This window comes from Oncorhynchus clarkii, chromosome 12 (assembly GCF_045791955.1).
Source record: "Oncorhynchus clarkii lewisi isolate Uvic-CL-2024 chromosome 12, UVic_Ocla_1.0, whole genome shotgun sequence".
NCBI lineage: Eukaryota > Metazoa > Chordata > Actinopteri > Salmoniformes > Salmonidae > Oncorhynchus > Oncorhynchus clarkii.
The window spans coordinates 72525144-72669322 of record NC_092158.1 but is presented as its reverse complement, the minus strand read 5'-3'; the positions used below and the strand labels follow the sequence as shown (position 1 = coordinate 72669322).

General features: G+C 41.5%; 1 protein-coding gene across 1 annotated transcript; it reads left to right on the top strand.

Moving 5' to 3' along the window:
- The first annotated feature begins 42502 nt into the window (after positions 1-42502).
- Positions 42503-125829, top strand: LOC139422211 (protein ELFN1-like). The gene is made up of 3 exons (XM_071173378.1): positions 42503-42569; positions 89601-89696; positions 122870-125829. The coding sequence occupies exon 3, from the start codon at positions 123253-123255 to the stop codon at positions 125659-125661; it is 2409 nt and encodes an 802-aa protein (XP_071029479.1). The 5' UTR covers positions 42503-42569; positions 89601-89696; positions 122870-123252; the 3' UTR covers positions 125662-125829.
- Positions 125830-144179: the final 18350 nt, after the last annotated feature.

Sequence of the window (144179 nt, the reverse complement as noted above, 5' to 3'; positions counted from 1 at the left end):
CTTGTGACTAACTGTGCTGATGACAACAATTTAATTCAGTTTTTTTTGCAGACGTTTACTGACACTTGTCATATTCAACAGGTGATGCTCGTTAGTAAATTAATCAGTTATTCTGCGCATTGGCACAATCAGACGAGAGTGCTCTGAAATCGGAGTAGATAGCCTGACTGAATTTACGAACACACCCTTAAACGATTTCTCCGCAGAAGCGACAGTTACAGGGATGGTTCAAAACTGCTTGATTGCCATAGCAACATCAGGGAAACTGGGTAGAAGGAAGTGGTGCTCCAAATACTAATTCTCCTTAATTGCTGGCCTCAACACTTTACGGAAGGAGATTAACTGTATAGGAAGCTATGGGACAGACCGTCTGGATACTGAACAGTCAATAAATTAGCAGATGCAAACAGATTATCATCTTTAGCCGACAACAGCTCTTGAGGGCTCAAACAAAAAAAGCGGTTTGAGGTTTTGTTCATAATGGTGAATCTGCATTTGAGTTGTGTGATTGCAATATCAACAGTGCCCTTTCTCTGGTAAATCTTGGCATACATCATTCAAGATTAAGTTCAAATGATGTGCAGCGCAATGAACATACAGTGCACAATGTCTCAGGAAAGACTGTCTGGGTTGTCAATACTCAGTATAGAAAACAGTCGGGCCTGCAACCTGGACCTACAGGCCGCGGTGGAAACATTTGCACACTAAAATGCAAGGCAACGCAGTCAAATAATGTAGCTACTACAGGCCCCTACATAGAATAAAGAGAGATTGAAATTAATAGACTGGTTTTACACACAACAACTTTCTATTTGAGCTGGGAGAGAGTGCGAGGACTGCTCATGTCATGCAGGTTCAGGTAGGCTAAACAGGACAGTGTGTGTGTGTGTGTGTGTGTGTGTGTGTGTGTGTGTGTGTGTGTGTGTGTGTGTGTGTGTGTGTGTGTGTGTGTGTGTGTGTGTGTGTGTGTGTGTGTATTTACAGTGCATTCGGAAAGTATTCAGACCCATTCCCTTTTTCCACATTTTGTCACGTTACAGCCTTATTCTATAATTCATAAAATCGTTTTTTCATGTTTTTTTCCTCACAATACCCCAAAATGATAAAGCAAAAACAGATTTCTGGAAATATATTTGATTTAAATCCCTGAAATTTCACATTTACATAACTATTCATACCCTTTACTCAGTACCGTGTTGAAGTACCTTGGGCAGCGATTACACACCTGTAGTTAGGGAGTTTCTCCCATTCTTCTCTGCAGATCCTCTCAAGCTCTGTCAGGTTGGATGGGGAGCGTGGCAGAACAGCTATTTTCAGGTCTCTCCAGACATGTTTGATCGGGTTCGAATCCGGGCTCTGAGGTCCTGAGCACTCTAGAGAAGGTTTTCATCAAGGATCGCGCTATACTCTGGTCTGATGAAAAAAAAGCCTGAATGCCAAGAGTCACGTCTGGAGGAAATCTGGCACCATCCCTACAGTGAAGCATGGTGGTGGCAGCATCATACTGTGGGGATGTTTTCTATGGCAGGGACTGGGAGACTAGTCAGGATCGAGGGAAAGATGAATGGAGCAAATTATAGAGCGATCCTTGATGAAAACCTTCTCTAGAGTGCTCAGAACCTCAGACTGGGGCGAAGGTTCCCCTTCCAACAGGACAACAAACCTAAGCACACAGCCAAGACAATGCTGGAGTGACTTCGGGACAAGTCTCTGAATGTCCTTGAGTGGCCCAGCCAGAGCCTGGATTTGAACCTGATTGAACATCTCTGGAGAGACCTTAAAATAGCTGTGCAGCAACGCTCCCCATCCAACCTGACAGAGCTTTTACAATCTGCAATACTTGAATTTACAACTTTAATTTCTGAACAAGTAATTACTGCGACACCATATATAGCTTTGTGAAACGTTAGGCTTAACATGAGAAAATTGTGACCAAACTGGCCTACCATTAAACATTTATCCATTAGCTAAAGCGAAGCTACAGGCTGCATGCCACATGCCCTGGCACCACAGAAAGCCTTTCATCGATTCAATACGCAGCTGCATAGACATGGACATTTCAGCACCATGGACAGCGATCGGTAGTCTATATTTTGGGAGTGGCTGGCAGATGTATTAGATTTTATTGTGGGGGTCCAGAGAAACTGCGTTATGCCAGTGTGTGTGTGTGTGTGTGTGTGTGTGTGTGTGTGTGTGTGTGTGTGTGTGTGTGTGTGTGTGTGTGTGTGTGTGTGTGTGTGTGTGTGTGTGTGTGTGTGTGTGTATAAGATAAGTGCAATGGAGTTGCCAATATTTTGTAAATACTGTACCATATGGCAACTCTATGTACGAGTCACAGTACAGCGGGTGCGTTTGTTTCTCTGGAACAAGAGGGTACTTGAATGAAGCATATTGAGGGTTTTCATGGCACCCTGTTGTATACGAGTAAGTAATACATGACAATTGAGCGGCTATTGACAATTACAGTGTAGCTTGTGGTTTTAAGATCCCAGCTCTTCAAGGAAATAGACACATCATATTAGATTACATGCTGTGTTTTGGCCTTTGAGCATGGTCTCTTGTGTTATTTTAAGAATATAGAGGCTTCCTATACAAACTCCCCGGCACTCAGAATGATTAGCTATTGCATAACCTGTAGTCATGCCAAAGGGTTAAAGCCCAGTTTTAATCTAGTTCATGCATTAATGGGTTTCAGTAGATTTCTTGGGCTGCAATCCAGGAGGACAATTTAAGAGAATTATTGGAGGCGTGTTGACTTGTCAACGTAACCATTCCTTCCCCTGAAAGCCTGAAGTAACATGTTATTAAGAGGAGAGGTGTACCAGAGCCTCCACTGACAGCGGAGATAGTTGGATGTCTGGAATAAATAGGATAGAATGTGGATTATGCATTTGTTTACTGTTTTTTCTGCCACACTTTTTTCTTTCTTGTTTTGAAGATATTTTGGTCCTTTTTTATCTCACTGTCTTTGTCAACATTTTTTTTATTTATTGCGCTTTCATTAAGGCTCTGGCTGTGTGTGTGGGTTTCCGCACAGTGTCAGTTTGTGTTAATGATAGAGACAACATGCTCTACAGAGTAATCAATGATGCATCCTCCAAACCTAGGAGGATTCAGATCATTCCCCAGTTGTCTCCGTTGTTTATTGATCAGTCTCAAATTGCGGCTCAGCTTGACATCCATTACAGTTAATTAGTGATCACAAAGTGTTGTGCTATGACATTGGCATGTTATGATGATGTCATGAAGTCTAAAAATGGCAAGGGGTTCTAAATAGTCTTGTATTCAAACTTTTTGCACATTGAGCAGTCTGTACTTTGTAACTAAACAGCTAGTGATGGGACATACTTTCTACGCGAGATGTTTATGGAGACGAGCAACGCTGCAGCAACCTCATTGGGACATGATGATTCACTGCCCGTTATCATGTCAGGGTTCCTCTGTTCATCTTCATGATTTGAATACCATGTATTTTACATGTGCATGATAGGCTTTTATGGAACATCATATTTCTCTTTATTAACCAAATCACACTTCCTTAAACCATATGTGAATGCTAAAACGATTTCGGCTCACACCGTTCAGTACAGCTCTCAAAAGACAGTATGTTTTATTGTCTGGATGTCTGTGTTGTGGACCAAAGTATGACGCCTTAAACGGGGAATTATAATGTAGATAATAGAGGCTATAGTGGGAGTTGCCCATAATAGATGTTTCCAGATGATCGTTATCTCCCACGCACTGCAGTGTTTGCTTACAGTATGCTTTTAAACGTACACTGGAACACATCTCGGGTGTCTTTAAACATTGAAGCCTTTGAAGTCACTGTGGAGGAGTTTGATGACTTAGTTCCCCTCGCAATGCACTTTCATGGAGACTGCAGTAAACTGTCATTGCAGGGCAAAATGATCCAAACTGAAAGTGTCACAAAGTGCAGCTCGTGAGTTCAGTTAGGAAATGGATGCCATGAACTTCTCCTAAATAAGGGGGCTGTTTAGCAGAAGGGCTACTTTAAAAAACATGAGTCTTCCTTTTGGGGAACTGGACAAAGTCTGGTAGAGTCTTCCGTAATGTAACTTGCAATCTTTTAGTCAGCCTCCCACCCCCATCCCACCAACCTCTCCGTCCTCTTTGATACAGTGTCCCTAGATGGATGAGGGCTGTGGAGGAAGTCAGACCAAGTGAGGGATTTGACATAGAACCCAGATTCCATCTCTCAGGAGAAGTTATATTGGCAGGCCCACACCACCCACAGCATCCATGTTAACTTGAAGCTATACAGTATTATGATTGGATAGGGACTGATACCATAAAATAACATGTGTCCATGTAATTATTAAGCCATGAGGGATCATGGAAATATTTAAATGATTCTGATCATTCTGTAATACTGTTGTTAGTCTCCCTGCATTTTTATGTTCTTTTTTTCATGCTATGATGTCTAAGAAGTAAATGACTGATATGTGGAAATTGTTTTAACAGCATGATGAAATTTACAGCTTGTGAGTTACACTAATTTATATACACTGTATCAGGTTTCAGGTAAGACCCAGATGCAGACAGTGTTGAAGTAACAAGAGTTTATTACTAGAACAGGGGGAAGGCAAAACGACAGGGCAGGCAGAGGTCAGTAATCCAGATAGAGTACAAAAGGTCCAGAATGGCAGGCAGTCTCAGGGTCAGAGCAGGCAGGGGTCAATAATCCAGTGTGGTATGGTACAGAATGGCAGGCAGGCTCAGGGTCAGGGCAGGGAGAATGGTCAATACCAGGAAAAACTAGAAAACAGGAACTAGAACAGACAGGTGCAAGGGGAAAAACGCTGGTAGGTTTCCCGAAACAAAACGTATCGGCAACAGACAAACAGAGAACACAGGTATAAATACACTGGGGAGGGGTGGGGGGTGGAGATAAGCACAAAGATAGGGGAAACTATTATTATCCGTCCTAAGAAAACACATTATAACGTCAAACAAACATTGAATTCATTATCAAGTTATGAATATTACAAGGACGATGCTCCAAATCCATTACGGACCACTTTAGTGTGGGCTAAGAGGCAAGCTAATTAATAAATTAATGAAACATTCAAAGTTTCTCACTATTAATGTAAAGGCTAATGTGTTTGTGTTAAGGGCTTGCTGTTCTGTCCAAGCTTTTTAGTAAAATAGCGGTGGGTATTGCAATTCAAACAATCCTGTGTAGCTGTGGTTCACTTTAATTGGGATTGATGCAATGCCAAACCAAGGGGGACATTACAGATACACTAGTAAACCAGATATGACAAGATTTACTGAGGGGCAGTCTTGCATTTCCTCAAAATATTCCTTTGTCCACAGATGATCAGTCAATGGGTATTTGACACAAACAGAAAGCATTTTGAGAAAATATGACATTAGTCATGTTGTTAGCGTTCCCATTGACATTGGCTGAAGGTTTTTGTATGTTCACATTCTGTATCATAGTTTTCATTGTTATGGAGAGTTTTTTTAAGTACACTATATGCTTCCATATATTTTAGTAGTACACCAAATTTCATATACATTTTATTCAGGATTTTTTTTCCCAGGGACCTGAGCATTCATCAGATTCATCATGATGTAGTAGCCTGAACTCCCGACATTTGTTACCAAATCAAATGTTAAGGTCCATAACAGTAGTCAGTAAACCAGCTTAACTCTTCTCTTGACTGCTGTTTAACATAATCATCAGTGGCGAAAGTACATAGTATATTTTCATAATAGTCTCTTGCTTGAGAAATACCCGAGGCACCCTCTAATCTCCAAGCAGCACGTGGTTCAAAGTAGGGATTTAATGCTTACAGGTCGAAATTAAACGAACTCTGCCAAGGGTTCCAACCAGGAATCAAAGACCCACAAAATACTGTATGTGTCCCCTTGTATGTTTTCAGTTTCCATTCTGTTTCATATCAAGTCGTCTGATGTGTTGTCCATCCCAGCAACAGTCAGGGGAAGAATTGGGAGGTCGGAGTTCTTCCCCTCTGTGGCAAGGCCAATCGGTATCTCCTCTGTTCATACCTGTTATATTCTGATAGGAATTAAATATCTCTGAACGTTTATCAGTCAACTTCAAACACACCATCTGTTCTTAGTTTTAGAAATTGGCTATTTATTTGGTAAGGGACTCCTACTAGCGTACTTGACTGATTCAGTGCACACTTATAAGGTTTGTTGTGTAACCCCTGTTGCTATGGTTGCTCCTGTGTAAAGCCTCTGGTACCATGTGTGTTTATGTTCTGATTTGCTCCCTGGTCACATCCGGTAAGGTTTCATGTTAGTGGCCACGGTGTGTGGAGGCACTTGAACATATCTGAATCCGACCAAGATTTTATTCAGCATGACCATAGCCAGAAGTTGATGAGCAACCACAGGTCCATATTCAATCCATTTTACTTGCAGCAGCTATGACTCACATTGGCAATAAAGTACATTGCCGTGGTTCTGAGTGAAGGCCTTGTCGGGAAATAGAGGAGCTGTCAAAAAAGCACTGTGTTCTTATTTATTTTTGTGTGTGTTTTCAGGCACCCAGCTGCGTTACCTAGGAGATGAAAAGGGGTGAAAGTAGGCAAAAGACATTAGAAACCGGAATAACGAAGTGAATGTTTGCAAAGGCAAACAAATAAAGAACACTCGCACTTGACTTTTCTTACTAGCACTGACTTGGCTGATAGCTACCTATTGAGGGACAATGTGCTTACTATGACTGTGATTTGCGGTTGTCTCTTATCTTCCTGAGATTAATGAATGAAGAGCATCTGCTAAATGACCTAAATGTAAATGTAAAATGTACTCTTTCTGAGTTAAATGGTCTGTATGCATATCAGATCATAAAACATACACTGCACAGAGATGCTTGTTGTCTTGTAAGTCAGTGAAACAGAGCCTTGAATATATGCTTCTCATTCTGTAACCCGAGGTAAATGTTAATCAGACAAAGCTCATCATGGTCATACATTAAAATGAAATGACAAAATGTGTTTTTCCGCATAAAATTATCATTCTTAATATCTTCATATTCACAGACCCACTCACCCTGCTGACCCTCAGAAAAGAGTAGGAATGCCCTCTGAATTTTAAAGCACCAATAGTAAGATCTTGGTCAAAAGGCTTCTATTTTCATTTACCAGTGGAGTGAGTCCGTAACTGATGCATACTGGCCAGCAAGTCATGATTGACAAACTAACTTGAAAATAGTTGGTTCTAAATCACTAGTGCTATCAAATGTATTTGATGTCATTCATGGACCAAAACTAACTTTGGCTTGTTTTGCCAACCTATTAAGTATTTATCAAGTTCTATTATTCATTTTGAATTGAATGTGTCATCTGTGTGATAAAACTTGCATGACGTATTTATTGATTCAACAGTATACAGAAAACAACCTTTGAAGTAAATAAGCCATTTTTAATGCACATACGTTTTTAGGATGCATGTCATTTTGAGTGGGCTGCATTGATATGCCATCTTCTTTGTGTAACTATCTCAATATTTTCAGCTGGACTGCTCCAGGAGCTGTGGTTAAGTTGTTTCTATAGAGAAATCCTATGTTGAGCTGCGGTGATGACAACTTTTTTTTGCAAAAGTGACCTCGAAGAAAATGTATGGTGATGAGGAAAGGGATAGAAACTGGGTTTTTAAGAGCTATTCTCTTGCTGAACGGCAAATAAAAGATGCCCAACAAAAATTCTGTGCAGGAGCCAGCAGCAAATTTCAATTACTAATAATGTAAATTCACTGCCTAATTGGCAGCACACCATCTGTTTCTAAGAAAATAATGAGTTTGATTTTTTGCCATTCAGAGAAAAATATTATCTACTTATTTTTGACAGTGCAAGCTCATTTTTCATTTGCTAGCTTTTAAGATCTGTCTTAAGCACTCTCTAAGGGATCCCTATACAGAGGATCCAGAGTTTCCAGCTTTGAGAGTTTTCAAAAGAGTGGGAAAAAGTTTAAATAGGAAAAAAAACAGACAAGACTCTCCAAACCGGTGACAGACTGATTCATTTCCCATCTGGTCATTCGGATCGCATACTCTTCATTGGGGTTCTGTTATGTCCTCATCCACTTCTTAATGGCTGGCTGCACAGTTTGATTGTATGCAGATGAGGGGACCTGATGAAGATATTACGTGTGCACAGTCATAGCTGCAGGGTTTCAGCTCTGCCACTTGAGTCCCACTTATTAATGATCTGTGGGAGATTAATACTTACCTATCTATGCACTGAGCAATACTGCTTAATAGACTGCCTTTCTTTCGGAGGTAAAGTAATCGATGCAGGGAAGGAACGCAGGAACTGGTGGTTAGACTCAAATCTATGTTGAGTGTCAGGGATGTTATCAGCGTTTTTTAAACGTTTTGAGTTTTTGGATAACCATTAGCAATGTAATTTGTTTTTGTTCGTTATTGAGGTTACATCTGTAGATATGTAGCTTCTAATTAGGTTCCTTTTTTTGCACCTAATTACCAGACTTTACACAATGTCAAGGAAGGCACTTGAACAATGCCTACTAGGTACTCTCCGGGGCTAAATAAAAATATGAATACCTCAAGTAACCCACTGAGCAAAACAATAAGTAAGAGATACCAAGTACACAGCCTGCTCATTGCACTACTGATTTGATTGAAAAAGTGCAGTTGAAATTTAGGCTGACTTTAAAAAAAAATACATGCCAAAACGTACTAAGACCTACAGTTTTGTTTTTAACTTACATGGTAACTCTAAATATTAATGTGTACATTATGAAGAGTTTCTAAAATAAATGTTTTAAAGTGTTACCAAAAGTGAAAGACCGACATTACAGGGATGATCGAAAGAAGTACATGATGTCACTTAAATGGAAACTTCAAAATGTTCTACTTCATAGTCATCATCCCCCCCCCCCCACCCCCAACATCAACATATGTGGAAATGGTTCGTTTCTATGTTTTGTAGTCAAAAAAATAGAGGGAGATAAGGGTTTCCAATGACATCATCGGTGTGCATCGTGAGATTTTGACCAATTGTGAGTAGGCATTAACTACTAATTGGTTGATGATGTCATTGGAAACACTCATCTTTCTCTATCTTTTGTACTACAAAACATAGAAACACACAATTTTTCACATATGGTGATGTTGGGGTGGTGCTGGAGATGATGAATATGAAGTAGAACATCTTTGTGATGTCAACAGTAAGACTAGAGACAAACAACCACTGGCAACAAACGGACTACTGTGGTTCCTACAGAGAACTTCTTAATTTGCATATTAATGAATGCTTATGTTTTATTGTGTGGTAACTCTATTTGAACTGTCTTTGAAATCGATAGTTCCGGTGCTTTGTACCTCTGCCATTTGGCTGTTAATCATAGAGAATGACTTTGCGGTGACCAGAGTGACAGAAAAATAATGAAAAACACTCTCTCTCCAATGCAGAACTTCCCATTAATTCATTTGAACATGTCTCTCCCTCTGCTCCTTTGGAGTGTCACAGCTGATGGCAGCTGTGGAACAGTACGTGGGTGCAACGCTCGTTAACTGGGAGGAATAAAATCCATTCACAGTTGAAAATATCCAATACAATTTACACAGAAGTAAAACTAGGACAGGCATATATTCTCCCTCTGCGCTTCTATTGTCAAAGGAACCATTGTAACAATATTAGAGTGTTGAATCAGACAAAATGTATTTAAGTGTGTGAGAACTGAGTTTCAGATTTATCACTGCTAAAATAAATCCCAGATTGTGAAGTCTCACATTTAGATAACTTTAGATTTCAATTTTAAATTGTGCATTTAGATTTCTAGTCACACAACAAAGCTGATCAACTGTCCAGTCTGCAGCCTCAATGCCTTCTCCTGTTGCTCAATGTATTCAGGAATGACTGCGGTTTGCCATTGACCTCAATGAAATATTCAATGAAATGCCACACACATTCAGCCATCCCTCTTTATTGAGAAGTACAGACACGTCTGGCCCTACTTTTGGACGGTAACCATCGAACACGTTCATCTCCCGCTGACAGTGCTAAAGTCACAGGGTCACCGTTGTCCGACTCTGAACTCTTCCAAGCTGCACACAGACAGACCTGAATCACATGAATGGTCTCATTCACACATTCTGTCTCAGAAACATTAGAGAAAGGACTGAGATTTGCTCTGTCCCTGGACAGTGATATGTGTCTGGCTAGTGAGGTCATATTGCAGTGGTGTGTCTGCTGTCCAGGATCCAGTATCCAAGCTTGTGCCACTATGAGCAAAGCATCTGTAACCTACACTTAATGCCTTTCCATTATGAAAGAACACAAACACTGCAGTGTGTGTGGTCTTACAGTTCATTTAGATGCTAAAGCCCTCTGTTATGCAGCTTTCTCAAAGTACATATACTAGCCGTTGATATGTAACAATTGTACTAATGCACTTACCAATTACAGTAGCAGCCCTGAAGAAAACACAGCCAACGTGTTATGTTATAGGAGCAGTATCACAGGTATACAAAGATCAATACATACTTTGCATATGTCTCGTTTCAACCTGATTCAGTCTGCAGAACTCACAGCACTGCTTGTGTACTTGGAGATGTGATCTGAAAATGAAACCCTTGAGTCTGCAGAATAATGATGTACTGCACTGGCTCGATACAATTCAATTAAATGCATAACAACAAACGCAAGTATTTTTTGTTTATATTTCTTACAATTAAGTTTGATCTGATGTCAAAACAATGAAGAATCCCTGTAAGTAGCCTAGTTCAGTTCCCTATGTCTGGGACGGAAACAGAGATCTGTGTCATCTTTGCTCAAGCACCTGGTAGGCTTTTCAGTCGACTGCCTCCATACGCTGTATTTTTCACACATGAGAGCCGCGGGCCTGAGACAGGACAGGAGCTGCTCTCAGCGGGATTGGCTCCATGCTGCCTCCTCTGTCTCTGGGGCTCCACCATGCACATATGTGAGGGCTAATCCATTCAGAGCACTGGAAACTTCTGCCTCACATACTGTACCACACACAGCCAAGAAGCATGTGTTTTCAAATCATCATACAACTGTCAGTAAAAGGCAAAGAATAGGTTGTTGTGTGTGTGAAATAATGCCTGTGTGTAGCTGGTGTAGAGGAGTCAGGCGCAGGACAGCAGATATGAGTAATAAACGTATTTACTCAAGTAGTCACAAAATACAACACAATAAATTAGAGCCCACAATAATGAACCGTATTACAAAACAAACAATCCCTCACAAACAAACATGGGGTAACAGAGGGTTAAATAATGAACAAGTAATTGGGGGATTGAAACCAGGTGTGTAAGACAAAGACAAAACAAAATGGGAAAATGAAAGTGGATCGGCGATGGCTAGAAGGTCGGTGACATCGACCGCCGAATGCCACCAGAACAAGGAGAGGGACCGACTTCGGCAGAAATCGTGACAGTACCCTAGTGGAGCGGTGGCCTCCCTAATCAGCCCTGACCCTAATGGTCGACTATCTAGGGCATGCACAGGGAAGGGCAGATCCACAGGCACAAGGGGGATCCCTAAACTATGGGCAAATGAATGGTCAATAAAATTCCCAGCTGCGCCTGAATCTACAAGCGCCTTATGCTGGGAATGCGGGGAAAACCTGATGGGTAAGGTGTTCCGCTAGCGGAACCCCACGACAACATTCCGCTGAAAAGGCAGCGTGCGAAATTCAATTTTTGGGGGGGAAATATGTAACTTTCACACATTAACAAGTCCAATACAGCAAATGAAACATCTTGTTAATCTACTAATGGTGTCCGATTTCAAAAATGATTTACAGCGAAAGCACAACATATGATTATGTTAGCTCATAGCCAAGTCAAAAAAGCACACAGCCAAAGATAGCAGTCACAAAAAGCAGAAATATAGATAAAATTAATCACGAACCTTTGATGATCTTCATCAGATGACACTCATAGGACATCATGTTACACAATACATGTATGTTTTGTTCGATAATGTGCATATTATATCCATAAATCTCAGTTTACATTGGCGAGTTACGTGCAGTAATGTTTTGATTCCAAAACATCCAACGATTTTCCCAGAAATACTCATAATAAACATTGATAAAAGATGCTAGTGTTATTCACAGAATTAAAGATAGACTTATCCTCTATGTTACTGCTGTGTCAGATTTTTTAAAAACTTTACGGAAAAAGCATAATCTGAGAACAGAGCTCAGTGCCCAATTCAGCCAAAGAAATAGCCGCCATTTTAGCGTCAACATTAGTTAGAAAAAACACTATAAATATTCACTTACCTTTGATGATCTTCATCAGAAGGCACTCCCAGGAATCCCAGTCCGACAATAAATGACTGATTTGTTCCATAAAGTTCTATAAAGCCCATCATTTAGCCACTTGTTGTTAGCGTGTTCAGCCCAGTAATCCATCTTCATGAAAAGCGAGCACTTCCTCCAGACAAAAACTCAAAAAGTTCTGTTACAGGTCGTAGAAACAAGTCAAATGATGGATGGAAGCAATCTTTAGGATGTTTTTAACATTAATCATCAATAAGGTTCCAACCGGAGAATTTCATTGTCTGAAGAAAAGCATTGGAATGAGAGAGTATGCTCTCGTGACCGCGCGTCATGAGACCGAGGCTCTCTGCCAGACCACTCACTAAAAGATGTCTCATGAGCCCCTCCTTTATAGTGTAATCCTAAAACTAGGATCTAAAGATGGTGACATCTAGTGGAAGCCCTAGGAAGTGCAAGCACATCCATAACTATCAGGAATTTGAATAGGCACTGTTTTGAAAATCAATTTCTCACTTCCTGTTTGGTTTTCTTCTCAGGTTTTTGTCTGCCATATGAGTTCTGTTATACTCACAGACATCATTCAAACAGTTTTAGAAACTTCAGAGTGTTTTCTATCCAATACTAATAATAATATGCATATATTAGTATCTGGGACAGAGTAGGAGGCAGTTTACTCTGGGCACATTTTTATCCAATATACTCAAAACTGCACCCCAGTCCCAAATAAGTTTTAATAAACACATACAGTGAGGGAAAAAAGCATTTGATCCCCTGCTGATTTTGTATGATTGCCCACTGACAAAGAAATTATCAGTCTATAATTTTAATGGTAGGTTTATTTGAACAGTGAGAGACAGAATAACAACAAAAAATCCAGAAAAACGCATGTCAAAAATGTTATAAATTGATTTGCATTTTAATGAGGGAAATAAGTATTTGACCTCCTCTTTGTGTTAGGTTGGTCAGGGCGTGAGTTGGGGTGGGTAGTCTATGTTCTTTTTTCTATGTTGTTATATTTCTATGTGTTTGGCCTAGTATGGTTCTCAATCAGAGGCAGGTGTCGTTCGTTTTCTCTGATTGAGAATCATACTTAGGTAGCCTGTTTTCCCCATTTTGGTTGTGGGTGTTTAATTTCTGTTTAGTGTCTGTTCACCTGGCAGAACTGTTTTGTTTTCTCTTCGTTATTATTTTGTGTAGTGTTCAGTTTTTCAATTAAAATATGACAAACACTTACCACGCTGCATATTGGTCCGATCCTTCTTACTCTTCCTCAGACTGGCGGCCAGGGTCCAGAAGTCCAAAGCGAAATCCTGAGCGCTCCTTGTCCCCTGCCTCAGGCGGAACAGACTTTCACCCGCTGCTCAACCCTCAGGCGGGTGAACTCTGCTTAATGGTCCTACGCTGCGTCTCCTTCACTCCATACTACGTTGGCTCACTCCAGGGCTTTGCCTGAGAGGCAGGAGACGAGGGCGGACACGCTCTCACGCCCCGAAGGAGCCGGGTGGACGGTCACCAGGTAGAGTTCCAGCTGGAGTAGGAACCCTTGGCATCCGTCAGCCGTCCCATCATACTCCCTCTGGTGCACGAGCCGAATCCCGAAGGGATCGGGTGAAGGAGGGGTGGATAGTGGGGCCTGTAGTGGGGCTGGTGGACGCGCTGGAAGACCTCCTCCTTTCTCCCAACGATCCATCGTCTGTAGCACGTGATCCATGGCAGTGCCCAGATGTTGCAATATGGTCGCGTGCTGCTGGACGCGCTCTTCTACCGCCACAGGGAGGGTGTCTGCTCCTGCTGACTCCATTCGGTGGTGAGTGATTCTGTAATAATGTCTGTGTGTAGCTGTTGTAGAGGAGTTAGGCGCAGGACAGCAGATATGAGTAATAAATGTATTTTACTCAAGTAGTCACAAAATACAACACAATAAATTAGAAAAGTGGATCGGCGATGGCTAGAAGGCCGGTGACGTCGACCTCCGAACGCCGCCTGAACAAGGAGAGGGACCAACTTCGGCGGAAGTCGTGACAGTGTGTGCGTGTGTGTGTGCATGCACATTGTGTGTGCGTGTGTGTACTGGACAGGGGCCAAGCTCTCTCTATGTTTCTCTTTCTAAACTCAGCAAAAAAAGAAACGTCCCTTTTTCTGGACCCTGTCTTTCAAAGATATTTTGTAAAAATCCAAGCAACTTCACAGATCTTCATTGTAAAGGGTTTTAACACTGTTTCCCATGCTTGTTCTATGAACCATAAACAATTAATGAACATGCACCTGTGGAACGGTCGCTAAGACACAGCTTACAGACGGTAGGCAATTAAGGTCACAGTTATGAAAACTTAGGACACTAAAGAGGCCTTTCTATTGACTCTGAAAAACACCAAAAGAAAGATGCCCAGGGTCCCTGCTCATCTGCATGAACTTGTCTTAGGCATACTGCAAGGACGCATGAGGACTGCAGATGTGGCCAGGGCAATAAATTGCAATGTCCATACTGTGAGACGCCTAAGACATCGCTACAGGGAGACAGGATGGACAGCTGATCGTCCTCACAGTGGCAGACCACATGTAACAACACCTGCACAGGATCGGTACATCCGAACATCACACCTGTGACATAGGTACAGGATGGCAACAACAACTGCCCAAGTTACACCAGGAACGCACGATCACTCCATCAGTGCTCAGACTGTCCGCAATTGGCTGAGAGAGGCTAGACTGAGGGCTTGTAGGTCTGTTGTATGGCAGATCCTTACCAGACATCACCGGCAACAACGTTGCCTATGGGCACAAACCCACCGTCGCTGGACCAGACAGGACTGGCAAAAAGTGCTCTTCACTGACGAGTCGCAGTTTTGTCTCACCAGGGGTTATGGTCGGATTCACATTTATCGTTGAAGGAATGAGCGTTACACCGAGGCCTGTACTCTAGAGCGGGATCGATTTGGAGGTGGAGGGTCCGTCATATTCTGGGGCGGTGTGTCACAACATTATCGGACTGAGCTTGTTGTCAATGCAGGCAATCTCAACGCTGTCCGTTACAGGGAAGACATCCTCCTCCCTCATGTGGTACCCTTCCTGCAGGCTCATCCTGACATGACCCTCCAGCATGACAATGCCACCAGCCATACTGCTCGTTCTGTGCGTGATTTCCTTCAAGGCAGGAATGTCAGTGTTCTGCCATGGTCAGCGAAGAGCCCGGATCTCAATCCCATTGAACACGTCTGAGATCTGTTGGACCCCCCCAGAAATGTCCGGGAACTTGCAGGTCTTGCTGGAAGAATGCGGTAACATCTCACAGCAAGAACTGGCAGATCTGGTGCAGTCCATGAGGAGGAGATGCACTGCAGTACTTAATGCAGCTGGTGGCCACACCAGATACTGACTGTTACTTTTGATTTTGACCCCCCTTTGTTCAGGTACACATTATTCAATTTCTGGTAATCACATGTCTGTGGAACTTGTTCAGTTAATGTCTCAGTTGTTGAATCTTGTTATGTTCATACAAATATATACACATGTTAAGTTTGCTGAAAATTAACACAGTTGACAGTGAGAGGACGTTTCTTTTTTTGCTTATTTTATAGCGGAGCACCCTATTGTAAAGCAGTCAGGAAAAGACTCTCTTAAAGGTGCAGACCCTATATACTGTTGCCTTGTAAGCAGCTTTGTGCTTTTACTTCAGTATTCAAGTATTCATCATTCAGAATGGTAGATTTAGTCTCTCAGGAAAATTGGCATTTGCCACAGGCCATGAAATGCACAAAGCCAGCTGTGGAGAATGAGAGAGAGACTGCAACAAAGAGTGAGAGGGTATTTGAAAGACACATTAAAGTGGCGTTTCACAATAGCTGCAGACAATGACTTACAAGGAGCAGGCAAGAAATGGTAAGGATTATCATCGATGGGAGATGCGTTGTGTCAGCTGTTTGGACTCCTGATCCCCCAATCCAACCTCCTTACTAGAACGTGGGCTGGGTTGTAACATGGCAGCTGTGGATGTGTTAAAATATAGGCTAATCTAACTATGTTGACTTGTTGTGTTGTGTTCTAAGTCTCCATGTTGAATACCCATCATCATCACCCATCCTCCTCAACATCATCATGAATACAATGCATTACGATGTTAATTTAGCTGTCATTTTTATAATGTGAGATTATTGAAAATTGTTAAGTATTCACAACATTTCCAAATGTCTTAACCTTTTGGGCTAAATCAGGGCCACACAGGGTGTTTTTTGGTAGTCTTAAACAACTCTACTTTGAAACAAAAGTACCCACCTCACACATATGGTTATGGATTTAAAAAAAGAAGACACCTGTACCATGTCAGATAAAGAGTTAAAATGTATTACATTTTGAGATTGCATCCCAATATTACACTTTATATACATCCCAAAAGACTGAAATGTAACAAAACCTTTTGACATAGAAACACCGGCTTTTCGGCTGCTTTAAAAAAATAATATTTATTAATTATGAAATGATATATTTTTTAAATTTGTATTTCACTCATGAGGCCACAAAGTTATTTGACTGCAGGAAAAGGCTACATATCATTTATATGAAGGTTATGAATGTCTTCTATGAGACCCTAATTCTCCAATTAAATCACTCTCTGATAATTTGCATAAGAACCAAAGGCATAGGATCGTTTTAAAATGCAAATGACTAGACATAGATATGTCCCCAAATTTCATTTCAATAATCTAAACTGCTTTAAAATATATAGTATCGTGCTCTTTTAGCCTTCACTTGCTTGCTAATGCTAATCAGTGCCATTGTCTCTTAATGCAAATGTTTGTAGGAGGCCAGAGTGCAATTCATCCCTTAGATACCACACAAAGCCGATTTGTGTCAAACCACCGGGGCGCATTACTTTGCAAATGAAATGCAGGGAAAGCACAGATTATAATCCAGTTACCAGGAGAGAGAGGAACTACATAATAATAACACAGCAGACACATACAACTGCACTAGTTCTCTCTAGCATTGAATGTTCTCGGGCATTGAATAGTTATCTAGCATTGAATGTTCTCGGGCATTGAATAGTTATCTAGCAATGAATGTTCTCTAGCATTTAATGTTCTAGCATTGAATAGTTCTCTACCATTGAATAGTTCTCTAGCATTGAATAGTTCTTATGAAAAGAGTGGATTTCAATATGTTTCCTCAAGGCTAGTTAACAAGTTCAGCTGAGCCCACAGATATATGCATGTAATTAGTACAAATCTCTTCAGTGTCATTAATCTATTGCCTGCCTGCCTGCCTGCCTGCCTGCCTGCCTGCCTGCCTGCCTGCCTGCCTGCCTGCCTGCCTGCCTGCCTGCCTGCCCATGGGCGCTCATACTAGTGGAGCTGGTAGATTGCTAGAAGCCAATCAATGGCTATATTTGGACATGTTCAAAAGCATGACCTTTTTAGAAACAAGGTAAAAAGTTTACAGTTAAGCAAGGATGTGGAATGTGAAGGAACACACTGTGCATGTCCTCGAAGTCATATTCCATTTTTTGAGTTTGTGGAGAATGCTCGAGTGAGATATTTCAAGATAAGGTTGTTATTTGTTGCAGATGTTGGGTACATCTTGGACCTTATGTTATTGTGAATTTAGGGCAATTGTTTCCCAACTCAGCAATATATGAAATGCGATATAATATTTACATTTAGCAGATGCACTTATCCAGAGTGACTTACATTTATGCTTGATCCAAAAATGTGGTTGGAGGCTCCATATGGAGCCTTTTCTAAATGTAGAGGCCAAATCGAGCTCCATACCACTTCACCGTGCGCCTCCCAAATTCTTTAACAATACTGAGGGCTCCGAATAGCTTCGCATTGACATGCTTGGTTGATGGTAGATGGGGGCGGGAGGTCCTGTAGAAACACAAACTTGCTTCCTTGACAACTTCTTTCACAACAGCTCTGTACTTCAGCAGAGGCCATAAGTGCTGCACGCCCAATGCAGACGTTGGATTGACCATGCAGTGCCCTTTACAGTAATGGGTGCATATGTCACGTGTCTTTTACAGTAATGGGTGAATATGTCACAGGTTTTTTACAGGTTTTTTACAGTAATGGGTGCATATGTCACGTGTTTTTTACAGTAATGGTTGCATATGTCATGTGTCTTTTATAGTAATGGGTGCATATGTCATGCGTCTTTTACAGTAATGAGTGCATATGGCAGTGTCTTTTACAATAATGGTGCATATGTCACATGTTTTTTACAGTAATGAGTGCATATGGCAGTGTCTTTTACAGCAATGGGTGCAATTGGCACGTGTCTTTTACAGCAATGGGTGCACATGTCAGTGTCTTTTACAGTAATGGGTGCATATGGCACGTGCATTTTACCGTAATGTGTGCATATGTCACATGTGCCTGCGGCTCTATTTAGTCATTTTTATTTATAATGTGCTTTATTTTGAATATATTAACCTTGAAGTGCTTTAAATATTTATCCTATCATGTGCTGCGTTTTGGTTTATTTTGTATTTACTAATTAAGTCACTTCCTTTACTTTGAATTGGTTAACCTCCTTGAGTGTTTGTCTCCTTGTGCGAATTTGTGTCTTAATTAATAAGGGACCTGAGCCACACCCCCCACACCTGAGGAGCTTTGGGGCTAATGAGCTGTCTCTGCACAAAGGTCGCTCTCAGACATTGCTCAGCAGAGTCAAGCCAGCAGCGGGAGAAGTCAGGTGCCACAGGCTGTATACAGTGGCGGTGACGTCTGGGGAGAGGGGACTGGATGAGTGTGACCCTGCTCAGGATGAAGAGTGGAACGACGTGTGAGTGTGTACCAGTGGTTCCCAGTATGTTGACGGTACTGATGAAGCTTTCTCAACTCTCTTCAGATGTAGCCTGCTAGACTACCGCATCAGAACCCCATGATGCCAACTACGATGCGACAAACCACCATGCTAAACAACAATGGACTAGTGTGTACGCCCTTCTTTCACCACTATATAAGCCCTGTTATGAAAATGTAACTTCTGGTTCCAAGGACGTGAGGACTTGCGGTCCCCACGTTGAAAGGACAAAGACCGAACTAAGCCAACCTCAGCAAGACCCTAACAAAATTAGCATCGAATTTCAACGTGAAGGTGACAACCTACACGCCGGAAGCATGAATTTCGACAATACCAGCCAGAATATAGCATGAGCATATAGCATGAGCATATAGCATGGCGACTTGGTATGAACTTTGAACCCTTATTCACTAAAGAAGTGATACCCCCTAGCCGTTGCATTAGCGCAGCAACTGTAGACGTGGGCTAGGAGAGGACGGACAGAGTTTCTGTCCTACCAAACGACTACAGTACTACCAAGTATCCAGTTTACCACCAGAGACATTCTTCAAAGGACAAGAGATCCCTGCTGGGCAACCTGGCCTACTATCTACGACCAATCTACCGAAGCGCAGCTCAGTGTAAATATTTATTGCATTTTCCTTTTTCAAATGGGCGGTATTTAGAATGCATAAGATACTGTATTAACGATAGCATAGCTTCTCCCTTTGTTACTCAGTCTTCCCGCTCTTTCATTCAAAACCCAACCCTCTTTCTTTGTGTAACCAGCCGTCATATCTGTTCCGTCCGCTAGGGACGTTTTCCTTTATGACATAATTTGTAATCAATGTATGATCCATTCTGTGTAGATGTAATTTTGTGTGATTATTTAGGTATTTAGTAAATAAATAATTAAACCACATTTTGTATTGCTGATTCAACTTGTTAGCCAGGGTTCGTGAAGATAACCAAGAATTTACAACTTTCAGATGATACTAAATAAGGTGACGATTAAATATTGACTGCTACTGATGTAAAAGACTACTAGGTCTTTAAGAGTTTATTCGGAAGATAACAGCTCTATAAACATTCTTTCATGGTGCCCAGACTTTCTAGTTAATGACATTTACCTGATTAGCTTAATCAGGTAATACTAATTACAGAGAAAGGATTTTATAGAATAGCATATCACTTAATCCGGCATAGCCAAAGACAAGACACCCATTTTTTTTATACTAAGGATAGAAAGATATTAAAGAACTGTAGACACTGACTGTGTTGAAATAACTTACTGGTCCCCCGTGGGATTTGTACCCACAACCCTGGGTTTGCAAGCACCATGCTCTACCAACTGAGCCACACGGGCTAGATATGAGGCAACTTATTGGAAGCTTTAGGCAAAAGAACTCCATGAGGAAGTCATTTTAGGACACATTAGCTTCACTATTGCAGGGAGCTGAAAGTGAAAAGAGATCTCCTGGAGCCTATTAACAGTCACTGGGAGTTCAGCCATCGTTGAATTTAGAACAGCATAGATTCAATCTTTTGGGGAATATAAATTGACAAATTTCCCTTAAGCGATAAAAGATAGCTGTCAAAACATGGCAGCAACATTTTGAATGAAAAGTCTGAGTCTTCGTATTGAGGGGAACCCAGCGTGTACAGTTTATATTGACTGAAGTAGGAATGTGCAGGGAACTCGACCACACATATGTAAAGAAACGTATCTAGTTCTAAAACAAAGATGAACCCATTAGTTGACAGATTAAAAGTAATGGTAGTCTTAGGAAATAATGGACATGGTGAATTAAATTGTCATTCTCTTCTAGGGATGGGAATGATTTCTCCTAAACAGGAGATCATGAAAAGCAGACTGTATATAAAGGCAGGCAGTGATGCAGGCTTTAGTGAGGAAATGATGGACCAAGCCTTAAACTTAACTGGAGTGCACCATCAGCAGAACCCCTGGAAGCGGTTTCCCAGCCTACTTTGAAATGGATGAGGCTTGATACCGCTACCTTGAAATGGATGAGGCTTGATACCGCCACAAACTGCAGGAGTGACGGTTGGATTTTTAATCATTCTTAATGTAATAAAAATACTGAAACTATGAATATAAATTGACTGTCAACGTCGATATTCTGGACTCTTTCACTCCGTTTTGTGCACTGTATATGGTAAAGTGCACAGTATTAAGTAAATCTTAAGCATGAAACTCTTTACGTAATTGAGAATGTAAACGTTTTACTAACATGCTATTTTAACCCCTGCCCATTTATTTTTGGATACTACATATTTATCAATTTTTTTTTTTGTGTGGCTGTGACTCAGAATGGTATACTATGAATATATACGGTTATGCCATGACATATTCACTACAGTCCAGTCACTCTGCCCTTTGAAAGCTTTGTTGTAAATATTGCATTTAACTGGGTAATATTTTAAGTATGGTTCAGCACACTCAGTATTTCTGGGTCATACCTTACTAAAATGTTTGGTTTGGTAAAAAAAAAAAAGGCCTTGTCTTAATGTCAATCTTAAATCTGCTCGCCAAATGAATATTTTTGCATCGACCTTCAAAATGTTTTTATGTCGCATAATATCCATTGCTAACATTTTATCCCTGTTTAACGTATACCAAATTAATTTCTAACATACTCTAGCGCAGATGGTGTGAAGAAACACTGAGGTCTCAGAAGTATTGTAAAGAAAAGAGAAAACAGTAAGTCTCAGAAGTATTGTAAAGAAAAGAGAAAACAGTAAGTCTCAGAAGTATTGTAAAGAAAAGAGAAAACAGTAAGTCTCAGAAGTATTGTAAAGAAAAGAGAAAACAGTAAGTCTCAGAAGTATTGTAAAGAAAAGAGAAAACAGTAAGTCTCAGAAGTATTGTAAAGAAAAGAGAAAACAGTAAGTCTCAGAAGTATTGTAAAGAAAAGAGAAAACAGTAAGTCTCAGAAGTATTGTAAAAAAAAGAGAAAACAGTAAGTCTCAGAAGTATTGTAAAGAAAAGAGAAAACAGTAAGTCTCAGAAGTATTGTAAAGAAAAGAGAAAACAGTAAGTTGTAGGAAGAAAAGTTGATTACGGAGGGGCGGAGCTAGCATGTTGGAGTGAACGGCTGTGCGTGAGAGGCTCCTGTAACTTTTTTGCGAAATAATCTAATTTAACCTACTTTATGGCACTTTTTACAACAAACGTTTCTTTCTAATACAAGATTGTAACTTTTTATATGAAAATGCCGAGTAATAAGCGACCAAAGGACAATAAATCCACAGCGTAGGCCTACTCCCCACTAAACAACGAGACAGACATGGCGGGAGGCACATGCAACAACGTCACGTTGAACTTACCCGGGCTTTGGGGGAGCTACGTGTTGCTATAGCTGAGGATCTTAAGGCCACTATTGCTGAACTGGACACCAAAATCAAGAGCATCATTCGAACGGTCGCTTCGCATGGCCAGAGTATTGTGGACCTTGAGAAAGCTTCTGAATTCAACGCTGGTAGGATCGCCGAGTTAAAGAAGCTATGCACGTCATTGCAGGATACTGTGCAGAGGCTTTCTGTGAAAGTGGTGGACCTGGAGGGCCGATCCAGACGTAATAACCTTCGCGTTGTTGGTCTGGCAGAAGGGGTAGAAGCGGCTCTCGCCCCACCGACTTCTTCGCCAAGCTATTGAAGGATGCAATGGGATCGGATGTTTTGGATTCGGATCCCCAGCTGGACCGCGCACATCGCTCCCTTGTCCCAGTGCCTGGACCGGGCAAACGTCCTCGCCCAGTAATCATCTGTTGTCACAGTTTCAAGACCAAGGATCTTATCCTGCGTGAAGCTCGAATGAGGGGCAACCTGTCACATAAAGGGCATCCATTCCGTGTCTATGAGGATTATGCGCCCGATGTGGCAAAGCATCGCGCCGACTACAGAGATGTCATGACCAAACTCTACAAACTCCATCTTCGCCCAGCCTTACTCTTCCCTGCAAGACTAAGAATTACCCCGCCTTCCGGTGAGAAGATTTGGCTCTCCTCGGTTTTGGACGCAGAGAAGTTTATCCGGGGATATACACCAATCCCCCGTACAGGTTAGAGTGCCTTGTTATTGCGTGTTAGGGTCTGCTCATGGACTCGAATCCATACTATACCATATTGGGTGAAAACGTATTAAACGGGCTCAACAAGGGCTACCGAACATGTAAGACGCTGAGCAGACCAATGGATGGCGGTCAGAGCTCTCAATTAACGTTACATTCACTTTCATTCCGGCTGTGCTCAGCGATGCATATTTTTTACTTCCAGGTTTGATCACTGACACCTTCGGACGGATATACTTATATTCCCCCACTTTTGTTTTGTTTCGTTATTTATTTTACAATCCTTACATTATTCTTACTACCATACCATTTATTTATTGCTTGCAGGGGACTGGGGGTGATGGTTGGGAGGGGGCAGACACCTGGTTAGCAAGTTGATGTTTTGTGCCGTTCTGCCTTTGTCTGGCCGTGGGCCTCTCTCCCGACTAGAGTCCCACCACCCTCTGTAGTGCTTACGTCTGTGTAGGTGTGCGTACATATAATTACTATTTGTACTTTGTTACTATTTTCTCTTAGCATTTTAGTATTATGTATGTGTATATTTTAAATCAGTGTAGATTGTTATTCTGGGGTATGAATGTTTGTATGTGTATATGTGCATATGGATGTATTCTTTAAATATATATTTTTATATATGATTTTTTTGTGTGGGTATGTATACATACATGTATATGTATGTATATGTGTGTGTGTGTGTGTGTGTATGTTTGTATGTATATATATGTATATATAAGTATGTGTATGTATATGTGTGTATGTATGTGTGTGTATGTATGTGTGTGTGTATATGTGTGTATGTATATGTGTATTTCTGTATGTATGTATGTATGTGTGTATGTATGTATGTATGTATGTATGTGTGTGTATGTATATATATATATATATATATATATATAATGTATATATTTTTATTTATTTTTTATTAAACATATTTTGTTTATGGGGGGAACGTTTAATTGAACAAATCCTTGTTCCGATCTCCTGACCCACAGTATGTAAAGTTACGGCTGACTATGTCGGTTGCGGATGGTTTATTTTTTGACCGGCAGTGCTTAGCAATATAATCTTGAGGCTATATCTTGCTTATCTCTGGGATTGACCCAGGATGACGCTTAAATGCACAATATGTTTAAGTTGCAACTTATTCGGTTTAGGTTTATTAGAAGCTAACTGAACACTTAACTCGCAGGAGCCTCCTCAGTTCATATGTTAGTAGAAGTTCTAGGATAGTGAGAGGTGAACGTATAGTTGGGATTTTATTTTTGTTTTACCTCTTGTTCGAGGTCGCGCCGTGCTTTTTTGGCATCGGCCAGATAATGTGTTTATTATTTTTATTTTTCCTTTTTTTTCTCTCCTGTTTGTACATGCCTGTTAAATGTGGGTTGATGGGGGGGGTAAGTGTTGGGGAAATTAGGGGAACAGGGTAGGAAGTAAAGGTGCTTGCAGGGGGGGAGGGGTGGGTTGGATACTGCTCGGGTGTAGGTGCTACATATGCTGATCGTGATGGTTTGGTGCGCTTTCTTACCTTTTTATCAAGTTACATGGTATGCAGGCCACCATAGGAACTACAAACGAGAGGAGGGCGGGGCTTACATTCACTTCCTGGAATGTCAAGGGTTTAAACGAACCAATTAAGAGGGGCAAGGTCCTAGCCCACTTGAAAGCACTCTCGTCTGATATTATATATTTGCAAGAAACCCATCTGAAGAATAACTCTCATAGCAGACTTAAGTGTAGGTGGGTGGGGCAAGTGTATCACTCTAACTTCTCTGCCAAAATGAGAGGCACAGCGATTCTGGTACGGAAAGGAATTCCCTTTCTACATAAAACCACTATTGCGGCTAAAGAGGGTCGGTATGTGATCGCAATAGGAGAAATCCACTCTACCTCAGTAACTCTACTAAATATCTATGGGCCAAACATTGACAACCCCTCTTTTTTCAAAAGAGTCCTTGCCCTGATTCCAGATATCTCCCATACTAACCTGGTCATTGGAGGGGACCTTAACTGTGTGCTAGACCAATATTTGGATAGATCCTCTACCCGGCGAACCCCTACCTCCTATTCAAGCGAATTCTTGAATACCTACATAAAAAATGCAAACTTATTTGATATATGGAGGATCGCTAACCCTACGGGTAGGGAATACTCCTTTTACTCTCATGTTCACAAGGTTTACACTCGAATTGACTACTATTTGTTGGATGCTAGACTACTCCCCTATACCTGTAATGTGAGGTATCATGATATTATAATCTCGGACCACAGTCCACTCACCTTCTCCCTGAGATTGGGTGACATTGTACCAAACGAGAGGGTCTGGAGGTTGAATCCTCAGCTCCTCACAGAACCAACATTCTGTGAATATCTTAAAGACCAAATTACATTTTTCTTTGATACCAACGACAACACAGAGACCCTCCAGCATTATTGTGGGAAACACTGAAGGTTTATCTGAGAGGCTGTATCATCTCCTTTCAGGCTGCCAGGAGTAGGCAAAACAGAGGAAAACTGGAAGAACTGGAGGGACAAAATCACTTACTGGATAGGGAGAATGCTAGCCACCCATCTATGGAGAAACATAAAAAAATTACCTCTTTAAAATTTGAATATAGTCCTATTCGCTCAGCTAAAATTGCAAAATCTTTTCTCTATGCCAAGCAAAAATATATTGAGTTTGGTGACAAACCACACAAATTACTCGCCAGACAACTTCGAAAAAATGTGAGTGACCGAATGATTCACAGGGTTAAATCTGTATCTGGGGAATTACTCTCTTCCCCCAAAGACATCAATGACAGATCCCGGCAGTTTTATGAGACTCTATATACATCTAAAGCGGATCCTAACCCCTTAATTATGCAAACATTTTTGAAGGACTGTAATCTTCCTGCCCTGAACCAGTAAGATTCTAACTTCCTGAATAAGGAAATATCTCTTGATGAAATTCGAGAAACACATAAATCTCTAAAGAGTGGCAAGACCCCGGGCCCAGATGGATACAATGGTGAATTCTATAAAACATTCAGCAACATGCTCTCTCCCTATCTGCACAAAATGTTGGTTCAGGCCAATGAGGATGGAGCTCTCCCTTCTACTTTGGACGAAGCGTTCATTACAGTTATACATAAGAAGGGTAAAGATCCAGAAGAGGTAGGGTCATACAGACCAATATCTCTCCTTAATACAGACCAAAAGATTTTAGCAAAAACTCTGGCTAACAGGCTTAGCACTTTAATTGGCAAATTGGTTCCATTCGGATCAGACCGGCTTTATCCCTAACAGAAACTCATTCTTCAATCTCAGGCGCCTCTTCAATATTATGTATTCTCAGAGGTTACCCAACGTGGACCTTGCCGTCATATCTCTTGACGCCGAAAAGGCCTTTGACCAAGTTGAGTGGCCCTATCTATTCAAGGTCCTACAGAAATGTAATATTGGAGATAGGTTCATAAATTGGATCCAGCTTTTATATAGGAACACCTGTGCCAGAATACTCACTAACCAATCATTGTCGCCCCGATTTAACCTCAACAGGGGGACAAGGCAGGGTTGTGCGCTGTCGCCTATGCTCTTCGCCCTAATTATCGAACCGCTCGCTCAGACGATTAGATCTCATGCAGCAATACACGGCTATAATACTAAAGATACTCTAAATAAGATCTCCCTATACGCAGATGACATCCTCCTCTATGTAACAAAACCCCAGGCTAGTATCCCAGCTATTCTTGATGTGATCAATTTGTTTGGTACCTTCTCTGGATACAGAATAAATTGGAACAAGAGTGAATTAATGCCCATACGGTCGCAAAACACCTCCTGGCTAGAACATCTCCCATTTAAGTTATCTTCAGAAAAATGTACCTACCTAGGAATTGTAGTTACCAAACAATACTCCTTACTATTTAAAGATAATTTCCCCTCTCTGATACAAAAACTCAAAGCAAACATACTATTTTGGAGAACTCTCCCAATTTCTCTGCTCTGAAGAATTAATGCCATTAAAATGGTCTTCCTCCCACAACTGCTCTACCTATATCAGAACATCCCAGTATTCATACCTAAATCCTTTCATAAACAACTGGACTCAATTATCAATCCTTTCATCTGGGATTCATCTGGGTAAAAAAACACCTCTGTAAATCCAAGATGGAAGGAGGATTGTCTCTCCCAAATTTTATATTTTATAACTGGGCCGCTAACCTCCGCATTGTTACGTTTCTGCTGGATGACGTACTTCCGGCATCCAGCTGGCTTAGTATGGAGCGTGAGGAGTGTCACCCCTTCTCTATTGGCGCTGTGATTTTGTCGCCTGTCAATCTGGAGATGTCACTTTATTGTAACAATCCTATTATACATAGCACAGTCCGAATCTGGAAGCAAATTAAAGTCCACTTTGAGCTTAGACCAATGTCATTCATGCTCCCTGTCGCCAGGAATCCCTCTTTTGCCCCTTCTAACCTTGATAACACCTTTGAGCGATGGGGAGAGTTGGGGATAAGTACCATAGGGGATTTATACATAGAAGGGACCTTTGCTTCCTTTGAGTTGCTGAGGGAAACTTATAATCTTCCCAGAAGTATTTTTTTCAGATACCTACAAATTAGAGACTACGTTAGAAAACACCTCCCAACATTTGGGAATGCTAAACCTTCCATGTTTGACGGATGCATAAAAATATGCCCCACCTCCGATAAACTGATATCGCGTCTGCTTTTCAATCTGTTAGCACACCTTCTACTGATGCCATCAAGGCAAAATGGGAGGAAGAACTAGGGACTGACATCTCGGTGGCAGACTGGGAAGAGAGCTTGGAGTATATCCACACATGCTCCATTAATTCCAGACATCGTCTCATACAATTCAAGGTATTACACAGATTACACTATTCCAAAACTAAACTGCATAGGATATTTCCTGACACATCCCCTGACATGTGATAAATGTCAGGCTACGCAGGGTACACTACTCCACTGCTTTGCCCTATGCTCTAGCTTGCATGGTTATTGGTGTGGAGTTTTTGGGATCCTCTCTGAAGTTTTGGAGACTTCAATAGATCCAGACCCGCTTCTGATAATCCTGGGAGTATCTGAGTCCCTAAACGGATTAACCAACCCCCAAAAACAACTAATCTCGTACGATCTCATCTCGGCAAAAAAACTAATCTTGTTGTTTTGGAAGAGGAGGGAAGCGCCCTCTACCAAATTATGGCTCAGTGAATTGGCAAACACTGTACACTTAGAAATAATTAGATATATTCTGAACAATAAATTATCAACATTTGATCAAATCTGGCAGCCTTTCCTCTCCTACTTGGACGAGTCGGTGATGTGAATTTGTACTTATTAACGCACTCTCAATTGTAATATTTTAATCTACCTTTGGGCAGCATGTGCTGGCCCTGCCACCCGAGCAGTTGGGAGGGGGGGGGGGGGGGGGGGGGGGGGTTGGGGGAATAAGGGGGGGATAGGGGGACATCTTCCCTCTTTCTTTCTACGTGTCCTTGTTTTGTATGTCGTGTTTTGTATTATTTGTTCTGCACCCAGAACTCTGGGTCTTGTTGTTCCTGTATGCTCTTTTATGTTTAGATAAGAATTGTATACCTGTCTTGTATACCTATACACCATTCTTGTGTGTGTTTAATAAAAAATATTTGAAACGGAGAAAAGTTGATTACAACTGTAGACACATGACCTAATGTTGTCTGCAACATTCTACACTGACACATAGCTCCCTCAGGCTTGAGCAGCTGTGAAGCTATTAATATCATATGATTTCACAGTAGGTAGCTTAAAAACATTGTTTCTATGTCAAATCATCAGTGAGTTTCCTTATCCATCAGGAACATCATCACTAGCCTTTAAAATAGAGCTGTTGCACAACCGTTTTACTCTGATACAACGCAAATGACCCTTGAAAGCACATAAACAGACTGCAGAAGATGGGATCAATGCAATTTAGATATTTAATATCAGGCTTCATGTTGACATGGCACATGAATACAAAGCGCCAGGAGGAGCCCAGGAATTTTTACCTGCATAAAGCATCACCTATTATTAAAGCTGTGTATACGGGAACACAGCGGTTTGAAGATGTGTTAAGTTGTGAAGGACTGAGGTGGGAAATAGCTCATGCATCCTTGAGAGACCTCTGCTGAGAATGCGAAAAGGAAGCATTCATGTCACTTCACATCTCTCTTAGATATCAAGCCTCAGACAGAATCTCATTGATACAACTCCGGAATTTCAATTTCAGATGGGAATGGAAGTGTGTGTGGTGTTTTTGAGTTGGAGTGTTAGTCTGCATGGCTCTGGATGAAATGTAAGGAGACTCTCTCTGGCGGTGAAGGAGGGAGATGATGAGGGTTCAGTTCAGGAGATGAGAGGCCATTGTACTGACTGCTGTCTGTCCTGAGGACCATGTACCAGGACAGATTTTGTGAATTGGAGGTAGCATATTGTTAGCAGCGGAAATTCTGGAATTCTCTAGGAACTACTAGCCAGCTAATCTCAAAAGCAGGGAAATATATATTCTAACTACAACAAAGCTGGGTGGTTGGTCATTTATAATCTTACAAAGTTATACATAGTAATCAATATTTAATATATGTGTTAATCTTACTAATAATCGTAAGAAACAAGATTCTATCCACATATTTGGTCAAGTTGTTGCATAAACATAGAGAGAGATAAGATATTATTATGAGCCGTCCTCGCCTCCACAGGTCTCTATACATATTTATGCGACAACGGGACAGAATATGAATATAAATATAAATAATATAAATAAGTAACACATTTATGAAATATCAATTACTAGGTATAGCTTTGTAAGACTATAAATTAACAACCACCCAGCTTTGGAGTAGGTACAAGGTCTATTTCCTTGCTTTTGAGAGGAGCTGGCTTGTAGTTCCTGGAGAGTTCCAGCAATTGGGCTAAGCTAATGATATGCTACCTTCAACTTCCTTAAAACTGCCCTCAGAGACATATAACTGGTATCCATGAGTTTGTCTGACTCTGGGTAAGTAGGAAAAATAATTCCTCAAATCCCAAAGTATCCTTTTAAGGCACCTTCATAACCTCTATGTGCTAACGGTCAAGTGCAGACATTTCCCTTCAATTTTCTACGGATCTAAATGGCTCAAGGTTATTTTTGTCTTGATTTAAAGGAAAGTGTTAAATTAGAGAGCCATCTTCTTCGAGTGTGTCAGTCTACCCTCGAGCATCTGTTACATAGAAGAAACCAGACATAAATTGAAACTCAATTTCAAATCCAATGGTAAGGCTTGTCAATTACAAGGAATTATAGAAAATTAAACCAACAGTTTATAAATGGGTATATTAAATATAACAATTGTGTTTTAGTACCCTCATTATGTAACAGAAAGCACAGTCCATTAATTTTAATACACTTTAGTCATGTGTTTTGCTCCCAACAACTCAACCGCGCAGCAAATTGTGACAAAAAGTAATTATTACAGCTTAGACTGAACAGCTTTGAAATATTAACATTTCAAACTGCAATTTTTAAATGAAGAAAGAATGTATTTATTCTGAAAAGTTACAGCCCAACAGGACTTCATAAATGAATTCATGTCTTAATGAACAGTGATTATCAAGGCAAGCTAATGCTCATGCGGAATTTAGAGATTGTGGTTAATGGACACATCAAATCCTGATTAAACTTTTAGCACAGTTGGATCACCTTCAGAGGATTACCAAACCACAACAAGAAGTGTTTGTGTGTGAGTGTGTGTGTGACTGTGTGTGTGCATGTGTGTGTGTGTAACCTGTGCATTAATCCACTTTGAACCTGTCTTAGCTGCTGAGAAGTAAGTGCTCCCAGGGCACAGGGTCAGAGACCTTTTTCTCCACAGGCAAGAAAGGCCTTTCAACTAAGTTGATTGAGAATCTTCTTTTACCAACAACGTGTAGGCATTTACTAGAAAACAGCATATCACTTTTGTAGACCTAAAGTCGTGGGAGTATATGAGTAACAATTGGATATTCAACAACATTGCTTCCAACTTCCCGAGAGACATTGTGCAAAAACATAAAAAAAGTTGTCGAGAAAATTAGTCAGGTATTTTTCAAAATCACCGCCCCCTCCCTATTATCATGCGGCACTCAATCTATTTGATTTTTTTCTCTCCACTGCTTCGTGAGCTGGGAATCACTTGGCCAACAAAGCGTAGGCGGATGTCCCTTTTGTTTGTGCGCTGAGCGTCTGCGTGGGAGGCCTGCTGGGCTGGGCTCTCTCATGGAAGGGCCACAGAGAACCACACAATCCCAGGCTGCTGCTTCTGCTGCTTCTCACAGACAGATGCATACTGGTGGGCGCCCCGAAGGGAACTAACCGCCTGCAGTCAGAGACAGACAGAACCACAGTCCATGCCAATGTAGAGTGATGTCAAGAAGCTCTGGAAATGGATATAAATATGCATGTGGATCTTTCTAACTCAAATCTTGCTTGCCTTTTGTCCCCTGACCCCTAGTAGTAGCTAACAGTATACGCTTTAGGTCTGGTATTTGTCTACCACGTCTGTGGGAGTAGAAGAATTACATGAGATGAGAGAGAGTGCACATTAATGTTTCATCTTAAAAAAACCTTTGAATGAGTAGCCTGCACTGTGTCGCTAGATAGATTCCTTAGCAGTGGGTGTTCGCAATGCACGATGAGTCTAACAGAACTTGGACAAGACTTTATTGAAGAGAACATCAATTTGGACCGTGATTTATGGTAAGTAAAATCACAATATCATAACCAGGTGCGTCATGGCGATGTAAGAGAACATGTTTGGAGATCTTTGGTAAGTGTTCACAGTATCACAGTTGAAGCATTCACTATACTGGATATCAACAATGACATTTCCTAGGCCTGAATAATTAATCCAGTTTCTTTAACTCTCTTGGGCATGAATGATGTGCCAGTCAGTATGTGTGCAGACAGGTGAGAGGATTGTGGACTGCATAAACGACTGCACTGGCAGGGAGTCAGAAGGTCCCATGGTTTCACAGGCATCAGCCAAGCTAGCTAATTAATGACTTGCTTCCTTCTAGGCGTATACCGCGTTTAATTGCTGCCTGCTGCTTTCAGATTTCTATGATCTAAACCCCCAACATGTGAAGGCTCCATCTTCCTTCTCGTCTCTTGATCAGTGTATACAACATCATTATCCCTGCAAAGACATAGTCAAGGGAATGATCTGAAACACCTTCTCATACACTGCCTCAACTTTCTTGGGTACTGTATTTCACACTTGTCTTTGGAGATTTTTACACCTTTACAAGGGTGTCAGTTAATGTAAAGGAACCTGCACTAGCAAGCATTTCCCCCCTCAATTGTTACTGTTCACAAAACCCTCCTGCTAGCTATACATTCAGTTTAACCCCTTCCTGCCAGAGACTCAAGTGTCTCTGTCAAATACAGTACATCTCAAGCCTGGACAAGTCAAATATAGACCCTGTAAATCTCTGAACCATGCATGACAGGAAATTCTCCGCTGAGTTATCAGGGGATGCGTGATATTTAGCCGTAGCATACGCCATATTTCCCCCCTTTGCTCCACGGCTAATGGAGAGAGGGAGCAACTGGAAGGTAAAAATGACCAAGGCAGTGCGCCCAGGCACTTAGCCAATTTTAATTATGCATGGTCTGCATCCGCTGTCAAAATAACCATTCTGCTTGTTCCTTATAAGTGTATCAATCTGAGGCTGGCACTATTTCCAGACATGGAGTACTTCCCCCACCGGGAGCCTAGCCCCAGCTTCTGCTCCAAGCTGCAGCCCAGAGGAGCTTCAGACCCAGAGAACTGAAAGCACAGACGTCAGGCCGTTTCTGACTGTTTTCCCCTCTCCATTTAAGCCACAAATAACCCTTGTTCATTCCAGAGTCATGGGGGTAGAGGCAGCATGTCACAGCTGTTTGAAAAGCCATGTGTCTTTTGCAAGGCTTCTAGTGTAGGTGGTGTGTTTATCCCAACGGCCAGGCCGAGGGAGCCACCATAGGGCCCCACTGTTCCTTACTGAGTGAAGTCTGACTGAGTTAGCCCACGCTCAGCTCTCCACTCCTCTCCTCTGAGCCGTCTACTCATGCTGTGCTGAAGCCTTCAAAAGCCTGTACTGTAAATTTACAGGGGGAAAAAATATTTGCACTAAATAATAGAGTGAGTTTGACCCCTGCTGATTCACTCAGGGTTGATGAATGATGATGAAAAAAACGGACACCTCCACTGTTTGATGCTTAGCATAGACATAAGCCATTTAAATAAATGTAAAGTATAATCCAGGAAGCTGTTAAGGACAATGCACTGTAGAAGGCAAGTCTCTAGAACGCTTTTGACTCTGCTGTATCTTCTATATCAATGATTGATTCTATTGGCTGCATGTTAAACAGTAGGGATAAACCCATTGTGTGATTGTATCTGATTTTGTGTTGTCTTCTTGGGTTTGCATTTTGCATGACAGATTTCCCTTGAAACAGAACCATGTAGCATCTCTTGTGTTTTAGCAGGTGAATGGATGCTGGATATTCTCCTCGGTGAAAAAATTCCTTGACTAATTTCATTTATAAACTTTTATAAACTTATAGAGTGAAATGTGAGGTTGAATCTGAACAGAGACACTGTTGTTCATAGAGTCTATCACTTCAGACAGCATATTTAAATGAATTTAAATGGAACTCCCACGAAATAAACTGCTTTGGCTTTGTGTCTGAACCCAGCCCCACTCATTGTAATACCTACCGTTTATGTAAATCATTCCTAGCACCTCATCTAACTACCCCAGAGTTAGTTTCAATTTCTCATTTCAATTCTTTGGTCGGCATGGTAAAGGTTCCATTAGTTGCTGCATAAATCTTTTAGTCAGAGATTCCTACGTCTGTGTTTCTCGTTACTGTTTCATTGTGCACTTTATAGACTACTTTGTAGTCTAGAACGTTCAATGAAGACACTTGAAATAACTCTGGTTGTCTCACTTTTTACTTGTAGCTTTTAGAGTAGCTATGTTAGCCTGTCTGTGTCTCACACATCTATGTTTCTCGTTAATAATTCTTTAGAGGCCTCCCAAGTGGTGCAGCGGTCTAAGGCACTGCATCATAGTGCTAGATGCATCACTTCAGACCCAGGTTTGATCCCGGGCTGTTTCACAACCGGCCCTCATTGGCAGTCCCATAGGGTGGCGCATAATTGGCCCAGCGTCATCCAGGTTAGGGGAGGGTTTGGCTGGGGGGAGCTTTACTTAGCACATTGCACTCTAACGACTCCTTGTCCTCCCGCAGCAACTGGCCCAAGCCCCCCCTGCTTCTCCTTCACCAAAATTCAGACAGCTGAAATTCTGATAGAGCTGGAAAATCTGGATCCCTACAAATCAGCTGGGCTAGACAATCTGGACCCTCTCCAACTGCTTTTAAATGCTAGTAAAACTAAATGCATGCTCTTCAACTGATCGCTGCCCGCACCCTCCCGCCCGACTAGCATCACTACTCTGGACGGTTCTGACCTAGAATATGTTGACAACTACAAATACCCCCGTGTCTGGTTAGACTGTAAACTCTCCTTCCAGACTCATATTAAGCATCTCCAATCCAATATTCAATCTAGAATCGGCATCTTATTTCGCAACAAAGCCTCCTTCACTCATGCTGCCAAACATACCCTCGTAAAACTGACTATCCTACTGATCCTTGACTTCAATGTCATTTACAAAATAGCCCCCAACACTCTACTCAGCAAATTGGATGCAGTCTATCACAGCGCCATCCGTTTTGTCACCAAAACCCCATATACTACCCACCACTGCAACCTGTATGCTCTCGTTGGCTGGTCCTCGCTACATATTCATCACCAAACCCACTGGCTCCAGGTCATCTATAAGTATTTGCTAGGTAAAGCCCCGCCTTATCTCAGTTCACTGGTCACCATAGCAACACCCACCTGTAGTCCTCGCTCCAGCAGGTGTATTTCACTGGTCATCCCCAAAGCCAACAATTCCTTTGGCCGCCTTTCCTTCCAGTTCTCTGCTGCCAATGACTGGAACGAATTGCAAAAATCACTGAAGTTGGAGACTTATATCTCCCTCACTAACTTTAAGCATCAGCTGTCAGAGCAGCTTACCGATCGCTGCAGCTGTACACAGCCCATCTGTAAATAGCCCATCCAACCAACTACCTACCTCATCACATATTTGTTTTTGCTCTTTTGCACACCAGTATTTCTACTTGCACATCCTCATCTGTACATCTATCACTCCAGTGTTCTTATTGGTGTTCTTTAGTAGTGGTTTCTTTGCAGCAATTCGACCATGAAGGCCTGATTCACGCAGTCTCCTCTGAACAGTCGATGTTAAGATGTGTCTGTTACTTGGACTCTGTGACACATTCATTTGGGCTGCAATTTCTGAGGCTGGTAACTCTGATGAACTTATCCTCTGCAGCAGAGGTAACTCTGGATCTTCCGTCCTCATGAGAGCCAGTTTCATCATAGCGCTTGATGGTTTTTGCAACTGCACTTGAAGAAACTTTCAAAGTTCTTGAAATTTTCCGTATTGACTGACCTTCATTTTTATTATTATTATTATTATTATTATTTAACCTTTTATTTAAACAGGTAGGCCAGTTGAGAACAAGTTCTCATTTACAACTGTGACCTGGCCAAGATAAAGCAAAGCAGTGCGACAAAAACAGCAGCACAGAGTTACACATCAATAAACGTACAGTCAATAACACAAAATAAAAAAAAAATTGAAAAATCTATGTACAGTGTGTGCAAATGTAGAAGAGTAGTGAGGTAGTCAGTAAATAGGCATGAGAGGCAAAAATAATTAAAATGTAGCATTAATACTGGAGTGATAGATGTGCAAGTAGAGATACTGGGGTGCAAAAGAGCAACAGGATAAGTAATAATATGGGGATGAGGTAGTCAGGTGTGCTATTTACAGATTGGCTATGTAAAGGTACAGTGATCGGTAAGATGCTAAGACAGCTGATGCTTAAAATTAGAGAGGGCGATATAAGACTCTAGCTTCAGAGATTTTTGCATATTCATTCCAGTCATTGGCAGCAGAGAACTAGAAGGAAAAGCAGCCAAAGGAAGTGTTGGCTTTGGGGACGGCCAGTGCAATATACCTGCTGGAGTGCGTGCTGCGGGTGGGTGTTGCTATGGTGACCAGTGAGCTGAGATAAGGTGGGGCTTTACCTAGCAAATACTTATAGATGGTTTGGAGCCAATGGGTTTGGCGACGGATATGTAGTGAGGGCCAGCCAATGAGAGCATACAGGTCGCAGTGGTGGGTAGTATATGGGGCTTTGGTGATAAAACGGATGGCGCTGTGGTAGACTACATCCAGTTTGCTGAGTAGAGTGTTGGGGGCTATTTTGTAAATGACATCACCGAAGTCAAGGATCGGTAGGATAGTCAGTTTTCCGAGGGTATGTTTGGCAGCATGAGTGAAGGTGGCTTTGTTGTGAAATAGGGAGCTGATTCTAGATTTAATTTTGGATTGGAGAGTCTGGAAGGAGAGTCTGGAAGGAGAGGTTACAGTCTAACCAGATACCTAGGTATTTGTAGTTGTCCACATATTCTAGGTCAGAACCGTCCAGAGTAATGATGCTAGTCAGGCGGGAGGGTGCGGGCAGCAATCGGTTGAAGAGCATGCACTTAGTTTTAGTAGCATTTAAAAGCAGTTGGAGGCCACTGAAGGACTGTTGTATGGCATTGAAGCTCGTTTGGAGGTTACTTAACACAGTGTCCAAAGAAGGGCCAGATGTATACAGAATGGTGTCGTCTGCGTAGAGGTGGATCAGAGAATCACCAGCAACAAGAGTGACATCATTGATATATACAGAGAAAAGAGTCAGCCAGAGAATTGAACCCTGTGGCACCCCCATAGAGACTGCCAGATGTCCAGACAACAGGCCCTCAAATTTGACACACTGAACTCTGTCTGAGAAGTAGTTGGTGAACCAGGTGAGGCAGTCATTTGAGAAGCCAAGGCTATTGAGTCTGCCGATAAGAATGTGATTGACAGAGTCGAAAGCCTTGGCCAGGTCGATGAAGACTGCTGCACAGTACTGTCTTTTATCGATGGCGGTTATGATATAATTTAGGACCTTAAGCGTGGCTGAGGTGCACCCATTACCAGCTCGAAAACCAGATTGCTGTAACGCCCTGACCTTAGAGAGACGTTTTATTTCTCTATTTGGTTAGGTCAGGGTGTGATGTGGGGTGGGCATTCTATGTTTTGTTTTCTATGTTTCTTTGTTTCTATGTTCTGGCCGGGTATGGTTCTCAATCAGGGACAGCTGTCTATCGTTGTCTCTGATTGGGAATCATACTTAAGTAGCCCTTTTTCCCTCCTTTGATTGTGAGTAGTTTACTTTTGTTAGTGGCACTATAGCCCTGTAAGATTCACGGTTGTGTCTTCGTTTGTTGTTTTGTTGGCGACATTTTAAATAAAAGGAAAATGTACGCTAACCATGCTGCACTTTGGTCTACTTCTTTTGACGGCCGTAACAGAACTACCCACCACCAAAGGACCAAGCAGCCTGGCCAGGAGGAGCAGGGATCCTGGGCCCGGGAGAAGAGAGAATGAAGGACATCTTGGACATGGGAGGAGGTTATGGCAGGGGACAAGACCCTGCCATGGAAACAGGCTGAAGTAGCGAGGGAGGAACCACTTCGCTACCAGGAGTCACGGCAACGGAGCAGGCACGAGAGGCAGCCCCAAAAAATGTTTGGGAGGGGGCAGACGAGGAGATTAGCTGAGTCAGGTTGGAGACTTGAGCCAACTCCTCGTGCTTACCGTGGGGAGAAGCGTGGTACTGGTCAGGCACTGTGTTATGCGGTGGAGCGCACGGGGACTCCAGTGCGCGTTCACAGGACAGTGCGCTACATCCCAGCTCCCCGCATCTGCCGGGCTAGGGTGAGCATCCAGCCAGGGCTGATGGTGCCGGCTCAGCGCGCCTGGTCTCCAGTGTGTCTCTTCGGCCCAGGATATCCTGCGCCGGCTCTGCGCACTGTGTCTCCGGAGCGTCTGCACAGCCCAGTGCGTCCTGAGCCAGCACCCTGCATTTGCAGGGCAAAGATAACCACCCAGCAAGGACGGGTTGTGCAGGCTCTATGCTCGAGACCGCCAGTGCGCCTCCACGGCCCAGTGTATCCGGTGCCTCCGCCAAGAACTAAGCCTCCAGTATGTCTCCCCAGCCTGGTGAGTCCTGTGCCTGCTCCCAGAACCAGGCCTCCTGGAGTGAGGAGACGTATGGGCAGCCTGGTGCGTGGAGCTGCCACAGGGCTCACCAGGCTGCCCATACGTCTCCTCACTCCAGTGATGATCCATGGCAAGAAGCCTCCAGTGATGATCCATGGCACGAAGCCTCCAGTGATGATCCATGGCACGAAGCCTCCAGTGATGATCCATGGCACAAAGCCTCCAGTGATGATCCATGGCACGAAGCCTCCAGTGAGGAGTCATGGCACAAAGCCTCCAATGACGGCCTCCAGTCCGGGGCCTCCGAGAGACGGTCTCCAGTCCGGAGCCTCCAGTGACGGCCTCCAGTCCGGGGCCCACAACGAGTGTGCCCAGTCCGGGGCCCACAATGAGGGTGCCCAGTCCGGGGCCCGCAGCGAGGATCCCCAGTCCGGGGCCCGCAACAAGGGTCCCCAGTCCGGGGCCCGAAGAGAGGGTCCCCAGTTCGGGGTCGGCGGCGAGGGTCCCCACACCAGAGGCGCCACCAAAGCGGGGTGAGCCAGAGGCTCCCCTATAGGTTCAGGTTTTGCGGCCAGAGTCCGCACCTTTGGGGGGAAGGGGTACTGTCACGCCCTGACCTTAGAGAGACATTTTATGTACACTCACCACGCTGCACTTTGGTCCACTTCTTTCGACGGCCGTGACAATTGCATAGTGGAGAAGGTACGGTGGGATTCAAAATGGTCGGTGATCTGTTTATTAACTTGGCTTTCGAAGATTTTAGAAAGGCAGGGCAGGATGGATATAGGTCTATAGCAGTTTTGGTCAAGAGTGTATCCCCCTTTGAAGAGGGGGATGATTGAGGCAGCTTTACAATCTTTGGGGATCTCAAACGATATGAAAGAGAGGTTGAATAGGCTAGTAATAGGGCTTGCAACAATTTTGGCTGATAATTTTAGAAAGAGAGGGTCCAGATTGTCTAGCCTAGCTGATTTGTAGGGATCCAGATTTTGCAGTTCTTTCAGAACATCAGCTCTCTGGTTTTGGGTGAAGGAGAAGCGCAAGGGGGAGCAAGTTGCTGCAGGGGGAGCTGAGATGTTGGCCAGGGTAGGGGTAGCCAGGTGGAAAGCATGGCCAGCCGTGGAAAACTGCTTATTGAAATGATCGATTATCGTAGATTTAGCAGTGTTTCCTATCCTCACTGCAGTGCGCAGCTGGGAGGAGGTGCTCTTATTCTCCATGGACTTTACAATGTTCCAAAACTTTTTGGAGTTAGTGCTACAGAAAGCAATTTTCTGTTTGAAAAAGCTAGCCTCAGCTTTCCTAACTAACTGAGTATATTGGTTCCTGACTTCCCTGAAAAGTTGCATATCCCGGATGTTTTTGTGCTGGTCAAGGGCAGTCAAGTCTGGGGTGAACCAAGGGCTATCTATATCTGTTGTTAGTTCTCTATTTTTTGAAAGGGGCATGCTTATTTAAGATGGAGAGGAAAGCACTTTTGAAGAGCAACCAGGCAACCTCTACTGACAGGATGAGGTCAATATCCTTCTAGGATACCCGGGCCAGGTTGATTAGAAAGGCCTGCCCGCTTAAGTGTTTTAGGGAGTGTTTGACAGTGATGAGGGGTGGTCATTTGACCACGGATCCAGTACGCACACAGGCAATGAGGCAGTGATTGCTGAGATCCTGGTTGAAGACAGCAGTGGTGTATTTAGAGGGCAGGTTGGTCAGGATGATAACGGCCGGGGTGTTAAGCATGTCCCAGTTTAGGTTACCTAACAGTACGAATTCTGAAGATAGATGGGGGGCGATCAATTCACATATGGGGCCGAGGGGGGTCTATAACAAGCAGCAACGGTGAGAGACTTGTTTCTGGGAAGGTGGATTTTTACAAGTAGAAGCTCGAATTGTTTGGGCACAGACCTGGATACTATGACAGAACTTTGGTAGTTATATCTTGTCGGAAAATGTTATAGTTAGGGATGAACATTTCAGGACTTTTGGTGGCCTTCTTAAGCCAGCATTCAGACACGGCTAGAACATCCGGGTTGGCACAGTGTGCTAAAGCAGTGAATAAAACAAACTTAGGGAGGAGGCTTCTAATGTTAACATGCATGAAACCAATGCATTTACAGTTATATAAGTCAACAAATGAGAGCGCCTGGGGAATGGCATATTAAGGCATATTGAGCAGGGCTGGAGGCTCTACAGTGAAACAAAGGGTCCTGGCCAATTGGCAGAAGAGGTATTGAAGCCCAGGAATTATCTGATGGATACCAACTGCAACTCACCATGTCCTGGACTGAATTATAACTAGCCCTGTCGTCTCTTCTCCTCAGCCCCAAACAGGCTTTGCCAGTAAATGGAGGATTTGAATAAATAACACCCGACATTTCGACCTATTGGCCTGCTTAGCCTTCTTTCCCCAAAACTCCATTTACTGACATTAAAATATTATCTTTTGCATTGAAAGCTACTTAAGTTAGTTAATGTTGGCTTTACATGCTTAATAAGCAGTTATTCCTAGAACCTGTACACTATTCCCCAATGCACATTGGTGTCAATGTCCTGAACTGTAGGTTCTGATGGACTGTGCAGAGATAACAAACAGAATTGGGTATGTGGTTTGTGTATTAATTTTCTATTGGGGGGCAGAGGTCATCCCAGGTTCAACCTAGGCAGGTTACAACCTAAATTAATTAGTTCTGCCTGCTGAAACAGAATAAATAGTTTTTACTGGAAGCCAAGGGAGGATAGAGGAATAACCCATATGTCTCAGAGAGAGAGAGCTGTAGCCCCTGATGCCTGACTGAGGAGTGGGGCGTGTGCAGCTGCTGCCCCAGGCCCAAAGACATCCAGGCAGCTAGGCAGCACTGCAACAGCCAGGGCCAGGGAAACCCAGCCCAGCCCAGCAGCAGGCTTCCCCCAGTATCATAAAGATATTAGTGAGAGTGACACAGTGCTCCTGCCAACCCCAGTGCTGCAGAAGCAGAACCATGCTGCCCGGCCGTCCGCCTGCCTATGTCCAGAGCCTGAGTGCTGCAATGAGACAAGGGCAATGCAGCCTCCTGCGCCAGCTCCTCACAAGCCCACTCCCTCACTCTGACAGACAAGCATCTGCCACCTGGCCAGCCGGCCGCACTGGTCATCCCCCATCCAGCCTACGTCACCATAGAGGACATCAGGCTGCACTCTCTATAAATCAAATGTAAGAGCTCTCATGGGAATCAACGGCTAACAATATCCAGGTTGTTATGGCATGGCCCAAGTAGTACTGGATGGTCTTAATGTACAGTTAATTTCAACGTCTTTATATCAATTTCAATAAATGTGTGTTTATATTTTGGAAAGCTATACCAACTTATCTTTCTGACAAGTTGACAAACACAACATTATGGGAAAATATGATGTAATTGATTTACAAAAAATATATACTTATTACAAAACAGTGTCCCTTTAAGAATTGAGTAAAATAATATACCTCAGTGGGAATAAGCTCCATGTTTGCATACAAATGAACCATGCCTATCAACATTCAAGATGCCTCAAGTGCCAACATTCAAGTGCCTATCAACACATCTTGAAGTCCCACCAAAGAACAAATAGGGTGATAACATTTTACTACATGAACATGTTGTGAGGCCAGTTTAAGTATGTAGGCCCTATAATATATATAGCTGATCTATACTATATTTTGAGGTGCAATAGCACACTTCAACAAAAGGATTTACAATTACCCTCCAGACTGTGTTGAACTCCACCATTTATAGCCTTGCGGTGACAAACAATCTTATTATGAGATTTATCTTCACCCCAACTGGGCTTGAGGATCAACATGCTTCTTCTCCTTCTCCTGCGCTTCCCAACTGAAATAATAACCCGTCGATTATGGTTAAAACGTGGTGTCAGTCCCGATATGATTGAAAAAAGAGCCCTGTCGCGGCATAATGGAAACTCCCGACTCCGGTTCGGGAATACATAAAGGCAAGGAGTGAAAGAGATTTCGATCAGGGCTCTCTGGCTTGAATTAATCACTCACTGTTTAATGGATCTTTGAGGCTTGTGCTTGACGCAGTGAGGAGCTGCATTTCTTGTATTCCGAGACCAACAGAACCCTGGATTTTTCATCAGAAACCTGCTGCCTCCTTGAAAATGTCTTGGGGTTCATGGTGACATAGGGTTCCAGTTTTTGATCGGGAAAGGCTAGAGGGATTCTGCTCCGCTGTTGTAAGCCGGTAAGAGCTTAAATGTTTCTGGTTAGTGGAGGAATGCTATACTCTAATACGCTTCAATGCCGCAGTTAACACAATACGACCATATTCTACAACATATTCAATGTCCACGTTTTAGTCGTGTCTTAAAATATCGGCACAGTACATTGAAAGTCAACGATGTAAAAGTGATTGCATTTTATTAGCAAGAATAGTTTTCACACATGAGCCATATTCCAATGGCTATGTGTGTTGGCAACACATTGTAGCATATCACTTATCCTTGAGTTAACTGTAGAAAATGTAGAACTGGTTTGAAGTTGCATATGCATGCATAAAACTTAAACAAATGTTGCACATGCCTTTATGGTGACATGCATAGTTTAAGTTGTTTGGAATGTGTTTATTTTATCAGTGAACGATCAAATCTAGGCATTTAAACTGTAGCACGTTAAAAATAATATTCACGTAGAGTGGTTTCTAAGTTATTGGATATAGCTAGGTTTATAATAATCTGTCCCATATAGAGAAATACACAACCATGTAGACTAAATAGAAAATCAGCGTTGCCATCCCCCAAACATCTTGATCTTATCCAATTTCATGTTCATTGTATGTAATATGCAATTGTAATGCAAAAGTAAAAGGGACGCCAAAATTGAAGTAGCCACTATTGCCTGAAATGCATTTCAGCACCATGGACAGCGAACGGACCCTCTTTACCGCTAGAGTTCGCCTTGAACCATATAATATATTTCTCTCATGGCTTCGCTTCATGGGTTTTCTGAGAATTATATGACAACTGTGTTACTTTCCTATTGAATTAAATTATGAAAAATTTGCTTAATGTACACTAGTGCGCAGATCCTTGCTGACGTCAAGGCGACACCTTATCGGATAATTTCTCAGAGGTTTTAAACGTTCAGAATTTGAGTTTGCATGCAGAATGGTAGGTTACAGAATAAGCAACATACTGTATTACATCCAGAGTACAGCCCGATGTGCTAGGCGCGCCAAGTCCGTGAGGACACGAGGAACTGACCCAGTCAACAGGGCTAATCTGTACCGGTGAGTCTACATGACATACCCTACAGTACGCAGAAATACTTAGCCTACTGTAACATATTGCTGCACCATGTGCAGTTAAATATCGCAGGTATAATTAATCGGTGACTATGTAGACTCCAGGTTGCATGCCTCTGAAAATCTCTGCAAATCTTCTTATTTTTTTGACCAATATGCAAATATTGTATATTGTATTATTTTTGTGGATCAACTGCACCACTTTGATGAATGTGTGACATTGATAATGAAATTCTAAATTGATTCACGATATTGAGTAGGCCTTATTTGCATGAGGGCTGAGAAAGTGGTGGTTCGCTTACAAAGGTTGCCATGACAAGAGCCTAATGCTCAGCTGATACTCAGCCAAACATATTACGACAACAGCTTGAGCTGTTGTGTATAGTGGAGCATAAACCCTCGGCTTACACAGTTGACAAGTAAAATAAAAGGTATACTCATCTATTACGCGCGCACATGGCACTTGGCACAAGTGCTATATCAATATGTTGAACGAAACATGTATGCATAAAGACAGTAGGCTACGAAGACAATAATTCAAACAAATCTATGTTTTTATTTCTTCCTCTTGTTTACCCCTCATTTTCATGACACCATTTACTTTCCACGTCTTTGTAAATAGTGGTGGGATGAGCAACCTAACTTGATATTTGCAGCTAAACCGGGAGAGTTTTGACGATTTTAAAACATCCTCACACAGTTTCATAGCTGCTGTCGCTGGAGCTTTACCTCACATTAGCATCCCGCATCTCCCTTTTCCTGTCCCTGTCTTTCTTATCTTGATTATGCAGCTTGAAGATTGAGTCAGCTATTTTGTATGCACGTTGCCTTAGCTTGGTTATTTGTGGAAGAGAGTTAGATCGTGCTGCGGATACTGAAAAGAAGTACAGCTTCTCATGACGGTAAGGAGTGGAGGAGACGGAGCTGTCCTGTTCGATATTGCCATTGGAAAAAGACACACAGTACCTTCAAAAAGTATTCACACCCCTTGACGTTTTCCACATTTAGTTGTGTTATAGACTGTATTAAAAATGTATTACATTTTGATTTTGTGTCACAGGTCTAGAGATAATAACCCATAATGTCAAAGTGGAATTAGGCTTTTGAAATGTTTACAAAGTAATAAAAATGAAAAGCTTGAGTCAATAAGTATTCAACCCCTTAGTTATGGAGTGGCTAGATAGGTTCAGAAGTAAACATTTGCTTAACAAGTCACATAATGAGTTGCATGGACTCACTCTGTGTGCAATAATAGTGTTTAACATGATTTTGTACCCCACACATACAATTATCTGTCAGGTCCCTGAATCTGTGTTTGTGAATTTCAAACACAGATACAGCCACAACTACCAGGGAGGTTTTCCAATGCCTCACAAAGAAGGCACCTATTGGTAGAAAAAAAGCAGACATTGAATATCCCTTTGATCATGATGAAATTATTAATTACATGTTGGATGGTGTATCAATACACCCAGTCACTACAAAGATACAGGCGTCCTTCTTAACTCCGTTGCCGGAGAGGAAGGAAACCGCTCAGGGAATTCACCATGAGGACAAAAACAGTTGCAGAGTTTAATGGCTGTGATAGGACAAAACTGAGGATGGATCAACAACAATGTAGTTAGTTAACAACACTAACATAAATGACAGATTTAAAAGAAGGAAGCCTGTACAGAATAAAATACTCCATAACATGCATTGTGTTTGCAACAAGGCACTCAAGTAAAACTGCAACAAAATGTGGCAAATAAATAAATGTTTTGTCCTGAATACAAAGCGTTATAACACAATAAATTCACTGAGTACCACTCTTCATATTTTTAAGCATGGTGGTGGCTGCATCATGTTATGGGTATGCTTGTGATTGCCAAGGACTAAGGAGTTTTTTAGGATAAAAATAAACAGAATACAGCTACAAGCACAGGCAAAATCCTAGAGGAAAATCTGGTTCAGTCTGCTTTCCAACAGACACTGTGAGACAAATTTACTTTTCAGCAGGACAATAACCTAAAATACCAGGCCAAATCTACACTGGAGTTGCTTACTAACACAACATCTAATATTCCTGAGTGGCATAGATACAGTTTTGACTTAAATCAACATTAAAATCTATGGCAAGACTTGAAAATGTCTGTCTAGCAATGATCAACATTCAACTTGACAGAGCTTGAAGAATTGTACAAATAATTCTGGGCAAATATCTTACAATCCAGGTGTGAAACGCACTTAGAGACTTACCCCAAAATACTTACAGCTGTAATCGCCGCCAAAGGTGCTTCTACAAAGTATTGACTTAGGGGTGTGAATACTTATGTATTCAGACTGAAACACAACAAAATGTGAAATAATTTAGGGGGTATGAATACTTTCTGAAGCCAATGTAAGTAGTGATGCTTATGATGATGATGATGATGATGATGATGTGTCTACTGGTGGTGATAGGTTGTCAATTTAGTAAACTCATGCATAACTTTGTGAGGACATAGTACCTTTAATCCGGCATGGTAACTGGTGATTTCCTGGACAAGGCAACAAAGCATTATTCTCTTGTTGAAAAAAAAGTGATATAAAGTACTACATAATAAGGAATCATACTGAAGATAAAAGAAAGCATCACTGTCTTGTAGAAGGCATCTATGCTTTGTTTCAGAATTGATTGCAGTAGATGCGCTGCATGTTGTAGAGAAGTTACCTAAGCATGACATACTGGCGTGCTCAAACCCAGATGCTCTGGGTATATGGTTAACAATGTGTAAAGTGTAATCAAAGAGACCAGTCATGCTTTGTAGACAGAGCAAAGAAACATATGGTAGAACAGCATGCCAAAATCTGCAGTTACAATACCACAATACTGTAGCGGCCCCAGCATCAGTACGACATCAGTATCCTCCTCAATAGGGCATCTTATTGGAATGTCTCAAGCCTCTACACGCTCTACGCAGACGCAAGATTCAGTATTGCAATGCCGTTTTTCATCACAAAAGGGGAAGCTCCTTGTAATACCTGAAAATTGAGAGTGAGACATGCCTTATTTGACATGGAGAGGTGGGAAGCTAAAAGGGCTAGCTTGTTATGTTTTTAGCCAGGCTAAAGTCAGCTAGCTAACTACTACTAGCAAGGGAAGGTGACTTGCTTTCACAAAATGAAAAGACAAAAATAAAAAAACTTTGCTTATCGCTCCCCTGTGAATGTGAGTGGGAATGGTAAGGATTTCATGTTACCAAAAGGTTTTCGCTACTCCAAATATCTCACTCCGCCCACGTGTATGCACGTAGACCAACGGAGTGAAGCTTGTAGTAATCTTTAGGTGTTGGATTGGCAGCTGAGAGGTCATGGAGTCCCATTTGGTCTAACCCAGAAGTGAGTTGGTGCTGCTGTGAGAGCATCAGTACTGGGCCTTGGCCTGAGGGACCATCACGCAGAGAAGCATAGGACCTGCAGCGATCACAGACGCAATACAACACCAACAATCTTGTCATGAGGTTAAGACCTGTTGGTATTATAGTTTATAGTACTGATGACTTTGAGTCCAGTTATGGCTACAATACGATGTCATGAATAGCTGTTTGCATTGAGTGTTGACTAGTATGTGGACAAACCAAGAGATTTTGAGTGAGACCAGCATAACCCAAGTCAGCTTCATCACCAAGAGGTGTCTTGGTAAATTATGCAGTAACACCAGCTGGAATCTATAACAATCAGATTTGTTTTTTCCATATTAATGCAGTGGACATAATACGTTATGTGCTTTACTTTGCATATTTCATCTCACCTCATACGGATGAGAAATAGGATTAGGCCTGCTATGGAAAAAAATAATCTGAGATGCTATCATGTCAAACATGTTACAAGGCAGGATTATGAGAAAAGTTGGTGTAATTGTGAAATAATCACCTTTTAAATTCAGACAAGATAATTAAATGGCACATGTGAGGGAAGTGTCTGTGGTGCTAATAGGATATCAGCTTGAAGTAGCACATGTGCTGCAATTCCTCCCTCTCCTTTGGGATAACAAGCATCCCACTGGGCACACTATGACATTTCAACGTGGGTAATTGGGTCATATTTGGCTGAGACGTTGATCAATGAAATTACAACCTATATTCACCCATTCAAAAAGACAGCCAAAAGTTAGTTGAATGTCCAATGTGGTATTGCTATTCTTTCAACCATCTAAAAGCCCAACCAAATTCAAATGGAACACAATGTCGGGTGTGTGGTTTAGTTGTCACCCAAATGTCTATCCCTGTGCTTTCAACCATTATTTAAACCAATCATTACATTTGAAATCAACCAGAGCTTGAAACCCTAGGCCTATTGTATTGTCTATTTCTGGTTGAATTCTGGGTTGAAATTAAACAATTGCTGTTGATGACTTTGCAAATGCTATATAGGTCTAAATAGCAACATTGATGATATACTGTAAGTGATAAAGTATGGTCACATTTAATTTTCTCTGTTAAAACCTACCCTTATGGAATGACATTGAATCTATTTAGTTTTAGATGTTAGAGCTCCCAACAATTATTCTCAAAATAGCACATTGGCAATGGTCAGTGACACATATCTTAGCTAAACAGGGCTGGGCTTGGTTAACAACCTGGATGGGAGACCAAAGAGTCGCTGTTGATATATAAATTCTCTTTTAGGGCTTATTTTTTCTAATAGTGGATATAATGCTGACGATCTGACGTTGTTTTAAAGGTGAACATGACATATATAAACATTGATCAAATATATTTAAATGTTTGTCTATGCTGAAATGCTGGTTACCATGATGACATAACAGCCCTCAAAACAAGTTTCACCCTCAAAACAACAGCTTTGATGACTTTTTCAAATCCAATGTGTTTTCCATGTCACAATTCGTTGACAAATTCCGTCGAAACAACGTTGATTCAACCAGTTTGTGCCCAGTGGGATGTGCCTTTGATAAATGTCTTTCATTATCATACGCAGACTGTAATCTGTTTGTTTGAAATGGATGGAAATGATTGGTGAATGAAATTGTAAATGTTGACAGTGTTTGAAACCCCTCCATTATAGTCAACATCACACCCTGCCTCTTGTCATTTAAAGACAATGAACACTGTGACACAGGCATTGTACCACACTGTGGTGGCATATGCTAGACTGAGCCACAGTTCTGTAGTCAAACTACATCCGTTTAAATTAAAGGTGAGATTCCAGTTTGCAAATCCCAACTGAAGAAACTGCTTAGTTCTATACTATGAAACACACGTTCAACATTTCATTGAAACATGAAGGTTCTATAAATGCCTCTGATTTGAAGGACATGTTTGTCATATAGGCATTGTCTGAATTGTATCTCGGGACAATTGAAATCCAAATAAAGTCTATTGAAACAATATGACTGAAGGTTGAGGACTTTCTGTATCTAATGGAGCCTGGAAGTTGCAGATAAGCTGGAAATACAAAGCTGATGTCCTAAAGCTGGATGGTTGCCCTTGGGTCCTGTTGTATTTCAGTCCTGCAAAACAAAGATGGCACAATTGCAGAGATAGTATCTTTTAGAAAGCATACAAAATGGCATTCGCAAACTTCCCCTTGAAAAGGCCAGCTTGTTTGACTCATTAACTGTGTATGGCGTTTACTGAGCAGTGACCTGGACCCGTCTCAAGAAGAAATGTGTTGGCGTTTACTTAGGAGACTTTATTGAAGGTGGCAGAGATGGCCATTTAGATCCCTGATACATCTAGAAACTAATGGGATGCAAAACAAATTTTGCTTCCAGTGTCAGTTTCAGAGTGTTGTTGGGTTTACGAATAAAGTGCTGTCTCCAGTTCACAAAGGTATAATTTCCTCAAGATCACTGTTGTTTAAAAGCAGTCGAGCCCCTGATCATGCCGTACCACCCTGCTGAAGAAGAGTGTCCATGTGAAAAGAAGACAGATAAATTATAATAGGAGTCTAATTGTTGAGAAGATTTCCTTCGCAGGGGTTGGCTCGGGGGGGGGGGGGGGTCATTTTAATCAGTCACAACTCATATACGAGTGCACAAAGATGAAAATCGTTCTGGTGTGCCAGGCAGCCTCATGCTGACTGCTTTATGACGGAAGAAATCCTTTAGAAAACAAGCATCACACAAGTGGCACGGCAGCGAGGCATATTGAACGTCCCCCCCGTCCCCCGTCCCCCTCTCCCTTGCCATCTTCTCTGCAAGTAATTACAGGGCAGGGCTACAAAATACCACGGGGGCTGTATACCTGCAGGCTGAAGCACCGCATGGGTTGATGAATATCCTGTGCATGAGAACCCATTAAAACTGGCGATACATAACGGGTTTGTCAATGTGCTCACTTCAGAGGCTTTCTTATTGATCTGGCTTTTTTGAGTGAGTGTACGAGAAAAAGTATTTCCTTCCTTCACTGAATGACATACTCTTGGATGACGGAATGTGCATATGAGGCCCACTGCAGAAATTCAGGGTGAAAAGGTCAACCTCATCATACAGAGGAAAGATAAAGCAATGTATGTACATGCCAAGAAACTGTCAGAAATAGTAACAATATTAGCAGATGTATTATTTTAAAAACATATTCAATCAGGCATAACAACACCACATAATCTTTTTTGTTTACTTGTTTTAAAAACCTGTCAAAAACATTTTTCTTCAATACATTATACAGTAGTCCTATGCATACATTTACAAATGACATGAACATTGCCGTTTTGAAACAGCACACTGTCTGTGAAGTCTCTTTCCGAAAACATTGTTTGTGTCAATGCGTAAGGCATATCAGATGATAGGAAAAGCTAAAGAAGTTGAAGCCAAATATATTGATGTTGTCCATGTTGTTTAGTTGTATAGCAAAATATGTGTTCCACTAGGTATGATGCTCGAGTCTATCATTCACCCTTAAGTGAAGGTGGGACCAACACGCACGCACACACGCACACACACACACACACACACACATACACACACACACACACACACACACACACACACACACACACACACACACACACACACACACACACACACACACACACACACACACACACCACCAACATCCTGTTCCATGAAAAGACCTCAGGAGTAAGACCCACAAAGTCCAAATGATTCTGGTTCCTCTGTAGCTAGGAAATACATTTTTTCACATAGAAATGTGTGTTATAGATCTGTAATTCTCATTGAAAGCAAGTCTAAGAAGCGATATCTGTTCTGTGTGCGTTATTTCGTTTTTGGGTCTTTTACTTTAGATTTTGTACACAAGCTTCGAAAAGCTGAAAATGTTATATTTGGTTATGGAAAAGATATTTCACAACGGTTTAGATGGTACAATGATTCTCTATACTATACTTGCTTGTTTTGTCACATAAACTGAAATTAAGCGAATTTTAGCAACCATAAAAAAGGTGAACCATCAGTAAGTCTTAAAAAAAAAATACATTTAGAAATGCAGTGAATTTGCTATGTCTTACTTCAGGAAAATATATCTGTAATGACTGAAGTCTAACATCTCCCCTTTAGATGAGATTGGATTCATGATAGTTTGATAATTACAGGAAATGCATGTATGGTATGAGGTGTGCGAATCAGAACTGTAAATATATGATTTAATATAGTCTATTGTCTTTACAAATCAGCAGTCTCTCAGCAAGATCATGTAATAGATCATTAAGATAAACACTTGCCTACCTAGATGGAGTTTCCATACAGAGTTCCATCACAGTGTAGGTGGGTGAATCACTTTGCAGTAATGGCTGAGGTTCCGGCAGAGAGGTGAGTGTACACTGCCAAACCCTGTGCTGCATGTTTTAACAGTAGCTGCTTCAAGCCGTGGAAGTGCCAAACCCTCCTCACCATAATCAATACTTATCTCTCTCTCTTTGAATGTCAAGTGATCACATTGCCTCAAATCTGCCCCTGTGCATGCTAATGCTGTGGATAGATGCTTGTCTTTGCCTGAAAGAGATTCTATGATGGATCAGATTGACAGTGCTTTCAATTTTTAAGTGAATTATTAAGAGATGAAATGCAATGTGAAATCCATGCAATAGTATATGTCTGTGGTGCTTAGTATGGATCTATATGTGTGGGCTTTTGATGATACACACCCTGTAAAGCAATTGGTATCTGTTTTTTATGATGCAGAGCATTACTCCCATTGGTATGTACAGCCAAACAGCGGAGACAACAGGTATGTTTTAAAAAGTGAAGTCAATGGAACAAGTGTGATTTGATGGAGACAGCCTCACTGCCATCTGCAATGAAATACTTCCTGCCTCTGGAATGGATTGTCTAATACTGTAACGGCTCTCGTTTGTAGAATGAAGAGTGGACCAAGGCGCAGAGTGGTAGGCGTACATCGTCTTTTTTATTGCCGACACCAAAACAAAATAACAAAGACAAATAAACGAAAGCGAACAGTTCTGTCAGGCACAGACACGAACCAGAAAACAAGATCCCACAAAACCCAAAAGGAAAATGACAACTTATCAACCAATCAGAGACAACGATAGACAGCTGCCTCTGATTGGGAAACACACACGGCCAAAAACAAAGAAATAGAAAACATAGACTTTCCCGCCCGAGTCACACCCTGACCTAACCAAACATAGAGAATAATAAGGAACTCTAAGGTCAGGGCGTGACAAATGCCCTGCTTATCTAATTAATAACGTGCTTGTCTGCTAAACAGACAAGGAAAAGTTGACAAAACATTAACGTTACACACTGTAATTCTGTCTATTCTACTGTGGGAATTCAAGAGAGCAAAGGAGAAACCGAATTGAAAGGAACTCATTGCCTTAGAGAAAAGTCCAAATTGGCGCTGCCGCCGCCGTAGCACAGCAGCAGACAGACACGCTAATGTTTTCCCCCTTTTGATATCATGTAGCTGCATTCCCACCCATATGTAAGGCTCATTTACACACGTCGAGCCTGGCTTGTTTATCAGTACAAATTATACTTCCGCCCCATCTGACAAATCACAACGGGTTATTCTTTCAACCTCCGTTTTGCATCTTTGCATGGCCATCACTGATGGGTAATCTGGCGCCTGTGGCTACGAAGAAAACACTCTCCCTTTGATTTTAGAAGATTTCTTATCTCGCCCGTCGTCAGGGAATGAAAGGTAATACTTTACCCATAAGGGATCTTAGTCGGAAGATTGACTTAGTTCGTTGCCCTGCACATGCATTAATTACCAACAGAGAAATTCAAGGATAACTCCTGGATTAGGGACATTAAAAGTTAAAAGATGTTGGTTCCTTCGGGACAGTGGTCACGAAACAATGTTCTTTTTCCTTCTTTCATGAAGCTGTGCCATATCAAAGTCTCTGACGTCTTAATATGAATTGTGTGGTTGCTATATTTAAAGAGTTGCAGTTGTTGACCATAGATGGAACACATCCCTTTGTATCATAGTGTTTTATTATCAGTAAAGCATTTAACTGGATTAGTGTGATGCGTTTTCCTAATGAAGAGTAATGCTACACAGGTGGCTGTTGGTGATGAACCATTTCATCCAATGGCAAATGCTTGATTCCTCCGATAGGCCACAGTGCGGCTGTCGAGGCAGAGTGCTCTAATCTGGCAAAAAAAGAGAATAAATCATCAACATCTGCTGAGCGAGGGTTAAGCCCATCTGTTCAACTACTGGGAGCCCTCTGGTGTCGAAGGTCTAAGTGGTTTTCCCTCTCTCTTAAAAATGGATCTCCAAACAAAACAAAACTATGATTCATGAATATTCATTTGGAGCACCATCAATAGTGTCTATCCTGGTCCAGTGAGGTGTTTGGATGGGCGTGTGGCTAGATGAGCACCCCTCTGATGGATGAGGTGAGGCAGTGAACAGTGGTGACAGCGCCGCTAGAGCCATGCTATCATCAGTCATAGGTAATGTGAGCAGGTTTCGTGAAGCATGACCTCTATGTTGAGCCTCTATGAGCGACTTTTGACCTCAGACATAGCATCAGTAACCACAGTCTCACACCAGACCAGAGAAGGGGGATGACACTTGACATCAATGCCTACGTCATTTGAAGAAAGGTGATTGATAGCTTACAAAGCCATGGACAGGGAGCTACGTTTCATGTGCAATATCCATGTTCTCAATTCAGCCCCATTTTTAGGGGCACCATTTAGGACCTAAAGTCCCTTTTTAAGGCAGTGAGATAATCAAGCAAGATGTATTTTAAATTCTATTGACTGCAGACAGATAAACAGCTGTAGCTTTAATGTGTCTCTCAATTTTTAAGGGTCTCTAAGCACTTCTGTCAAGATGCACCATAAATCAAAATTCTGGCCCGCTGAGGCTTCGCAATTACCTAAGCTCAAGTATCGATTCATAAATAAAGACTTTTAGAGTTTTAAAATCATTCATGCACTGTTCTCCTCCTCCTGCCCCTGCCCACCCAGACCCCCCCCCCCTTTATGTACATTTCTATTTACATTTATTTGTATTATTATCCATGTTTTAATTATATAGCTATATTTTTTTTATTTCAATGCATTGTTAAAGTTTGGCGCTCAAGAATTACATTTGCAACTATATACATGTGACTATTAAACTAATCTAATCTAACCTAAACTCAGGATTTCCATCAGTATTACTGGAGGAATCTAATGGATTGTCAACAAGAGAGTGAAGAGATAGCATTGTTACCATAGAAACGGCCTCTAAACATACTAGCATCTACTTATTAAAATGTGCCAATATTCACACCGTTTGCCGGCCACAGTGTATGATAACAATTATGTTGGAGAGCATGCTTTACTTACTGGCCCTCCCTCTTCCTTATACTGTATTTATGGAAAACATGTCATTACATTATAATGTAGTGGTCTTTCAACTGCTCTTGCCATTGGTAGCGCATATGAAATAAAACATGATTTGCATATTGATTTGTTTGTAGAACAGTAGTGTTGTCATGATTTGCAGTACTGTCAAGTATTGTGTGTGTTGAAACCCTTGAAAAAATGTAAATAAAACTTAACTTTGGAATAAAGTAATCCTTTTTGTCCCAGTATAGGAACAGTTTCTGTTGTCACTATTGATTTGGCTGAGGTCTTTAAGAGCATGTAGACCACAGCCTAGTCATTTCCAAAGAAGTGGTCGCCCAGATGATGATCGATTGCAGAGTAATGAAGGTGGACACAGCATTGCGCTTTCAGGGCAACAACTTCACACAGCAACACCAAATGAATTAAATACATTTAGCTCACTATACGTTGTGTGCCCTGAGCAATGAAGTCGATCCCTTTCCGTGCCAAGTTTGGAGAGTGGCGTTGCACAGAGCCATGCATCATGATTCAGATCAGACTCCAGATTCCTCTCAGCAGTTGCAGTGCCTAGTGAAAGCCTACCCACCCCTTGCACAGTCTTCACATTTTGCTGACGTGAAATGTTACATTAGGAATTACATTTGATTTATTTCCTACCGATGTACACAACCTACTCCACAAGTGAAATAACTGTTATAGAAAATTGTCCAAATGAATACAAATAATAAACATGTATTGATGACTTATATTAGTACTTGGTGAAAATACATTTTGCAGTCATTACAGCTGTGATTCATTTTTGATGAAGATCCTTCCAAACTTGCACAACTCTCAGGGCTACAAATAACCATTGTTTTTGTCAAAATTGCTCAAGCTCAGTACATTTGGTTGGGAATCGTTGATGGACAGCAATATTCAAACCTTGTCTCTGATTTTCAAGTCAGGACTGGGACTGGACCATTCAGGAACACTGAGCACCTCTTTATCATTACAATCTGTTTAGTCGTCCGGTTGTAACTGTACAACTCTATCCCAGGGTTAGGTTTTCAGGAGACTAGGGCGGGTTTTCCTCTTTTAACCTGGGCTTTGTTACTTTCATATTTATTTTGAGTCTGACAAACTTCCCAGCCCCTGCCAGTGACGGGCATACTGTACGTATAACATAATGCTCTGCCACCACAATACTTGGAAATACAGAGTATCAACCACATTGCATTCACTCCACATTCACTCCACATTACTGGCCTCCATGACAATGTCAAAATAATGAATCCACTCCAAATCATCTGTTCTGTTTGCAACAAGGCCATTAAGTAATACTGCAAGACAATTTGGCAAATAAATACATTTTGGGCCTCAATTAAAAACTACAGGTTTGGGACAAACCCAAAACAACACAACACAGAGTGAAATAATTGTGGTGGCAGCATCATGTCAGTGGCAGGACTGGAGTTTTTCAGGATTTAAAGAAATGGGAAAGCAGCAAAGCCAAGGTAAAAAGTTAGAGGAAAACCTGTCTTAGTCTTCCGAAAACATAACCCTGAGATAAATATTCAAAATATCAGCGGGACAATTACCCAAATGTTAACGCCAAGGACACACCAGAATGGCTTTCCAAGAGGTGTTGAGTGTTCCTGAGTGGTCCAGTCTCAGTCCTGACTTAAATTAGATTGAATATTGCTGTCCATCAATGATTCCTAAACAAATTTACTGAGCTTGAGCTATCATGGCAAAAACAATAAACATATGTTTCCCTAAGAGTGCAAAGATGTTAGAATCTCATTCAAAATGATTCACAGCTGTAATGGCTGACAAAGGTGCTTCCTCCAAGGGGCTGTGAAAACATATGCAATCAAGACATCTTCGTCTTTGTGTTATTCATTTTGTAATAAAATAAAAACAAATCTTTCACTTTGAAATTGTGGAGTAGGTTATGTAGATCTTTAGAAAAAAAACATCTAAATGTAATTCCTTTTTAGATTAAATTTGAAGGCACCAAAAGACTGTGAAGAGTGTGCAATCGGTGGGTAGACTTTCACTAGGCACTGTAACTGGTGCATGTTCTGTAGACAGGAGCCACACACATTTCAATATTTACATGATGCAACCACCATGAGCGAAGCCATGCAATGTCACTTAACCAGAGGAAGGAACAACATCTCTATGTATATAACTTATTTTCCTTCCCGCCCATGTGATGCAGGAATAGGCAAACATCTTGGCAGCATGCTAGGTTCTTTGCAAAGATCCCTTTTTTAATGATTATTATTCAGGCCGACAGCTGGCAAGAATAGTGGTGCTTCCACAGCTGCGGCGCATCAATCTGACGGTCCACCTGTTGTCTCCTCACTCGCACGCCCTGCACTGCTCGTTAAACAGTGCTGCCTTTCAGGCCGCATCAGCTCAGCCTGGTGATCACCCACTGTGAGACCAGAGCATTGAGAGAGAGGGAGAGGAGAGGGAGAAAGGAGAGAGAGAGAGGGATCTGAGGTGCCAGATTGCTGAGCCTGTGAGGTGTTATCCCTGAGATAAATGTGGAGATCTGTGTAAATCCTGCATGTCAATTATGCCATCCTACCTTTTTAGCAAGACCACGTGAATCTTTGTGCCGAGCCAGTGTGAGACGGGGAAGAGAAATATAGAAGGATATGTCCATATCAAGGGGACATGGAGATAGATTTCTAAACTATTTTGCCTTGCAAAAATATTAGAATTCACTCGCCAACTCTCAGCTAAGAACTTTTTGGACTTCAAATGATATTCTTAATTAATGTGCACCAGTCTGGTTTTAGGCCTGGACAAAGCACCATTGAAGCAGCTATGCTTGTCTTAGATTCGGTGTTAAATGACTTATTTCATAGGAATGACTATGCTGCCACAGTTATAGACCTATCTAAGGCCTTTGATACTGTCGACCATCCCCTACTCATTCAAAGGTTCTCTGAAATGGGCCTCGATCATGTGTCTTGCAAGTGGTTTGGGAACTATCTGTCAGACAGTACACAATGTGTGCTTTCTGATGGTGTCAAGTTACCTCGATAGTAATAAAGGTGTCCTGCAGGGGTGGATTTTGGGACCTGTCCTCTACCGTATAGAAATATTATTGGTATTTCTGCAAAAACCTGCAATATTCATCTGTATGCAGATGGCACTGTTATGTACGTTATTGCCCCTACTGCTGACCAGGCTATGTTAGACCTGCATTCTGATTTTGTTGCCTGGCAGAAAGACCTTGCTGATTCAAAATTGGCACTTCATGCGGGACAAACTGAATGTATGATGTTTTCTAATCCTCAGAGAAATATTTCAGATGGTCTACACATTTATGCCTATAAATATCGATGCTTTTTGACATTTAAAAACATACGGATGAGCTAGTTAAGAAGCTGCGATTTATAGAAATAGATCACGCCTCTGTCTAAACAGAAGGACGCAGGTTGTACAGGCAACCTTCCTGCCAGCTCTTGATTATGGGGACACCATTTATCAGAAAGCAGCAGGCACTACTCTAAAACCCTTGGATACAGCGTGACAGGTTTAATACTCATCACTGCATCCTTTATCAAAAGGTCAGCTGGACCTCTCTAAATTCCTGTAGATCACTTCATTTCTCCCATTTTGTTTACAAAGCTCTGTGGCACATGCTTCTAAAATACCTCACTTCTCTGTTAAAGTAGAAAAATACGAGGCACCAAACCCGCTCACAGGGTTGGTTAACTCCTGAGGTCCCTCGTGTCTCTACCAACCTAGGAAAATCAGCCTTTAGTTTTAACGCACCATATGTTTGGAAAAATGTGAATCTTCATTACATCTTGAATGCCTGGTGCCAATAGTGTAGTTTAGAACGAGGAATGAATTCACTGTGGTTTGCGAGCATTTTGGTTGATTGGAATAAATGATTGGTGTTGTTGAAATGTAGTGTATCTGTTGTATTTTGTGGCGTCTTCTCCCCCCCCCCTGTTTTATTGAATTATCATGTTGACTTGTGAATTGTTTGTTCTCAGGGCACGATAGAGAATGAGAATGCAAGTTAAAAGTTACATTTATGAAACCAAATCCATTTGGAATCCACATCTGTGTTAGAATCAGCCTTCTTAAATTCAACTGCACCCCCTGCAAGTCTTCGGTTTCCTTATTAGTATTATTGCATGGACTGGACTGAACCTTTACCCTTTGTACCCACTGCCAGTAACTCGATGGCCATGTTGTAGGTTAACAACTGCACACCATAATCACATTCCTGGATCATAATTAACCATGTCTGATTGCATTTTCTAATTTAATTCACTTAAATATGACCAGATTAAAGGATGTTTGATCTTTGAATTAATCATCAACTAGTATTATTTATTTATCCACCAACAGTATCAATTACGTAATGTGAGGTATGCATTCCGTTACTTCTTTCCAGTAATAAGAGTGTGAACACATCCCTAGAAACACAGAAGTAAATAAGGGCATCTAAAGTGGTCTGTGATGCATAAATTAAGTTGGCACATTAATCACACCATAGAAGAAGGCTGAAAATCCAATTCATTATCTTTGATACTTTGATTATCTTTGATAAGATCTGGAGCTGATTATCAACTGTAATCCCTTCTGACCACCATGGAAAGCCACATTACCCACACCCCAAACACAGGAACCTGTTTCATCCTGCAGGGGCAGAAGAAAGAAACCACGGCCGATGCTCGGCTTTGGCCCCTGTTATTTCTGAGATTTAAGGTCAACAACTGTATCCTTATAATACTGTCTAATCTGATGTTCACGGCTAAATGCTTATCCTGGGTATTACGTGCCCATGCCTGTTTACTTTTAATTAGGCCGGTTTTGGGCTTTCGCTTCTCATTACCCTGGCTGTTTAGTGAGCTCCAGCATTATCAGCTGTGCTGAGACATGGTTGGGTCTACCAGGGAGAGATAGCAATGCCTCAGTATTTATAGTATACTGCTGGTCTCAGCTTGCTAAGAGCATATCTGAAGCCTGAAGGCATGCCGAATAGTGAACCGCATGACCAATGGAGGAGCAACCATGGTGGTTAAACATGCAACAGGCTCTGCTCTCCAACTCGTTTCCACATTATCAGGAACCTATAGGCCTTCACCTGCAGTCCCTCTACTGTGAGGAGACATACTGTAGACACACATCGCTTTGAGCACACCTCCCTTTCCACTTCGATGACTCCTCACGTCAACTCCGTGAACCTGTCCAACAGAAATGAGCAAAGGCGCGTCACGTGACACATTCATCTTTTATTTAATCACTGTTAAAGAGGGATGGCGCTGTGCTTTTCCCCACACACAGTGTGAGGTGTGCAGAACGTGGCACTGCTTCTCTTTCATTCAAAATGAAACATGACTGCGTCAGTCTTTTCACTTCGGCAGAAGAATAGTGGGACTTAAAAGCTTTTCATGCGTATTTGTGCGTCATGGTCTCTCCGGGTAGAAGTGGCAAAGTCAGTGGGTTTAAGTGTGTGTGGACTACACTCTTAGAAAAAAATCTAGCAATCAATCAATCAAATGTATTTATAAAGTCCTTTTTACATCAGCCGGTGTCACAAAGTGCTGTACAGAAACCCAGCCTAAAACCCCAAACAGCAAGCAATGCAGGTGTAGAAGCACGGTGGCTAGGAAAAACTCCCTAGAAAGGCAGGAACCTAGGAAGAAACCTAGAGAGGAACCAGGCTCTGAGGGGTGGCCAGTCCTCTTCTGGCTGTGCCGGGTTGAGAAACAAAGGGTTCCAAAAGGGTTCTTCGGCTCTCCCCATAGGATAACCCTTTTTGGTTCCAAGTATAACTCTTTTGTGTTCCATGGAGAACACTCTGTGTGAAATGTTCTACATGGAACTCAAAATAGTTCTAGCCTAAACCAAAAAGGGTTCTTCAAAGGGTTCTCCTATGGGGACAGCCAAAGAACCCTCTTAGGTTCTAGAGAGCATCTTTTTTTCTAAGAGTGTAGGTGAGAGGTCCAGGCTGTGAGCCCTGGGGCTGTAATGGAACTACTACAGTCATGGGGGCTGCTGTCTGTTTCTTTGTTATTTCTCCACCTAGCAGACTGTTTGCGTTCATAACACGCACAACATCCTTGTTTTTGTTTGTCTGGTTGCAGGACACTAGATTTCTATGGTTTGACAATGGTTTGTGTCATTTCATGTCCACCTGTGTTCATTTCATTATGTATTGCCAAGTAAGAGCTTGAAAATATTACTTTGAAAGATATGAACGAATCCAATCCCTTAGATACACAGCCAGAGGGGGTGAAATGTGTTACTCTCACTGCACGTTCACAAACAGAGACATTCATGTCCTTAAAACTGCATGGGGTAGTCCATAGAGATCCTATCTAATTTCTAATTCTGTGGGGTCGTCTTTCTATCTCATATGAGGATGAAAACATGCATTTTTTTTTGTTGGGGGGACAAAGTTGTGCGGCATGATGCACCAACATACATATGTGATTTTCATGATCAGCAGACATTTTTCTTGCGTGCTAAAATGCTAACTTGTCCAAATCTCCTGGGTGTTTATATACTTCCTGAGATGTTTAATTTACTGTCAGACAGCGTCAGAATCTCAGATATTTTTTGGGAATACAGTGTGTTCAGAACAAAGACAATCTATGAAGCGTTTTTTCGTTAGGTGTTAAACAATGTACGTCCTTGAGTATTTTGTGGTTTGACTTCCAGATAGGGAGCCCTAGTCTGGCTATTGCTCTACCTGTGATGTGAATGTTAAAATCCTAACACTCTTGGCTTCCTCCGGCTTCTCAAACACATGAACAAAACGATGGTCTCTGGCCTGATGTTTTTTTGATTCAGGCAGTTTTGGTGAATTGGCAGCACAGGTATATAGGACTGTACTGAAAAGCAATAGCCAAGTATCAGAGACAGAGGCTCTTGTGGAATTACATAACAGTGCCTCTCTCACAACCCTGGAGCAGTGCCAGTGACAGCCATGAGACACCAGCTAGGCTGGGCCTCTTTTCTCTCTCGAATGCCCTCAGGATATACTCCGGCAACAACCTCCCCTAGTAACCCATCCTCCATTTTCCTCCATTTGTCTTTGGCCCCTATTTAGAGATGTGCTCATTTCAAATGGTTAAGCTGTTAGCTGTACAATTCTGTCCTTGACTCATTCTGTACACTGTGTTATTTGCAATGATTTAATACAGTTGGCGTTGTGTATGATTCTACACCGTGAATGTAACAATTATACCGTCCGTAGGAGCAACTAAGGAGTTCTAGGGCCTATTGTCAGTAGACAGCATGATAGACGCTACAGTGACAGTCACAACATTATGTTGGAACATTTGGAAGGGAGCTGAGAACCCTGTAGAGCTTTGGCAGAGTCAATTGTTATATACCCTTCAAACATTGCTCTGGACCTCGAAGTCTGGTCCACTGTGTTTTTTCATTGTTTCCCTCTAATCAGGCACTGATTTAGACCTGGGACACCAGGTATGGGTAATTCATTATCAGGTAGAACAGAAAACCAGCAAGCTCCAGACCTCATAGGGTAAGAGTTGAATACTCCTGTTATAGACAAACGACTTCCTGTGAATGTTCAGAGTTTAGTGGTGGAGATGTTATTCTCCCATATTGTTACATCCTGTGACGTCCACTCATGTGGTTATTATATATTACATAATGCTACCTATTGTGGTCTATAATAGAGGAGCAAAGTGCTCCTGAATGAATTGCCCGTGGAGGAACCTGAATGAGTGTCAGGGGGGCTCTACGTCCACGAATGCTCTGCTGAGGCTAGCTGCAAGCTGTAAGCTCTCCCATGCACTCGTCTGAATTACCTGTCAGCATCGATTAGAGGGAGTCAGCATGGACGGTATCTTGGATTTTCTTGCCTTCAGAATTAAGATAATCTCCCGCCGCGCTGTTTGTGATGCCCCTTGTTGACCCTCCTCGAGAATGTGATGTGAGGTCTGTTTGCTCTGCTGTTGGTCCCCCAGCGCTAATATCCTGCAGCCACACACAGCCAATCTCTCCACCGCACACACTCTCGTCTGTTCATGTCTCCACTCTGTCCCCAATCTTCATCTCCTCTCACCTTATCTTTCACTTCTAATTTTCAGTTATTCTTATCTCTCCTCCCCTCTTTTACCTCACTTGTCACTTTTCATTTGTCCTCACCTTTACTCTCCACACCTCTCTCTCTCTCTCCCCCATCTCTCTCTCTCTCCACACCTCTCTCTCTCTCTCTCCCCCATCTCTCTCTCTCTCCACACCTCTCTCTCTCTCTCCCCCCCATCTCTCTCTCTCTCTCCCCCCATCTCTCTCTCTCTCTCCCCCCATCTCTCTCTCTCCCCCCCATCTCTCTCTCTCTCTCTCCCCCCATCTCTCTCTCTCTCCCCCCATCTCTCTCTCTCTCCCTCTCTCTCTCCCCCATCTCTCTCTCTCTCTCCCCCCCATCTCTCTCTCTCTCCCCCATCTCTCTCTCTCTCCCTCTCTCTCTCCCCCATCTCTCTCTCTCCCGCCATCTCTCTCTCTCTCTCTCCCCCATCTCGCTCTCTCTCTCCCCCATCTCTCTCTCTCTCTCTCCCCCATCTCTCTCTCTCTCTCCCCCATCTCTCTCCCCCCATCTATCTCTCTCTCCCCCATCTCTCTCTTTCCCCCCATCTCTCTCTCTCTCCCCCCATCTCTCTCTCTCTCTCCCCCCATCTCTCTCTCTCTCCCCCCCATCTCTCTCTCTCCCCCCCATCTCTCTCTCTCCCCCCATCTCTCTCTCTCTCTCCCCCCCATCTCTCTCTCTCTCTCCCCCATCTCTCTCTCTCCACACCTCTCTCTCTCTCTCCCCCATCTCTCTCTCTCTCCACACCTCTCTCTCTCTCTCCCCCCATCTCTCTCTCTCTCTCTCCCCCCCATCTCTCTCTCTCTCTCTCCCCCCCATCTCTCTCTCTCTCCCCCCATCTCTCTCTCTCTCCCCCATCTCTCTCTCTCTCTCCCCCCATCTCTCTCTCTCTCCCCCCATCTCTCTCTCTCTCCCCCATCTCTCTCTCTCCCGCCATCTCTCTCTCTCTCTCTCCCCCATCTCTCTCTCTCTCTCCCCCATCTCTCTCTCTCTCTCCCCCATCTCTCTCTCTCTCCCCCCATCTCTCTCTTTCCCCTCATCTCTCTCTCTCTCCCCCCATCTCTCTCTCTCTCCCCCATCTCTCTCTCTCCCCCCATCTCTCTCTCTCTCTCTCTCTCTCTCTCTCTCTCTCTCTCTCTCTCTCTCTCTCTCTCTCTCTCTCTCTTTCTCTCTCATAGAATGGTAGATACAATATGTTGGCAGGGAATTCTAAAGTGTGCCTTGTTACCATGCAGAGGCTTGGTTTGAAAGGGGTCAAATAGCTCAATTGAAAATGGGACATTAGCATTGAAGTGCAAAGTCCAAATGTAAGTGTTTAGTCAGTAGCAAAATATCACAGTTCATGGTCATTTTTCAGGAAACAGTCATTTTAGCTCTATATGAAACACTAGTCTTGTATCTAACCTGAAATGAGTGTCAAGTTAAAATGGTGTGCAAAGGTTGATTCGATGTTACATCATTATTCCTATCCTGCTGTCTGTCTGTCTGTCTGTCTGTCTGTCTGTCTGTCTGTCTGTCTGTCTGTCTGTATGTCTGTCTGTCTGTCTGTCTGTCTGTCTGTCTGTCTGTCTGTCTGTCACAGTCGAATGATAGTGTCCTCGTCAAGCCATTTTGTTATTGTGTTTATCATTCCTAATCCCCCAGGTAATCCCATCGACTGGCTCCATTATGCCCACACGGCCTATACCTTCCAGGGGGAAGGAACATTGCTGGACAGCTAATTCCCTCTAACTCTCTCTCTCCATTTAACTGTCTGGCTCAGATATGAGTTCATTAGCACTGGATGGTGATGGTCAACAACTGTTCATTGTCATTCCCTGGATGACAAACTGTCCCAAATGAATAACTCTGTAGATTCATGAGGTCTGAGAATAACACTCCCTTAATTGGATTCATTTACAGATGATCATCGTCCTCATTAACACCATTTCTGCACAATGATGTAGACTCATCCTCTCATTGCCTCTCCTCCCTCCGGAAATATACAATTATCTTTTTTAAATTGATTTCTGCCACATGCAGAGTTGTAACAACTCACACGTGCCCACATAAAACTGCTCCGGACAGAACACACACACGCCACACGCACGCTAGGTTTATCTCCTCTTTGCATGCACATACATCTAGGTCAGAAGGAGGTTCAAAACATATGTCTCTTTTCATGTTTGTCTGACTCTAATCCACTCGAATCCATTATTTGTCATGCTTCAAGTGCGCTGTAAGCATTAAAGTTCAGGAGGAAAAGGAGATTGTGGTGGGACTGGAGAACAGGACTTGGGGCCCTCTCTACTGCTAACTGACATTATCACAGTCTACAGTGCCTTGAGCAGATCCCTCCCCCCAGTACTGTCCATCTTAGATTTCCCAAGATCCCTCTGATGGCTGGTGCCTCAACCAACTGTCCAGGAATTTAGGGAGTAGCACACAGACATAATGTTATGCAGGACACCTTTCCCTCAAACCGCCACCGCCCTACGTCTAACCTTCACTCTGGCTCCTTGAAGTGGTCAAGAGGCTGCATTGGCTAATGCCTCTCCATTTCCGACAGAGCATCGCAACTTATGTTCTCAGCATGTCGTGTTGGAACAGAGTTGGATTAAGTGCAAGACTGTTCAAACCATGTGAGCAGTATTCAAATCACACTGGGATTGCTTTCAATGGTATTTCTCTCCTCTCCATTCTTTTCCTGGAAATTATAAACACATTTGCATGGTTCCTTTAACTATTTTAGTTGTTATCTTGGGATCTCCATACAACATTAGGGCGCAAACACAACATGCCTTTCCCACAGCCCTCAAAGATTTGTCACAGTATATTAGAATGAAAATGGCGATCTGCTCTGATATAAATGCATGTTAAACATTTTCATATCCTGTAGCTTCGCTACGACATTTTGTCTCACCTTTACCCGGATCACTTCCTTTTAACATCAATTTTCATCCCTACTGCTCGAGAATTCAAGATCTGAATTCCTGTTCCGTTACGTGAATTCAGTCAGCCAGATGAAGACATCTAAGCATAGTTGTGTCACTAGCAGCACCTCAACAGTGAGGTGCAAAACGACTAGCTATTCATGTTCAGGAGTCGGACTCATTTGTGAGAGAATCGTGGTTATCAGTCAAACAATATGACATTCTCATCTGGGGATAATGTGTTAAGCAGATCCCTCTTCCCCGAGGCCTAGAGAAAACGTATTCTCAGACTGAAAGGTACATTTGTCACACTGAGAAGTTGATCGGATTTGTGAGTTCCAGAAGTGAAACTATGACCTGCATGCAGAGATAACAAGATACTTGTGCTGGTTTGGGGCAACTTTGGATGCACAGTGTATTTTGCACAGAGGAAGAGCTAAGGCAGAGTAAGAAAGAGAGGGCGTGGGAGAGCGAGAACAAAAACAGACTCTACTGCTCTACTGACAGACTGTTATAGTACCTTTCCAAAAAGAAGGCTCAGTCAATCATAACTCAAGGCAGAGGGGAGAGGGGGAGAGAGGACGACGTCCATCTCTGGGCTCTCTTTCTCCGCGTTGCTCCTTTAACACATTAGAGTGATGGACGTGTGTCAGCCAGCGTGGATCAGGGAGGTGACGTACGGGGATAATTTGCTGTCTTACGTCTCAGCTGCTTAATGGAACCCAGTGGCAGGAGAGCTGAAGGAGAGGCACGCAGGGTGCGGAGATACAGTTCAACTGGACAAGCTGTGCTACTCACCTCTTCCGAAAGCTCACCTGTCAAACACTTCTCACCTGTCAAACACAAGGGTTCAGTTAAAACACCATGTATACAGTCAATTTACAGTAAAAGTATTTCCACACGACTTTAGAGATGTGTAAAAACATTAAACTAAAAGACAAAGTACTGGTCAATGTACATGACTATAGCATTCAATACCGTTTTGCCTGTGATTAAATTGTAGCATAGAATAATTCTGAATAATAATCACACATTTAAAAAAAGTAATACCAGCTTGAGTAGTGAGGATGTATTTCTCTCTAGACAGAAAAGAAAGATCTGCTTAGTAGTTGTTTGTGAAACGAAAAAAGGCTTTCCTCTTCCCTAAACAATTTGTTCAGGCTTGCCTTTCCCACGTTGCGTCTCACGTTGTGTTCCTTTTCCCTCGCGTAAATTGTCTTTATGGGCTGCGTCATAATACAGATCAGTGGCACGCGTCAGAACATCAAAGGAGAGTATTAAAAGTGCGATTGGACCATGTTTACAGAGAGATTATACAAGCGCAAGTGGAAGCTCGTTCTCTGTCTATTGTTCATTAGCTGTGCTGTGAGATAGCTGAAATAAGAACAATCTGGAACAGGTGGTCAGGCCTTTATTGCTCCAGCTTGGTAAAAGTCAAACTTTCCATTCCCTGAAGTTTACTCTCGGGGGCTTGGAGCTAAAGCAAACAACCAATAAAGATATCTTCAAGGGGATATTTAGTTCACATGATTTATTATCTGGGTTGGGTAAATTTCAGGCTTATTTACTGATTGCAGGCATGGGAGAAATAATTAAATGAAAGACACCAAATGGGCACTCATTAGGGAAGCAAGCCATTTGTGGGCCTGTGGATCGTGCATTCTGCTGGCTCCTACAGGACAGAGCATCCTCATGGAATCATTGTCCTAATGAGGTTGGCACTATGTTTCCCCGTGCCAGTGCAGTGACAAATCACTGTCAAGCTTCCACTAAATGAGGCAGTTTAAAGACAAACAGTCAAATGCCTCACCATATGCATTACATTACAGATGGATGTGTGTGTCAGGGAAAGGTGCACTCTTGTTTTCTGTCTGGCGGAAAGGGAAGTAGACATCTCTTCTCTAACTGAACTTTTCTAATCCATTAAAGGTTACCCCCCTTGAATCAAAATAGCTCCCTTGTTATTTGAGCTTCATCAAAGTATTCACGTTGCATCAACATATTGAGAGCTTGGGACTGTACTGTTCTTAAAAAAGAGAATTCGTAGATAATTGGCTTTAACATTTTCGAACCCTCATTGGTTTGAAAGGTGTCAGCAATTTTGATCTAGTACTCTTTTGAACTTCCCATGAATTGGGGGTACAGTATTTACAGTGCTATATAGGTAGAGAACAATGAGCAGAACAAGGCTATGTCAATAAGACATTTTTGACAAAAATGCAGATAGAACCTTATAGTCCCAAACTCTCGATACTATAGAAAGTTGATTGAATTTGCAAGAATTCATCTACAGTTGAAGTCGGAGGTTTACATACACTTAGGTTGGAGTCATTCAAACTTGTTTTTCAACCACTCCACAAAATTCTTGTTAACAAACTATAGTTTTGGCAAGTTGGTTAGGACATCTACTTTGTACATGACACAAAATGTTTCCAACAATTGTTTACAGACAGATTAATTCACTTATAATTCACTGTATCACAATTCCAGTGGGTCAGAAGTTTACATACACTAAGTTGACTGTGCCTTTAAACAATTTGGAAAATTCCAGAAAATTATGTCATGGCTTTAGAAGCTTCTGATAGGGTAATTGACATCATTTGAGTCTATTGGAGGTGTACCTGTGTATGTATTTCAAGGCCTACCTTCAAACTCAGTGCCTCTTTGCTTAACATCATGTGAAAATCAAAAGAAATCAGCCAAGACCTCATAAAAAAAATTGCAGACCTCCACAAGTCTGGTTCATCCTTGGGAGCAATTTCCAAACGCCTGAAGGTACCACATTCATCTGTACAAACAATAGTACGCAAGTATAAACACCATGGGACCACGCAGCCGGCATACCGCTCAGGAAGGAGACGTGTTCTGTCTCCTAGAGATGAACGTACTTTGGTGTGAAAAGTGCAAATCAATCCCAGAACATTAGCAAAGGACCTTGTGAAGATGCTGGAGGAAACAGGTGCAAAAGTATCTATATCCACAGTAAAACGAGTCCTATATCGACATAACCTGAAAGGCCGCTCAGCAAGGATGAAGCCACTGCTCCAAAACTGCCATAAAAAAAGCCAGTCTACAGTTTGCAACTGCACATGGGGACAACGATCGTACTTTTTGGAGAAATGTCCTCTGGTCTGATGAAACAAAAATGGAACTGTTTGGCCATAATCACCATCGTTATGTTTGGAGGAAAAAGGGGAGGCTTGCTGAAGAACACCATCCCAATGGTGAAGCACAGGGGTGGCAGCATCATGTTGTGGGGTGCTTTGCTGCAGGAGGGACTGGTGCACCTCACAAAATAAATGGCATCATGAGGCAGGAAAATTATGTGGATATATTTAAGCAGCATCTCAAGACATCAGTTAAAGCTTGGTTGCAAATGGGTCTTCCAAATGGACAATGACCCCAAGCATACTTCCAAAGTTGTTGCAAAATGACTTAAGGACAACAAAGTCAAGGTATTGGAGTGGCCATCACAAAGCCCTGACCTCAATCATATAGAAAATTTGTGGGCAGAACTGAAAAAGCGAGTGCGAGCAAGGAGGCTTACAAACCTGACTCAGTTACACCAGCTCTGTCAGGAGGAATAGGCCAAAATTCACCCAACTTATTGTGGGAAGCTTGTGGAAGGCTACCCGAAACGTTTGACCCAAGTTAAACAATTTAAAGACAATGCTACCAAACACTAATTGAGTGTATGTTAACTTCTGACCCACTGGGAATGTGATGAAAGAAATAAAAGCTGAAATTAATCATTCTCTCTACTATTATTCTGACATTTCACATTGTTAAAATAAAGTGGTGATGCTAACTGACCTCAGACAGAGAATTTGTACTAGGATTAAATGTCAGGAATGGTGAAAAATTGAGTTTAAATGTATTTGGCCAAGGTGTATGTAAACTTCCAACTTCAACTGTACAGTACACAGTTTTCTCTGACTGTGCAAGATCTGTCTCATGTGTATGAAAGCCTCCTAACAGCAGCATCGTGGCTGCTAGTCTAACATTATGGTTGTTTTGCCCCAATGGCAGTAGTACGGTTCATAAATCTGATTTATAGTCACATTAGCAGAGCCACATCTCCACTGACACGTAAAGGGCAGACCCGGGATTCGAATTGCAAACCCTCCGGCTGCTGGCTCGCCTCTCTTACCGCTAGGCTCATTGCCACCATAATGGCCCATAATGAACATGGTGCTACCATGGTCCTCTAGAGTGTGTCCCTGGAAGCTACGGTACGCCTGTATTGCACACAGTCGTTTGCAGAAAGGTAAGCCATCCTGTGTAGCAACGTACCAATGTCCCATCAGTCCCCTGATAGTTGTCTAGGTAAGGGTGTTGGAGGCAAATCTCTCACCTCCCATCCTCAGAACAGTGCTACAATATATGCTACACGTTATTCTCTCAGGTGCACACAATCTCTGCCATGACTTTCAAAGGTTTCCATGAATAATGCAATTGTTTCAAAGGAAAACATTTGAATTACCCAAGAGCAAAGACAAATACCTTTTACGTTCCATTTCATATCACTTCCTTCGGAGAATTATTCATTTTCTGACGCAGGCTCGCGTGGTAACCATGTGAACTGTGAATCTGAGTCTACTTTATACCCAGGCACTTATTACATTTCGATGTATCCACCTCTCGGTTCAGAAGGTATGGTACCTTTATGGCATAGAAAGGCGTGGTCAAGACTTCCCTAGATAATGTGGGCGTGTCCTTAATACTCAAACCTTAAAACCTCAGTTAATACTGAGGGAAATTGCATTTTGTCGAGTGTGTGCGATTGCCTTAGGCAGCACATCTTGTTTCTTTAATATAGCCCATGGCTTTTGAATGGCGGTGAGGAGATATGGTTTATTAATGGGGTGTTAATGGACTGCTCTTTTGGTTATCAGCATAGAAACAGTATTACTACTACTAAGTGCTTATATAACCATATTAAGCACCATGTCACTCAGGCACGTACTGTTAGAATGTTTAGCTGGTAGAGTAGTGTGCACTAGTGCTAATAGTGTTTCCAGTCCATTAGCACTGCAATAATAGAAAAGAGAAAGATATATACAGTACCAGTAAAAAGTTTGGACACAGCTACTCATCCAATGGTTTTTCTTAATTTTTTTTACTATTTTCTACATTGTAGAGTAATAGTGAAGACATCAAAACTACGAAATAACACATATGGAATCATGTAGTAACCCAAAAAGTGTTAAACAAATCAAAATATATTTTATATTTGAGATTCTTCAAAGGAGCCATCCTTTTCCTTAATGAAAGATTTGCACACTCTTGGCATTCTCTCAACCTGCTTCATGAGAAATGATTTTCCAACCGTCTTGAAGAAGTTCCCACATATGCTGAGCATTTGTTGGCTGCTTTTCCTTCACTCTGCGGTCCAACTCATCCCAAACCGCCTCAATTGGGTTAAGGTTGGGTGATTGTGGAGGCCAAGTCATCTGATGCAGCACTCCATCACTTACATTCTTGGTCAAAAATCCCTTACACAGCCTGGAGCTATGTTTTGGGTCATTGTCCTGTTGAAAAACAAATGATAGTGCCACAAAGCGCAAAACAAGATGGGATGGCGTATCGCTGCAGAATGCTGTGGTAGCTAAGCTGGTTAAGTGATGCCTTGAATTCTAATCAAATCATAGACAGTGTCACCAGCAAAGCACCCCACACCATCCCACTTCCTCCTCCATGCTTCACTGTGGGAACCACACATGCAGAGATCATCAGTTCACCTACTCTGCGTCTCACAAAGACACGGCGGTTGTAACCAAAAATTTTACATCTGGACTCATCAGACCAAAAGACAGATTTCCATTGGTTTAATGTTCATTGCTCGTGTTTCTTGACCCAAGAAAGTATCTTCTTCTTATTGGTGTCCTTTATTAGTGGTTTCTTTGCAGCAATTCGACCACAAAGGCCTGATTCACACAGTCTCCTCTGAACAGTGGATGTTGAGATGTGTCTGTTACTTAAACTCTGAAGCATTTATTTGGACTGCAATCTGAGGTTCAGTTTACTCTGTGAACGTATCCTTTGTAGCAGAGGTAACTCTGGGTCTTCCTTTCCTGTGGCGGTCTTCATGAGAGCCAGTTTCATCATAGCGCTTGATGGTTTTTGCAACTGCACTTGAAGAAACTTTCAAAATTGACTGACGTTCATGTCTTAAAGTAATAATGGACTGTCGTTTCTCTTTGCTTATTTGAGCTGTTCTTGTCATAATATGGATTGGTCTTTTACCAAATAAGGCTATTTTCTGTATACCACCCCTACTGTACCTTGTCACAACACAACTGTTTGGCTCAAATGCATTAAGAAGGAAAGAAATTCCACAAATTAACTTTTAACAAGGCACACCTGTTCATTGAAATGCATTCCAGGGGCCGGATTCACAAAACTTTCTTAAGAATACATTTCTTCTTAACTGCCATTTTGTCCTTAACTATAGACTTAAGAAGAAAGTTAAGCAAAGTTGCCATTCCTCAATAAAGTTATTGAAAATGTTCTTAAGTTTTTTCCTAAGTTTCTTCCTAAGAAAAAAAGTGAAGATGAAATGAGATTCTGGAAAATAATGTTTTAGGATTTTTTCTTGGAAATGTACTTAACTTTAAGACAGCTAAACCCTTGTCTTGAGACAAATGGATACTTTTGTAACCATGAACGTTTTCTTGCACCACAGACACAGTTGGCTACCGGATATTTAAATACAGCAAGAATACAAATTAAACACGCATTATCTAGCTAGCTAGTAATTAAGAAATATATTACAATATTCTAGAAGTTTTAAATAGTTAGCGCTATCTCGTCAATTTGCAAAGAAGAACTTGGCTAACTTAGCCAACGTTAACGTCATTACTATGTTGTCTGTAATGTCTTTAGATGATAGCTAGCTAATGTAGCTAACTAACTTACCAGTCGCGCAGTGCCTCTACCACCATCTCTATGATGGACGACACCTTCTCCTCCAACTGGTCCACATGAATGGTCTCCCTTCTTCTTAGCAGCCGACTTGATGTCAGAACACTTCTATTTTACGGCGTCACTGTCCCTTGCCATACCCCCGACGGCAGAGACAGACTTGGCCACTCTCGCCCATCCTTTCTTTTTGGTCTCTGCAGTGACCCCGCAGTACAAGTCTCCCCAACAGCAACCCTTTCCTAACAGCTGCTATATCCTCCACCATCACATCAATCTCTTTTCCTTGTTATCCATTTTTGATGTTGATATAGCTAGTCTGATGGCTATAATGTGTGAAAAATAACAAATGACACAAATCCGATCATCCCTGTCACATTGGCTTATTTATTGGTTTCAAGCACGTCACTAATGTCAATGCCACATAAGAAGATATTTAAGAAGTTCTAAAAAGGTTATTTACGAAGTTCCTAAGAAAACTACAAATTCCTAAGAACATTTTGAGGAATTGCATTTACAAACTATCTTATGAACTTCCTATTTTTTCCTTAAGAAACTTATTTTGAATCCGGCCCCAGGTTACTACCTCATGAAGCAGGTTGAGAGAATGCCAAGAGTGTGCAAAGCTGTCGTCAAGGTGAAGGGTAGCTACTTTGAAGAATCTCAAATATAAAATATATTTAAATTTTTGGTTACTACATGAATCCATATGTGTTATTTCGTAGTTTTGATGTCTTCACTATTATTCTACAATGTAGAAAATAGTAAAAATAAAGCAAAACCATTGAATGAGTAGGTGTGACTGGTACTGTATATCAGTCAGATAGCAGCTTTAAAGCAATAGTTGTGATTTCAAATAAATACAGGCATTAACTCCACTGTACTGTACACCAGAGGCAATCACGCTACTGTACACCAGAGGCAGTAACGCTACTGTACACCAGAGGCAGTATCACTACTGTACACCAGAGGCATTAACGCTACTGTACACCAGAGGCAGTAACGCTACTGTACACCAGAGGCATTACCGCTACTGTACACCAGAGGCAATCACGCTACTGTACTGTACACCGGAGGCAGTAACGCTACTGTACACCAGAGGCATTAACGCTACTGTACTGTACACCAGAGGCAGTAACGCTACTGTACACCAGAGGCAGTATCACTACTGTACACCAGAGGAAGTATCGCTACTGTACACCAGAGGCATTAACGCTACTGTACACCAGAGGCAGTAACGCTACTGTACACCAGAGGCATTAACGCTACTGCACACCAGAGGCAGTATCGCTACTGTACACCATATTCAGAAACACTACTGTACTGTACACCAGAGGCAGTAACACTACTGTACTGTACACCAGAGGCAGTAACACTACTGTACAGTCCACCAGAGGCAGTAACACTGCTGTACTGTCCACCAGAGGCAGTAACACTACTGTACTCTACACCAGAGGCAGTAACACTACTGTACTCTACACCAGAGGCAGTAACACTACTGTACTCTACACCAGAGGCAGTAACACTACTGTACTGTACACCAGAGGCAGTAACACTACTGTACTGTACACCAGAGGCAGTAACACTACTGTACTGTCCACCAGAGGCAGTAACACTACTGTACAGTCCACCAGAGGCAGTAACACTACTGTACTGTACACCAGAGGCAGTAACACTACTGTACTGTACACCAGAGGCAGTAACACTACTGTACTGTCCACCAGAGGCAGTAACACTACTGTACTGTCCACCAGAGGCAGTAACACTACTGTACTGTACACCAGAGGCAGTAACACTACTGTACTGTCCACCAGAGGCAGTAACACTACTGTACTGTACACCAGAGGCAGTAACACTACTGTACTGTACACCAGAGGCAGTAACACTACTGTACTGTACACCAGAGGCAGTAACACTACTGTACAACAGAAGCAATAACATGACTGTACACCAGAGGCAGTAACACTACTGTACTGAACACCAGATGCAGTAACGCTACTGTACACCAGATTCTGTAACAATACTGTACTGTACACCAGAGGCAGTAACACTATGTACACCAGAGGCAGTAACGCTACTGTACTCTACACCAGAGGCAGTAACGATGCTGTACTCTACACCAGAGGCAGTAACACTACGTACACCAGAGGCAGTAACACTACTGTACTCTACAACAGAGGCAGTAACGCTGCTGTACTCCTCACCAAAGGCAGTAACACTACTGTACTCTACACCAGAGGCAGTAACACTACTGTACTCTACAACAGAGGCAGTAACGCTGCTGTACTCCTCACCAAAGGCAGTAACACTACTGTACTCTACACCAGAGGCAGTAACAATACTGTACTCTACACCAGAGGCAGTAACACTACTGTACTCTACAACAGAGGCAGTAACACTACTGTACTCTACAACAGAGGCAGTAACACTACTGTACTCTACAACAGAGGCAGTAACGCTGCTGTACTGTCCACCAGAGGCAGTAACACTACTGTACTGTCCACCAGAGGCAGTAACACTACTGTACTGTCCACCAGAGGCAGTAACACTACTGTACTGTACACCAGAGGCAGTAACACTACTGTACTGTCCACCAGAGGCAGTAACACTACTGTACTGTACACCAGAGGCAGTAACACTACTGTACAGTCCACCAGAGGCAGTAACACTACTGTACTGTCCACCAGAGGCAGTAACACTACTGTACTCTACACCAGAGGCAGTAACACTACTGTACTGTACACCAGAGGCAGTAACACTACTGTACTGTACACCAGAGGCAGTAACACTACTGTACTTTCCACCAGAGGCAGTAACACTACTGTACAGTCCACCAGAGGCAGTAACACTACTGTACTGTACACCAGAGGCAGTAACACTACTGTACTGTACACCAGAGGCAGTAACACTACTGTACTGTCCACCAGAGGCAGTAACACTACTGTACTGTCCACCAGAGGCAGTAACACTACTGTACTGTACACCAGAGGCAGTAACACTACTGTACTGTCCACCAGAGGCAGTAACACTACTGTACTGTACACCAGAGGCAGTAACACTACTGTACTGTACACCAGAGGCAGTAACACTACTGTACAACAGAAGCAGTAACATGACTGTACACCAGAGGCAGTAACACTACTGTACTGAACACCAGAGGCCATAACACTACTGTACAGTCCACCAGAGGCAGTAACACTACTGTACTGTACACCAGAGGCAGTAACACTACTGTACTGTACACCAGAGGCAGTAACACTACTGTACTGTCCACCAGAGGCAGTAACACTACTGTACTGTCCACCAGAGGCAGTAACACTACTGTACTGTACACCAGAGGCAGTAACACTACTGTACTGTCCACCAGAGGCAGTAACACTACTGTACTGTACACCAGAGGCAGTAACACTACTGTACTGTACACCAGAGGCAGTAACACTACTGTACAACAGAAGCAGTAACATGACTGTACACCAGAGGCAGTAACACTACTGTACTGAACACCAGATGCAGTAACGCTACTGTACACCAGATTCTGTAACAATACTGTACTGTACACCAGAGGCAGTAACACTATGTACACCAGAGGCAGTAACGCTACTGTACTCTACACCAGAGGCAGTAACGATGCTGTACTCTACACCAGAGGCAGTAACACTACGTACACCAGAGGCAGTAACACTACTGTACTCTACAACAGAGGCAGTAACGCTGCTGTACTCCTCACCAAAGGCAGTAACACTACTGTACTCTACACCAGAGGCAGTAACACTACTGTACTCTACAACAGAGGCAGTAACGCTGCTGTACTCCTCACCAAAGGCAGTAACACTACTGTACTCTACACCAGAGGCAGTAACACTACTGTACTCTACACCAGAGGCAGTAACAATACTGTACTCTACACCAGAGGCAGTAACACTACTGTACTCTACAACAGAGGCAGTAACACTACTGTACTCTACAACAGAGGCAGTAACACTACTGTACTCTACAACAGAGGTAGTAACGCTGCTGTACTGTCCACCAGAGGCAGTAACACTACTGTACTGTCCACCAGAGGCAGTAACACTACTGTACTCTACACCAGAGGCAGTAACACTACTGTACTGTACACCAGAGGCAGTAACACTACTGTACTGTACACCAGAGGCAGTAACACTACTGTACTGTCCACCAGAGGCAGTAACACTACTGTACAGTCCACCAGAGGCAGTAACACTACTGTACTGTACACCAGAGGCAGTAACACTACTGTACTGTACACCAGAGGCAGTAACACTACTGTACTGTCCACCAGAGGCAGTAACACTACTGTACTGTCCACCAGAGGCAGTAACACTACTGTACTGTACACCAGAGGCAGTAACACTACTGTACTGTCCACCAGAGGCAGTAACACTACTGTACTGTACACCAGAGGCAGTAACACTACTGTACTGTACACCAGAGGCAGTAACACTACTGTACAACAGAAGCAGTAACATGACTGTACACCAGAGGCAGTAACACTACTGTACTGAACACCAGATGCAGTAACGCTACTGTACACCAGATTCTGTAACAATACTGTACTGTACACCAGAGGCAGTAACACTATGTACACCAGAGGCAGTAACGCTACTGTACTCTACACCAGAGGCAGTAACGATGCTGTACTCTACACCAGAGGCAGTAACACTACGTACACCAGAGGCAGTAACACTACTGTACTCTACAACATAGGCAGTAACGCTGCTGTACTCCTCACCAAAGGCAGTAACACTACTGTACTCTACACCAGAGGCAGTAACACTACTGTACTCTACAACAGAGGCAGTAACGCTGCTGTACTCCTCACCAAAGGCAGTAACACTACTGTAATCTACACCAGAGGCAGTAACACTACTGTACTCTACACCAGAGGCAGTAACAATACTGTACTCTACACCAGAGGCAGTAACACTACTGTACTCTACAACAGAGGCAGTAACACTACTGTACTCTACAACAGAGGCAGTAACACTACTGTACTCTACAACAGAGGCAGTAACGCTGCTGTACTGTCCACCAGAGGCAGTAACACTACTGTACTGTCCACCAGAGGCAGTAACACTACTGTACTCTACACCAGAGGCAGTAACACTACTGTACTGTACACCAGAGGCAGTAACACTACTGTACTGTACACCAGAGGCAGTAACACTACTGTACTGTCCACCAGAGGCAGTAACACTACTGTACAGTCCACCAGAGGCAGTAACACTACTGTACTGTACACCAGAGGCAGTAACACTACTGTACTGTACACCAGAGGCAGTAACACTACTGTACTGTCCACCAGAGGCAGTAACACTACTGTACTGTCCACCAGAGGCAGTAACACTACTGTACTGTACACCAGAGGCAGTAACACTACTGTACTGTCCACCAGAGGCAGTAACACTACTGTACTGTACACCAGAGGCAGTAACACTACTGTACTGTACACCAGAGGCAGTAACACTACTGTACAACAGAAGCAGTAACATGACTGTACACCAGAGGCAGTAACACTACTGTACTGAACACCAGATGCAGTAACGCTACTGTACACCAGATTCTGTAACAATACTGTACTGTACACCAGAGGCAGTAACACTATGTACACCAGAGGCAGTAACGCTACTGTACTCTACACCAGAGGCAGTAACGATGCTGTACTCTACACCAGAGGCAGTAACACTACGTACACCAGAGGCAGTAACACTACTGTACTCTACAACATAGGCAGTAACGCTGCTGTACTCCTCACCAAAGGCAGTAACACTACTGTACTCTACACCAGAGGCAGTAACACTACTGTACTCTACAACAGAGGCAGTAACGCTGCTGTACTCCTCACCAAAGGCAGTAACACTACTGTAATATACACCAGAGGCAGTAACACTACTGTACTCTACAACAGAGGCAGTAACACTACTGTACTCTACAACAGAGGCAGTAACACTACTGTACTCTACAACAGAGGCAGTAACGCTGCTATACTCCTCACCAAAGGCAGTAACACTACTGTACTCTACACCAGAGGCAGTAACACTACTGTACTCTACACCAGAGGCAGTAACACTACTGTACTCTACACCAGAGGCAGTAACACTACTGTACTCTACACCAGAGGCAGTAACACTACTGTACTTTACACCAGAGGCAGTAACACTACTGTACTCTACACCAGAGGCAGTAACACTACTGTACTCTACACCAGAGGCAGTAACACTACTGTACTGTACACCAGAGGCAGTAACAATACTGTACTTTACACCAGAGGCAGTAACACTACTGTACTTTACACCAGAGGCAGTAACACTACTGTACTTTACACCAGAGGCAGTAACACTACTGTACTCTACACCAGAGGCAGTAACACTACTGTACTTTACACCAGAGGCAGTAACGCTACTGTACTTTACACCAGAGGCAGTAACACTACTGTACTCTACACCAGAGGCAGTAACACTACTGTACTCTACACCAGAGGCAGTAACGCTGCTGTACTCTACACCAGAGGCAATAACACTACTGTACTCTACACCAGAGGCAGTAACACTACTGTACTCTACACCAGAGGCAGTAACACTACTGTACTGTACACCAGAGGCAGTAACACTACTGTACTGTCCACCAGAGGCAGTAACACTACTGTACTCTACACCAGAGGCAGTAACACTACTGTACTGTCCACCAGAGGCAGTAACACTACTGTACTCTACACCAGAGGCAGTAACGCTGCTGTACTCTACAACAGAGGCAGTAACACTACTGTACTCTACACCAGAGGCAGTAACACTACTGTACTGTCCACCAGAGGCAGTAACACTACTGTACTTTACACCAGAGGCAATAACACTACTGTACTGTCCACCCGAGGCAGTAACACTACTGTACTGTCCACCAGAGGCAATAACACTACTGTACTGTCCACCAGAGGCAGTAACACTACTGTACTTTACACCAGAGGCAATAACACTACTGTACTGTCCACCAGAGGCAGTAACACTACTGTACTCTACACCAGAGGCAATAACACTACTGTACTCTACACCAGAGGCAGTAACACTGCTGTACTCTACACCAGAGGCAGTAACACTACTGTACTCTACACCAGAGGCAGCTACAGTAATGACAGTGGTGCATAGGAAACAAAGCATTTGGGCTTGAGGGTTTAGCTTCACCTCTTGTAAATTGTAGTCGTTGACTTGTCCTTGGTAATTAGTCGAAACCTTCTTGTTGCTGCGGGTTAACAAACAGCAGTCCACTGAAAATGAAGGATCCTGGCTATGCTGGTACAGCTTGTGGACATGTTTTTGCCAGTTACTCCAATCTGTAGCTACTCCTTGTCTGCGCTCCAGGTGCAATACATGTTGCACCATTGAAAGGTGAGCTCATCAATCTATTTTGGGGCGCATTGCTTTGAGATTGTAAACGGCTCTGTCCCCTTGTGCTGCTGTTTGATTGACATGGCAGGAGTCCCAGTCTGGGCTAAGCCTCAGCAGGCTCTCAGAATGTCTCTCTAATGAAGTCCTCACGCTTCAGGCACACGAACACAATACAACACAGAGCCCTGGAGCAGGCAGGGGGCAGGTAGGTGTGGCAACAACAAGCAAACAATGAATTGCGTGAATTTGCCGAGTCACAAGTCACTTGTGGAGTGTCTTGCAGCAGTGTTAAGAAATATATTAAAAAATCAAGACTGCATCTTTGGGCTCAAGCTTTGCCTCCTAGAAAGAGAACACTTTGAGCGAGCCAATATTATTATTTGAAACTAATAATTGAATGCATGATGTTTTCTGTTGTAAGCACTTCTGTGCAAGTTCAATCATGCTTCAGAATCATTCTAGATACATGACATTGACCCAAAAGATATATGAAGATTGTTTCATGTCCCATTTTGTTTTGTGTCCTCCAAAATAGCTGAGAATGTGCAATTTACTTTAATTTGGCATAATTGTCATTCAATTAAATTTAAGAAAATGAATTTCTGCATCTTAATAGTTGAATGGCATCTACCCCTTGTATGAAAGCATAATTAAATAGACTAGGGTTATTACGGACGGTTAACATGTCAAGCGACCGTTTAAAGAGGTCCAAAAATCTTAGAAAATACAGTCTTGATATTTTCTAATTATTGTATCAAACCTGTATAGTGTGAGCTATAGAATGCTAGATCACAGCTGTGTTTGGAACATGTTGTTGCACTGAGTTGCTCTGGATCCTAAGCTACAGCAGACGTCAACACTGTGGCTTTATCAGACCCAAAGGCACATTACCAGCTCTCTCAAGCCCTTTAATGAATCAAGTGTGGCAACAGTCATCAATATGAAGACGTTGTGTAATGCTTAGAGTGCAAACACTTAGCTACTGAATCTTTCCACTATTGAGCACTCTAGAAGTAAACTGAAAAAATCAGCAGTGGGACAATTTCATTACAATTTGTCCATTTCTTGATTTAAGAATCCATTTGTGTTTGATCACTTAGGGAATCCAAGAGGCGCATCGTTTTAGAGAACCTAGTGTGTGATTTTCTGCAAAAACGAATGCTCTCAAGGCTAGAATTGTGTCAAGGATTGGTCCTGCAATATGTGCAAGGCTATTGACGTTGGTGTCTATATTCAGAAGGGCCACCCAGCTCTTGTGAAAGATCCAGGTTATTGTGTGGTGATTTATTGAGCTCATATTGCAGCCAGAACAAAGTGCCCTAACCTGGCAAGTAGGATGTCGTGGTGGTGAGTGATTTCCAGAGGCTTCAGTGGGCCACATTGCAGCAGAAGCCCAGTGTGCTCTGAATGATAACATGCTCATAACGGAATCAGAAGCAGCAAATTGATTTTCCACTTTTAGTTTTATCAATGTTGAATATTTGAATGGGCGTACATTAACAGTGTGGGAGGGCTTGGCCGGATGGCTGGATGACTGTTCACTTTCACTGATTGCTTTGGAGCATTGGACAAGGATGTGTTTAAAGTACAGGGCACTTCTCTCCGTTCCGTAAAGCAGCTAGGAGATGGTGTCTCGTAACATAAGCTTGTTAAGCAGGAGCAGAACGCCTGGCCCGCTACCGTCTCTCTTGTAGAGAGTACTGTACGTGTGCATTGGGCTAGTTCAACACAACCCTAATGATTGGTGCAGCCCAACAGTCAGCCACCCTCAACATTGCACGTCCTTACCTTCAACTCAATACTTTAAAGGAGTTAGGTGAAGTAGGGGAAAGACAGCCTGGGTCATTTCTTCATTGTGGATTGTCCACAAGGAATGATACAAGCCTCACGCATTGTTCACCACAATACAATTCAGTCAAGCCACAGGCACACCACTAGTTAACGCTCTTCAAGTCATTTGCAATCTGCAATTGTTTTGTTTATGCATTTGGAGAGGACATTGTTATTTGTTCCAGCGTCATGCCTCAAGCTTGCTGAAAATGTGAAAGACATCATCATGCAGCACAGAGTGCAGAGGATTTACAGCACAGCACAGAGGACTTACACCTCACAGTGCTCTGCTTCCATCAATTAGTGTGCAACTGGCCTTAATGGGGGACTCACTATACAATATCCTCATGAAAAATCATTCCTGTTTACCCTTTACAGGCCACATCCTTCATTCAGATCTACATGCATAACTTAATTCCACACATAAGGGAGGCATTTATTATACGTGTAATTGAGACGATATTTGTTTCCATGGTGCTGTAGCTCATTATTCTGTGGCGTTGTGCGGTCTGACACAATACATCTGCAGGCCAATGTCACCAGGAGTTCATTTTGGATTAGCTAGTTGTTCTCCAAGTCAAGAATAGTACATTTTGAATACTCTGATTAATATTCTTCTCAGACAGAGAGAGGAACTTTATGACTCAGCACTGTGATGCTCTGCAGTGCTCCAGTGATCCTGCTCAATGTCCCCAGCATTCCACTGAGTCCAAACCAACTAATGGCACTGATGACAATAGTTATCGCCATCTTTTTCTGGCAGGGAGAGTTGTTGAGAGACCAGGCGGCACTGCAGGCCTTCTCATTCTAATTTCAAGCTTGGGCCATATCAGAAGATGATCTACCCCTTACGGTTTTGATGTTTTGCTGATATTCTCTGGATGAGATCTTCTTCTTGGACATAGTTCTGTTGTGCCTCCAGAGTTGTGTTACCAAATTTGTTCCCACCTGACTTCCTTATAACATTTACTTGAATGTACATTTCAGTGAGAAGTGTCGGTTATCGGCGTTCTTGGTTGTGATCCAGGTAGCAGGCTTAGCTGGATCCCTCAGCGAAAGTGTACCCCGCGAGGACTGTTAATTAGCCTCACTTTTCTTTTGCGTTTCCTGATTTGCCCGCTACAGTACTCCAAAGGAAATGAAATCTTCCACATGGAAACAGACACATAAATATGATGTGTGACTTGATATGTTTCATTAATAACTGAATACCAAGAGCTGGTTAAAAATAGATGTTCTTCAGGCTGCTATACTGTGATGAGAAATGCATCAGGCACCAGTGAGCAGGCTACTCGTTTCACAATGTTGTGTTCTAGTTTCAATGGATTATCTAATAATTATTTCAACCCGACTTGAAAAGGACTTCACACGAGGAGGTCGGTTGTTTGTGTCAGCATGGTGACTTTTAGTGTTTCAGAGGTTTTCAGATGGTTTAAGAGATTTAATGACAACTATTCTAAAGCTCATTTCATCACTGATCTCTTCTGTTAATTATAGCGGGTCACACTGATAACAAACTATACTATGAACAAAATATCTGTTGATAAGCAACTGCATGTTAAGGTCACGTTTACGTTTAGGGTTAGGTTTAGAATCAGGGTTAGGATACGGATTAAGGTTAGTGTTGGGGTAAGGGTTACGTTGAGGGTTAGGTTTAGAATCAGGGTTAGGATACGGATTAAGGTTAGTGTTGGGGTAAGGTTTACGTTTAGGGTTAGGTTTAGAATCAGGGTTAGGATACGGATTAAGGTTAGTGTTGGGGTAAGGGTTACGTTGAGGGTTAGGTTTAGAATCAGGGTTAGGATACGGATTAAGGTTAGTGTTGGGGTAAGGGTTACGTTGAGGGTTAGGTTTAGAATCAGGGTTAGGATACGGATTAAGGTTAGTGTTGGGGTAAGGGTTACGTTGAGGGTTAGGATAAGGGTCACGGTTATTGTTAGAACTAGGGTCAGGGTTCGTAGATAGTTAGCTGAAATGTTACTGATCTATCGAAATAAAGTGTTACCTTATAGTGTGCCGTTCATGTTTGAACAATACCCAATCCATCAGTCACTTGGTGTCTTCGTGTAGCTTCGTCTTTGTTGTGTTGAAAGCACACAATGTTGGAAGAATCCTTTCTATTCCTGAAAATAACCTCTATCCATTAGTGTCTTAAGGGTTCCCACACTTTCCTTTTTTGTGCCTCAGAAGCAATCCTAGATTGCCATCATACACTGGATTTCCATGCAACTCTCCGTAGCTTTTGAGGCCCGGGAGAAGAGCTGCTCAAAGCAATAATAGCCCCAGAGTAAAAAACACATGCAGTGAGCCTGTTATACTGTCATGCTAATCTTTCCACCCTACATATCCAGTATAATAACACATTATTGCCTGTGCCACTTCAGAGATCCTGCTTTGATTAAGTATAAAAGTCATTATGGCCTTTTTAGAAATCTCAATGAAGATGCTCTTGGTGAATGATTCTTGAGAGCAAAAACAGGCAAGGGAGTACATTAATATCTTTGTCACATCTGTGTGTATGAGGGCATGTGCAGGAGCACATTACTATTTGACACAAAGCCTTCCCAAAGAGGCAAAGATCAGCTACTAAATGAATAATTCCCCTGGCGAAGTACAAAGAAACCCCCTGAGTGCATGTCATTTAATAGCTTCCCCTAGCATTCCTCAGTGTCCCATTCAGTCATTTTTTTATTTTAGAGCAGAACAGCCATGTTCACAACCACCAGTCCCTATACTCCCATTTGAAAGTCGATGTAACAAAAGATGTGGAAATCCAGCCTTGCACAGATCTGCATAGTCCTCTTTTACAGGGCAAGAGTCAAGTGTACAGCTTTTAGGTGTTATAACACTGAGCGCGACATTTGTTACATTGACAGGTTGAAGCATTAACTCTCCATAATGGAATAGTGAGCAGACATCATATTTGGACATGTCGAGCTTCTAATAGGACAGTGGGGCGGGGGGGTCCATACAGTCATGACAATGTCATCTTGATGTATTCATGACGTGGTGACATTTTTAGATGGCTCATGAATGTTATATGAACGTTAGCATTTCAACTGACAGGTCGTAAAAGGCGAAAGCCATCAAGTGATGATGGGATGTTATTGTAAGACAGTGTACTTGAAGAGTCTCACTCTTGTAATTGTAGCGCTTGTCAGAGGGTTAACATTAGCAAACATGTAGGCGTTACAGTACAGTACACATTACACAAATGCGCCACTTAACCTCCAGAGTCCAATTAAGACATAGTGTGCATGATGCCAACGTTCGCTGCTGCTCTCAATTCATGCAACCCTTTCTAGAGTAGTCAGTCAACCTCACTATTACAGCTGGTCATGAGCATTAAGCTGAAAAAATGAGTTAGTCAAGCTGACAAAAATTTCTGGCAAAAATATCAAATAAAAAACTTTGAACAGTGCTTCTCCCTTGTGTCCAGAGATCCTTCCTTTAACTAAGGCCGGGCGTTAATAAGCCTGTTGTTATGATTCGTTTCTTAGCTTACTAGCATTTTGGTGGTTGGTTCAATGAGATCGCCTGAAGATTCCAGCTCCCCATGGACTAAAGAAATGTGTCTCACACGTGTTGTGTTGGTCTCACATTTCTTTCAGTATAACAACTCATCTTAACATTCCAAGTACACATGCTTGTACAATAATGCCATATACCTTCAATATTGAACCAGTAAACTTGTAGTAAAAGTATCTAGGAACCCATTTTGTTTGAAATGTGTTTGGAAGAGACAGAGAATATTTACATTGCCTGATGGTAGACAATAATACTGTATAATCTATTTTTGGCATGTTCATTTCAAGGATTCCGGTGTGTTTTGTTTTCCGAGTGGCTTACTGTTTGCGGGTCCATCAGAAAAGTCCAGTCTCTCAGTCTCCCTATGGGGAACTAACAGTGTGGCTCCTCGCCTCCATGCCTCCAGGTCTAACTAACGGAGAGACTGACTCACTCAGATGTGAAATCAAGTTTACAAAAAACTATTTTCCTACTGCATCTTGTGCATAGCCCAACAAAGTGAGAAATCAACAAATACGAGAAAAAAAAATAGTTTCCTGGGAAAACAATCCATATGGTCTTCCTGGAATCAGTCTTTTCCCCCCAAACTTAGATTGTCTATGCATAATCACAGTGTGTGCATCTCAGCCCATCACAGAGAAGAATTATAGGGATACTCATGAATGCACGACTGCATACTTCTCCTCTTAAAATGACCTCCAAGACGGCCAGCCGCTAGACGCAAAGCCCTCAGCCCTCTCTTATGGCCGTCTTTCTTTTAAGACACCTCAAATCAAATCAAACTTTATTGGTCGCGTACACAGTTTAGCAGGTGCTATAGCAGGTGCAGCGAAATGCTGATGTGACTAGGTCCTAAAAATGCAGTTAACCTTACATCATTCTTATGGTTTCACTGTATGTTACTGTGCTGTGTAGAGCTGCATCTGTCTCCAACCCCTTTTGGGAATATTCCATTGGAATTATGCTCTTGTACAAAAAGCCAAAGCACTTAGCAATTCACTTTCTTCCTCTACAAAGCTTTTGTGAACCTATGGCATTTTTTCATACCTGGAAGGTTATAGTTTTTATCTCATTTTTGTATTTGTATTTTCTGCAGATCACACATATCACACATGATTAAATATAGGATATTTTCCGAGCAAAGATACACATACTAACCCATATTTTCTTTCTGTTCAAAATGATCTTTAAATGAATTGGCCAGGGTTTATTTTATTATTCATTGAATTCTTGGGGAATTCCAGTGCCCTTTTTGTTTTCAGATGAATCCATCCGTTCCATCCTGAAATCTCTCATCCCGTCTCTGTTGTTTTCTTTGTGCAGTCGTTAAAGTCTCAGCCGGAACCAAGCACATTGAGGTCCCTCAGAGAAGGGTTGCAATGCAATACTAAGATAACAATGTAATTACCATCACTAGTTTGTGATGCACTGCTTTGAAGTATTAAACATAGAGGGGAATAGACAACTAAATGTGTAATTGGGAAATGTTGGATTTCCACATTAACAGCCCCAGTTTTATTTTCTATTGTTCAGCCTTGTCATGTTCTTCTTTAGTACAGAATTCATTGTATTTATTTGTCGACAGACCGAGGGAGTAGAATGGACAGATGGTTATCTCACAACTAACTGGCAACATCTTTCTACTACACATCTTCCACAGTGAATCCAGTACAAGAATAACCGAACCAGACAAAACAATGTATTGGGAATCCATATTGTTGACATTCCATCCAAGATATAAAATCGATGTGATGCGTGTAATCTGTGTGTCTTGAATCCCGGGCCTTAACTTAATTCCACTACCACGGATAACCAATGCCACGACATTACCGTTACTTCCTGTGGTTCCCTTTATAATTTGTGTGATATTTGACATTGAACAGATTGTAATGCAATCTGTGTATCTTGGCAGACAGAATGTTCTACGTGCAGTAACTTCATAGCAATAATTTATTAACGGTCTAGGAAATTCAACCCCACACTCATGGGGAACATCATTAACTTGAGACAGTAATACCTAAGGACTTCACTAATCGCGTGTAGCAATGTCCTGTAATATTGCTATCATTATCACAAATTGAAAACATGGTATCCAGGGTGTCGTCAATAACGAATAAATTAGTATATTATTTCAGACACAAAGGGAATCCGTTTCCAGTGCAACATAGCTTCTTTTTTGGAACACTATCTTGGAGGAAAGTGCATGCCAGTGATTTGTGAGCAATTGCTTCAAACTGAAGTGGACCACAGCAGGGCTATTTTGGTCCACATACCCCTGTGTGCCCCTCTGCACTCGTCAGCAGCTGAGCAGAGTCAGTCAGGTCAGTCAGATCAGACTGAGTTGATGCCCAGCCTTCCAGTGCTCAGGGTCAGTGTGCCGGTGATGTGCCATATACTCCTGCTCTCTCGCTCCCCAAGGCCATATGGGGCCTGCACCTCCTCCTGGGCTCCTGCTCCCCCCTGCCCACCCCCCACCCCACGCCCCACCTCAGAAACACTTACATCACAAATAGGTCAGAATCCTGTCAAAACTACATGTACTGTCTGAGTAGAGAAGCGCATCAGCCTCTGAGATAACATGGGGGGAGGGGATGATTCTGCTCTAATAGGAGATGTGATGTGATTCCTGTTTACTTGTTATTTTGTTTCCTTCATTTAGTTACTTCATTGATTTTTTACACATATGTGCAGGAAACAACATTTACTTACATTTGAAATCCCCCTGGGGTTTTTATGCTTCTCGTCCGTTTATAATTTTTTCTCTGTTTACAGTTTTTTTCCTCTGGAAAATGATGTATTGAGTTATGGTTGTGTTTAATAACAGTGAAAACCAATGTAGACGTGATGTTTTTCATGTTAATATTTGAGAGACCCTTGTATTCTCCCAGGGGTCTGAGTCGAGGGAAGGGTTTTCAGTTCTGCCGTGTAGGCTAGCTGGGGTAGCTAGCTGGGGCAGCTAGCTGGGGTAGCTAGCTGGGGTAGCTAGCTGGGGCAACTAGCTGGGGTAGCTAGCTGGGGCAACTAGCTGGGGTAGCTAGCTGGGGTAGCTAGCTGGGGTAGCTAGCTGGGGCAGCTAGCTGGGGCAGCTAGCTGGGGTAGCTAGCTGGGGCAGCTAGCTGGGGCAGCTAGCTGGGGTAGCTAGCTGGGGCAGCTGCAGGATCAATCCTGCCAAGGGCACAGGGCTTCCCAGGCCTGTTCAATGCCATGAAATGGGTAATTGAACAGCTAAATGGAGTCATTATGATGAGTAATTAAAAGAATAGCGCCCAAGACTCCCCAAACTCTTCTTTTTGTTGTTGTTTCCGCCGTTTTTTTTTTTCTTCATAGGCCCGCCTGCGTTATATGGCAGCTGCCTCGGGGCACTCAAACTATCACCTCTTTCAACAGAATGCAAATTGCATCCTTACCAACTAAATGAATGGTGTTATCTATCGTCCTCGGATTTATTGAAATTCTAGCAGTGTTTCAGATTTCCATTAGCTACTGTTCAACATTGCATTTCTGTCTGTGTTTTTCCCAAGATACTGCATGTCACGCAAACAGTGGATCACAGGAGAGGGGACTAGAGAATCATTTCATTTCAACAAGAGTACTAATATGAATACTGATAGCGCACTCATCTGAAGCTTGAGTTAATATGTATGTAGGTGTCTCTATATAGGAACTTTTCATTACTGCAGTGTTGCATAGAGACTTCATAAACAAGATCATACCAACATGAGTAAAGGCAACAGCAGGGCTATACATCATATTCTATTTAGCTAACAAATGACATATACTGGGTACAAAGCATCCGTTTCTCATCATTGTCTTGCCTTTCTGTAATATGAACAGAGAGAGCACCAATGTTCCCCCTGGGCAGTGAGTATGGAAAATAGTCATTGGGTTTATACGGGAAGCCATTTAGAGGGAGGAAAGCAAATTGAGTTTTGTTTAATTAGTACGAGCAGTTTGCTGATCACAGGAAATTGCATGGCCAGAATATGGTATACAGGATTTCATTAGCTTGTTCCTGTTAATTGAGGTTTATAGAGTGAATCAAATCAGTCCTTTAAAAAAAAGGGTTGTGCTATTGGACGTGCTCATGAATTGCTATTGCAGAGAGCCCCGGCAATGATAGGTCATTATAGGTAATAAGGGTCACCCACCTAAGATGAATTCCCCTAATCAATCCTTTATGACAGGGGGTTGTAACACTGGTGCTGAAGTACACCCAACAGTATACATTTCTGTTGAAGCCCCAGACAAACACACCTCATTCTACTTGTTGGGGGTACTGGAGGACCGGAGTTGGGAACCACTCCTTTATGAACACTACGAAAACCAACGACCCTGTTCTGAACCAAAACAGCAGTGTGAGCTGGCTAGATACTAAAATATGGATTTCTACATGGATTTCTATCTTTGTTTAGACAAAAATGTTTTAAAACCACTCAAAAGTTATTAAGAGATTCATTCACACATTGCACTCTGCCATATGTTTTCCTGTGTGTAGAGCAAAAAAGGAGCTGTTTGATTTACCCTTTGATTATCTGTGTGTTTCCCCAGAGGACCAGAAGAAGGATCCATGAGGACTGGACTGATGCTGCTGGAGGATCCCAGAGATGCTTTTACTTATCGGAGACATTAACCCAGATAGCAGAGGTAAGTCCAGTGACTGGCATGGATTCAACCTTAGCATGACTCCCTCCAGGTGATACGCTGCCCTGTAATGTGTGTCCCTAAGAGGATCCCGGGGAATCTATCTCTAATCTACCGGTCACAATACACATGGATAACTACATGAGACAAGACAAGCCCTCACAGGACATGGTATTCTCCAACAAAAGAAAATTCATTTGAAGGGTCAGTTCTAAATTCACTGGGTGGGGATCATAAAAATAAGCACCCCCCTCCCCAAGGTTACACATATTTTCACCTGACCCTCCCATTGAACTGTAAAAATAAAAATGCACACCGTCCACCCTCATAGAATTGATAAGAAATTATGTTAAGGACCACAAATAAAAGCAACTGTAGCAACCCTGTGTTTATAAACATGGATAAACATCAACTTTGCCATACTGGCATGTTTTTGTGACATAGTCGATGCCACGCAGGGCTACGGGCCAGAAGGTTGAGGGTTCACAGACCACCACGGACGAGCTTGCTCTCCCTGCTTGTTTCACTAGGCCTACACTACAACCAGAGCCGACTGCAGACCATGATAAGCTAGGGAGAAATCAGATTTTCTACATTTTGATGCCATACTTATAGTTATATAAAATATATGCAACAAATTTTCCATTAACAGGTTTCTGTGCCAATGCACCACACAGCCAATTAACAAAGCATACCGACTTCGGGCGCTAAGAACAGCTCTTAGTCGTGGTATATTGGCCATATAGCACACCCCCTCGTGCCTTATTGCTTAATTGTTCTTACCAGGTAGACTGTTATATTTAAAACAGTTAATATTACTCTCTGGCTCTGGTATTTTTCTGGTGGAAAGCTCTAGAAAATAACAAATAGTTGGATAGGTACCTGGGGGCTGAATCTGTGATAATTCTGTTGACCAGATCAATTTGAATTAATACTATAACTATATTTTCCACAGATAGCCATCCTAGCTGCTTACAATTATTAACCTCCAGATGAGTATGAGAGGGTAGTTCAAGCACAATTCTTACAAGCTTGTTTTTGCTGGTCTGTAGCTTGTTCTTTAGATGTTTGGGGCTGCTGTTGAACCTTGATGTGCAGGCATAATCAAAGTGACACTGGATTAGAGCACTTGCCAGAGTCTTTATGGTGTTTACAGCTAGGTTTCCATCCAATTGGCAAAAGATGTTCAAACATTTGCATAAAAACAATATTTTTTCCCATCCAACACAATCTCACACTCAATTCGTGAAATATGTACAAAAAAAGTATTTCAGCAGATTTCGTGCATTTTTGTGTCTTAATTTGTGTGAAAAGACACATTTTTATGTGACTTCATTCAGAGGAAAATACATTTTGGGGAGGCAAACCTCGGAACAATGTTTTGAAAGTTATTAGAGTAATGCATGATGGGCAATGATGTTCTACACTACCTTTTTTGCTTCCCACTGTTATTTATATATATACAGTGCCTTCGGAAAGTATTCAGATCCCTTGACTTTCTTCACATTTCGGTACGTTACAGCCATATTCTAAAATGGATACAAAATTAAAAATAGTCAGAAATCTGCACACAATACCCCATAATAACAAAGTGAAAACAGTTTTTTAGAAATGTTTACAAATTTAATAAAAAAATCTAAAACCAAAATACCTTCTTCACAATAAGTGTTCAGCCCCTTAGCTATGAGTCTCGATTTTGAGCTCAGGTTCATCCTGTTTCCATTGATCATCCTTGAGATGTTTCTACAACTTGATTGGAGTCCACCTGTGGTAAATTTAATTGTTTGGACACGATTTGGAAAGGCACACACCTGTCTATATAAGATCCAACAGTTGACAGTGCAGGTCAGAGCAAAAACCAAGCCATGAGGTCGAAGGAATTGTCCGTAGAGCTCGGAGACAGGATTGTGTAAAGGCACAGATCTGGGGAAGGGTACCAAAACATTTCTGCAGCATTGAAGGTCCCCAAGAACACAGTGTCCTCCATCACCACCAAGACTCTTCCTAGAGCTGGCCGCCCAGCCAAACTGAGCAATCGGGGGAGAAGGGCCTTGGTCAGGGAGGTGACCAAGAACCTGATGATCACTCAGAGCTCTAGAGTTCCTCTGTGGAGATGAGAGAACCTTCCAGACGGAAGCCAAACCTCAGTAAATGGCAGATGACAGCCTGCTTGTACTTTGCCAAAAGGCACCTAACGACTCTCAGACCATGAAAAACAAGATTCTCTGGTCTGATGAAACCAAGATTGAACTCTTAGGCCTAAATGTCAAGTGTCACATCTGGAAGAAACCTGGCACCATCCCTACGGTGAAGCATGGTGGTGGTAGCATTTTCAGCGGCAGGGACTGAGAGACTTTGATCGAGGCAAAGATGAATGGAACAAAGTACAGAGAGATCCTTGATGAAACCCTGCTCCCGAGCGCTCAGCACCTCAGACTGGGGTGAAGCTTCACCTTCCAATAGGACAACGACCCTAAGCACACAGCCAAGACAGCGCAGGAGTGGCCCAGCCAGAGCCCGGACTTGAACCCGATCAAACATCTCTGGAGGGACCTGAATATAGCTGTGCAGCAACGCTCCCCATCCAACCTGACATAGCTTGAGAGGATCTGCAGAGAAGAATGGGATAAACTCCTCAAATGCAGGTGTGCCAAGCTTGTAGCGTCATACACAAGAAGACTCGAGGCTGTAATCGCTGCCAAAGGTGCTTCAACAAAGTACCGAGTAAAGGGTCTGAATATTTATGTAAATGTGATATTTCCATTTTTTATTTAATAAATTGACAAACATTTCTAAAAAACAGTTTTTGCTTTGTGATTGTGGGGTATTGTGTCTAGATTGATTAGGAAAAATAACAATTTATTTCATTTTAGAATAAGGTTGTAACGTAACAAAATGTGAAAAAATTCAAGGGGTCTTGAATACCTTCCAAATGTGCTGTATGTCGAATTTTATGAGGGTTGCCAGATTGGAGAAAAAAATGCAGATTTTTTTCCTTTTTTTGTGGTATCAATGAAGATATTTGACTGGGGAATATGGATACAATGTTATGTTGGGAAATGATATAATTATATAATACACACCATTATACACTTAGACAGCAACACACATATACACACACTCCCTTTTTTTAAACTTATGTTGTAGCCAACTCTTGACGTTTGTATTCAGAATTTTTATTAAAATATTTGTATCTAGTTGTCATGTGTTCATTATCTTTAACTGGTTAAGTGTTTGTAGTTTGCATGTTTCAGTAATGATTACATGGTTAAATAGCCCAAAATCTCTACCTGATTTAGCTTTTGGTATATTTGGTATTTTTGTACATATTCTGTATTTCCACTGAAGAAAGCAATAATGAGTCAACATTCTACTGTAAATAAATGGAAACTACCTGTTATAAAACGGAAATTGCTCTCCATAAATAAATGAAACCATTCGGCAATAGGTTTCACAGCCCTATAATAATGATGCAAATTGTATCAGCTTAAAAAGGGTTTATTCACAACCTATAAGATGTTTGGAAATGTGGTATAGGAGAGTCTGAAATGTCAGCAGCCATTTCAAGTGAGAAATGCTCAGTTTGGGTTTTGCAGCCCTATAATAATGATACAAGTTCTATCACCTTAAAAAGGGTATATTTGCAACCTCTGGGGTATAACATGTTGGGCAAAACGGTATAGGAGAGTCTGACATATTACCCCTAATTTGAGTTCAGTCTTTGCCAATGAGAACCAAGAGAGGCCTAGCTTCATCCTTCATGACTGGGAAAGGCCTCGATTCTAGGCCGTAAAAAATCCTACATCCATCTCATTAGATCAGAACAGGATTCATATTGTTGGTTTGCATCCTAAAAAAAGGATAGTTGTGTTTTGCTGCAGAACGCACTTACATCATCTGTCTACCCATATGATGTGGATCCTTGTCAGGTTATTAGATGTATAAGCTTTAGTAACAAAAGAACATGTTTGTAATAACACTTTAAACAGGTTATTTGTAAAGGTGTAGAATGTGTTTGTTTTTACCTTATGTAAATTGGACATACAGAGGATTAACTTCTGAATAACTGGTGAGGGCATTGCACTTTCCATTCAGCTTCAGGCAACTTTGATGTAAGGCTTGATGATACCTGTGGTGACTACTTCTATCCGTCACGCCCATTGTTGCTTATCCATTGTTCACTAAATATATCAATGTAATTACACCCAACACAATGTTGAAGAACAGAATACCTCCCACCACTAGATCACATAAATAGGTGTGAGCTGAACGTAATCCCAACGCTGCCATCAATGTAGCGGAAGAAAGTGAAAGCTGCAACGAGGACGCTAACCAGGGCTCATACATGGCAAACTGAGCTCTAACAGCCGTTGCCATGAAAGCTAAGTAGGCCTCTAGGCCGAGGCAGTAGGTCTACAATGCTGGCATATGCCTTGTTACAAGAGCCTAAGTATATAACATGATTGACCTGACCATACTAATCATTGGAAGTGCCATAAGTGTAAGTCAACATAATTCATTATTTTACATTAACCTGTTACACTGCATTGATGTGGCATAATTGATCACAGTACAGACTCGTTATAGTTGCAAATGCCATTCAGTTGCACCAGGGGAATTTAAACCAAGCAGATTTTTTTGCGGGTCTTCTGTTTCCCCACACTTATTGGTTATTTCATTTCCCATAATGATAATGTATCCCCATTCCCTAACATATTTGCACGTGAGTGTGAAATTGTGTTGTCCCATCAGAGTTGTGTTTCCATCTAATTTAATTTGTTGCAGATAAAATTATGTGCATAAATACGTAGTGCACATAAAAATACATTTTGTGGTTAAATTCTCATGTACTGAATAAATAAATACAAGTTAAATGGATTTCCATTGCATTTACAACTCTAGGTCTACTGGTTTTGTCTCCAAAAATATTGCGTACGTATAGTGAACGTGTCCACTCTGGTATTGGCATGTGTGCTCTAGACAACAGCTCACAGACACAGTGCGGGTATAGGCTACATGATCAGATTATTATGGACAAAAGTGCAATATTATTTTTGTTTGTCAAACTACAGCCAAGCATCGATCATTATGACACCAGAATAAGAATTATTGAAAGGCGCATCAAGCTCATCATTGTGCACTTTCACCGCCCTGTGAAGTTCATAATTATTTCATCTGTAACATAAGAAATGGTATGCTTTCCCATGACATTTTTCATACAACATGTACTTTCCTCGCATAAAACGTTTGGATGGAAACCTAGTTAATGTCAAGCCATTTTGAGGAGCTGAAATTATATTTTGGCTGAACGTGAGCATACCTACAAGAGAATCTTGAAGTAGCTTAGTCCAATTCAAACATTATGACTAGTTGTGTTTCTGCCACATATAAAAAATACATTTGAATAGTTCAATTACAAATATTGAGGTTCGGGTTGGAGAGGAGGCAGAGAATGTGTTAAGCTTTCCCGAATAACTGGGACTGCCAGGAGCGTATGTGGCCACACTATTATAGGACTTGGGAGAATGATGATCTGCAACAGACAGCGCAGCTTAGTAAAATAGAATATAAAACAGAAGTAAAAATACACCCATACTGGCTTGCTACTGTTCCTTTCTGGACCTTATAAACTGTAGAGAGTAGACCCACAACTGATCCACCGATCCCATAGGGCGGCACAGAATTGGCCCAGCGTCGTCTGGGTTTGGCCAGGGTAAGCCATCATTGTAAATAAGAATGTGTTCTTAACTGACTTGCCTAGTTAAATAAAGTTGAATAAAAAAAATTAAAAAATAAAAATTAAATGAAACATTCAAATTACAGGGCTTTTCCGCTGTTATTCAGTTACATTTCCCCTGCAGCCTAGAGTATAATAATGCAATTATTCATTGTATTGTGGTGTTGTAGACTACTATAGGTAGGATACTAGAAATGTCCCTAAACTAGATCAATAGGAAAGCTTTTTGAGCTGGATGTGTCATGTCTTCACTGTCCTTTCATGCGCAATTATGCACCTGGTTTCTCCGCTGCCTATCAGCTGTAGCTATTTGTTCTTGTGGATATATGGAAAATTGATGACGCTTTGAATGCTTTTATGTGTGGTATGATTGCTAGTTAGCCTAATGCAGATCTGGACAAACGATCCACCTACCACTATTGTCACTATGAATGGTGGATAGAGTACAGGATAGACAGTCTGGTAGACTTTATACAACGGATGGGTCTAATCCTGAATGCTGATTGGTTAAAAAAGCATTCCAGCTGGTGTCTATTCCACCAGCTATCTATGACGTTAAAATGACTATTTACTCTGTTCCATCTCACTGTGCTATCCAGTGTCTCATCAGCCCAACCAGGCAATTTATAAACTTGATTTCCACTAAAAAAAGCATCTAGACATTATCTTACATGTCTTTTAGACCAACATTTAGTTTTCAACAGCGGAGATTTGTATAAACCTTGCTGTCTCTCCAACATTTGCAACATTATTTCCATATTAAACTTTGTTCTCCAGCTGTCCCATAGTAAAGAAGGTGTAGGGGTCGGGAGTCAGGATGAGACAGACAGGCAGACAGCGATTCCCAGCCAGTCGAAATCATGAATCAGCTGGTATAATTTGTATTGATATATACAAAGGAATGTCAATTGAAGAAAGGTATAACAAAACAAAGTGCAGGTAGTTTGCAGTCTTTCCAGCTTCAGTTTGAAGTAAAATTGTTAGCTGTGTTGTTGGCTAGCTCCTCTGAACAGCAGTGTCCTGATGAGTGAACACATTTTCTATGCCAGGCGAAATCGTGCCTCATTAGCTCATTGTTATGAATATATCCAAATAAATGTCACTAGAAAACAGCTTAAACAAATGCAGCTACTGTTGTTATTCTGTCTTCACTGTTTGACATGACTGTAAATTAGCTATAGTTGGCTAGCTATCAAGCAAGGGATAAGAACATTGCCAGCCAGTATGGCAATGGAACATTTAGAAAGAACGACTGGGTCGCGTCCATAGATACAGAACAAAAAGACTGAATGACAGGGTCGCGTCTCTGGCAACCGAACCGATAGAACGAACGACCAGCCGGCTTGGGTAGCAACCCTAGATTTATGTCGGGACTATATCTGGTGGAAGGATTAAATAGAATGATTAAACTAATTTAAAAAAAATATTTTAATGAAAATATTATTTGAATATGTTGGTAACCCGTTGTATAAAAGTGATAATTCCCTCAAAACCGGTGTTTGGAGGATATATTGGCACGGGTGTTAGGCCCGAGACAAAGTGGAGGGCCGGCAAACCGTTCCAATATATCCTGCAAACACTGTCTTTGAGGGCATTATGACTTAAATGTTAACCTGTTATATAAGCAGATGAGGAAATGTGTCTAGGATGGCAGAAAACATATAGTAAAACCTGCAAAAGAGTGAATGTAAACCAGGGAAGAAACACACTACCCGCCCCTGTGCCCAACATAAAAAAACACAACCCTCCCTATGCTTGAGTACCAGCTCTAGAGACTGAATGGTAAAGTGATTCAAATGGGCCAATCTTGAAATTATTTGGTGGAATTTCACTAAAATACATACCACTACTATGAACATATTCTCTTAGAACTTGTAGTCAGTACCTCAATTGTCATGTTTTTCACTTCGTGGAGAATCTGAGGGCAGTGGAGAATAAACAGCATGGCAACAGGAATTTAACCAAGGTTTACTGCTAGAAAGCCTCAAACTCTCCTTGCTAAACCCTAAAGGGATGGAATCTGTTGGTAGAACCACCGATAGCCATGTTGTCTGCTGCTAAGGTAAAGGCTCAAATCTCTGTCGTTTAACACAATACAACACTATCAGAACTCAGGATAAGACCCAGATGCAGACAGCTAGAGTTACAGATGTTTACTGACCCAAACAGGGGGCATACAAAAGACAGGTCAAAGGCAGGCAGATGTCCGTAATCCAGGGCAGAGACAATATGGTAAAGAACAGCAGGCAGGCTCAGGGTCAGGACAGGCAGAGGTTCATAAACGTGTCAGAGTCAGGCAGGTACAGAACATCACGGCAGGCTCGGGGTCAGGGCAGGCAGAATTGTCAGATCCGGAGAAACAGACCGTGAGAAAGCAGCGAGACAGGAAAACACACTGGTAAGACCTGACAAGAGGAGACGACCTGGCAACAGACAAACAGAGAACACTGAATATACTGTGGATAATGAGGAAGATGGGCGACACCTGGAGGGGGGTGGAGACAAGCACAAAGACAGGTGAAACAGATCACGGTGTGACAAACACATGGTGGTATGCTGCTCTCTGTCAATCTTCGAAGAAGGCATCTAAGAACTTACACAATTGTGTATAGACTGAATTGTAGATACTATGAAGAGCAATCTTTCCTGAGTCCATAAGGTCAAACCATCAATAGTTATAATATGCTCACCAATGCAAGGGTCACTAAAATATGATATTGATTATGCACATCCGGAGCAGAATTAGAACTATTAAATCTATCGGTCTTTCATGTTTTAATGATTTTTACCTATTACAATTTTTTTTATCATAATTTCAAACTGGAGCTAATATTGACACTTCCTTTTCCTTTTGATTTCAAACAATGTCAGTGTCCATGGCAACTAGATTTCAATGTGAGACAAACTGGCTTTTGATGTGTCTTTGTCAATCACGAGCGAGGGTGGCACATTTGGAAAGACTTCAAAATGTTATCACAGTTGAACACATCAATGTGAACGCCTGGATAGCTAGATCAATTGACTGGCGTTGATTTAATCTCTCCAGTATAGACAGTGGTGATGTACTGCCCTCGGGAGCCCTACTTTAGCAAAAAGCAACATGTTAACTTCTCATCTGAGGATGATCCAAGGGGTCGACTTCAAGTCCATGCACTCATTCTATTTAGCTCCTCTAACTGAGCCTTAGAACTGAGGAGAAAATACGAAGACTGTGAGTATGGTTTTTAATGACCACTTTGAACCTGTGTTTGACACTTTGCTTTGACGGATGTTAAGGACGTATGAAAGAGGTGAGGGTCCTCTGTGCCAAGCTGCTTTCTTTTACACGTGTCACAAGGGACAGATGCCTGTCCAGAAAAAATGCTGTGGTAAAACTATGGAACATCGCCTATTGTTCCCATGGTACTGTAGAGGCGATTGAGATCAAGATTCACTGTGGCATTTTGTGCAATATGACACAAAATAGAGAATAGTAAGAAACCAGTATGGCAGTGTTTAAAACCTTAACCCTCTAAATTATAGAGACAGGGGAGGTTTTATTTGTTTTTCTTTATTCTGTACATCCAGGCCCTATCATTAAAGCCCCCAGTGGGGACAGTACATCTTCCACTGCTAGTGAGACTAGAGGACTGAGAACCCCCCCTGGAAGACATGCTCATGACATCAGAGAACGATGACTGGCATAGACTGGGAATAGATTTCCACTGCTGACCTTCATGCTCCCTTCACCTGTGGCCTTGAATCACATACAGGCTTCCTATTTATTGTTTGTCTCATATGTTTGTGCTGGTAATATACTATCTCAAACACATATACTGTTCAGTAAGGTCATTCTTCCTCAAAATTGCATTTATCTGGAGAAAAAAAAACGTATTATAAGAATATCATACTCTGTGAAGGCTACTGTATAGGTGAACTTATTGCAAAATACCTCAAGCGAGAATTGAAATGATGAGATCCGTCGCTGTAGGGCTGTTATTTTTCAAGCCACATGCAATATGTCTCACACAAAAAAATACTTTTTGTTGTAAATATGTTTCCTACTGTCTCATGAATGCTGTTCTGCAGCAAAAATCTGCACATTTGCATATGCCAAATGTCACAATTTCCATCATCAAGGGGATCCCTGGTGCTTTTCCCTCCCATGGCCATGAACTCCCCTGCACAATCATTTTATCTATACGAGTCATTTAAAAAGAGTAGAGTAGGTCTGTGCAGCATCAGCTTTAAACTGCTTCTCATCTCTACTGACTGACATTTAGCACCGTAGTGCCACTGCACTCTGGACGGCGAGAATATGAAGAAACGCCAATCACACCTCTGATAAGGTTTAGTTTGTGAAAGCTTATCAGATCTATATTATCTCTAATGGTGAGAGGAACAAGAACTATCAGCCTGGTCTCATAGACTAGATGTAACATAGTAAATGTAAATCAGGGACACTCAAATTAGTATGATATGTTACGTTTGGTATGGTCAGAGCAGACGGTTGGTTACTTATTATTAAGGCTGGTCGAGGTGGATAAGTGGGTGTATATCGCAAATGTCTAGCAACTCGGAGGTTGCGAGTTTGAATCTCATCATGAACAACCTACTTTGTAGGTACTTTGCAACTTCTTAGCATGTTAGCTAACCCTTCCCCTAACCTTAACCTTTTTACCTAACTCCTAATCTTAACCCTTACCACTAACCCCTAGCCTAGCTAACGTTAGCCACGTAGCTGGAATTTGTAAAATGTCATAAGTTTAGCAAATTCGTAACATATAAAACTAATTGGAATTCATAACATATCATTCAAAATCGGGGATGGACATCCACAAATTAATACATGCCATATATGAGGGATACAATCTTCCCAGCTCTGCTGATTTTGCTGCGAGGAGGCAGAGTCATTAGATCATTTATTTTGGTACTGTCCATACTGCATGTGGCTCGTTTTATGGTCACAGGTCCAGGAATGGCTGAAGAATTGCAACATTTACCTAAAACTAATTTGAAAAGTCAAAGTCAATCGATCAAAAATGTAATAACTATTTTAGCAAAAAAAAAATATCTTTAATTTACAATCTGTAGAAACTATGAGAATAGAAAGGTTCAGTACTTTTGTGAAGCATCACAGCATAGTGAAAAAATATATGGCAAATAGAAATCCAATATGGATGGTGTTAAGAGATAGATGGGAGGGGTTGAATGGAGCTGAAGGGTGGGACTAATAACAACAAACATACGGGGTCTGTAAAATTAATATAGGATCAGAACTTTTGTGAAATAGCACAGTTACAAATATATGGCAAATAGAAATTAAACTGGATGAACATCAGAAATAGAGGAACGCCAGGACTAAAAACAAACAAAATATAACTATTGTAAAATAGATTGCCTCTGTAAAATGTGTATACTATGTATAAGCCGGCAGTAGAAGCCTAAGTGTTATTGTTTATTAGTTTACTCCAATTGGGGGAGGGGTGGTAGGGTTTGCGGGGAATAACAAAGGAAGAAAAAAGTGTGTATGTGTATATATGTATACATGTATGTGTATGTATGTATATATGTGTATATGTATGGATGTTTTTATATATATATATATATATATATATATATATATACATATACATATATATATATATATACAGTGTATGTGGGTATGTGTATGTATGTATATAGATATATATATTTACCTCCAAAAATATATGGGGGATTGGAAATGATGCAGACAATTACATTGATGGAAGTAGCAATCTATACGCAATATTAAAGCTTTTAGAAAAAGGAATACATGCCATACAAAGCATAACATATCATACTAAATGTCACTCACTGACCATAGAAAGCTGTTTATTCTCTATGTTGGTTGGGGCATGATAGTGACTAGGTGGGTCATCTAGGTGAATTGTATTTCTATGGTGGCCTGATATGGTTCCCAATCAGAGGCAGCTGTTTATCGTTGTCTCTGATTTGGGATCATATTTAGGTAGCCATTTTCCCCATTGTGTTTGTGGGATCTTGTCTACAGTAAGTTGCCTTTGTGCACACCAGTAGTGGCACAGTTCGGTTGTGCTTTATTGTTTTTGTTTGATGAATTTCTATTTATTACAAATATGTGGAACTCTACGCACGCTGCTCCTTGGTCCAATCATTACGACAATTGTGACACTAAATGGAGAGTATTGGATTTACATACAGAATAATACAAAATTCTCTGAGACCAGGTTGGTACTATCAGATACCAGTCTTCTGAGTAGATTTTTTTTATATATATACAGTACCAGTCAAAAGTTGACACACCTACTCATTCAAGGGTTTTTCTTTCTTTTTAGATTTTTCTACATTGAATAATAATAGTGAAGACATCACAACTATGAAATAACACATATGGAATCATGTAGTAACCAAAAAAGTGTTAAACAAATCAAAATATATTTTATTATTTGAGATTCTTCAAATAGCCACCCTTTGCCTTGGTGACAGATTTGCACACTCTTGGCATTCTCTCCAGCAGCTTCATGAGGAATGCTTTTCCAACAGTCTTGAAGGAGTTCCCACAAATGCTGAGCACTTGTTGGCTGCTTTTTCTTCAATCTGCGGTCCACCTCATAATAAACCATCTCAATTGGGTTGAGGTCGAGTGATTGGGGAGGCCAGGTAATCTGATGCAGCCCTCCCTCATTCTATTTGGTCAAATAGCCCTTACACAGCCTGTAGATGTGTTTTGGGTCATGTGCCTGTTGAAAAACATATGATAATCCCACGAAGCACAAACCAGATGGGATGGCATATCGCTGCAGAATGCTGTGCTGGTTAAGTGTGCCTTGAATTCTAAATAAATCACTGACAGTGTCACCAACAAAGCACCCCCACACCATCACACCTCCTCCTCCATGCTTCAGTGGGAACCACACAAATCAAATCAAAGTTTATTTGTCACGTGCGCCAAATACAACACATGCAGAGATCATCCGTTCACTTACTCTGCGTCTCACAGACACGGCGGTTGGAACCAAAAATCTCCAATTTGGACTTTCCAACAGTCTAATGTCCATTGCTCGTGTTTCTTGGCCCAAGCAAGTCTCTTCTTATTGGTGTCCTTAAATAGTGTTTTCTTTGCAGCAATTCAATCATGAAGGCTTGATTCACTCAGTCTCGTCTGAACAGTTGATGTTGAGATGTGTCTGTTACTTGAACTCTGTGGTGCATTTATTTGGGCTGCAATTTCTGTGGCTGGTAACTCTAATGAACTTATCCTCTGCAGCGGAGGTAACTCTGGGTCTTCCTTTACTGTGGCGGTCCTCATAAGAGACAGTTTCATCTGGCTGTCATGGTTTTTAGCGACTGCACTTGAAGAAACTTTCAAAGTTATTGAAATGTTCCGTATTGACTGACCTTCATGTCTTAAAGCAATGATAGGCTTATTTGACCTGTTCTTGCAATAATATTGACTTGGTCCTTTACCAAATAGGGCTATCTTCTGTATACCACTCCTACTTTGTCACAACACAACTGATTGGCTCAAACACATTAAGAAGGAAAGAAATTCCACAAATTAACAAGGCACACCTGTTAATTGAAATGCATTCCAGGTGACTACCTCTTGAAGCTGGTTGAGAGAATGCCAAGAGTGTGTAAAGCTCTCATCAAGGCAAAGGGTGGCTACTTTGAAGAATCTCAAATATAAAATATATTTTGGATTACTACATATGTCCATATATGTTATTTCATGGTTTTGATGTCTTCACTATTATTCTACAATGTAGACAATTGTCAAAATAAAGAAAGCCCCTTGAATGAGTAAGTGTCCAAACTTTTGACTGGTAGTGTATATATGTTGGCACCCAGAGAAAGACAAATGGCACCTATTTTTTTTGTAAGTTTCATACATAACATATACAGGTATCAATACTAAATTGATGCTGTGGGGGCAATGTATTCATGTATTCAGTGTTGAGACAGGTTAAGGGTTGGAGGCATAGGAGTGACCTTGTGATTTATTTGAGGTGCTTTTATCACTTTCAATGAAGCAAACATATGTAACATTTCCCCAGTGCAATCCTATCCACCTGACAGAGCCTGGGTTGAGAGAACGACATTTTAATCAGCAAACAGGCTTGATGATGCATTCTGTCAATGTTCTTTTCCTGCAGCCTGGTAAATGCGATGCTTTGCGATTCATATAACTACAGCCTGAACTCGAGGAAAAACACAGTTATGAGAATTCAAATGAAAACATCCACAAACACCTGTGAAAAGGCCAGGGCCCAGTGGTGCTCAATCAACACAATTGATTTTTCCATGTTCTATATTTAGTCTACAAGAAACAGCCGTCAAATATCCTTGAACGTAACAGCTGAGGTTGAATGTAAAGCAGCAATGGACCTACAACACCGTAGACTACACATTACTAGCCACTAGGAGATGGTGGTCAAGTCGGCTCCAGTCCTCATGAGTATACAAAACATTAAGGACACCTGCTCTTTCCATAACTTAAACTGACCAGGTGAATCCAGGTGAAAGCTATGATTCCTTATTGATGTCACTTGTTAAATCCACTTCAGTCAGTGGAGATGAAGGGGAGGAGACAGGTTAAAGAAGGATTTTTAAGCCTTTAGACAATTGAGATATGGATTGTATATGTGTGCCATTGAAGGTGAATGGGCAAGACAAATAATTAAGTGCCTTTGAATGGGGTATGGTAGTAGGTGCCAGGCTCACCGATTTGTGATAATAACTGCAACACTGCTGAGTTTTTCACACTCAACAGTTTTCTGTGTGTATCAAGAATGTCCCCTCGTGTACTCCCTGTCCACGACTCCAACACCATCATTAAGTTTGCCGACAACACAACAGTGGTAGGTCTGATCAACGACAACGATGAGACCGCCTATAGGGAGGAGGTGTGGTGCCAGGATAACAACCTCTCCCTCAATGTGATCAAGACAAACGAGATGATTGTGGACTACAGGAAAAGGAGGACCGAGCACGCCACCATTCTCATCGACGGGGCTGTAGAGGAGCAGGTTGAGAGCTTCAAGTTCCTTGGTGTGCACATCACCAACAAACTATCATGGTCCAAACACACCAAGACAGTCGTGAAGAGGGCACGACAAGCCTATTCCCCAGTACAAGCCAGTACATCACTTGGGCCAAGCTTCCTGCCATCCAGGACCTCTATACCAGGCGGTATCAGAGGAAGGCCCCCCCACCCCACCCCCTTTTTTACGCTGCTGCCACTCTCTGTTTATTATCTATGCATAGTCACATTAATTCTACATACATGGACATATTACCTCATTTACCTCGACTAACTGGTGCCCCCGCACATTGACTCTGTACCGATACCCCCTGTATATAGCCTCGCTTATTTTACTGCTGCTCTTTAATTATTTTTTAGACAAATGTTTTACTTGTGTATTTTTTTACTTACTTATTTTTCTTAAAACTGCATTGTTGGTTAAGGGCTTGTAAGTAAACATTTACATTTAAGCCTGTTGTGTTCGGCGCATGTGACAAATACAATAGGATTTGATTTGAATGGTCCACCACCCAAAGGACATCCTGCTAACTTGGCACAACTGTGGGAAGCATTAAAGTCAACATGGGCCAGCGTTCCTGTGAAAAGCTTTCGACACCTCATAGAGTCCATGCCCCGACGAATTGAGGCTGTTCTTAGAGCAAAAGGGAGGTGGAACTCTACAGTATATTAGGAAGGTGTTCCTAATGTTTGGTATGCTCAGTTTATACCCATTGATTCTTGAAAAATAGAACTTATACTGTGTATGCGTCATGAGCTTAGTTCAACAGTTGTACCCCATCAGAACCCAGAATACAAGCTTGTTTTACTCCAATGCTTGTAAACAATGTAAATGTAAACAAACACTGTATAGCCTTAAAAGAAAATGTAAAACTATAGTGTTGATATCATGGATGGTCGGTCCTTGCATCCACATCTCTGTCTATGAATTAGAGAATGGTTACATTTCTCCAGGTCCTCCCTCAGCTTTTTACCAAAACACAGGCGGGGTGGCGCTTTGTTATTGCTTCAATTAAGGATTCTAGCTTTAAGTGCCCGGTTCTAGTCCACCTGGACCAGTAATTAATTGAATTGAAGAGTCATTTGAATGGATTACCACAGACCATCTGTGATTAGACTATGAAATATGGAGTTCTAGAGGGAGCCTTTAGGTGGACATGTAAAGTGATCATAAAACAACATTATAGAGTCAGCCATTGATGCTTCTCAAACTCATCAGAGGGGATTTAACCCTTTCTTTCCCATTCTTCAAAGGCGTACTCTCGTGCAAGCTGCTGTTGTGACTTGCAAACTGAAACATATATAGGCCTTGTTCCTGTGGTGATTTTTCCATCCCTGCGTTCCAGTAATGTGAAGGTAGAAATGATCAGTGCTCCCAAGGGCGGAACTAAATAAAATGCCTGTTTATGTCTCAGTCATTCTATTTCATTCAGCCCCGAGAGCAGTGATCAGACCTGCTTATGTGCTCCGCAGGCACTATTAATGATTACGTTAGCGCCATATCACCATGGTAATGTCTTAAATGCAGTGTGACATCATAAAACCAAAGTGGGATATCGTTGCTTACTATTTTACTGTGACCTTGCCACAAGATGGATGAAGCATGCCGTATTCCTCATGAGGGGATCGTCCATATTGAAAAGGGTAAATGGTTTGTTTGCACTTCATGATTAATAATGAGTGTGATTAGTGTCGCGGCGCAAACTAGCCTGTTAATAGAGGCTGGCGCAGCCTGCTCCGCAGCGAATTAGCATTGAGAGAGGCAAAATAAATGTAAGTTAAAACAGGGAGATGGATGCCGTGTTGAGAGACAGCTGTCACCCATTTATTACAGACACCCCTGATGATTCTCTACTCACTGCTGACAGTAAGCTGTGACTAGGTTGCCCTGCGTGAAACTTCATTTGTGCTCTCTGTTTCATCACATCCCATTCACGTTGAAGCCAGCTAGACACCTCAGTTGACCTTCAAGTCATGTCAAGTTCCAAGATGGAGATTGAACCGTTGGTTGGGGGTGGGGCCTTGTAATATTGTTACAATTGGAAATCCATTTAACATATGAATATCTGATGCTCTGATTCACATAATGAGTGACGGATTGCACAAGGAATGTTTTATTTACTCGCATAGTACATGAGATTGAAGAATTGCCTTCACTTCACTTTGTAGCGTACTCAGGCGAGGAAAGGAACGGTACAGGCTTCGGTTTATCTTTTACAGCTCACAACAAAAGCTTAGACCTGAGGCCACTCACCTTTAAAGTAGGATCTTTGACCATCTGTTTTTATGCCTCCCCTCCCCAACACTCATCAAGAGGTGCATTTCATTTGAAGATGTATTTGTAACATTTACTATTCCATCTTGTGTTGTGAGAACACTGAGAATCGTTCCGCTGAAGTCGTTTGCCAGTTTCGTAAATGCTGAGACTGTGTATGAAAACACATTGAAGGAACAATTGAGCATACCTGTACTTAAAACCATGAATAATATTTGGTGAGACCCTATTGGTCATAGCTGCTGCTGGTGACTATTGGTACTATTGTCTCAGACATAAACCACTGTTAAATAAGCCTGTTCTGTAAATAATGTACGGCAACACTGAACATGACTCAGAATGCACGGTTCTCTGAAGGAGAACATTATTCTCCTTCACTGCCTGAGAACAGGCTATTGACCAGACGGAGAGATGTGTGTTGCTGTTTTCTAGTGTAATGTGATCTTGTGTTGAGAATTTCCTTGAAATAGCTTGAAAGGGTTTAAAAAACCATTTTGGAAACTGAATGTACAGTACTTGAAGAAAGAACATATCATAGACTGTCTCCTTTTTACAGGCTTCATTTTACATGTTAGGGCTGCTGTAGTAATGGCTTTGAGGTGTTTGCAGTGATCTCAGTGATAACCGGATTGTGGGAGGTGAGATAGTAGACCATGTGAAGTGGGAAAAGTGCCATCTACTGGCGGAATAATCATTTTTAACTTTGTTTGAATACTGGTTATCCAAATCCATTTTTCCTCACACCAGGGCTTAGTCAACCCTTGGCTCTAACAATAGCTTACTATTTTGGCAAACACTTCACCGTAATATGCCTTTTGAGAGTTCTCACTGGTATGAAAGACTACATTTCTACTGTCCAATCTTTACACACTGTAGTTAGCTCATCAATGTAATATGAACGGATGAGTACAGTCATTCCGTGTCTAAATTCAATTCAGCCTAAATCCCACCACATACTGCGCTGTTATAGCAGATGCTTACCCCCAAGGGAGACTCTTATTTGGAATAATACTAATGATCAATGGAAGAAAGCTACAGTTCAGGCTTCTCATTTCCCTGCAGGTATCAAACCTGCATCTTGAATGGGTCCTGGATTATTTTGAGGAGGATGACTCAGTTCACAGGCCTTTCTTTTAGAAGTAGCCTAAAGGCACCAGTCTCTGTATCCCATCCAATCCGTATTGGATGAGGGTCCATTAGACGTGACTAATTGAAACCTTAATTAATTTGGGCGAGTGCCCCGTCTGCTCAAAGGATTGGGTCTGGGGCAAAGTTCAGAGGAGAGCACTCTAACTGAGTTAAGAGGACCTTAGAGAGGACTCCCATATTGCTCTATAAGGGTAATTGTGTCAAAAGTAATTAGAGAATGGTATCCAATCTAGTCTTGATCTTTACATCTATACCTGAGCCTCTCCTTGTAATAGATTAGATTATAGTTGCTGACTATAAGCCAGCATTCTCCCTGCTGGAGCCTCCCTACAACACATTCTGCACTGTAAGCTGGTTTATACTTCATCAGACATGCACTACAGATACATGTCATGACTATCAACTCGAATCGGATCATCACGTCAACCGACAAAATAAACTGCTGTCAGACCGTCCAGGAGTGTGTCGACATACATGTGGATGTTTTATTTAAGTGGCCCCCGCCTTGGAGCCGTCAATCTTAGCATTCTGTGATTATTACAGCGAGTGTGGAGGGAGTATTCAAGAAAATAACCTGTCTTTTCTATTCGGCTGTCTCTTTCTATATCTGCACCTTCTTGTCTCTCAACTATTTATGTAACAGGCAAAGACCTTGAATGTGTCACTGTGTGAACAAAACAGCTATGGGACCTGATTGTGCAACATGTCTCTGCAGTGAACCGTATTATAACTCGCTTCAAGGAAACCGAACAAAGATACTCGATAGCTAATTCAATTCAGAACATTATGAATCGAGGTATCATTATAGCACATGTACCCTTTGTACACTTCCTACAGGATTCATATTTGACAATGGACGCAGCTCCCAGAGACACTTTATTATTAATCTGGTTGGGGCAATTATTAAAGAGTAAGTCTCAAAATGACAGAACAAGCGTTTGTTTGAATCTTTTGTGAAGTTGGTTTCAGATATAGTTTAGTATTATGGACTCTTTTTTTGTTGCTTTACATAACTCTAAATATTAAATTTGACTCTAATCCACAAAAGTAGCCATCCTAACTTCATATTTTGATGTGAAGTAACTCCAGTAAGTGCATGAACATTTCAGAAATATTAATACATGGCACTACTGTATGTATAATTGTTAGTGTGAGTAGCTGTAAAGCTGTCAGGCCATGAAGGCACCAGCCACTGGGAATATACTATGATATGACACCTGCCAGTGGAACACTTGCCGTTGGTTGGTTGGGTATTGGTGACTCCAGCATCCTTGTTTGTGAGGGAACCTGTGGATCACTGTGGGTGGGCGGATGGAGGGTGCAGCTTTCACAGCCAGGCTGCTGCTGTGGGAGAAGACATCCTGCCAGGGCAGGGAACTGCTGTAAATCGAACCAGAAGGGTGCCGGCATAGCTGTGACATTACATGGGAGAGCTGTAACTTAAGCACTTGATTCTTTCATTTCACAGGGAATGTAGCATCGCATTTGATGTCTGTTCTGCCTTTTAGGTGAGGTAGCATCTGCTCATACACAGCCTTGCAAAATGCTCATCCCATTATCGGTGAGTTTTTGAGAGAACATTCAAATGGACAATAGCAATAAAAATGCAAATGCTGACAAGTTTTATCAGAACATTTTGTGCCAGATAAATTCTACCAGCAGTCAGCATTTAAATGCTTTTCAAACTGTTGCATCACTCCCACCTTAACTGAGATAATATCCTTACCACCAGCATGTTCTTGCCTACCTCCCCTCTCAGAGTATAACTTTACTTTTCATTTTTTGTGATACTGTATGCCAGACATCCTACCCATCAGTTCAGTATAGCTTAACCTTAACTAAAACATTTTTTCCCTTCCGTATTGTCCTCTCTGGAATATATGCCATGTCAAATTCTTTCATTTCAAAAGACGAAAACAATTTTATTCCGAAACATAGCCATCTCACCAGACAGCTTTCAATATTTCGATTTTGCCTCCAACCTTCCATTTCCATCCCTTTCTCCAGCCAAGAGTCTGAGGCTTTCTGTATAGATCAAATGTGGGCAGTGGAATAGTCTGACAAGCCCAATGTCCTTGCTGCCACTGTGCCTCTCAATGATTGATTCCATTCCTTACTATCTCATTCAATCCTGAAGCTTTCCTTCATTCTGTTGCTGACTTCTATCATCTGCTACTCATATGTTCTATGTTTGGGAATGGAGGTTAGAGATATTGTACAGTATCTCCATAGTGACATAGATTATTCTGAACATGCTTCTTGTACTGAAATGACTACAGTACCCTAGCAGAATGACTAAGTAGATTGTATGTCCTTATCTGTTGCTAAGTCGGAGAATACCGTGTATTCAGTAAGCACTGCAGGTATTTCCATCTTCCATCAACTCTACTGAATCAGATGTCTGCATCGCCAAGTATTGAGGAGCCATACTACAAGCTGAAAGGAAATGCTCAGATAATTATTTAAGAGAAGTTGAAATATACAAAATACGAGCACTGCAGAATACTGTATGAAAGTAAAGTAAAACAAAGAAATACACATAAAGGTTCACTACCTGTAATCCTACGCTAATGCTTCTATGTTCCACGTCTTAACTCCCAAGCCGACTTTAATAGAGATGCATTACACATCATGGTGGCGGCTGCAGGACCATATGTGTTTATGATACAGCTACCATAGCACTATTATCAGGCAGGCTAGGGTTTCTTTATGGGTGATGTATTGGAGAGGAACGGTGACCTCTGAGGGCTGCCAAGGTCAGAGTGAATCAGATGTGCCATGTCTATTATTGGCATAGTTCCTTGTCACCACAGACTGGGAGAGCATTGGGGGTTGATATGTGTAATGCAGGTCTCTGGTTCTCTGGAGCTTTTAAAGCTGAATAGTGACTTACAACAATTAGCCGAAGAGTCCAGACTGCAGTTCCATTATTGGCGTACGTATAAAATGTAAACAACCACAAAAAGCCATTATCATAAGACATTCTGCATGAAATATTCTGTCAGGGAATTGTGATTAGTATTTAAAAAGATAAAGAAGAGCAATTTGCTGGTGTATTCATATAAAAAAAAAAGTTCGTATTTTTTCCCAAACCATCAGTGCTTTTGCCTTGAGCATTATGTACTGTTTATTTAACATCTACAAATCATCGACCATAGATTGCCGAAGTACCTTCCTTATCTCCCAACATGCCATGTATTAATCAATAGCTACAATACTACAACTTAATATGTACATTATATCCAGTAACTCCACCGAGTGCTAATAATGTAAAATGCTTGGCACAAGGACTACAGACTATGTGCGCAAGATTCTGGCAGAGGAATGATTCAAGGAAACAGCTCTTTGAAACACCAATGTCAAACAACGTGGATGCAGTGAGCAGTGTTGCGCTAAAATCATCTCAAGATAATTTGGTGATACACAAAGCAACTCAAACAACATTGAAATTGCATAAATGATATATATCTTTTTTTTTATATACATCTCCCATTTGACATGTTTCTTTTGAAGCCGTTCACAGCAACACTGACAGATGTGTTGACTTGACAACTGTGTCTGAGTTTTGAACGACAACCCCCACCCCCCCTTTTTGTCCCATGTTGGCTGAATACCTATTTAGTCAGTAACTAGCTAACACCAGATACAGATGACAGGTGAAACATATAAGTATCTTTGCCATAGATGAATAGGGAAAACTCTTAATTATATTTGCTGACACCCTAGTCAAGCTCTATGAACCACGCCCCTCTGCAAACACACCGATGTTGGTTACAAGCCATTACTTATTTCAATTAGATAAGAGAATATCAAGTTACCATTGGTGTATTAAAATTAGAGTTAAGGTGATGTCACCTTGTCCCCTTTATAATTAATCAAAGTGTTTGACATGTGGGAGGGGCCCAGTAACTTTATGATCAAACTTTGTCAATGTAGAAGCAACTGTCATTTTTCATACTTCGGTCATCATATTTTGATCTGGTTTCCTTCAAATATCATCCCATTTCAAGAAAAACATGATTTTGACTGTTCATGACCTTTAAGCTCAGGCCCCCAGGTGTTCTCTGTCTCCCACCAATCTGTTTTTGGCCACGCTGACATTTGTTTTTGGCCTAGCTGGATAACACACAGTGTCAGTGTTCTGTCCCAAACACGCCATGTAACCTCACAGGTTCCTGGACGGATAAAAATGTTAATGTGTAATTTGATGAACTTGAGTGGAGAAAAAGGAAGAGACAGTGAATCATTCTGCTCATATCCTCTTAATGAGAGTGCTGAGGCAGGGTTCGCTGTCACTCAGAACCCTGGTTCTCTCCCACAGCATAATGTGATTAAGGAACTCCACTCGGTTTCAGAAGGTTAATTGGTGGGGTAGAAAGCTGCGTTGGCAGAGCAAAGTAATTGACAAAAAGAGGAAATTAGTGCCGTTGTTCCTGTACGTGCATAGTTAGCATACTTGAACTTTAGGCACTGATTTTACCTCACAGACAGCCCCTATATACAAGGTATGACAGTAATCCATGCTTTGGTTATATTTCCTTGATACCATTTCTGAATTAGCATTTTAAGCACAAATCCCATTGAAGTCATGGTACCGATATTAGCATTATTCGCGCAATCCCCCGAAAGTATCGACATTGATTGTGAAGCTTAACAAAGTCACATAGATTACTTGAATACAATGTGTGAAAAATGCTAATATCAGTACCATGACTTGAATGGGATTTGTGCCACAAATGCTAAATCGTTGGAAAGAGTGCCAGGGAAACTAAACCAAAGCATGGGTTGCTGCCAAACCTTGTCCAAAGACTGCTTACAGCGTAAGGATACAAATATGTAATTTCGGGTGAACTATCCATGTAAGACTGTACAGTAGATCCCAGTTTAGTCTGCCATGTCTTGAGTCAGCAGCAGAAGAAGTGTCGGCATACATCCTCCTGCCCACCGGCAGCTGGTGGGGGCAAAGACCAGAGACGTGAGTGCTGAGTTGATGGTCTGGAAAATTGCAATAAAACCTGCAGGTATTATCCCAAGTTGTATCTTACTCTTACACGGACGGAATTAAATTAAACTGTAAGTGTTGGTTGTGCTCTCCCTGTTCTTATGACAAATACAGGCTGTCTGCAACCTAATTGTTTTCTTATTGGATTTGTTCTACTGTTGTTGGTTAAGACAATTCTGACAATACCTCAATTGGTTTGTCGGTTTGTAATAGGCCTTAGTATAATTGAATTGTCTACAAGTTTACTCAATACAGGTCTGTGGCATAATGCACAATTATTGTTGGGACAAATCCATAACCTTTTAGTTTGTTTATGTTGCAAATCAATGAATGTTGTTGAAGGAAGGTTTTGTATATTAGATCTACAGTTTCAGACGATTATATTTTCATTGTACCAACTGAGCAAACTGTCCGAAGTGCATTCGTACCGCATTTCCCAATAACTCCACTTTGGATATGACTTTAGCTCTAAAAGCTCTCTCCATTAAGGCTACTGTTTCCATCAGTGCACACTGTAATTCCAAGCCATTCTCCATGGCTTATCATCTTTTTTAAAGGGCCATCCAGAATGGAGTTTGTGCTTTGTAATGAGATTTCTTGCTCCCTGGAAAGGTGAGAATCGTACTAGGTCATCAGCCTGTTGAAGGACTCGATCCACTGAAGAACAATTGAGTGTGGTGTTGGGAATTTACAAGAGATGCCAGAGCAGTAAGTCATTTAAAGTTTTACAAAGCATCACACCGTCAGGAATACCAAATAGCCTGTTGTAGAAAAGAACATTTGTGTCATTCTAATTCTGGAGGTCTAAACTTGCATAGTTGGCCTCAACCCTTGGCACTCAAAGCTCTTAATTAGCCCAATCATTCACTATTTAAGCAGATGTTCTACCTTCAAAATGACCAAATACACTACACTTAAGCTAGATTTATGACGGAGGTGGATGTATGAAATGCTAATATATGTGGCTAATTGGCTATTTAGAGTAATTAGGCTGGGGGAGATGGAAACAGGCATGCAAAAGGGTGAGCACAGTTTCACCCTCATTTGGGTGGGCAAGTGGAGCTGTTTTTCAGAATGCCTTTCAGCAACTTAAAACAGTGCTCTCCCAGCAGTTATGCATTTGAAATGGATTCCGCACAAATGGTCAACATTTACATATATTAGAGTTCATCCTGACGAAAGGATAACTGTTGCTCTTTAGGATTCCCCCTGTAGGGAAGAGTTGTGTAATGCTGCATTTACACAGGCAGCGCAATTCTGATCTTGTTCCACTAATTGGTCTTTTGACCAATCAGATCAGCTCATTGCCAACCATTGGGCAAAAGATCAGCATTGGGCTGCCTGTGTAAACACAGCCTTACTTCCTTCTACCAGCACTTCATACAGATGCAAGATCTTAATTTGATCCCCCAGTTGCAGGAGAACGTTCCTGCAGTGCAGAAAATGTCAAACTTGTAGTGTATTTGAGGATTAAAAAGGCTTCTGAAGATTGTAATTGCCACTTAGAAATTTCAGACTTGATTTTCCCTTACGGAAAATGTACCAACCCCTACAAAAATATAGATGAATTACAATGCACATAATAATCCACATTTCCTGTTACTGCAGTATGATGTTCCTGCTGTAGAAAACTGACTCAAATGAAGATCCTACATCTTTATGCATTGGTTGACTTTTTTCTCTTGCTGCTGTCCATTGTGCTGAAGTTGTTAGCTGGTTTGTAGTGCTCTGTCCATACATAGTGCAAGCGTGTCATTCCACCACAACCACCATCCCCCAACACCACCACAGGATATACCGTATGTGACAACACTGAAAAGCAATCTAGCAAAACATTAAGAAAACTGGTATAGTTCTTGCTACACCTCCTTTTCTGCCTCTGCTGTAGAAGGTCATGATGTCTGTAGAATGTCTGAAGAGCATGTTGAGAGCACAAACTGTGGAAATTGTGTGCATCTCCACATACAGTACTTTATCATTCCGTATTTCCTTTGTTTGTTTTCGTCACGTTTTTGATCACTGCTGTGACATACATTCTCCTCCATTGAGATAAATACCATTGTGAAAGCTTTTCCTGACTGAATTTATGAGGCGATTCCAATTGTCAGGGGGAAAGAAAAGGACTGTGTCTGAAAAACAATTCAATGCACAGAGCTGTGGCACAATACCCCTCACTTATCAGGGAAGTAAAGTTAGATAAAAACTCATTAGTGTGCAGTGCCTTGCAGCTGTCGGTGCTCCTGTACAAGTCCCTTCTTCTGAAGAGGCCTGGCATGTCCACAAAGTATGCCATTGATGCCACAAAGGAAGCAAGCACATTTTCAAACAAACAGGATTGGGGGCTAGAGAGAACATTCCATTCAATTCCAGGCAATATGCCTTTTAGTAATTAATGCATGACTTTAATATCCTTGGATATAGCTGAAGCATGCATCCACCTCCTCCCTTTCTCTCCAAAGCAATTCAGTACCTCAGTGAGCACAATGTTTTTCTTCCCCAAGAGAAGCAGTTCCATTTCAGCTCAATTGATTCTCCACTTCTGGTCGCCCATCTTTACCTTTTTCATTCTTTCCCAGCAAGAAGCGCATGCATTTTCAATGAAATGAAATAAAGGGCAGTCATTGGGAGGGATCAGGGGACTGAGGCACCTTCACCATCCGACAGAGAAAGACAGAGCAAGATATAAAGACGAACCGCAGAGACGAGGGGGGGGGGGGGGGGGGGGTGAGGCCTTGGACACAGACATGAGAGGGAGATAACATGACTATATATAGCAGGACAGATATGAACAGATTAATCTGAGAATCCAGTCTCGCTGTGTCCTTCTGACCAATACAGTCTGTCTAATACAATTTGCAAATGTGTTTTCCTCCGGGAGAGACAGAGACCGAGAGAGAGAGAAAGAGAGATACAGAGAGAGACACAGTGAGAGACATAGAGAGAGATAGTGAGAGAGACAGAGAGACAGTGAGAGAGAGACAGTGAGAGAGATAGTGAGAGAGAGAGAGAGAGAGAGAGAGAGAGAGAGAGAGAGAGAGAGAGAGAAAGAGTGAGATATCAAATTAAATTTGTCACGTGCGCCGAATACAACAGGTTTAGACCTTACAGTGAAATGCTTACTTACAGGCTCTAACCAATAGTGCAAAAAGGGTATTAGGTGTCTGAGAGCCGTTAGATAGGATACAGTTTGACAGCTTTACATACAGTATACCTCATTGGGAGACAGTTGCACTAGTTACTGTATCTGTTTCATCCACAAAGCTTATGGGAGAATCTGTCATGTCTTTGCCTTGAAGCCCTGGCTCGCCTCTGCGGAGGAGAGACCGCCAGAGGCTCCACATATGAGAGCAGAAGCCTGTCTCGCAATCACAGACTTGAATTCAGTGCATTGAAACACTCCCTTCAAGGTAACATGAGCTCTCAGCTCCCGAAGCACCCTTGTCTGCCCCCTCCTATGAAACAGTATTACTAGTTGGCCTCACAGTTACGCTGTGTTATGTCAGTTGTCATATGGTAAACATTGGGTCTATGTATTGCCCTAATATGATTATTGTAGGCACTTTGAAGGCACACAGCTTACAACGAAGATCAAATAGCATCTACACTTTGAGTTAAAAATCCTTTGAAATAAGTATCTTTCCTCAACGCTGACTGCTTATGGAGAATACAGTAGCTCTCTCAAATAAAATCCACCAATAATATATTCAATGCAAAAAGTGTAGCGTATATGTAAGATATAATGTAAGTGTATGAAAGTGTATGAAAATGCCCTGAGCAAGCAAAACATTGGGAATTTACAACAACTGAATGTACGACCATTGAATCGGGGCTTCATTAGTTATTCACAGGGGATGACAAGAAAATCCATCATTACCCTGTATGCAGCAGGGCCCCAATGGGAACAAGTGAACTGGGGAATGGCTGCCTGGGCTGCCTGGGATCCACTGGGAGAGGAGCTTGGCTCTGATGCCCTGGGTGTTCTGGTCTACTTCCCTCAGGGCTACACTACCATTGGACCATAGAGATTGCTGCCAATGGAGGTTGCTGCCAATGGGGAAAGAGTCCAGGGCTGCAAATAGACCTATAGGCTCTTCTGAGGACGAACATGCCATGCTGCCCTAACTGCCTTAAGCTCATTTGCAGTATGTGACACGTTTTACAAGCATTTCGCTACACCAGCAATAACATCTGCTAAACACGTGTATGTGACAAATAATAGCATTTTATTTTATTTAGGTGAAAATAATGCATACACATGGATTCCAACGTTTGTTGTTCTTTTCCCACCATCTCCAAGTTGTTTCATCCACGAGGCTTATGGGAGATTCTGTCATGTCTTTGCCAGTTAGCCCTGTAGGATAAGCATATAGGCACCAGGGTGGCATTAAAGCACTCGGAGACACTAAACCTGAATGTATGATGAGAGGTTTGTTTATGCAAAAGGTAGTTACCTAAATCACTAACATGCATATGCAACAGCGGGTTACTCTAACGAGGCGAACTAGCAGGGTATGTAATTTATGCTGTGGACCGCAGTAGCGGTGGTGGAATTGATGCGGAGCCCACTGGAGTGAGTCACAGCGGACAAACAAACCCCTCTATGCATTATTAATGAGAGGAAGTCTTTTCAGGTTTAACTTCAACTTCCATTTAACACCTAAAGGGATCCTGCAACAACACCATGCTAAGAGAGAGCTGAGGGCGGGTCAGAACGGCTCTCAGACACTGCCAGCCGGTATTTACGATAAAGGTCAGAGAATCAGGAGACAATGATAGGAGACCATTTTCTCTTTAAAAGTTTTGCCTCGCCAGATATTTCCCAAAGCCATACTTCTTATATTCATTTCATGGAACATTTGGTTTGGGTTTCCAAACAGGAACCTTCTTTCTTTCTGAGGGTCTAAAAAGTGATTACATTTGAATGCCCTTTGGTAAATGCACTTTTGTGGTAGGTGGTTTTGTAGTGGTAGCCTTTGGCATTTCTTTGCAGAGCGTTCCACACAGTGCATGGAGATGCACAATGTACTTCCTTGTTCTATGTCTAGGTTAGCAGATGACAGAGTGACCCATGATATAGTGGGAAATAGGTATACTAAACTAAATGTCAGATGCCATCCATGTACTCAAAAAAGGCCGTCTTAATGTGTTTTTGATTCAAATCTGGGCCACATGCATTTTTCAGCCAACGGGCACAGTCCTCTTCAGTGCGAACAGAATCCTCCAGTTTCAACGGACAGACGTTAAAAGAGTGCTCCACATAAAGTGTGGCCGTCAGTGGTGCCTGGTGGGAGGAGCTATAGGAGGACGGGCTCATTATAATGCCTGGAATTGAATCAATGGAACGGTTCCCACGTTTAATGTGTTTGATACAGTTCCACTACTGTATATAGATAGCCTCGCTACTGTTATCTTTCACTGTCTTTTTACTGTTGTTTTTATTTCTTTACCTATCTATTGTTCACCTAATACCTATTTTTTTACTTAAAAGTCGCACTGTTGGTTAGGGCCTGTAAGTAAGCATTTCACTGTAAGGTCTACACCTGCTATATTCGGCGCATGCGACAAATAAACTTTGATTTGATTTGATTTATTCCATTCCAGTCTTTACAATGAGCCCATCCTCCTATAGCTCCTCCTACCAGCCTCCTCTGGTGACCATGTCATACAGCAGTGGAACTCAATGATGTGAGGCCTTATAGAAACCTTAATTGAACCCTGTAAGAAATGATATGAAGCCTTATAGAAACCTGTCAAACCCAACCATCCACCTAACATTTTACGTTGAGCAGCTCACAGCATATTACTGCCTCAAGACATCCCCAATCTCAATGGAAACTAAGTCAATTATTGTAACACTGCTTCAAAGTCCCCCACAAAACACATACCCAAAATGGAGGATCTTTATTATGTGTGGGGACAGACTGTGTATGGGAATGGTGAGGGTGCATAAATATGAGAAGGGTAGACAACCCAGTTTGCTACTGTGCTGTATTAGTGTGCTTCCTAATTTAGTATTCAAATGTATCGGGCTTACGATTCACACATAACAGAGGCACGAGTAGACAAAGCTGGGCTTTAGATTTATGTGTAATCTCTCTCTCAGGGCTCATACAAATCCAAGCAAAACAAACAGTCCCTCAGTAGGTTACTTCAGCACTGCTCCCTCCGATCCAATGGTACACATTTACTGTCAGAACTCATCCATAGCCATAGTATGCTTTCCCCCAACACAAGGCAGCGCTACGAAGGGCTCCACTCTTTCGTTTTAGTTCGGCTTAAACATCTCAATTGAAATGGAAAATGCATATTACTTGTAGAAGTAGCTTGACTCGGTTACAGCAGTGATTTGAATGAAAGGTGCTAAGCATATAATGAATCATTGCACGGATATAACAAATGTTCTTTTCAAGGTAGAGCATATTGAGAAGATGAAAACACTGGAAGGTTTCCACTGACTGATGACTGTGTCAGTAACACATAGTGATTAATCTTAGCCTCAACAACCCTGTTTCTGTCCCAATCAGCACTTATGTGCAAACATGCTGACCAGTGTAGTCCTGAATAGGTTTATGTTGAACAATGGACATACTTCCTCTATTATCAGTGATTCCCATTAGAATCAAGCCAGCATCATGTACACTGTGCGGTAAGAGGATACTAACCAATGGAAATTGTATTCATATTGTCCTTTAGTTCGTGGAATGTGGACAGTTTTGTTTTTGAATATGAACAGTTCAGTATTGTGCCCTAGCGATCATGGTATGGCTGTTAGTTATTTTGACTTCCTGAAAACATATGCTCACTTCCTCATTTATGATAGCAATGCTAGATGGCAACACAACATTTGTTTAGGCCTAATTGGAGCGTGGTGGGCAGACCACACAAAAGGTCAACAGACTGCTGGAATGACCTTAGGTCCACGGTTCCAATTTGAGGTGTATTCCCTCTGCAATAAACTATCACAATTATCCTGATGTAGCAACATGATTGTCCCCTTTATGTAAAGGCCTATGTCCTCTACCACCTAGGGACACCTTTCTTCTCACCCTCTGTGGCCTCCCACAAGGCAACGCATCCACTGGCCTGTGTCAGCAGATGCATCAAAGGGCTAAGAGAGGCCAGTGATGAGGGCGCACACCACATACCTCTGGGTTTAAAGTATTCAGCTGCTATCCTCTATGATTAACCTATCCATCACTTGAGTTTCCAGCCCATTTTCATGGTCAGTCACTCCCACACCATTCGCAACGAATTAATGGCTGTAATAACACAGTCACCGGATCTAGAAGAGTTTAATATTTGATGTTACTTAAGGGAAGTCCACAAGTGCCATTTCTCGAACAGTGACTTGCATTTCTAATATATTGTATTAGATTGGATTCAAATTTGATTTGCTTTCTTAAAAAAAAAGGGCGTTATCTACAGCAGGAATCCTTCCAGGTCTTAATATGAATAATATGTATAATATGAAAAATAAATTACTTCTCCTCATTAACATAATTTTCATAATTGAAACATCTCTCATTGGCTTTGTTAAATTGTGAATATACACAAATCCCTCTCTGTCTTTGCAGGTTGGAGGTTGGTTATCTTCTTGATTCTCATTGTTCTTAGAAATATTCAAGTGTGACAGCAGTAAGCATGGCAGACGAGGTACCGGGTGTTGTTCTGTACAGTAGCCTACACATCTCTGTGAGGTCTAAACAAATATCTCCCTCTGAGATGTCTGGGCTGCTTTAAGTGGACCGGAGAAGAGAACGCGTCATTCATCGCTCTGAGCCGAGACCCCTGCCTTGGTGGTGAGCGTTTCTTCTGTGGCTATGTTTGCCATCATATTGAATTTTAACAATGAAAAATGAATAACTGACTGAGTCCAATCTGATTTGAAAGCTAGTTAAGTGGCTCAGGTTTGGATAAAAAGCAATACTAGGTGCCACTGACAATGAAGTATACTGTAGGCCTTGGGTCAGCAAGATGTATTGACTACACATTAGTGGATGCAGATGAAATGTTTCCCTTCTCACTCAGAAATGTCTGGCATGCAGTAAATCCTTTTCATTCCTGCATAGGCATTTTGCAGCCTCAGTTCTTATTATGAAAAAGGAGAACAAATACTTTTATGTTTGGCATGCAGTCATAACATATAAATCAATATCGTAATTGGCACGTGCAGTAGCCTATCCCATGTTTAAAAATAATAATAATTCAGCACAAAGAAATCCGTTAAGAAATGGAAAAAGCATCATGATTTAGTATGGTGGGAATATCAAAGTTATAGGGTAGTTCTTTGAATGGAACTAGTGTATGCAATTCATAGTCCAAACACAAGACTACTGTTCCAGGAAGTGTCTCCGTGTTCCTCGCTGGCCACTGCTGCTGATTACGACCACGGCTGTGCTGGTCGACTGTGGTGCAAGTTAATACCTAAGACTATTACGAGAATGACTCATATACTTAAACATTTGGCTTTCCTTCCTCTCGGCACCTCCCATGCTGAGGTCACCTGCTGTTTATGACTAATAATTCATTAATACCTCTCCATAAAACCAGGATCTATAGGCTACACACCCAGCTCCAAGGTTTTCTCCTGCAGCCATCAACTTTGTTCGGAAACCTTGGACTGTTGACCAAATTGATTGGGTCCAATTATGTAACCAGACCCAATGGAACACTGCAATTTCCCCGGGGAGCTATCTGACAGGGTCAAATTGACAATGAACAGTTTGCTATTTTTGGTTCACGGTTTGTATCCTCAGTAGTTACCGTAAGATGTTTAAGAGACACATCCATTGCACTGAAAGCCATTAAGTTCTATTTCTGTTGTCAAATTAAAACATCTTTAAGGTTCTGTTGAAGGACTTTTATCAATAATGACTAAATAATGTATACATTCAACGTGGAATTATAACTAACGTTAATTAACAGAACTCTCTGCTGTCTGAAGAATAAAATGTTTATACATAGACCAAGAGGAAGTGTTAACAGACAACTTGTGACCACAGTGAAACTAACAACAGGAGAAATGTCTGGTCCCCATCCAGGGAGGGGAAAAACCGTTGGACTTGCAATAGATTGCGTAACATGTGGTAACATAAGATAAACAATATGTGTGTGTTGGAATTGCATTGAAAAGTAGCTAAGTCATTGTCCAAGAGGAAGAGAGACAATGTCCAAGAAGAGGAGGGACATATTAAAAGCTATGACACTGTATGTGATATATAAGCCAATGTACATGTAATTATGGCAGAGCTCTCGGAAATAAATGCTACTAATTACTTTTAGGGCTGGTCTCTGTCCATTTTATGCAAATAAGGATCTTACAAATTCTTAGAAACGGGCAGAGAGTTTAAATTGAATTGATTAATGAATATATAGGAACCAAAATTCCTCTAACAGGTTCTTGAGAAGACATTTCAGTATGGTGCAGAGTCATTCATGAATTGAATGCTGCATCTAAACATTCGTTGGACTCTGTTGTGTTTGACAGTCCACAGGTTAATGGTGTGAAAATAGGGACCCTGCTTTCCCCAACCTGTCAAGTGGTAATTGGCCAAAGGTTTCCGTTAATAGCAATATGCCACAGGGAACGCAAAGCACCTCTGAAATTGTGTACAAAATAATTGGATGGCAATGAAAGAGGAAGCATACACATTAATCCTATTTTGCCTTTAAAATTATATTTGCTATTTTTACTTAACGTGTAAAACAAAAATGTGTCTTGATTATTTGGATCCATTTGTGCAGTATACGTGACAGATGATTATAAAATACAGATTGGGTAACATATTATTTGACTGCTACAAATGGTCTATAGAGGAGAAATACCATTCTACTTGTGCAGCATGGCATGTGTTCTGAATATTTCTGGCCCAAAAATATATACTTTTTAAATGTAGTGGTGTAAATGTGGTTATATTCAAATTGCAAACCTCACACTCAAGAGGTTATTGATTCACCTAACGTGTGCCTGCTTCTCATTTCTTCACAGGGAGTTCCTCTGAGCCCATGACCCAGCAAGAAAGACAGAGGAAGAAACAATAGGATGAGACCGATCAACGATGTTATACCTGGGGAAATAAGCACAAGAAAATCTGAGGTGGTGAAATACTGAATCTCAGCGAACCATCTCTAAAACGTCACTCCAGGTTAAAGCCATTGGATGGATGCTGGTCTAAATGCACATGCCCAACGTATTTTTGTAAATGGCTGGAACATTGGGACCGAATTATCCTTCCCTGGACAGAAGGCCAATATATTGATTGTCCTCGCTGAGGAGAACACTTGAAAGTCCAGCTAGATTACAAAGAGTTCAGTTCAGCATCTTTAGAAACCACAGTGGTGTTCCCGTCTTAGAGCTTTTGGGCCCTGCCCATGACATCAAGAGGAGCACCAATGGCCTGCGGTGGAGCTATGGTAATGAGTGCCTTTTTCTGGTCTGTGGCCATAGTATATTTGACCCATATAGGCAGAGTCAATGGGGACTGCTGGCTCATCGAAGGCGAGAAGGGTTTTGTGTGGCTGGCCATCTGCAGCCAAAACCAGCCTCCATACGAGGCCATCCCCACGCATATCAACAGCACCATTGTGGACCTTCGGCTCAATGAAAACAAGATCAAAAGTGTCCATTTCTCTGCCCTCAGCCGCTTCGCCAACCTGACCTATCTAAACCTGACCAAGAATGAGATCAACTACATAGATGACGGGGCCTTTTCTGCCCAGTTCAACTTACAGGTCCTTCAGTTAGGCTTCAACAAACTCCGCAACCTTACTGAGGGCATCCTCAGGGGTTTGGGCAAGCTGCAGTACCTCTACCTCCAGGCAAATCTGATTGAGACTGTGACACCCAATGCCTTTTTGGAGTGCTATAGCCTGGAAAACATCGACCTCTCCATGAACCGTATCCAGCAGCTAGATGGGTCCACGTTTACCAGCCTGACTAAACTGACTACCTGTGAGCTGTACACCAACCCTTTCAACTGTTCCTGTGAACTCCTTGGCTTTGTGAAGTGGCTCTCTGCATTCCCCAACAGGACAAATGAACGGATGGTCTGTGACTCCCCATCAGGAGTCTCTGGCTACAGTCTGCTCAGCCAGAACCCTAACATCCCAACTTTTCGTAATGCCCTCCATATGCTCTCCACTGTGTGTACAGACGACTATGTGACGCCGTACATACCTGTGCCTCCTGAGACCACCACACTCCCACCAGACTACACTCCCTGTGGGCTGGAGGACTGTCCCTCCGGAACTGAGCCAGATGAGAGTATGAGTATCAACCCAACGGTCATTAATGTGGATATAAAACCCAGTATGAAGCTCAAGCAAGTCTCTAAAACAAGCGCCACCATCACTGTCCAGATCCCCCATCCCTTCAAGAAGATGTACAGCCTGGTTCTCTACAATAACAGTTTTTTCACTGATATTCAAAACCTCAAAATTCAGAATGAGGACATTGAACTTAAAAACCTGAAACCCCATACCGAATACACGTACTGTGTCGCTTCTATAAAGAATAATCTTAGATTCAATCATACTTGTCTGGCAGTCTCCACAGGACCCTGGAATGGGAAAGAGAGATCACAAAACCATGCAACAGCTACCCACTACATTATGACCATCCTAGGTTGTCTCTTTAGTATGGTGATTGTCCTAGGGGTGGTCTACTATTGCTTGCGTAAAAAACGTCAGCAAGATGAAAAGCACAAAAAGGCAGGCAGCCTGAAGAAAAGTATAATTGAACTCAAATATGGACAAGAGCTCGAAGGGGGAACCATTTCCAGGATGTCACAGAAGCAAATGATGGCTGGGGAGAGTATGTCCCGCATGCCATACCTACCATCTGGTAGTGAAATGGAGCAGTACAAACTGCAGGAGATAAGAGATGACATGCCTAAAATGGCCAAGGGAAGTTACATAGAGGTGCGAGGAACCGGGGACCACCATGAACGCAGAGAGTGTGAGATGTCCATGCCTGGGATGTCCATGCCTGGGAACAGCCAAGGGTCAGTGGCTGAGATTTCAACCATTGCAAAAGAGGTGGATAAGGTCAATCAGATCATTAACAACTGTATCGATGCTCTGAAATCAGAATCCACATCTTTTCAAGGGGTGAAATCAGGAGCTGTGTCCACCCAGGACCCCCAGCTGGTCCTAATATCAGAGCAGCCGCAGAGCAAGTCTGGCTTCCTGTCCCCAGTGTATAAGGACAGCTACCACCACTCGTTACAGAGGCACCACACCTCGGATGTCCCGCCAAAGCGGCCCAGCACTGCCACTGGAGGTCCAATGCGGAGCCCAAGGCCTTACCGCTCAGAGTCCAAGTACATAGAGAAGACCTCGCCAACGGGTGAGACCATCCTCACTGTAACGCCAGCCGCTGCCATCCTTAGGGCAGAGGCGGAGAAGATCAGGCAGTACAATGAGCACCGGCATTCCTATCCCGACAGCCACCAGCTGCAGATCGAGGAGCTGGAAGGGCCCGGAAGCCACAAGCCCTCCATCCTTGAGCCCCTAACTCGGCCCCGCCCCAGAGACATGGCGTACTCTCCGCTCTCACCTCAGTACCATAACCTCAGCTACTCCTCCAGTCCTGAGTACTACTGCAAACCACATCACACTATCTGGGAGCGCTTTAAACTCCGTGGCAAACGGCACAAAGACGAGGACGAGTACATGGCTGCAGGGCATGCGCTACGTAAAAAAGTGCAGTTTGCCAAGGATGAGGACCTGCATGACATTTTAGACTACTGGAAAGGTGTATCTGCTCAACAGAAATCTTAATCTCTCCAAGTATTTTCTACTGGACCACAACTTTCAGAAATGACACAGAAACCTTATATGTGAAACTCACTATTGATTGGATGGATACGTCCATATTGCGATCAACTACTTAAACGTATATATAGCAACATATTTTGACTGTGAGTAAAATAGGAAAAGACCCTTGGAAATGACCATCTTGGAAATTACCATCTTAAATTTGTCACATTATGTATGGAATTTATGGGAATAAACTGTAATCTAACGTTTCAAGAAGAAAACATATTGCAAATTAAGAATATACATATTATATGTTGCAATGGATTATAGGTATTTGGGTATCGCATGGCCAAGTCCTGTGACAGTGGATTTGCTGTTGTGTACTTTGAGAAAATTACCGTAACAAATATTGAAAAACATGTCTACTGAAACCTCAATATTTTTCTTGAAGAACTACTGAACAATCATACGAAAATAACATTTTTTTCTCCCCACATATATTTAATTCTACAATGGAACTACAATGGAACTATGTACTGATACAGTTTCTATATCTGCAATGTTCGCTGTTAATACGATTTTAAAAATTATGTTTGATTCAGGTTTAGCCCATGGATTTCAAAGACAGCTACTTTATTTGTTTTCTAATGATTTCCTTGTCCTAACTGATAAACATTACACTGGTCAGATAATTGGTATTATATTACCCAGACCACTTAACTTTCCCTTCCCCTATTTACAGCACTATCACATAATACATTTTAGAGGCCACAAAACAAACTGCACAATATTTCAAGGCTGGAATTTTCTAAATGTAATATTCCACATAAGACAGTTCATTGTATTATTCTGATGCTGATGGTCTGTCTTAGACATCGGCATCGTGAGCCATTAGTCATATCTTTAGAACCAAAGTAGAAAAAGCTGAAGTGTTTACATTTTCTTTCTGCATGGTCTAAGAGTGTTTCCCAACTCCGGTCCTCAAGTACCCCCAACAACAACCTTTTAGTTGTAGCACAAAAAACCCTGATTCAACTTGTCAAGGGCTTGACGATTAGTTGATAAGTAGAATCAGGTGTGGTTGTCTGGGGCTACAACAAAAAGATGTACAGTTGGGGGTTGGGAAACACTGGTCTTAGATATGTGTGAACATAGTAAATCAGGTTCCATATGCATTTCATTTGAATTTGTTCTACTGTGTTTCAAAGAGCCAAAACATTTTAAGAGTTACTTTTGTTGAAAGTGTAATTGACCATTCACCTTTATATAACCAATATTTTCCACAGAAGGCAACTTTAGTTTCCCATCTGTTGTTTATGCAGAATGCTGAGAATGCAGTTCACATTCTCTACTGGAATATCTGTCCCATAGCCCGATGGATGAATGTACAATATAGATGATGAAATCTGTATATGGCAGCTTTTTAATTTGATTTCAGAGATTTTTTTAATTTGCTATTTACAAACATAATCTCCAGTTTCCGTTGTCTCTACTTGTTTTATCAATTCATAAATTTCCCATGACTTACCATATTTTATATTTGTCTGCAATTCTTTGCCAACAAAGTAAAAACAGCAAAGTTGTTGGTTTCACTGAAGGCTCTTGTTGAAGGATATTTTCCTATATTGTGTGGCTGTTATGACACTTTTGTAAATTAGACGTCACCAATCAGAGGTATATCAACATGCCTGGGTTAACTATTAAATAATATCCCATGAATGCCTGAACTAAACTTCTGCCACTGGATTTGTACATTATCTATACACTATTTTTGAGTGGATACAAGAGGTAACTTGGCTGTCTGAGTTCTTATTTCAACCGCCTTAAACTTCTGGGATATGTGTGCGACTGTAATTTTCTTTATTTTTCTTTCAGTGTTGATATTGTTGACAAGTCCTTATTTGATGTAATTTTTCTAAATGCATTTCAATAGATTCCAAGAGCTGTCAGATTTATAGATAAATTAGCAAGTGAGCTACATGTTTTTATATTGCATATTGTAGCACTTCTGTGGCTCATAAAAGTTAGAATTGTTGGGAAACTGGTGGAAACAAACAAGAGCACAATAAAGTGTTTTTATTTCATTTCTTAATACTATGTTACCTGCTTTCAGACAAAGTACTGTGAAATAAAGGGAAGGGTGCACCCATCAGTATCTTCAGTATGTTCTTTTCTTGTTTTTGAAATCTGGATCAAGATATGAATCCTGAATGTATAGAATCCTGAATGTATGAGAATCCTGAATGTATAGAATCCTGAATGTATAGAATCCTGAATGTATAGAATCCTGAATGTATGAGAATCCTGAATGTATGAGAATCCTGAATGTATAGAATCCTGAATGTATAGAATCCTGAATGTATAGAATCCTGAATGTATGAGAATCCTGAATGTATAGAATCCTGAATGTATGAGAATCCTGAATGTATGAGAATCCTGAATGTATAGAATCCTGAATGTATGAGAATCCTGAATGTATGAGAATCCTGAATGTATGAGAAAACTTGCTTATTTGTATCACACACACCGTTATCATGTTTTTATGATAGGTTAGTGGTTCTACCAAACTATGAAATGTTCATAATATTTTGTAGTCCAAGAATTTCATCAACTTGCACCATTCTTCATGTATAGCTAAATATTCAAATGTCGGCTACCCTGTAATACAACACCTTTTCCATCGGAGTATTGGCAGTGTTTCCAATGCTCTGCTGAACATATCCAAGCAAGTGCTTATGAAGAAGTGACTGCGTGCATTTATCTTGGGAGCTGAAGATATTTATTACGTTCACAAAATGCTGAGGGCTCGATTCAATACGTAGCGCTGAAGACCTACGCTGAAGTGCGATATACATTTAATTTAATGTTCCTTCGTCCACGGAGACTGCATTCACGGTAAACGCTACATGTCGTCTCAATCGGAAATTACCTTTACATTTCAATCGCACTACAGCGCTTATCTTCAGCTGCATGGATTGAATCGAGCCCTAGGACTGCCTCTCCTTTGAAAAACAAACATACATTTGTCTTGTCCCCAATGGTTGTCAGATACAAACCTGAAACCCCATACTGACTGCACATACTGTGTCGCTTCTATAAGCAATGCTCTTAGAGTCAATCACGCTTGTCTGATAATCTACACAGGACCGTGGAATGGGTAAGGAAACCAATACGCTTCCAAAACATTCCAAGCAAAAGCAGGTTGGCATTTATTGTCATGAATCTTGCCCTGAAGAAAGAACTGAGCAATTTTCCGCTATATGGGCAAGCTTCTAAGTCAAAATTGCCTATATCATAAAAATTCATGAAAACAAAATATAAGGTTAGGCATTAGGGTTAGCAGTGTGGTTAAGGTTAGGGTAAGGTTTAAAATCCGATTTTATGACTTTGTCGCTGTGCCAGCTAGTGACCACTTTGTAGAGCTGCCTCCAGGGCAAGATTCATGACAATAGATGCCAATCTGCAAAGCAAAATCTAAAGCATGGATTTCTGTTATACTTTGTCCATAGACTGCTTACAGGGAAAAGAAACCAATATGTAATTTCTAATTTGTGTGAACTCTCCCTTTAAGTGTATTTGGCTTAGAAAGTGATATTTTAATTTACCTTTTGAGGTTATGCCAATATTTCAGCAAAAGTGAAGGTGTAGTATTCAGTATTTGTTTGTAGGCTCAAACAGCACTTCTATTTGAAATGTGTGAGGAATGATGGGAACTAATACATGTATTTGTTATGAAAATGTATCTTCATATCTCAGATAAGATTTCAGCTTCTGAAAGTGACTGGAAAGTGTCCAATAGATAAGAAGTCAGGAGATTGTTAGCCATTGTGGTACCATTTGAAAAAAGCTACTTCCTTTTCTCTCAGACATGACGTAACAGTCTCCAGAGAATCTCAGGTGTTATCAGATTACAGAGCATTCTGAAAATATTCAGACCCCTTGACTTTCTCCGCATTTTGTTACGTTACAGCCTTATTCTAAAAATGGATTAAATAAATAAAACATCAATCTACACACAATACCCCATAACGACAAAGTTCGTAGACATTTTTTACTTAAGTATTCAGTCCCTTTGCTATGAGACTCGAAAGTGTATTGATCATCCTTGAGATGTTTCTACAACTTGATTGGTGTCCACCTGTTGTAAATTCAATTGATTGGACATGATTTGGAAAGGCACACATTTGTCTACAGTGCCTCCGGAAAGTATTCAGACCACTTGACTTTTTCCACATTTTGTTACGTTACAGCCTTATTCTAAAATGGATTAAAATAAATGTTTTTCCTCAGCAATCTATAGACAATACACCACCAAACAGCTTCTTATAATTAAAAATATTATTCAGACATTTTGCTATGAGACTCGAAATTGAGCTCAGGTGCATGCTGTTTCCATTGATCATCCTTGAGATGTTTCTACAACTGGATTGGATTCCACTTGTGGTAAATTACAATGATTGGACAGGGTATATTTAAGGTCCCACAGTTGACAGTGCATGTCAGAGCAAAAACCAAACCATGAGGTTGAAGGAATTGTCCGTAGAGCTCCGAGACAAGATTGTGTAAAGGCACAGGTCAGGGGAAGGGTACCAAAAAATGTCTGCCGCATTAAAGGTCCCCAAGAACACAGTGGCCTCCATCATTCTTAAATGGAAGAAGTTTGGAACCACCAAGACTCTTCCTAGAGCTGGCCGCCGGGCCAAACTGAACAATCGGGGGAGAAGGGCCTTGGTCAGGGAGGTTATTTTTTTAATTTAACCTTTATTTAACTAGGCAAGTCAGTTAAGAACAAATTATTATTTACAATGACGGCCTATCCGGACGATGCTGGGCCAATTGTGCACCGCCTTATGGGACTCCCAGTCACGGCCGAATGTGATGCAGCCGAGATTCAAACCAGGGACTGCAGTGACCACCTTTTTGCACTGAGATGCAGTGCCTTGGACCGCTGCGCCACTCGGGAGCCCAGATGGTCACTCTGAAAGGGCTCTAGAGTTCCTCTGTGGAAATCAGAGAACCTTCCAGAAGGACAACCATCTCTGCAGCACTCCACCAATCAGGCCTTTATGGTAGAGTGGCCAGACTGAAGCCACTCCTCAGTAAAAGGCACATGTCAGCCCGCTTGGATTTATCCAAAAGGCACCTAAAAACCCTCAGACCATGATAAGCAATATTCTCTGGTCTGATGAAAACAATGCTGAACTCTTTGGCCTGAATGCCAAGTGTCACGTCTGGCACTATCCCTACGATGAAGCATGGTGGTGGCAGCCTCATGCTGTGGGGATGTTTTTCAGCGGCAGGGACTGGGAGACTAGTCAGAATCGAGGCAAAGATGAACAGAGTAAAGTACAGGGAGATCCTTGATGAAAAACTACTCCAGAGCGCTCAGGACCTCAGACTAGGGTGAAGATTCACCTTCCAACAGGACAACAACCCTAAGCACACAGCCAAGACAACGCAGGAGTGGCTTTGGGACAAGTCTCTGAATGTCCTTGAGTGGCCCAGCCAGAGCCCGGACGTGAACTTAATCAAACATCTCTAGAGAGACCTGAAAATAGCTGTTCAGCAACCTGAGAGAGCTTGAGAGGATCTGCAGAGAAGAATGGGAGAAACTCTCCAAATACAGGTGTGCCAAGCTTGTAGCATCATACCCAAGAAGACGCAAGGCTGTAATCACTGCCAAAAGTGCTTCAATAAAGTACTGAGGAAAGGTTCGGAATACTTATCTAAATGTGATATTTCAGTTTTTTATTTTAATACATTTGAAAAAGAAATCTAAACCTGTTTTTGCGTTGTCATTATGGGTTATTGTGTGTAGATTGATGAGGGGGAAAAACTATTTAATACATTTTAGAATAAGGCTGTAATGTAAGAAAATGTGAAAAAAGTCAAGGGGTCTGAATACTTTCCGAATGCACTGTATATAACACACTGACTTCTGCGTGTGATATCATGTTCTCTATTTCAGAAATTAAAACTGAAATGCTAGCCCTTGCACGCTTCAGCAGCTATACAGATAATACTACATGCAAAAGGAAAGCTAATATCCTTGAATAATGTATCTGTAATACACACCTGCCATCTCCTGTTACTAATTGTGATGGAGTGAAAGAGGCCTCTTATAAGTGTTGAAATTAAACTCGGTGTAAATCAAACAGTTTCTTAGGTAAAACTAAAAACACATCTACATTTGCACATTTGTGTTAATTAAAACAATAAAGTAATGTCTACTCTGTTCAAATTCAACTCCACATGCTCAGTGAAACTGTTAAAGCATTTTGTCTTGGGCTCCTCTGGTTTAAAAAAAAGGAATGATGATAGATAATGATATCTAAAATAGGTTGCATGTGGGCTGCAAAGACTTCTAGATTAGACTATGTTTACATGTATTAATACATCTATTAGCCTACATGGCTTATCAGACTCATGAAAAATATTCAGATTCAAGAATAATATTTATATTACCCTGCATATAGTAGAGTAAAAAAATAAAAAAATTAAAAAAAAGTATTCACACCTCTTGACTTGATTCCCATTTTGTTGTGTTACAGCCTGGATTTAAAATGGATTAAATTAAGACTTTTTTGGCAGTGGCCTACACACAATAATCCATAATGTCAAAGTGGAATTATGTTTTTAGACATTTTTATCAATTTAAAATGAAAAGCTGAGCTGTCTTGAGTCAATAACTATTCAACTCCTTTGTTATGGCATGCCTAAATAAGGTCAGAAGTAAAAATGTGCTTAAAACCTCTTAAGGATTAACCCTTTTTTTCAATTTTCAAACTAAATTGACATACCCAAATCTAACTGCCTGTAGCTCAGGCCCTGAAGCAAGGATATGCATATTATTGGTGCCATTTGAAAGGAAACACTTTGATGTTTATGTAAATGTGAAAGCAATGTAGTAGAATATAACACAATAGATCTGTTAAAAGATAATACAAAGAAAAGAACAACCATTCCTTTGTATTTTTTTTGTACCATCATCTTTGAAATGCAAGAGAAAGGCCATAATGTATTATTCCAGCCAAGGTGCAATTTGCATTTTGGCCACTAGATGGAACCAGTGTATGTGCAAAGTTTTAGACTGATCCAATAAACCATTGCATTTCTATTCAAAATGTTGTATCAAGACTGCCCAAATGTGCCTAATTTGTTTATTACTTCTTCAGGATAGGTGCCCCTTCCACGGGATGGTTGAGCTAACGTAGGCTAATGCGATTAGCATGAGGTTGTAAGTAACAAGAACATTCCCCAGGACATAGACATATCTGATATTAGCAGAAAGCTTAAATTCTTGTTAATCTAACTGCACTGTCCAATTTACAGTAGCTATTACAGTGAAAAATCTATGGCAAGACCTGAAAATGTTTGTCTAGCAATTATCAACAACCAATTTGACAGAGCTTGAATAATTCTTTATATAACAAAAAGCAAATGTTGCACAATCCAGGTGTGGAAAGCTCTTAGAGACATACCTACAAAGAGTCACAGCTGTAATTGCTGCCAAAGGTGCTTCTACAAAGTATTGACCCGGGTGTGAATACTTATGTAAATGAGAAATGTATGTATTTAAATTTCAATAAATGTGCAAAATATGTTTTCACTTTGTCATTATGGGGTGGTATTGTGTATAGATGGGTTACAAAAATAATTAATGTAATCAATTTTAAATTCAGGCTGTAACACAACAAAATGTGGAATAAGTCAAGGGGTATGAATACTTTCTGAAGGCACTGTAAATGTTTTCATGAGAAGGTAATTATTGGAAAGTATCATTCCGGTGCTTCGACCTGCTCCTAATAGTTGTGATTAGCCAATGTTATTAGAGGCAATTTGTATCAGATATCTGAGTCTAACATCAAGGTGTTCTTTGATTGCTCAGTCAAGGGCTAATTATGTTGACTTGATAAGCATTTTGTTGTTGGAGGCTTTGAATGAATTTGAAAAATAACACTTACGAGTAGTTAACATATTTCCTCAGTGTGATACAGTTAATAGACTACTTTTTACTCCTCTGTAAATCCCCTGTCAAGCCCCTGTCAATTTCAATCTTCATCCAAGATAGTGTCATCAGAGATTATGCTGGAAAGAACTGATAAGTATGGAACCATTGCTTTAGGGCTTTATGGAAAATAAGATAAACTAGGCCCTCTTTGAAAGCATCCAAGCATCAGCTTCATGCTGCCTTTAATCTAGCCAGGCTCCAGTTTTTTAAAGGACTATCAGATTTGAAAGTGCACTGTCAGGGAGAGAGCACATACCCAACCTTAGGGTTCGCCCAAATTAATTCAGTAAGCTGAGTCTTTTTTTGCAGTAATTTACGGTATGAAATGTACATTGCTAGTAGTAGTATATGTACAGATATTTCAGCATTTAACAAGGAAGTCTAAATAAATAGTTTGGTCTAAGATGTTCCTATATGGCCAATTCAGATTTCTGTTCATTGTGTTTACTGCTTTTAACCTTATGCTAAATTAATCATTGATAAAGTGAAACTTCACACATTAAATAATTAGTCAGAACATGCCTTTCTTCCACCATACCATATCAAGGGAAATGAATGAGGTTTTTACTGGCAAAACTTTCAAACAGTAATTTAAATTATGTGGCCTATGTCTCTAAGCACTAAATGTCTTATTAATTAACTACTATTATGTGTCGAGAGCTAGTTGTGTGAGGAGAAGTACTGTGTGTGTGTGCACTACTGTACACTGTCAAACTTCTTTTAAAATCTCTTAAGCACTTACAACCCTCAGATTATCCATTGTCAAATAGTAAAGAGCTGGTGGTGCAGAGCTGAGTCACTTCTTTTGATTGTGAGTCTCAACGTGGGGATATGCCAACTAGGCTGTACAATGGCTGTACATCATAGGCCGGTCTGATCATCATTCATTCAAATTCACAATGTTATTTTAATGGGAAAAAACTAATTGGAATATATAAGTTGTATTAAGGCTGCAATGGGCTAAAACAAACGTTTTGTCTCGTCAAATCCTTCCCCACTAGGGAAGATATGGTTATTTTCTCCCAGCCAGCCTCTCCGTCATCCCCCACCGAAGTTAAGAGATGGAAGCCAACGAGTTTCCCCTGGACATGGTGGAGAGAGCATTAATCAGCTGTAGACAGAGCGTGACTAAGGCTCAGAGAGGAAAAGTTATGAAAAGTGGAAAAAGAGAGAAAACACCAAAAGTTCCTCTCCACTCTTCAGAGATGTAGCTAATGTTTAATAGGATATGGGTGATCAAGTACAGAGTATACAGGATCTACAGGGCACTTCCAAATGAGATCTCCACTGGCAAAGCTCAAAGCTCAAATGGATGGTATAATTACTAGGTCGTGTCCATATAAACCTCTCAAGAGAAGAAGAAAGGCTAACAGACGAAGGATGTGATGATATTCAGAAGATTACATACAGTATAGCTAGCTATACAGCCTCACTTAAAAAGCTTTTCGAAAATATCAAATTCCGCTGTGTGATTTGATGTTTGCACTTCATAGATTTGCTTATAGCTAATTTGATTGGAAGTGCTTAAGTCAAGATCAAGTCTAAATGCATCTGAAAATCCCTTCCACTTTCTATGATGCAAAAAACATAACCAACCTAAAAGTAAATCAGTCAATCTCAATGCATTTGCTGCCTAATGCAAAGGTATCTATCCATGAGCAAGTCTATTAGGTTATTATTACCAAAGGGGCTTCTTGGCCTGTGATGTATGAGTGTCTCGATCTTGTTGGGTTGAATCCCTCCACTCTAGTTAAAGAAGATGGATGTTGATGGATGTTGCAAAAGGAGCCAGGACCTGCTCATTAATACAAGGCACTGCAACCAGAGTGAAGCCCCAATGACAAGCAGGGAGAGCGAGTGAGCCAACCGTCAAATGAGCGCTGTGCAAAGGCAGGTCACAGGGACCGCCAGTCAACACAAGTGGCAGGTACAAAGAAGGGGAATCGCTGAGCACACCATATGTTAGAGCAGGATTAAACCGTATTGCTCATTAAGATATAGAGAGTGAGCAAATAGAGGGTGAGCAAATCAAAGAGCCTTCACACCGCAGACAGGAGAAAATAAGAAGAGTTCCCACATAGGTCACATGACTTTCTGTTCCAGGAACTTTTGCTTCTGGTGATAATGAGTAAGCCTGTCTCCTCTCCACATCTCGGCCTAATTTTTTTTTCACCAAACAAAGACTCTTCTGATCATAGATCAGAGGAAGCTGAGGGAAGAAATCAATGGCTCCATTCTTGTGGAAGATAAACAGCTTTTAGGCTTTAATTATGTCCCCTTTGTAGCTTTATTAATTTGCTTACAACTCAATGCAGAGGTGAGGGCTCCCCTGCAAATACTTATGATAGATGAAATGCTTTTCCTTTCAAAAACAGACATTAAATAGTACAGTATATTAGGGATAACTCAGGTCAGTACACTCATGTTTTAACAACATTGCCCGCAGATATGCACAGATCATGTACTGTAGGCTACTACACAAAAACTAAACTTCTCTTTAGGAAATCAGGACATTACATTACATTGTATAATATATGACCCACTTACAACGATAGTGATTACAGTAAATGCAAGTGTTCACAGTTAAAGTGCTATGAATGTAAAGGACTGTCCCCAGGAAGAAAAAGTCGCAATGGCTGACACGTGGGTGAACATAGCATGGAAACTATTCAATCTACTGTCTAGCAGGCAGGTTGAAAATACTTCCTCAATGCAGAATCTCTCCACTATCAAGACAACCTCTCTGTCGACTATCAATCAATACACCTGCAATTAGGAGTCTGATATGGTGCTTAATGCCATAAACAGAAACGTTGTCAAAAAATAAAAACCGAAGGCAAATGTTCTCATTCTCTGTTGTTATAATCATAATTGTGTTTTTTGGCTTAAACCAATGGGTTATTGAGCACCCTCCTGGAACAGCTACTACAGACCTTTTATTGTTGTGGTGTGTAAGTAATAATATATCAAACACTGCAATCATAGACTTGATTTGGACCCTACAGGAGTTCATTTGTGATTTCTGAGGCACTTGTTCTTTCCTTCCTGGGCTGAAGCCTCTCTGATGCACATCCCAAAATCTACTCTTCAAATCCGTTCAACAATCAGACACACCGACTGAGTGTCCAGAAGCTGTCACTGATTGCAACGCAGGCAGTGTAGTGATTGGAAGAAATTAAACCTTTTTGAGGAGGATCAAGATAACTATTAATTCACTCTGAATGTATGTTGGCTAAACCAGCCTGGCCTCAGAGCCATACGAAACATACTATATGTATTTCTGAGCACCTCCAAGATGTGTTATACCTACTAATGGTGTAGTTACTTTAGAAAGAAGCAAAAGTAGGGAGATTGATCGGGGAGGATGGGTGAGCGTAATCTGCGACCATCTAACAATCCAAAGGTTGTGTGTTAGAGTCTCGTCAGGGACATGTTTAACATTTTATTTAACCCGTAATCTAAACTTAACCCAATTCAAGTCAATTCCCCTAATCTTTGTTGTTTTAGTTCCCTTAACTTTCCACATAAATTATCCTAACCTTTGTCGTTAGTTCACCTAACCACTAAAGTAAATTCTCTCCGTAATTCTCCTTCGTTGTTAAATCCTTCAAGACGTATGATAAGTTACATCATCCAATTCATTATGCTTTTGTATGACCGGGTAAGAGGCATGATACTATACGTCCTCTAATATGTATGATATTGTATAACTGCTATTCCGTTCAAAATGTATGTAACAAAACATATCCTACAAATGGAGTGTCACGGATTTACATACGGAACAATATGAATTGCCGTGAGACCAGTATTCAAAATGTAATTAGTTTGAGTACTACTGTTTGGGACCAGGAAATCATACATAATATGGCTATCATGACAACTTATGCATTCAACAATGCTAGCAATGTCATTGTCTTGGCAAATCACCATCTTTATTGTTGGTCACAATATTTTCTTCCTTATTAAGCAAGGGAAAATGGAGGATGACTTTGCCATCTTAGAACAGACAGATCTTTGGTTTGTATGGCAGCTAGCTATTCTTGAAGCATCCTGCAGATCAGAAATGGCTTCCTATTGAATAATATACTGTATTTGTGCAATGAGGAATGCAATTCACTGTGACTTGGGGTAGGTATCCAATTGAGATATCTATGGTACTGTATAGAACGAAAGCGTGAATTAACATATCAAACCAAATTTGAATACATTTTGTTGCTATTTACATAGTAAATACACTTGTTGTGGTGCGAATAAGATTCAAGCAAAGAGGAAGAGACTCTGGGGTTTGAGTTGATTGCAATCCATGCTGAAATTGCAACACACAATAAAGACTAATGACTGCCTGGGCCATCTACAGGATCTTATGTACAGTTGAGGGACATCTCTAAATTTCCCTATTTAGTCTACAGTGCCTACTTTACGTCAACCCTGATTCTCTATTCTCTCATTTCTATTAGCTACTGAAATCTGCTCACACCATCAGCATATAATAAGAAGCAAAATGGAGAGAGCTTGTCAACAAAGAGAGCAGTTTGAGTCACTCAGGAAATGAGAATACTGCGCACTTCACTGCTTAAAACTCTCATCTTTGAGACGGGTGTATCCTCTTAAGTGACACAGCTCCCTCTGTGCAAATAAATGTTACCATAAAGCTGCCTCTCCATAGCGATAAATACTGTTGCTCTTCCTCTCAGTTCTCCCCTTAATTTTTATATGGAAATGCGACATCAGAGTCTGGCAATAGAACTGCTGTGGGGTACGAATGATAAGGAGGATCGGAGGGACATGAATAGAACATTTGCCTACAGTATGTTAATTGTCACATAACTAATGTAGCTTTATTTGTCACCGGATAGAGTAGTTTGAAAGAGACATTTCTCCCAAATGACTAAATGACTCATTTGTTTCCTTACATGTGTGACGTGTCACATCTACACTACCAGTCAAAGGTTTTAGAACACTCATTCAAGGGTTTTTCTTTATTTGTACTATTTTCTACCTTGTAGAATAATAGTGAAGACATCAAAACTATGAAATAACACATATGGAATCATGTAGTAGTCAAAAAAGTGTTAAACAAATCAAAATATATTTTATATTTGAGATTCTTCAAATAGCCACCCATTGCCTGGATGACAGCTTTGCACACTCTGGCATTTTAATAGCCACCCTTTGCCTGGATGACAGCTTTGCACACGTTTTGGAATTTTCTCAACCAGCTTCATGAGGTAGTCACCTGGAATGCATTTCAATTAACAGGTGTTAATTTGTGGAATTTATTTAATTCTTAATGCATTTGAGCCAATCAGTTGTGTTGTGACTAGGTAGGGGGGAATACAGAAGATAGCCCTATTTGGTAAAATACCATGTCCATATTATGGTGAGAACAGCTCAAATAAGCAAAGAGGAACGACAGTCCATCATTACTTTAAAACATGAAGGTCAGTCAATACGGAACAATTCAAGAACTTTGAAAGTTTCTTCAAGTGCAGTCGCAAAAACCATCAAGCGCTATGATGAAACTGGTTCTCATGAGGACCGCCACAGGAACTTAAGAGCCAGAGTTACCTCTGCTGCAGAGGATAAGTTCATTAGAGTTACCAGCCTCAGAAATTGCAGCCTAAATAAATGCTTCACAGAGTTCAAGTAACAGACACATCTCAACGTCAACTGTTCAGAGGAGACTGTGTGAATCAGGCCTTCACGGTCAAATGTCTGCAAAGAAGCCACTACTAAAGGACATTAATAATAAGAAGAGAGTTGCTTGGGCCAAGAAACACAAGCAATGGACATTAGACTGGTGTAAATTTGTCCTTTTGTCTGGAGTCCACATTGGAGATTTTTGGTTCTAACCGCCGTGTCTTTGTGAGACGCGGTATGGGTGAATGGATGATCTCTGCATGTGTATTTTCCACCGTAAAGCATGGAGGAGAAGGTGTTATGGTGTAGGGGTGCTTTGCTGATGACACTGTCTGTGATTTATTTAGAATTCAAGGCACACTTAAACAGAATGGCTACCACAGCATTCTGTAGCGGTACGCCTTCCCATCTGGTTTTGGCTTAGTGGGACTATTATTTGTTATTCAACAGGACAATGACCCAACACACCTCCAGGCTGTGTAAGGGCTATTTTACCAAGAAGGAGAGTGATGGAGTGTTGCATCAAATGACCTGGCCTCCACAATCCCCTGACCTCAACCAAATTGAGATGTTTTGGGATGAGTCGGACCACAGAGTTAAGGAAAAGCAGCTAACAAGTGCTCAGCATGTGTGGAAACTCCTTCAAGACTGTTGGAAAAGCATTCCAGGTGAAGCTGGTTGAGAGAATGGCAAGAGTGTGCAAAGCTGTCATCAAGGCAAAGGGTGGCTATTTGAAGAATCTCAAATATAAAATATATTTAGATTTGTTCAACATTTTTTTGGTTACTACATGATTCCATATGTGTTATTTCATAGTTTTGATGTCTTCACTATTATTTCTACATTGTAGAAAATAGTCCAAATGAAGAAAACCCCTTGAATGAGAAGGTGTTCTAAAACTTTTGACAAGTAGTGTAGACAAATTTAAGCCTGATGCACGTCCTTATCAGAGTGCAGGTTTTGCCTTGTAAAATACCAGTGTTTCTCTGTGGCCATCTGCTGCAGCAGATTCCTTTTACCTGTAGAGGTTGACTGACATAAAGCACTCTAATATCACCTAGTGTACACTGTGCAAGAAAATGGGATGAATACAAAGGATGAAACAGCTCTTTGGGATTTCCCTCACATCTTCGTAGGATGCTGTATTGTAGAATGTCATGCTGCCTTTCTTTCCCTGAATAAGAAGGTAGATACTCACATATTGTCTGTGGTTAAAAGGAACAAAAGTTTCCCCTCTTTAGGGAGACAACATACATGAATCAAATAGATGTCTGTTTATACTTGGCAACCAGTTCCAACACCTACATAATAACAGTTTTTCCCCACTGCTCATTGATATTATTTTGTGTTTGCTATTTTAGCCAGTTACCTTAGAGACAGACACAACTCACTTCTGGTGGCCAGTCATTTTGGGGTCATTCAGAGTTCAAAAAACAAGGATGTGGCTCTTAGGGCAAATCTGCTCTGTCTGGGGAATAACAAGTTAAGTGCTTCAAAGTGTTGATGGAGCAATCATTACTTCTTGGCTATTAAATATTTGTCATAGCTAACCTCTACCACTGAATGTTTGGGCCAGCCGCTCTACCCTCTGCCTCATCATCACCTACCACTGTGCTCCTGGGCACTTGTGAGAACAGATCTGACCCATGTAGATATTAATGCACTGTCAGACTACTTCACAGTGGCTGCACTCAGGACAGAGGATCATCAGTCTTACACCAGGGTTTGCAAACCTCCTTCGGCTTGCGGCATTTCAAGAGTTTTCCCCAGTAGCTAATCTAACTTGTTCAGTCAACCCTAACAACTCTGCATAATTCACTAACTTTTTCAAACGCAGCGGCGACTGTTATGTTTACAGATAGGAATATAAACAAAATTGTAATAATATGGGTTTACTTCAAGGCAACTTACCACATGAGACATACTGTATCATGTATATTATTATAAACTGTTCGATCCCTGAATGCTGATTGGCTGAAAGCCAGACCGTATATCACAGATATGACACAAAATTGCTTGTTTACTGTTCTAATTACGTTGTTGACTAGTTTATAATTGCATCAAGGCACCTGTCATATTCATGGTATACGGTCTGATATGCCACTGCTTTCAGCCAAACAGCATTCAGGGATCGAACAGTTTATAATAATACATTACATGTCTCATGTGGTAAGTTGCCTTGAAGTAAACCCATATTATCACAATTTTGTTTATATTCCTATCTGTAAATATACAGTCGCCGCTGCGTTTGAAAAAGTTAGTGAAATATGCAGAGTAGGGTTGACGGAACAAGTTAGATATACTCCCGTGCCTTATTGCTTAATTATATACCGAATAGTTTGGGCCCCGGATGCTGATTGGCTGAGGCAGCATTTTACTCGTGTGCATAGCAGACATTATACCACAGGTATGATGTAAAAGTACTTGTTTGCTATTCTATTTATGTTGGTAACCAGTTTATACTATAATAACAATAAGGCACCTTGGGGTTTTGTGGTATATGGCCAATATAACACGGCTAAGAGCTGTTTTATGCACGAAGCAACCTGGATACAGCCCTTAGCCGTGATATATGGCCATATACCACAGACCCCCAAGGTGTCTTATTGCTATTATAAACGGGTTACTGACCTAATTAGAGCAGTAAAAATAAATGTTTTGTCATATCCGTGGCATATGGTCACCACAGCTGTCAGCCAATCAGCATTCAGGGCTCAAATCCCCCAGTTTATAATGGCCATCGTGCCAAAACTATAAGTATAAGTGTATAAGAATAAGTATAAGTGGCAAATATAACACTGCTAAGGGCTTTTCTTAGGTACAACGTAGCGTGGATTGCCTGTATACAACCTTTAGCCATGGTATATTGACAAAACATGTATTTTTACTGCTCTAATTACGTTGGTAACCAGTTTATAATAGCGATAAGGCATCTCAGGGGTTTGTGATATATGGCCAATATACCACGGCTAAGAGCTGTGTCCTAGCACTCCGCTTTGTGTCGTGCTTATGAACAACCCTTAACCGTGGTTTATTGTCCATAAACCACACCCCCTCTGGCCTTATTGCTTAAATATACCACACACCCCCTGGCCTTATTGCTGAAGTATACGTTGCTGACTACAATACTCCTATCCTTTCCCTAAATATACCATTCTACCATTCTGCTCTGTCACTGTAAACACATAACTCTGCACTTAGTGAACTTTTATATAGCCTTTGACTCCCCACGTTTTTGTTGTCAGATGAACTCCCCATATGCTTACATGGTACATTGTGGATTTATTAAGATGTTCTTAACATCAATATACATTGGAATAAAAGAAAAGAAGCCCTTGCAGGGATTCTTAGCCACAGGCCCAATTGGACAGCTGACATATGCTCAACACTAAATGAAGAGTAGTTGGATAAATTGTCAGGAGGCATAAGACTATCTGCCTCACTAGCATAACTCCTTGATGTAACAACATAATCAACATAAAAGTGCAGGAAAATAAAACACAACAAAACAACAACAAATAATTGCATTGTTTTGTTGTGTTTTGTTTTCCTGCACTTTTATTTCAGAATCCAGACATGTTTGCAGTCAAAAACAAACAAAGAAATGTTATATTTTTCAGTGAAATACTACATCAACTACTGTCAACAACCGTGTGTCATACTTTAAGACCAGGGCTACATTTATGTAGGATTTGGTGTAGAGAGAAAGGGCTTGATGAGATAAGGCTTCATTTACTGTTGGTGGGCAGATGTGGTGTGTGAAGTAATTGCCTTGAAACAAGCCTGCCACTATCTGGGGAATATCACAGATCCACTGTTGTGAGGAGCTGCACTCACAACATGGCCAGCAGCTGTGCTGTACAACCGTGCATATACTTTTCTTTGAAAGCTAAGTACGACAGGGCCTGTTCGCTACTTGGAAAATCAATGTTCCACAACAATGTTCTGCAAAGGGTTCTGTCTAGTCACTTTTGAGATTTCTCATTCCTCACTTCTCTAATGAATGTTCTGGCATAAAATGGTGGGCTTGTATCAAACAGGTGTTCCTACACATTTAAAACAGAAATATCCTCCCATGACAAAAGGCTGTGTTTAGGCTCTTTGTGGAAAATGACAAGTTTACATTTAAAAGTTTACAAAGGATTATCCATTGTGAATGTCTTGTTACAATAGCAGCATCATGCGGGATGCACTATTCCATCAGCCAGGTAAAGAAGCATCATTTAAAGAATGTTCCACGCAGACTAATTATAGGGACAATGTGAAAATGATATACTTCCACTCTGATAATTGGATCTCAAAGGTTGAACGTAAGTAATATTCAAATAAGGGGTATGTCCTTCATACTGTATGGGGTTGAAATAATTCAAAGTAACTTATATATGTGTGTTGGCTTGCAATTAAGTGAATAGAGTCATCCATTAATCCACTGGGGATTTATACATACCTTAGCTTAACTTTACATCTCACCTTTCTAATGATTGTCAAGGCAAAATGGTAATTTCATATTTTCACACAGGTGAGAGAGAGGTGGTACGTTCTGAAGGCATGACTATCACGTCTGTACAAAAAGGCCTAGAATGTGTCTCGGTGTACTGATACTTTTTCGTTGATGTGTTGCATTGTTGCTGTAGTCTACCAATGCACTTCTAGCTGTTAGCTGTAGAGTTACAGAAGCCAGAGCGACGAACACAGTTTTAGTTATAATATATTTTTATGTTTATTATTTATAGGAATAGCTAGCAGTGGGTGACATTCACTTTTAATCAGAACCAAAAATGACAGCAGCATTCACTCAATTTCACAGTTGATATCAATAGGTGTGCTCTTGTGTAGAGCTAGGGTATGAATTAGATGAATATGAAATGCAAACTAGGATTTTGAGTAA

Bases quoted from the DNA above. Each gene is read 5' to 3' on its own strand.
- LOC139422211 (XM_071173378.1), top strand. From the start codon at position 123,253: ATGACATCAAGAGGAGCACCAATGGCCTGCGGTGGAGCTATGGTAATG.